This window comes from Girardinichthys multiradiatus, chromosome 7, assembly GCF_021462225.1.
Source record: "Girardinichthys multiradiatus isolate DD_20200921_A chromosome 7, DD_fGirMul_XY1, whole genome shotgun sequence".
NCBI classification, from domain to species: Eukaryota; Metazoa; Chordata; class Actinopteri; order Cyprinodontiformes; family Goodeidae; genus Girardinichthys; species Girardinichthys multiradiatus.
The window spans coordinates 21,797,008-21,941,186 of record NC_061800.1 but is presented as its reverse complement, the minus strand read 5'-3'; the positions used below and the strand labels follow the sequence as shown (position 1 = coordinate 21,941,186).

Here is a 144,179-nt window from a genome sequence, read left to right as displayed (position 1 = left end):
TGTTTGAGGCGTTGTCTTAACAAATCCACATGTGTGCCTCCAATTAACTCAAATGTTGTATATTAACCGATCAGAATCTTCCAAAAGCCAAGGCATCATCTGGGCAAGAGCAACTTTAGTGAATTTAAAACATTCTGTAAAAACCTCTCTGTCATTATTATGGCATTTAGATGCAGAAATAATGTTTGTTGATCCTGCCTGACCTTGACAGGAAAACTTGAGTCAGATTTAGGGTGAGATGGTAAGGAAAAATAGGTATGTATATTTTCATAAATGTATGTAAATAGTTAGCAGGCATTTGAACATATACTGTATTTTCACAGTTTATTTAAATAGAAGTTAAGATTTTGCCTGTTGTTGAGAACAAATATCCATTAGGTTAGGAATGAGAACAACTGAAGCAACTTGAAACTTGAATTACAGAGAATGTAAAAGGTTAATTACTGGTACTTTCCACTTTGTCAGCTAGCTGAAGAAGAGTTATCATGAACTTTCATTAAAAAGGAGTGTCCTGTCATTTAATAATTACCATGGACTTTACAAAATACGTTTTGGTTTCTCTGAAGCATGAGTATGTTTTGGGGAAGGAAGCACAGGTTCAGCCTGACCTTTAAATCCACCCCCACATTGGGCAGCTGCAGCTAATCAACACCCTGCTGTTAGAGAATGTAGGCTTGTAGAACCACATGAAAAGCAATCACATGTGATCATGTGAACAAAACCAGAAGAAGAAGAAGATTTTTTTTTCCTCTCTGTGACTAAACAGAACACGGCCTATTTTATGTATATCAAGATGCTGGTCACAGTTCTGTAAGTTGGACAATTTTAACTGTATTCACACAAAGGAGATTTAATTGTCAGTTCATACATTAGAAACATATAAAGACACAGAAATGTGTGTTTCTTTTCTGGAGGATCTCAGTGAAGTAGTCTTCCATTAAACAGCACTTGGGAGGTAGCAGCACCTGGCGCATTTCTTGATGCTCCAGCAGCACGAGGACCTAAATAACAAATAAGTGGGACTCATTTGGTTAGCCTGTGTAGAAAGTCTACCTGGTTATGAGTTACTCCCAAAGGGTAGCAGGAGTCACCACTACTTTCATTGCTGCCTTGGGTTTCAACTCTGGGCACAACACCAGGATATAGGTTTTCCAGCAGACCCACCACTTGGAATAGACAGAAGGAAATTAAGCTGCCAGTATTTCTCACTTGGTTCACAATTATTGCTATTTGCTCAATCAAAAACAAAACCACAGCAGGGTGTACCTGGAGACATAATAAATGTATCCTGTTATTCAGGGGATGATCATTAACAGGAAAACACAGTGAAATAGTAGTTTGATGCAGGGCAGGAATGAGCCATGCCAGGCTAGTGGTTCTGCTGATCTGTCTTCTTTTCTTTTTAGAGAATAAGCATTATAAAATAATTTATTTCAGGTATTTTAGATTGTGAACTATGAATGGAAAAGTACAATTTGGATGCCTAATTCAGTCTCCTTCAGCCAGATGTGGTGTACAGCAACGTTGACGGATCTTTCACACTGTCAGTGTTTGTTTATCCTGCTATGTACCCAAAGGCTGCTCTGCAAACGATTTAAATGTGGTGGGAGCTTCTTCATGTTATTTAGTGAGATGTCATGCTATCTGCAACTGGAAAGTTTTCAGTCAGACAGACTTCCTCTCTACAAGAAGTAGCATGTTCCTTTTTTAAAACATCGAAACAATCCAAGAAAATGTGGGCCTGATAACAGCAGCAGCCTTGACATTTCTCCACATCTGTGACAGTCACATTTAAGTTTTAATGTCATGCTGTCATCGAGTTAACCTGCTTGCAAAAGGTTGGCATAAGTTGAGCAACGACCGCACGGATGATTAATTTTGTGCAGATATTTATTTTCTGAAGTGGCAGCTCTGTAGACATTGTTTTACCTTTGTATATTTTTTCAAGTTTTATATTGATGTAATTCCACCTTCTGCAGCAGGACAAATATTTTACTGGTTTTGTTTCCTACTTGTACTATGCTGTTTAATGTAATAATTATTAATTTAACATTAAGACTTTTTCCACCCCTTCAGTGTTGATGTTTAAACTTACCCATTTATAACTGATTTGAGTGATGTAATACTCTATAAATAATGAAAGATCACAACAGATCAACAACAGTGCTTCAATTTGTCACATGATTTTTCAGGAAGCCCTTCTAAAACCCCTTTTTTAGCTTTGCCAGTTTGCTACACAATAACAGCAAAATTATTTGGCTAAATAAATGATAGAATCTAGAGGTGTACAGTACACAGAAATCATGGTTGGGTATGTATTTGGGTTTAAAGGTACTGTTTGGTACGTTTCTGGTTCGTTTCAATCAAGAGAAACAAATTACAAGTGGCAGCTATACAACTGACTGGAGATTTGGTTGTATTTATTGTTTCTCAATAAAGGATAAGTGGGTATAGCCACTGACTGGATGGATGGACAGACGGACGGACAGAAGGATGAATGGATAGATGGATTTCACAACAATAAAACCAAATGAAAGTGATCAATGTTGTTGCTTGGAGATCTTTCTGTTTGAACTGTGCAGACATTTGAGAATAAAACAATTCCAAAGTGATTTGAAGTTGTTTTGATATTTAGACAATCCAGTGTAGGAGATGTACTTGAATACACCATAAAAGTGCAGCTATTGGGAGGTTCCCTCTGGTCAGAGGGACATCTCATGACAGTACCAGTGTGTTGTCACATCTTATCTGCTTTGCAATGTTTTGGACTGGTTGAATACTGCAGGGAGACAGATTAGAATGTCAGCTGGTTTTTCTCCAGTACCTGTGAAGTTTACGTTCAGTATGATGTTGTTTTAGGTGAGTAATTCAGTTAAGTGCATAGCAGCCTTGTTGCTGTTGAAAAACACTGACATAGAGTCTTAATATATACATTTTTAAATGAGAAGAAAGTAGAAAGAGAATAAATATGAATTAATTCATTTTAATGGGTTGTTATCACAATGGTGCAAGTTTGCCAACAGGCACTTGAGGCATATTTTGGACATTTCTAAATATATGCATCCATGCAGTGGTAATGACACACCCTTTTCTTCTCTTTGGATCTTTGCCCTCCAGCTTTTGTCTGATTTGCTCCTCAAACCCACTCAAAGTCAAGATTGACTCAGGATCTGATGGTTGTGAATAAACTGGTTAACGTAGATAAAGGCGAAGATGTCAGATAACTAGTAGCCCTGCAGGGATAGTTCCTGAAAGGACTGTTACTGGTGGTGAATTTCTGTCAATGTTTGCTTTCAAACTCACAAACAAATGCTTGTGCTAATGTGTTGCATTTTGTGACCAGCAGATAAATCGTAAAGATGCAAAACACACCACATTAAAATAAACTGCAAGGTTCCCAAACTTTTCCCCCAAAGTACTATAGTGCCTTGCAAGTGTATTCCCAATTGTTAAACTTATTTTCTTACATCCTTATCTAAGTATGAATAAGTTTAGATTAGTTTAGAAGTTCAGAACCAGAGACTTAAAAAAACTCAACAAGCTAATAAAGAAGGCTGGCTTTGTTCTGGAGACTCCTCTAGAACCTCTGGAGAAAACTATGCAAAGAAGGATGCCTCAGAAAATGAAAAACATTATTGAGAACCCTGAGCATCCTCTTCATGAGACCCGTACAACAACATTTAATTTTACTTTGGGATTAATAAAGTATTTTTGGACTGTATTTAATAGCAGTGAATAGTTATACGAGGCACTGTAGATTACCATCATCAAGTTGGACAATCTGGCAGCACAGGGGATTCCTGTTGGTCATGTTTTTGTCCTTTGAAAGGTTTATGTTATGTAAATTCATAAATTATTCATAATTGTCATTTGGGCATTTACTTTTATTTGCGAATAACATCTTAAGACTACAAACATTTGTGCAAAATCCGGTGGGCTTCTAGCCCCAACTTTGGGAACCACTCAACTGTAATATGAAGTGTTAGTTGTGCACTACACTCCAAAGCAATAACTCTAAATGATAGTTTGCACTCTAAATGCTATTTCCTTTACAATCAATTTATCCGGCATTATATTTTCTGGGAGGTCTTTTGTCTTCAGAATTTTTGTGTAACAATGCTTGCCAGCTCTACTTCAGACTCCTTTAACTCCACTTTCTCTGCAGGCATTACATTATGGTGCAGCTCTGTCATTGTTCTCGTTATAATGTTGACGCTACGCAGGACTTGGATTTGGCTCATGCATCAGCACCAGACTGATGTGGCACTACAGTAAAGAGATTAAAGAGGAGCACAGAATACAAAGGCACACACACACTCACACACGCATACACAGAGAGGGGGAGAAACCGTGTCAGCTGTGAGAGCTATGACGCACATTGGGCGTGGTTAATATTGTGCAGCAGATTTTGTCGTCTGTGTGAGCATTCCACTACATGCAATAAATTCCAGTTCTCTCTCCTACCGAGTTCAACCAGCAGCTGCTGGCTGAATTAGTCCGTGTCTCAGTCACAAATACACACACACATGCTCTCTATCACTCAATCAACTTGTTTCGATGTTTTAATATTTTTTTTTACTGATACTAAACTGCAGACAACTAACAACAAACACAGTAATTACCAATGAAGCCAATGTCTGTTTTTAGAAACGTCTTACAGCCATGCTAGTGGGTCCTGTCCTGCATGTTAAATACGGTACCATTATTCTGACATACTCAGTTGGTAGAGTTAGTGTTTGCAGTGGTAATACTTCTACTTCTAGAATAACAAAGCTGGGCTTCCTCTGAGTTTTTTTTGTTTTTTCACAGATTGCTGCTTTAGGACTGATTTTATGTGGGACGTTTTTTGCCTTCTGTGTCTTTGTGATGGATAAGTGACATATCCAGGGTATGTCCTGCTTCTCATATTTTTTATTTTTATGATATTCTTCAGTCCTGAAACAGGATAAAGCATGTATGAAAAATGGTCAAGTAGTAATACTTACATGGTTCATTTGAGGGGAGCACAATATATGGTTGGAATCAGTTTTATGGGCAAGGCGCATGCATAATTTATACAAAATGAAATCATAGATAAATTCAAGTGGATCTGGAGACTATATATATATATATATATATACTCAATTAAAATATTTCCAATGTTATTCAAATTATCACACATTTTAGCTGTCAAGGGCAAGAAGGTCATGTACAACATGTTTTAAGGAGGAAAATCTAAAAACCAAAGTATGGAGCAGAAAGGAGAGAGGATAATGGAAGAGAAGAGTAAGGGAGAAGATTAATCATGTTTTTAAATGGTAAATATTAAATAATTTTCTACTAGTTACAGAATGCCGTGGGTGGGGGGCCCATCTAAGATTATCTTGCCCCGGGCCCAGGCAAAACTATCAGCTGGTCTGCAATCAAGGATTAAGTATTGTAGTGATAAAAGTCAAGTCTCTGTCAAACAGAGAAAATAACTTTTAGCACAAGTTTCTTTTGGACATTCAGATTATTTTATTTTACAGTCAGAAACAAAATTGTCATTTAAATTTCATGGCATTCGGGCTTGGACCTTCATCTTCGGTTCACCTCATATATTTTCAGTAGGACTCAAGTCAGCTTTTAGCAGGTCAGCTGATAACATTCACTTTGGTCTTCTGAAAGCAGGCTTTCACCAGCAGCAACTTATGTTTTTGACTTACTGTCATGCTGGAAGACAAAGCAGTGACCCAGGCTTGGTTTTGCAGCTGACTACTCTAGGTCTTCTTTCTACATCTTCACATATCCTTCTTTCTTCGCGCGTCCTTCCAAGTTGACAAGATTTCAGTTCCAGAAGCACTGAAGCCGCCCTTTAGTTTCTCTGTAGGGATGCTGATCTTTGGGTTACCGGCCTCTCTTGTTTCTATAAACATAACAGCAATGCCTCTACGACCTACAAGCTCTAGTTTAATATTATCTGAGTAAAAGGAAACACTTCCTGTATCCAAAATCTTTCTTCAGGGTTTCCTAAGCATACTTCAGTGTAGCTTGAAGCTGTCTCTTTTGCTAGAAGGCATGTCTTCCTGCCCTGTAACCTTGCAGGTCATATTCTGCAGAGCTTTGGTCATGCCTTCTTTGAGACTATAATTTCTGACATCTAGCATAGTCATTCATTGGTGTCTTGGCAGGTCTTGAAGGTCTTTGGTGACATTTCTATCTAGTTTTCTTTTTTTGCCAGCGTTGTTGAAATGTTCTCTTTGAATTTCCTGATGACACTTCTCACTCTTGACACTTGGAAAAAGCTGCGATAACTCTGTATCCTTCCCTTGCTTTGTGAGCATCAGCAATTATTTTTTTCACATCTAAACTGATTTATTTTGTTTTTGGCTTGATGCTTTTTCAATTGAATGCTCAGACCTTTAGTGAGGTTCTCACGCTATTTATAAATTGGGAGGAAACCCACAGTTTTCACTTGATACCATAAGTGGCAAGTGATGAACCGGATGGTTCTCAACTGGAAAAGGGCGGCTTGTCCTCTTCAGGTTGGAGGGGAGTTCCTGCCTCAAGTGGAGGAGGTCAAGTATCTCGGGGTCTTGTTCACGAGTGAGGGAAAAATGGAGCGGGAGATCGACAGACGGCTTGGTGCGGCTGCCGCTGTAATGGGGACACTGTGCCGGTCCGTTGTGGTGAAGAGAGAGCTGAGCCGAAAAGCGAAGCTCTCGATTTACCGGTCCGTCTACGTTCCTACCCTCACCTATGGCCATGAACTTTGGGTCATGACCGAAAGAACGAGATCCCGGATACAAGCGGCTGAAATGAGCTTCCTCCGTAGGGTGGCCGGGCACTCCCTTAGAGATAGGGTGAGGAGCTCAGCCATCCGGGAGGGGCTCGGAGTAGAGCCCCTGCTCCTCCACATTGATAGGAGCCAACTGAGGTGGCTCGGGCATCTATACCGGATGCTTCCTTGGGAGGTGTTCCAGGCACGTCCCACCGGGAGGAGGCCCAGGACATGCTGGAGGGACTATGTCTCTCAGCTGGCTTGGGAAAGCCTTGGGCTCCCCCCGGAGGAGCTGGAGGAGGTGTCTGGGGAGAGGGACGTCTGGGTGTCTCTGCTGAGTCTGCTGCCCCCGCGACCCGGTCCTGGATAAGCAGAAGACGACGAGTACGAGTACGATCACAAGCCTTGAGTATTACAAAGTTAAACCACATCATTGCATGACATTGGTCTGTTCTATTGCTCAAAAAAGGTCAGTTCTTAAGAAGGTGAAATGTTTGACCATGATAGTTTTTGTGGACCAATTTTATTTTTGTGTGGAAAGTAAGATAATGATGGCATCCAAAATAAACCTAAGACGTTTGAAAAAAAAACTGTAAAAACACAGCACTGGGAATATACTTTTAAAATAATGAAATTGACCTAGACACAATACCTCAAAGATGGAATTACACATTGTTAGAAGAGGTCAGCAGACATTTAATGAAAATATGAAATCTTCTGAAAATAATGTACAACTACATAATTTGTGAGATTTGATCATTTTTAGAATGATTTATCTCCATTATTAATAAAAATGCTGACCTACCAAGACAAATAAACAGCAATGGTTAACTGGTTATGAAATAGAATAAGTGTGTGGGTATGAGATGGTTGGCGAAAGTAACATACAGTCTACAACAAAGGACAGATCATGGTTTCACAGATGTAGCAACAATTGTACTGCAGCTGCAATTTTAAGGAAGTAAACAAGTCAGACGGAGTTTAGATAAAGTGTAAGCTGTTACAGTATCTGTCTCAAGTAATGACATTTCAATCTAAATCTTGAGATAGGTTTAATGTAGAATCAATATTTAGTATAACATTTTAATACAAATAGTTTTTAATAAAATGTTCTGCTGTTCGATTAAAATCCTGAGTTTCAATTTCTCTAGAAAGGCCTTAATGTGTGTAAGAGAAAAAGCAGAGACACAGGGAAGACAGAGAGCCATCGGGCCTTGTTGCACCTCTTGGTGGTATTATGACACAGGAGTGTCAAAAGTTGTGTCTCGGTGGAAACTTTGAAGAGTAGAAGTCATATTGCAGCTGCGTCATTGAGCCTGACTCCTGGGCTTCTGTCTCCTGTTACAGCTGGCTTGTAATCACCACAGTTAACACTACTGTTTTTTCTATGTAATCGCAATCTCTGCTGCTGTCACTATGAAGAGTTTACTAGTTACCACGAAAAGGCATTTATGTGTGTTTTTGTCCAAACAGATCATGTTTGCATGGATAAACATCCTTTTTAGTATTGCATAAAGGGCTTACCTGCACACCTCAACAGTGTCAGCATCGCACTTTAATGAAGAACCTTTGGACTGATGGAATCTACATCTTCATCCTGGTATAAATTTCAACACCTGCAAAGTGCATCATGAAACTGATTGTTGTTTTGATTATACTAACCATATTCTATCCCCATAACACTAACATTATGACAAATCTGTGCTTAGCTATTACAGTTTGCTGTTAGACTCAATCCACAGACCAATCATAGATTGCAGATGTAATTACACCCAAAAAATTGATGTCTGTAAAATACTTCTGAACATGCCAAAATACATAGTTTTTAGAGTTCTGGCATTTGATTTATAACTGAAAACAGAAAAACACTAATGAAATGGGGTTCAGTTTTTAGGATGCAGTTTTTAGCATGTTCACTGAGTTGTAGGGTTTAAAGTTGAGCATAGCATTAATAACTGAAGCAGTCAGAGGAAAACTGAACTAAAAATGTACTACTTTCTGAATGAAAACATAAATAAGTAACCCTGTCTCAGTGTCTCTTTTGGGTCAGTTTTCCAGGGCCAATCCCAGAAAAAGAAGGAGGGTTTGAATCAGGATATTAAAAAAATTCATAAAAGAGAGTTCATTGTAAACATATTTAGTGTGTTTTAATGATGTTTGTCTCTCACAGGAGTCAAGTCCACTTATCAAATGTTGGTGTTCTGCTACTTTTGGATGCATTACTGCTTCAATACAACTGAATTTAATAATTTGGTCATTAGCATGAGCTTGTAGAAGTTGACCAGATGCTGAGGAGGTAATTCAGTAATTTGATAAGGTATGTCAGGCCAGGGAAACGTCTAAAACCTTTAGGGTATCCTAACCTCAATTTGCCCCTTTTCCATTGCAGGGACGTTCGGCCTTTACCTCCGATTTTGAAAGCCCTTTGTGTATTTTGACACAATTAGTTTTCCCTCTTTCCTTTTGCTTGTTTAGGACAATTCTGGAGAAGATGGTCCAACAGGTGTCTTCATGCAGCTAACGACCTCAAACAGGTGCTTCTAAATTGTCCATTTATTCAGGTTAACTTTAATATCACCTGTAATGTCAAATCGACTTACATGAACAAATGACACATTACATTAAAATAATACTAACATAAACTGTTAGAAATCACTTGTGTTTAACGTTCACTGTGATGACTGGCAGCAGGAGCTCAGTGCCGATAGTCCGGCAAGGCAAACCGGCAGTTACTATCGGATCGGAAAACTCCGAACACGTCGGAGCACGTTTGAAATTAAGCAATGTCTTGATAAATCAAGCAGATTTTTCACGTCTACACAGTTATATTCCCGCACTAAAAGCATTGTAAAAGTTAATTTCTGTCACAGAAAGTGTAATTTTTCAGTTTACTCACAGCTTTTGCCACTGTGGTCCGCCATGGCTGCCCCTGCTTGACCAAAACGCTTCGACCCGCACTGAATCATGGGAAAAGATGGACCGCGAAGGATACTCACAACCCATCTTTCAAATCGGGCAAAAGAAGGACACATTTGTCGGACGCATTTGACAGACCTTACGCGCCGCGCTGTGATGTAATCAGCCCACAAGTACGGACTTGGAAGGATCCAGCCCCTGAATTGGGACACACCCTCGGTCTGCACATGGATCCTCCTCCTTCCTGTTTATTGACCAATAGGAGAGGAGCTGGAGAGAAGAAGGCTGCCCTCCTCATTTGCATAATGAAGGAGAAATGCATACGTAAAGGAAAAAGAGAGACGAGGAAATGTAAAAAGAACAAAGGCATGTCAAAGGAAAAGGAAAATATTTATATTTCTGCTTTTATTTTTAATTTTGTCAGGATCGGTCCTCCATATAAACAACTTCGATAAGGCATAAATAAGCTTTTGGCTTCGACCAGAGTAACGTCCTCAGACTGTTGCCTCTCAGTGGTCAGTTCTATGTTTCTGACTTGCAGAGCTTGTTTATTCTGTGTCACCTTTCTTCGTCTAACAGTCTATCACTTCCTCCAGCGACAGCAGACACATGAAGTAATCAGGCCTCACTGACGTCAACTGCACCAGCTCCACACTGCAGCCAACAGTCCTCGGTCTGTTTACAAGTCGGCCTTTCATTTCTCTAAAGTGTCGGTTATACAAGATTGCAGAAAGCGCATGAGTGTGTGTGGGACACCGATCTTGTGTGAAAGCTTTTCCATGTAGGTCGTGTGTGTTTGCACAAGCTGGATGGAGAACAGAGACGTGGGTCAAGGATGAAGGGTACAGGCTGGCATTAGTGGAGACAACTGTGTTCCAGCCTGGGAGCCATAATGCTCTGATGAATTTGTAGAGGTAATTAACACTGAGAGCCCAGTCCTTTTGTTTGTCTTCTTATATTTCCTCCTTTTATTCCTTTCATTAGTGCTCTGTGTTACGTACTTAGATCCATTGAGGCTGATTATCTGAAAGATTTTAAGTCCTACAAAAGACTTTCATACCACAGAAGCTATCTCTCACCTACAAGCTGCTCAGTTTTTTCCAAAGTTATTCTGTGACCTCGAGTCAAATGACAGGAACAAGCTTTTTGTTCAAAGGAAGTGAACGCACATCCTGCTGACGATATGAGCTCATGTTCACTTTGCCATTTCACTGGGTAGGAAACAAATATGACAAATTAGTTTGCAAAACACTAGAGAAACACCTGTATGGAAAAACGTAGACCTCTAACAAAGGAGAAGCAAGCAAGTCAGCAAGGAAGTCGATTCACAATTTCTTCAGAAGTGACCTGTGAAAAAGCAGGGCAGCTCTCAGGAGGCGCTGAGCGGGAAAACCCTTTCACTCTGAGACCGTCTGGAAGCATTGACGTCAGAGATGATAAAAGAAAATAACTGATGGAAGCAAGGGGGCTCCCAAAATGGAAAAGCTCTCCAGTTGCTGCAACAATAAGCAACATCAGACACAAAGGCACGCAAACATTAAAAACAAATCCTTAAACACTTATCTGTGTGCACACATTTTAAAAAGATTGTATTCTGAAATAAGGATACAATGTAAGCATGTAGCTGTTAATAATCTAACAGAAATAAACTCTACAAGCTACAATGCTCTGAATAAGTTTTTGACCCCTTACATATTTTAGATTTTTTTGCTCTACCTACATGTTTCAGCTCATCAAGCAAATTCTGATATTAGACAAACATAACCTGAGTTAACACAAAATGCAATTTTCAAATGATGATTTCAACTACTAATTGAAAAAAAGCTACCCTGATCAACCTGGCCTCATGTGAAAACATGAGTGAATTGCCCCCCTAGTTAATTCATGAGTTAACTTTAATTAACCATATTTTACTTCAAATTCACAAACCAAATCCAGACCTGATTACTGCCTGTAAAATCACTTAAATAGAACCTGTTTGACGACATGAAGTAGGCTAAATGATCTCATAAAGCAGCAAATGATGCCCTGAGTCTAAAGAAATTCAAGAATAGATGAGAAACACCATCATCTGTTATTCTTGAAAGGATTACAAAATATAATAGAATATAAATATATTTTATTGTCCTTGATTTGGGTAATTCATGTGCACCAGTAGCAAGGTGAAAGGCAAATGGAAGCATGCAGAGACACACAAAGGTAAAACATAATAAAAAAAATAAATGACTAGAGTAAGTAAAAAAAAAATCTATATAGTCATTAAAAATAGCGTTCTCAGGTTCTAAGAAATGTACAACTAAGTAGGATTATTTAAAAAAATGTGCATTAAAAAACAACCAACCACAGACTCCACAAAAAAACAACACAAAGGCCCATCTCATATTTGAGAAAAATATCTTGTTAATTCCCAAGACCCTGGGGCAGATGAGACTGATGGGACGAAAACGTAACTTTTGTGGAGGGTGTATGTCCCGTTACATATGTTGTACAACTAACGAAGCATTTCAGACAAAGAAAATCATACTAAAAATCATGGTGGTGGTAGCATGATGGTCAGTGGCTGCTTTGCTGCTTCAGGACCAGGACGAGCCATAATTGATGGAACCATGAATTCTGCTCTCCACCAATAAATCCTGAAAGAGAATGTTCAGCCATTAATTTGTGAACTTAAAAAAGCAAATCCACTTCTAAATGGCTGAAACATGGAGGTTCTGGAGTGGCCTTGTCAAAGTATTTACTTAAACCTGCGAGGTTGTGCCTTAAATAGTTTTCATGCTTCAAAACCCTCCAGTGTGGCTAAAGAAAATGTTTTACCAAGAACAGTTGGACAAAATTAGTAAAAGAATCACTACCAGTTTTTGCAAATGCTTCGTCGGGTTGTTGCCTTCAAGGGGGGCACAATTTATTTTTATTTATCATATATTGGAAGTGGTCTGATGATCTGAAAAATGTACGTCAGAAAAAAAAAGCAAAAACTAAAGAAATTTGTAAGGGGGCATATATTTTTGAACAGCACTTTTCATGAGGCAACTCCTGTGTCTGAGTTGAAACAAAAATTATTGCAGTTACATAAGCATGTGGTGTGCAAGGACATTGATAGTGCCTGATAGAGAACGAGGACAAATTGTAAAAGCCACCAGAGCCTTTTGGGGAAAAACTGGTTCCACTGATGTCAGGGTAGACATATCCAGACACAAGCTCCAGATGATAGGAGAATCTCAGGAATGATCACCCAATGAGTTTTAGAGACAGTTAACATCTCCAGACTTCTCAACTATCAGCAGTTCAATGTGATAAACCATAAATTTGAGTAAGTGCTTAAAAAACAAGATTTAAACATCATTTTGCAATTGAATGATGTAATGAAGGATTCATAGCAAGACCTGGAGATAATCTGTTAATGGCTGTGTGATGTAAAGCCATTTCATTCTGCAGCTTGGTGACCCCTCAAATGAAGGTTTTCACTGCATTACCGGATAGGTCGGGATTGACTTAGAAAGCCGTTGTTAATTCTGTCCATTGTGTGTCATAAAGAATTGAAAATCTGCAGCGACCTGAGCTCTAGGTTTTGTAATGGAAAAGCCCGCCTGTCCCCCGTGAGAGACACCTACACACAGCCTGGAGAGCAGCGTCTGTCTGGACGAGCTGACAAGGCAACACAGTCTGACTCACAGTTGCTCTACGCTCCATCTCATGCACCACCTCTGCCTTTCACAGCACATCAGCATCAAACTCCTGTTAGAGGCGTGACTGGCTCTATGCACTTGTGTTTGTGTGGATCTGTGTGCCAGTGAACCTTTGCACTTGTGCCTCTGTGCCCTAGTAAATCTTCTGTTTTCTACCTTTATTATTGTGTGATATGAAATGCACAGCGTTGTAAATTGACCCACCCATAATTTCTTTTTAAATTGCAGATTGTAATCAGGTAGGTAGCTAATTTACCTTTTCCATTGTACCTGACATGAAGCAAAGAACAAATAAATTCTGTGTGATTTATAGAGCTGTGAAAAACTGCTTGCCACCTTGCAGATCTCTTCTGTTTTTGCTTTTTTGTCACTCTTAGATGTTTCAGATCATCAAACAAGTTTTAATATCAGACAGCGATAACCTGGGCAAACGCAAAACTCAGCTTTTAAATGACAATTTCACTTATTATAGGAAAAAGCTGTCTAAACTAACCTTACAATGTGAAAAGGTAAACCTAATGACCACCCTTGGCAGCAACTACTGTCATCAAGTGTTTGCAATAACTGACAATGACTTCGCTGTGGAGGGATTTTGGCCCATTGTTGTTCGCCGAATTGACTGAATTCAGCTGCATTGGAGTGTTAAACAGACTGTTTAGGGTCACACCATATCATCTCAATCAGATTTAGGTCTCAACTTTGACTAGGCTTCCCCATTTTGTTTTGCAGAGCTGTTCAGAGGTGAACTGCTGCAGTAACCAAGAGCACCAAAAGTCTTGGGGATCATCAAGATGTTTTTTGGCAAATGTGAGATGGGTCATTTTTAGTCTGCTGTAGTTTTGCCTTAAAACTCTCCCATGGAAATTTCACCAAGTCTCTGTCATATTGATGAAGGCAAGGGCAGCAGTTGGTTAGATATTGTTCTGCAATATTTTGTGACCTTCTGGACGAGTATTTGATTAACTCCTTTTGTACTTTCAGTAGCCTGGCCAGTCTTGGGAAGGTTGACTAATGTTTCACATTTTCTTCATTTGTGAAACATAGCTCTCACTGTGGTTAACTGAAAACTGCATTGTGTATTTACTTTGGTTACCTTTGGTGCATATTAAACTTTGTGTAATGATCCGAAACATTCACGTGTGACTAGACGCAAAAACAGAAGAAATCCATAAGAGTGTTTCTTTACAGGTACAAAATGAAGTTACAAATTGACAATGGGACAAACTCACCTGTAGCCAGTTTCTTCAATAGTTGACATAATTAAAGTTCCTGCAGCATTGGGTGACACTCTTGTTGTTTTCACAACAAGCATATAAATGCTGTGGAATGCTTGTCACAGATGCCATCAGACTAACCTTCAATTGGTGTGTGGGGAGTATGGTGGACAAATTAACCTCTCACCTCATGATCATTGAGCCAGTTTTTGTGAGGCCCTCTGCTATCCTGCTGAGGTTCAGGAGCAACTGTGGTGGAGTTATGTGGTTGTGTGGGGAATGTGGTTGGTCTGCAGGAAATGTTTTAGTGAGTTACAAGACAATCGCTCTGCTGCAAACACATTTAAAAACCTCATAACTCTTTTGTCAGAGAAATGAGTTTTCTACTATCAGTTTCCACTAGAAATTAATAAGAAATTATATTTGTTCAACCAACATAACTGAAGTTTAGCTGATTTAAGTACAATGGGTAGTTTCAAGCCGCTGCATTCCCCCTGAGGGGCCAGAGAGTGACGCACATTTCAAAATCAGAGCAAACAGCCACTCTGCCCTCCATTTGCTTTAACTTTTTTCTCATTCTCTCTTGCATGACTGCCTGTTTGTCCATATACATACCAGCCATCTCTGCCTCTATTAAAATGAACTTTCTTTAACTGTTTCCACACAGTACAGCTGGGATCCAGTTATAAAACTGTAAAGAAGATACTCGATGAGAGATAGCAGAAGCAGACCCTCCTTGGTTTCATCAGATGACACAGTTGTGATTTATATATTTTGACAGAGGAATGACGCAAAACAAGAAAGTTAAAACCAGGGCATGTGCTTTTTCCCTTCTCTGTGTCCTGCTTCACAGTCTGTAATAAAAACCCAGACTGTTCTTCATTGTGCAGTGTTCCCGAGGGTAGCTAGCTTTCCAAGTTCAGGGTCTTATCAGGATATGCTATGCTATGCTATGCTATGCTATGCTAAACTATGTTATGCTAAGCTAAGCTAAGCTACGCTATGCTATGCTATCCTATCCTATCCTATCCTATCCTATCCTATCCTATACTATACTATCCTATACTATACTATACTATCCTATACTATCCTATCCTATCCTATCCTATCGTATCATATCATATCATATCATATCATATCATATCATATCATATCATATCATACAGTTCGACATAATATTGTAAACTATGATAATAGAAGATGTATGATTTGTTATGATATGAAAGCATGCAATATAATATGATATTATATGCTGCATACTGCATATCTAATGATCCTGTATGCCATACAACACGATATAACATAACATGATACATTGCAGTACCTATTTTACAGTCATTGCAAAAAGAAAGTACATCCATTTCTAATGTTTTTCATTATTTTTATTCTTTTTGGGAGTTGGAAATTGGAATCTGCTTTTTTGTAAAGATAAGGGGATATTTTATATAAATTAGTAAAGGCTAGATAATAAATATTCTTCTGACTTATTTGTATTTTACAACTGCTAGCCATTACCATTACACTTTATCTTCTATTCTATTCTGTGACCTAATTTATTTATTTTTATTAATGGTGTGACTTGATAATCTAATTATATGGGCCACACTGTTGTTCATTTATATGAGTAAAAAGGTTGTCAAGCAGATTTGATCATGTTGGTGAACTTTTCTTACACCATTTTAAACTTTTGTTTGTCCAAACAAAACTGAGAAGACCTCAAACCCAAAGTGCATTGCTTAAAAATGCAAGCTAACGTTGGACAGAGTGTATTCTTCATCATTAAATATCAGACTGGGCTATTTTCAACCGTATTGATTTCCCACAGTGGATTAACAGTGATAATAGATTAGAGGCCGAACCCCTTTCAGTGCTGACGTAAGTGTAACTTTCTGGGAAAGGCGTCATGACTGCACTTGCTGTGACCCAGTGACTTGACTCCAGTGGGTTAGATAATGATGGCCTGGAGGTGTGATGGGTGGTACCAGCAGAGCTGTTACTGACACTAACAGGGTGACAGTAGAGATAACAGGCTCGGGTGACATAACCAAAATAAGAAGCCCAGTGACGAGAGTCCTCCGTCAACCAGAACCACTGAGCACTGGCTCAGAACTGACAGAGCACAGTTTGCATCACTTTGACTGAGACATTTCAGTCACACTACAGAGTATGTGCTCTGCTTGTGCATGTCAGTGCACACGCAAATATCATCAACTACACCTGTCTTGGTGAAGCAGCATGCCTGATTTCAATACTCATAATATGATCCATTCATCCATCCATCCACCCTGGACAGGTCACCAGTCTATCAAAGGGCAACACAGGAATAGTGTGACATTAAACCAGTGTAAACTTTTCCTGTTTTAGATCAGATAGGAATGCCAAAAAAGTATTTATTTTTGCGAACTGCAAGGCGTTTTGGCCTATTTTTTCTGACCGAACTGGTGTAAATGATTTAGGTTTGTAGGCCGTCTCGCTCACACGCACCCTTTCAGCTCTGCCTACTAATTTTCTATAGGACTGGGATCAGTTCTTTGGTCACTCCAAAACATTGCCTTTTTTGTCCTCAAGCCACTTTGTATTTCATTTGGCTGTATGCTTAGTCATTGTTTATTAGTAAGACCCATTTGTGCCCAAGCTTTGTCTTCCTGGCTGATGTTTTGTGCATAATTTATTTTGTGTAAGTGCACTTTTGTTGTTCAAACTTCACAGGTATTGTTCAATGTTTTTGAATAAAATAAGATTGTAACCTAGGAGGTGTATTGTGACCTAATAACACCTGACAGTTTCAAAAAATCGGTATTGTCCAAAATCGGAAATGGCAAGTCAGACTTTTTAAAGATCTGTAATCGGTGATTGACCAGAAAACTGCAATCGGTGCACCCCTAGTCATAATGTTATGCTTTATTGATATTTTTTGTTTGTTTGCTGTTTTTGTTTTGTTTGTTTTTTTACAATTGTTTGCATTTATATCATTTGAAAGGCTGCTAAGGCTGATGGTGCAAACAATGACAAACAGAAAATTGTAATTACTCCATCCGAATTGGGGGAAAAGGTAAGCAATGATAATTTATTAATAATATTAACTTTAGCATAATTAAGTGATTGATGCAAAAAAAAAAATTTTTTTCTTAAAAGCAAAGTTTTGACTTTTAACTTGTATTTCAACAATAACAGCAGGTTTTGCAGGTAAAAATAAGCTAAAACGATGGATAATCCTCTTCTGAGCTCAATCAGTGATATACAAAACTTAATGACTCAAAATGAATGTTGTTAATGGTGTCTTCATTTTGGAGACATCACATTGCTCAGGAGAAACAAGCCTTTCCTATGGTATCATTTATTTATTTATAACAAACAAAAACAAATTTCTCATTAGCAGTTTTGTCAGTGCCTGTTTACAATATGAGATGCACCTCTTCAAACCAAACACACTGGCTCCAGAGAGCTTTACATACGCTTCTGCATGAAGCCAAACTCTGACGCCATTTGAATGTTACATGGCTGTGCAGAGGTCAGTCCAAATAATGGGTGAAGGTTAATTGTTGTCAGGGCAGAGGGTTGGAAACTACACAGGGCAAACAGGAAGTTAGAGTATGGTTATGGAAAATAAAGAGATAAGGCTGACATGGTGGAAAAAGTGAATGGATGATAACCAGAAAAGAACATCTCTGATAAGAGCTAGTTTAGTACTACTACATAAGAAATACAGAGATGAAGCTTCTAGCTTCATTTTTCGATGCAGCAAATATCTCACTCAAGTTCCTGTAACATTGGAGTAAATACATGCACACATAAGAACATGAGGCATTCATGACTATTTATATGGAAATGCATGGGTCAGTAGAAGAGCTGTACAAGTCTGTTGTTCTTTCTGTGTACCCGATAAACCCGGAAGTATTGGTGGATTTGTCTGTCTCCACTGGGTGGTTTTGCTGTATTTTTAAGTTTCTAGATGTGTGTGTCTTCTGCTTTTGGATGAATCTTAAAGAAATTGATATAAAGTAAAAGGATATATTGTAGGATGAGTAAAAATATGGGACTAAATGGCAAAAGAACAACTGGGTGGCCCCTTAACCAGACGCTGGTGTCAAACGCAGACAACAAGATGATTAATAAGGAATATTGCTGCCAAAACAAAACAGGAAATGAGGGAACATAGAATGAGAGCTTTACTGAAACAAAACTAGAGAAAAGCCAAGTAAAACTAACGACAAGCCTGACCTTTAGACTAATTCAAACAACAAATCTTATACCAAAATGTGAATTTCTTGACAGACCATGTCACAAATAGCTTTTGACACCTCAATTTAACTGATTATACAATGAAGGTTTATTATAACCAAAGAAAAGGCGAGGCATAAAACCTACAACAATGTTTAGAAAATAATCAGTCAGACAGGCAACACACTCAGGTTGTCTTGATGACAATAGTTCAGAGCCTAAATGAGATGTGGACTCCCTGACTGCTACTTTCTCTTACTGCTCCCCACTTTTGCAATATTTGCTGGTATTTCAACTTTTAACTTTATGTTCTCTCCCTGTTTTTCCTTTACATAGAAGCTACATCTGGCCTGGTGTTCTGTTTAGCTGTGTTATTTCTGTGTCTGTGCTCTCCCTTCTCAAACCCCTGCCTATATGATTGGATTGGATTTACTTTATTTTTTTTGTTTAATTTAAAGTGTCTTGAGATGATGTGTTGTGAATTGGCACTATATAAATAAACTGATTTGAATTGACTTCTCCTCTCTTAAGCGTTCCTTTCCTTTTGTAAAACTTCTTATGGATTAATTTTTTCTCATTTTTTGGACAGTAAGATGGTGGAGAGAGAAGGAAGACATGCACCAAAGGTCACCTCATTTTACCCCTGTGCCACCGCCGCGCCCCGAAAGTTGTTTGATTAAAGTAAATTAAGGTCTGAAATCATTACACTCTTATGCAATTTGGTCACTTTAACACAACTCAACTCCTTCACTTCCAACACTATTTGATCAATTAAATTTAACAATGTTTTTTTAAAATTCCAATAACATTGAAAAGGTGGAAGCTTTAGATGAGGGGAGATATCGTGGGATTCGATCCCACAGTGTCTGGTCTCTTTGGTCTTTGATCTAACCCCATACCCCTGATGAGTCTGGGACTATATTGTTCGGTATGTTTGGTTTCATGGCCAATTTTCTTTTGCATAGTGTTGTTCCGTGTGCTTTTTTAGGAGGCATAGAGGAGGGTAGAGAGTTGGGTGAGATCCTATTTATTTTGATTGGTTCTTGAACATGTTCTTCTTGAACATGAAGTCACCTGTGTCTGTCATTGCATGAGATAACGCTACAATTGCGCGGGATCTTTTTTTCAGCATTGTGACCTCATGCCTCATTCCCTTTTCTATAGACCCAATATTGCGAGAAAACTGATATGATCGATTCACTTTATCCCAAGATGAATAAAACATGTTAATATGCAAACTCTGCATAAAATATAATATCCACACAATATTTTTACACTTTCTTTCAGTACATGACACAATAATTTTACATTAATTAAAGATGATTTGGTAGCTCCAACAGATAACAGTTTTGTACCTTTGTAGCTTTCCTTGCATTTCAAAATTATGCACCACTTTGAGTTGGTCTATCACATAAAATCCAAGTAAAATATATTTAAGTTTGTGGTTTTAAAGTGACAAAATGTGAAAAAGGTCAAGAACTATAAATACCTTTGTAGCACACTGTAAATATGGCAATTTATAAAGCACCAAAAAGAATAAAAATTGTTTTACATGTGATTTATAACTTATTAAAGTATTCCCAACTCTTCTTTGCTTTTGATATGAGCTAAACTCTCTGTAAAGTTTCTGTTACCTGCCTGAAACTCACTATTGCTGATTAGTGTATTCAAAGGTTGGAGCATGAGGTGAATAATTAACTACTAATTATGCTGTTATCCTCTGCAGGTGAAAGCAGCTTGGATGAAATGACCTTTAAATGCGTCATTTGGAATTTCCACACCTTGTGGCGGCCTGCAACGCTCTCTCTCCCAGCAGCAGTCTGAGTTGTTTCAGGTGACCTGTTGAGTTTGAAAAATTGGTTTCATTTTGACATTAAACAGCAGCCAGATGTGATGTTTTAGCTCACCTTCTAGACTAAAAAGAAGTGATCAAGGTCAAAATGAAAAAATAAAATAAATACAACTCATTCATTCACTTAAAAAAGGAACAAAGGATAGTTATTATGAACCAGAAATAACTTTGTGATCTGTTTATAATACAATGGAACAGAAGAAACTTACAAATCTACATAAGAGTTTTTTGAGTGCAGCTGCCATTTTTTTGCAGTTTGATAATGTAAACTAAATACTAAGCAGACTTTAAGTCTTTGCAGCTGTGAACTGCAGCTCTGTGTAAAAGTCTTGAGTCATCCCTCAACACTCTGGGAGCTGGGAGGCTTTCATTTTTGATAGACCCTACAGCTATGCATCTCTATGCTGATACAGACATGGGCTGCTAGAGGACATACTGAACGTCTTTTCCTTACTCTGCTTTCCCTGCTGCTTTGACTCTCCATGTATGCCTTATTTGTGATTATTACTGCCATTACACTTGTATGTCTCACTGAATTTCTTCCCATGGAAAGTACCCCTGACCCAGTGCTTCTGTGTTTATCTGTGCCACTTTCCTGTCCTTTTAACCCCCAGTCAGTCGTCAAAACGAGGTGCTCTTTCTGAGTCAGGTTCTGCTGGAGGTTAATCCCTGCGAAAAGGATGTCGTTCCTCTACACTCTCCCCTCATATTTTCTCAATATGAGGAAATGCTGCAAAGTCAAAATCTAAATAAAACCAGACATCTCCCTTCAATAGATAAACTTTATTTTTGACATTTTATGATAAACTGAATCCAGCTGTATTGTATTAAAACCAGATTTTAATGTATTATTATGTAATATTTCTATCGGTTTCTGCTTTTTTGTCATACTTAAATGTCAAATGAATTGTATTATCATACAAAGATAACCAGCGTAAATGCAAATGTGATCCTATCCTAAAAAATATAATTGTCCCCTTCTGGTAAATAATAACTGTAATGTATCATTTTTGGTTCAATTTTACTAGCCACACCCAGGTCTGATTACTACCAGACCTGCAAAATTAAATTAAAACACTTAAATAGTACCTCCATGGCAACATGAAGTAGGCTAAAAGACCTCAAAATGCACAACGTCACACCCTGATCCAAAGAAATTCAAGAAAAGATAAGAAGCAAACTCATTAACATCTGGTGCCAAAGCCATTGACATTGGTTTTGGGACTTCAAGGAACAACATTGAGAACTATAATCTACTTACTATTCTTATTCAAAAATAAGAAAGAGACTGGGCAAAAATGGCGGGGAAGTGTCAGGGCCATCTTACATTGGCCAAAAAAAATCTCGATGATTCCCAAGACATTTGGAAAAATATTCTGTGGACTGACAAGAGAAAAGTGGTACTTTTTTGAAAAAATGGGTCCCATATACCTCTGGAAAACTAAGACAGCATTTCAAAAAAAGAACAACCATGAAACATAGTGGTAATAGTGAAGTGGTCTGGGTCTGTTTTGCTGATATAGGACCTGAACAACTTGCTTTAAAAGATAGAACCATAAATCTACTCTCTACCACAAATCCTCATGGACGCCCCCTTAAACTCAAGTGCACTTGACTTATACAGATGGACAATGATCCAAAGCACAACAGAACATCCACCTCTGAACGTCTCAAAAAAAAAAAAGAAGGTTCTGGAGTGATCTAGTCAAGGTCTGGACTTGAATCCTACTGAGATGTTTTTGCATGACTGTTTTATGTTAAAATACATCATTCTGTAGGCCGAAATGTGTCCACAGTAATGTAAAAGTACTATAAAAATAGTCTAACGTGGCTCATCAAGGCCACGTCTCTATGGAAAAGATCTACACAACACGTCAGCATTCTCAGCTTTAGCCAGCAAACAAACAGTCAAACATAAGCTGCAACATAAATTGGGAGAACCTGCAGCATCTATGGAGTAAGAAATCATGAATTCAGAGTGGAGGAGATGACCAAAAGCTACCAGCATCATCCCAGGACAACACCCCGGTGTGCTGTGAGGTAAAGAGGACAGCTGGGGATGGCGTGATCTGACGTCGGCACTTTCTCCGTGTGACGTATTTGGACTGTGGCCAGTCTGGCCCGGTGGAGCAACCCTGGTAAGTAATGGAGCTGATGGTTACAATTTCTATCACCTCCAAGTTAAGTAAATGTTCTGTGACATCAGAGCTGTTATTTGACATGATTCCTCATCAGGAAATGATGTGCGATGACAAGCAGATCATTTGAATTGATGAACAGACTTCATAGGCGGCTGGGAGAGTAATAATGCTCTAATTTCACATGCTCAACCCAGGATGTTGTGAAAATGCAATGTGGCAATGATTCATCAACAGTGTGAAAAATTCCTGAAAAAAATTATAATACTGTTATTTAAAATGAGAATTAGTAATTGGCAGGTTTTTTGCAGTTGCTGTTTAGATGCTTTGTGTTTTCTTTAAATTTGCTGCAACTTAAAGAATCGTTGTTTGTTTAGTTGGGGCCCTTATGTTCCTGTCAGCACTTACTGTCTAACGCTTTTCAGTTTGCATCTATTTGTGTCTTATTTTTAGTTTTTTATTATCTGTTTGACATCTTCTAATATCTTTGGGGTTTTGGTACTACAGTGCGGTGAAAGAAGAATTTGTGCCCTTATAGTCATTCTCTGTGCTGCGTTTAAATGTTTCTGAATATCAAGCGCATTTTAATATCAGACAGAGATAGCCTGAGTAAATACAAAAATCAAGTTTTAAAATGAGGATTACCTTTTTTAAGAGCCTGTTTAAGATCGTGCCAAAGCATCTTAGTTAGATTTGAGTCCAGACTTTGACTAGTTTGTTTTCTGAGCCAAATTAGAGGTGGAGATGATGGTGTGCTTTGAATCGTTGTCCTGCTGCATAACCCAAATGTGCTTGGGCCTAACGTCATGAACTGATGGCCGGAAAGTTTCTTCCAGGACTTTCTGTAAGAAAGCAGAATTCATGCTTCAACAGTTATTAAGTTGTCCAGGTACTAAAGCAGAAAGCAGCTCCAGAACATCACAATTTGATCGTTTTATGAAATCTTGTGCTAGTTTTACACCAGATGTAGCTGGAAACTCACTTTTCAAAACGTTCCGCTTTTGTCTCATCAGTCCACAGAATATTTTTCCAAAATGTCTTAAATATCATTAAGGTATTTGTAAAGTGTTAAACAGGCTTTTGGGTTCATTTTGAGCAGTGGTTTTAGCCATTGTTGCCATTTCTGACCAGTCAGTTTCTTATTGTTGAATCATGAACACTGACCTTGACTGAGGCAAGTGAGGCCTGGCATCATTGATATGTTTGTGGAGTAATTTTGGTAGGCCGGGCACTCCTGGGAGGGTTCATTACTGAGTAACAAAGCTTTAGAAATGGCTTTGTAGCCCTTTAATAGACTGGCGGATGTCAATGACTTTGCTTCTTATCTGTTCTTGACTGTCTTTAGATTACGGTGTGAGGTATTGCTTTTAGAGATCCTTTTGCCTACTTCACGTTGACAGACTTTTTCCCAACAATATAAGGCAAGGCAAGTTTATTTGTATGGCACTTTTAAGTAACAAGACAAAGACAAAGTGCTTTACATGATGAAAACTTAAGAAAAAACCCATAAAAAATACATTGCATTGGCATAATAAAGGTAGGTAGAGAAAAGATGGACTACAGACTAAAAATATTGATGTTTAAGTTAATAGTTCAAATAGAACAGTCAAAGGCAACTCTACACAAATGTTTTTTTTTAACCTTGATTTAAAGAAACTCCTATGGTTGTTTTTTTATCGCCCTTCGCTTAAGAAGTGAACTGCTGGTTACTTATAAGTAACATCACACAAGCAAGAGCTACTAATGTTGCATTTTGTACAGAAGAAAAAACTTTTTAAAATGTTTTTAGGTTCATTACTGTAACAGAGGAGTCTGGATTATTATTGTAGTTAGTGAGTTGTTATTGTAAGTGTACATTAATTTTGGCACTTTATAATCAGTATGTATAAGGATCGTCCAGCAAGAAATTATATGCTGCCAGTGGATGCAAATGAGATACAAATGTATCTGATAATTAAAACGTCTACTGTTGAACTTAATTATGCAATGGGCTCAAAGTCCCCCCTCCCCGGAGGAATAACTGTGTTCTTTAATTGATTTTCATCCATGAAGTTATGCAGGAAGCTTGCTGTTTAGTTACACACACAAAAAAAAAAAAAACAGTAAACCGAAAAAAAAACAAAGGGAATGATTAAATGTGATACAATAAGACTGAAACTGCACAAAATAAAATTCCCTAATCATTTAATAAGACTTGGGCATGAGCATTTTAAATGGATTAGACTTCACGTTTCTTTCCTAGGTTTGTCTCTTTAAAGCTTTTTACATTTAGAAGATGAAATGAGATGGTCTGGGTGAAAATAAAAAACAACAATTACTGAAGTTTAAGGTTCAATTCAATCATGGAGATGTAAATTTTCAGAATATCACACACGCTCTCAGCCATGCTGCCAGGTTCTCTGTATGGGACAATGCTGCCCTCTTGGGGTCTAAAGAGATATTAGATGTAGGTATGGTCTTGAAACTTCATCCAGCCTCAGGAATCATGAATGTTTGATGGGAATATTCACTTTTAAGTCAAAGAGGTTAATCCACAGAATGCTATTCACTTGCCCAAACTTGTCTCCACCATGATGGGCCATACAAAGTTTGAAAGTTTCATACAGAGCTGTGATCAGCCCCTTTACATTTTTTTGTTTTGCTTTGTCGTCAGACTTAAATGTTTCAGATCATCAAAGACATTTTAAAACTGTGTTTAAACAAGGATTTTATTTATTAAGGCAAAAAGGCTATCTAAACCAGTCTGGCCCTATGTGAAAAGGCCTGATTACTGCCTGACCTACAGAAAGAAGAAATAACTTTAAAAGAACCTGCCTGACAGCATGAAGTAGGCTTGACGGGTTGAAGGGTTAAATGGTTAAATGGTCTCAAAGCTACACATTATGCCCTGAAACTTGAGAACAGATAAGAAACAGTCATTGATATGTGTTAGACTAAAAAGGGTTACAACATCATTTCTAAAGCTTTGGAAAACCAGCAAACAAGATCCATTATTCACAAATGGAGAAAACATGGAACAGCGATAAATGTTCCCAGGAGTAGCTGGCCTACCAAAATTACTCCAAGAGAGCATCAAAGACTCCTTCAGGAGGTTACAAAATAACACAGAACAACATCTGAATCAATGCAGGTCCTACTTGCTTCTGTTAAGGTAATTTTTCATGATTGAGGGATGATTTTGTTATTTCTAATTCGAAGAGACCGGGCAGAAATGGCACCCAGAGACACCAAAACAACATATAGGGCTGTATGACATTTGTAAAAAAGAAAAAATTGTAATGATCCCCAAGCATTTCAGGAAAATATTCTTTTATACTTTGGATCAAGATAAAAGAGGACCTTTGTGGAAGTCTGGTGTAAAACATTATGTCAGAAAAAGTCATACCCTCCGTCAAATGTGGTAGTCATATTATATAATGGGGAGTTGATTTGTTGCTTGGAGAATTCTGCCCGACCAGACAAAGCTGAATAAGAATACCCAGCCATCAGTTTGTGACCTTAAACTCAAGCACAATACAGCACCACAATGATCCAAGCACTCGTAAGTCCACTTCTAAATGACTCAAGATTGCCAAACTATGCTGCTCATGCTCCAAAACCCTCCAATATGGCTGAATTAAAACAATTCCTCAAAGAAGAGGGGGCTAAACTTTCTCCACAGTAATGTAAAAGACTCACTCCCACTTTTTACAAACTAATAGAAGTTGCTGCTAAGAGTAACACAACCAGTTATTGGGTTTAGGGTTCAATTATTTATTCACAAAGGGTGAGGTTGCTTTGGATAGCTTTTGTTCTTAGAAAATTGAATTATAATTTGAAAACCTTTGTATTTTTATCTTTATGTTTGTTCTGGAACATTGTATTGTTTCGAAAAGCAAAAACAAAACGTATGCAAGGGCAGCGCCACAGAAGGCTGAAAGATAAAATAGGGGAACTGCATCAACAGCGTTTCTCTCGATGTTTATTGTTTGACTATATTCGATTCAACTGAAAAATAATAAAAAATAAAATTACATAGAAGAGCTTAAATGTACAACAAATTACTTCAAACTTCCATGTCTCACTTAACAACCACCACCGTTTCACCACCAGGTGGCGGCATTAATCCTCCTGCTCCTAGCAAGAAGAAACCTTAAATACAGGTCCTTCTCAAAAAATTAGCATATTGTGATAAAGTTCATTATTTTCCATAATGTCATGATGAAAATTTAACATTCATATATTTTAGATTCATTGCACACTAACTGAAATATTTCAGGTCTTTTATTGTCTTAATACGGATGATTTTGGCATACAGCTCATGAAAACCCAAAATTCCTATCTCACAAAATTAGCATATTATTAAAAGGGTCTCTAAACGAGCTATGAACCTAATAATCTGAATCAACGAGTTAACTCTAAACACCTGCAAAAGATTCCTGAGGCCTTTAAAACTCCCAGCCTGGTTCATCACTCAAAACCCCAATCATGGGTAAGACTGCCGACCTGACTGTTGTCCAGAAGGCCACTATTGACACCCTCAACCAAGAGGGTAAGACACAGAAAGAAATTTCTGAACGAATAGGCTGTTCCCAGAGTGCTGTATCAAGGCACCTCAGTGGGAAGTCTGTGGGAAGGAAAAAGTGTGGCAGAAAACGCTGCACAACGAGAAGAGGTGACCGGACCCTGAGGAAGATTGTGGAGAAGGGCCGATTCCAGACCTTGGGGGACCTGCGGAAGCAGTGGACTGAGTCTGGAGTAGAAACATCCAGAGCCACCGTGCACAGGCGTGTGCAGGAAATGGGCTACAGGTGCCGCATTCCCCAGACCTGGGCTACAGAGAAGCAGCACTGGACTGTTGCTCAGTGGTCCAAAGTACTTTTTTCGGATGAAAGCAAATTCTGCATGTCATTCGGAAATCAAGGTACCAGAGTCTGGAGGAAGACAGGGGAGAAGGAAATGCCAAAATGCCAGAAGTCCAGTGTCAAGTACCCACAGTCAGTGATGGTCTGGGGTGCCGTGTCAGCTGCTGGTGTTGGTCCACTGTGTTTTATCAAGGGCAGGGTCAGTGCAGCTAGCTATCAGGAGATTTTGGAGCACTTCATGCTTCCATCTGCTGAAAAGCTTTATGGAGATGAAGATTTCATTTTTCAGCACGACCTGGCACCTGCTCACAGTGCCAAAACCACTGGTAAATGGTTTAATGACCATGGTATCACTGTGCTCAATTGGCCTGCCAACTCTCCTGACCTGAACCCCATAGAGAATATGTGGGATATTGTGAAGAGAACATGGAGAGACTCAAGACCCAACACTCTGGATGAGCTAAAGGCCGCTATCGAAGCATCCTGGGCCTCCATAAGACCTCAGCAGTGCCACAGGCTGATTGCCTCCATGCCACGCCGCATTGAAGCAGTCATTTCTGCAAAAGGATTCCCGACCAAGTATTGAGTGCATAACTGTACATGATTATTTGAAGGTTGACGTTTTTTGTATTAAAAACACTTTTCTTTTATTGGTTGGATGAAATATGCTAATTTTGTGAGATAGGAATTTGGGTTTTCATGAGCTGTATGCCAAAATCATCCGTATTAAGACAATAAAAGACCTGAAATATTTCAGTTAGTGTGCAATGAATCTAAAATATATGAATGTTAAATTTTCATCATTACATTATGGAAAATAATGAACTTTATCACAATATGCTAATTTTTTGAGAAGGACCTGTATAACCAAGACTAAAACAGAGTAAAACAAAGACAGCAGCAGAACTAGAAGGAACGACACCTTATGATGAAACACTTGACAATTTCTATACTTTAAAAGAGAGAAAGTCACATTGGGCTCAAACACTCTAAAAATCAAAACATTGTTAGTTTACAATGAAAAAGTTTGTTTTTATCCTCATTTAGATATTCTAAGATCTGACCCAAGCAAGTCATTTCACTGAACTAAGCAGAGCTCAAATCAACTCCTTCTTAATTAATATAAAACACTTTAAATCATCTGTTTGTCATCAGTCATAAACTGCAAAAATCATACTTAAAAGATTAACATATCTGCCATTTTTTCTACAATCTTGTAATTGTTTATTATTCTAACATAAAACTAAAATAAAGAATATATTTCCTTTTGTGTCAGATCTTCCTAATCACTGAAGGTTTAAAAGATATATAAGTATAGCTATAATGTCAAAAAACTTAACAAAATGACTAACAACATGTCACAATATTTTATTCATATTATTAATAATCTAGTTAATTAAACCATGCTGCTGTCTCTTGCTCAGGAGGTGAAATCCTTCAAAACAGGAACCATTCCCAGCTACTTCCTGTCAGACTGTGTGACAGCGAACATTAGGACTGTGGGTGATCCTGCCCCTCATGTGTGGTGATGAAGTTCAGGAGGTCAATGGCTGTCACGACGCCAAACACCATCTGCCTCGGACAAACTGAACCATCCGCTTCATCTGAGCAGAGACAGAGAAATCAAAGTGTCACTGGTATTAGTGGTTGCACAGAAAGACATCTTAGAGAAACTGGAAAAAGTACAAAGGAATTCAATTTCCTTTTTAATGAAAACAAAATTCCTTTATTGCATCTCTCTCAGTGCTACATAAATCTGTCGATCTCCCGCTCCATTCTTCCCTCACTCGTGAACAAGACCCCGAGATACTTAAACTCCTCCACTTGAGGCAGGAACTCCCCTCCAACCTGAAGAGGACAAGCCACCCTTTTTCGGTCGAGTACCATGGCCTCGGACTTGGACGAGCTGATCCTCATCCTGCCGCTTCACACTCGGCTGCGAACCGCCACAGCGCATGCTGTAGGTCTTGGCTAGAAGGGGCCAGCAGGACCACGTCATCTGCAAAAAGAAGAGACGAAATCCACTGGTCCCCAAACCCGACCCCCTCCAGCCCTTGGCTGCGTCTAGAAATCCTGTCCATAAAAGTTATGAACAGGACCGGTGACAAAGGGCAGCCCTGCCGGAGTCCAACATGCACTGGGAACAGGTCCGACTTAGTGCCGGCAATGCGGACCATACTCCTGCTCTGCTCGTACAGGGACCGGATGGCCCCTAGTAAAGGGCCCCCGATTCCATACTCCTGGAGCACCCCCCACATGGCATCACGAGGGACACAGTCGAATGCTTTCTCCAGGTCCACAAAACACATGTGGACCGGTTGGGCAAACTCCCATGAACCCTCAAGCACCCTGTAGAGGGTATAGAGCTGGTCCAGTGTTCCACGGCCGGGACGAAAACCACACTGCTCCTCCTGAAGCCGAGGTTCGACTATCGGTCGGACTCTCCTCTCCAATACCCTGGCGTAGGCCTTACCAGGGAGGCTGAGGAATGTGATCCCCCTGTAGTTGGAACACACCCTTCTTATGAAGGGGGACCACCACCCCAGTCTGCCAATCCAAAGGCACTGTCCCCGACCGCCACGCAATGTTGAAGAGGCGTGTCAACCATGACAGCCCTACAACATCCAGAGACTTGAGGTACTCAGGGCGGATCTCATCCACCCCCGAAGCCTTGCCACCGCGGAGCTTTTTAACCACCTCAGTGACTTCAGCCTGGGTGATGAAAGAGTCCAACCCCGAGTCCCCAGCCTCTGTTTCCACCACGGAATGCGTGATGGCAGGATTGAGGAGATCCTCGAAGTACTCCTTGCACCACCCGATAATGTCCTCAGTCGAGGTCAGCAGTCTCCCGCCCCCACTATAAACAGTGTTGGCGAAGCACTGCTTCCCCCTCCTGAGGCGACGGACGGTTTGCCAGAATCGCTTCGAGGCCAACCGGTAGTCCTTCTCCATGGCCTCACCGAACTCCTCCCAGGTCCGAGTTTTTGCCTTTGCCACAGCCCGGGCCGCAGCAGGCTTGGCCTCACGGTACCCGTCAGCCGCCTCAGGAGTCCCACAAGCCAACCACAGCCGATAGGACTCCTTCTTCAGCTTAACAGCATCCCTTACTGCCGGTGTCCACCACCAGGTTCTAGGATTGCCGCCGCGACAGGCACCGCAGACCTTACGGCCACAGCTACGGGCAGCAGCATCGACAATAGATGCGGAGAACATGGTCGACTCGGACTCTATGTCTCCAACATCCCCCGGGATCTGGTCGAAGCTCTCCCGGAGGTGGGAGTTGAATACATCCCTGGCCGAGGGCTCCGCCAGGCGTTCCCAGCAGACCCTCACTATGCGCTTGGGCCTGCCAAGTCTGTCCGGCTTTCTCCTCCTCCAGCGGATCCAACTCACCACCAGGTGATGATCAGTGGACAGCTCAGCCCCTCTCTTCACCCGAGTGTCCAAAACATGTGGCCGAAGGTCTGATGATACGACAACAAAGTCGATCATCGACCTCCTGCCTAGACCGTCCTGGTGCCAAGTCCACTGATGGACACCCTTATGTTTGAACATGGTGTTCGTTATGGACAATCCGTGACTAGCACAGAAGTCCAATAACAAAACACCACTCGGATTCAGATCGGGGAGGCCATTCCTCCCGATCACGCCTCTCCAGGTGTCACTGTCGTTCCCCACGTGGGCGTTGAAGTCCCCCAGCAGAACACGAGACGGCTGACCTGGGGGGCAACAAGCAAACCCACACCAGCCCGCCGCCTCTCCCCGTGGGCCACTCCAGAGTAGAACAGAGTCCAACCCCTCTCAAGGAGATGGGTTCCAGAGCCTACACTGTGCGTGGAGGCGAGCCCGACTATTTCTAGTCGATATCTCTCGACCTCCCACACAAGCTCAGGCTCCTTCCCCCCCAGCGAGGTGACATTCCACGTCCCTAGAGCCAGCCTAAGCATCCGGGGATCGGGCCGCTGAGGTCTCCACCTTTGTCCGCCACCCAATCCTCTTTGCACCTGTCCCTCACGGTTCCCCCTGCAGGTGGTGGGCCCACTGGGGGATGGTCTCGCGTCTCTCATTCGGGCTTGGCCCTGCCGGGTCCCGCGAGGAGCAACCCGGCCACCAGGCGCTCTCCGACGAGTCCCGACCCCAGGCCTGGCTCCAGGGTGGGACCCCGGCTCCGCCGTACCGGGCGACGTCACATGCCTCGATATTTTGTTCTTCATGAGGGATTCTTGAACCACTCTTTGTCTGACCCATCACCTAGAGCCTGTTTGCCATGGGAGACCCTACCAGGGGCATTTAGGCCCCAGACAACATAGCCTCTAGGATCATTTGAGCACTCAAACCCCTCCACCACGTTAAGGTGGTGGTTCAAGGAGGGGTTTATTTAAATAAAAATTTTTTAATGGCATGTCAAAAATCTTTACTGACATTACAGAAGTCAAACCCTTGCTGAGCAGCTTTTTGAATGTTCCTGCAAAATCTCACCATCTTTAGTGATGAGCTCCAGGTTTTTGAGTTTGGCAGGCCTCCTTTCTATCACCCTAATTTTTCTACTAAATTATATTGCTGTAATTATTATTGACCTTAAACAAAGGATAATTTACTTTAAAATCCATTTAAATATATTCAAATGCAAACAGATTCATTATTTTGCTTTGTTTGGAGCTTTTCTGGTCAATGTGTTCTGGGAAGAGGTTTGCAGGCTCAGTAAACGGCATGTAGTATAATGGCTTTAACTGTGTTTCTGCTTCACCTTTCTTTCACCCATTGATCCTGAGAAGAGAGTTAAAGAGTAAATATTAAGGAAAGGATAACTCATAAAAAACCCTTACACTTGGTGTGATCATGCACCAACAGAGCAAAGTTATGTCTGTTGAGGATGCAGGATAACTTCCCCAGGTTGTCTGTCAGGTACACCTAAAATTGAACACATAGACGTTCAGAGAGGCAATAAACATATTTGCCATCCATGATCTGGTGCCTTCAGTGTCTCCCCAAACAGACTGGCCTGATTGAAGTCCTTGCAGAGCACCATGCTCACTGGATCTGATAGTTTGACCTTTCCTTCCTGCACACTGGTCAAGATGCTTCCCAGAGTCACCATCCCCAGGATTTCACTGCAGAATCACATGAAACAGCAAATCTTTTTCAAATAACAGGCCATGTCAGGTATTGCTTTAAACTAGAGGAATATTTTGACAAATGGGGATTTCTTCAACCATCTCTCTGAGTCTTTTGCAAAACTGTCCCTAACTTCATTCCTATGTCGTCCTTTTTTTATTATAAAAAGACAAATATCTGAGGATTTGAGGAAATCTGATAAAACGATTTCAAAGTTCAACACATTTGGAAGAACATACCCAGATTCATTAGTGACTGGGGCCTGGTCGAAAGCCTTCTCTCTCAGGATCCTGATGACTTTTTGGCACGACAGGAATGGAGCAAAGGTGAGGGGGGAGGACAGGTGTAACCTCTTGACTGTCAGATTCCACCACCTTCAACAGAAATATGTTCACATCCAGCTGTCAGATCATATCCTCACAGTAGAGAATTGATGTTTTCACTCTTACCAGGGTTTGATCTCATTCGGACACTCCAGGAAACCTTTCTCACACATCCACTGATCGCAGAGGAACTTTGACCTGAAAATTAAATCCTGTTGTTAGTTTTCCATCCTGGAGCTCAATAACTAAAAGCTTAGTGTTTTCCAGCCTGGCATCGCTGGGAGGAAAAGTTGTCTTTATTTTCATGACTATGAATATTGTAGCTTCACACTGAAGGCATCAAAACTATGAATTAACACATGTGGAATTATATACTGAACAAAAAAGAGTGAAACAACTGAAAATGTGTCTTATATTCTAGGTTCTTCAAAGTAGCCACCTTTTGCTATGATTACTGCTCCACACACTCTTGGCATTCTGTTGATGAGCTTCAAGAGGTAGTCACCTGAAATGGTTTTCACTTCACAGGTGTGCCCTGTCAGGTTTAATAAGTGGGATTTCAAGCCTTATAAATGGGGTTGGGACCATCAGTTGTGTTGTGCAGGAGGTGGATACAGTACACAGCTGATAGTCCTACTGAATAGACTGTTTGAATATTTATTATGGCAAGAAAAAAGCAGCTAAGTAAAGAAAAACGAGTGGCCATCATTACTTTAAGAAATGAAGCTCAGTCAGTCCGAACAATTGGGAAAACTTTGAAAGTGTCCCCAAGTGCAGTCGCAAAAACCATCAAGCGCTACAAAGAAACTGGCTCATATGAGGACCGCCCCAGGAAAGGAAGACCAAGAGTCACCTCTGCTGCAGACGATAAGTTCATCCGAGTCACCAGCCTCAGAAATCGCAGGTTAGCGCTTCTCAGATTAGAGAACAGGTCAATGCCACACAGAGTTCTAGCAGCAGACACATCTCTAGAACAACTGTTAAGAGGAGACTGTGTGAATCAGGCCTTCATGGTAAAATAGCTGCTAGGAAACCACTGCTGAGGACAGGAAACAAGCAGAAGAGACTTGTTTGGGCTAAAGAACACAAGGAATGGACATTAGACCAGTGGAAATCTGTGCTTTGGTCTGATGAGTCCAAGTTTGAGATCTTTGGTTCCAACCACCGTGTCTTTGTGCGGCGCAGAAGAGGTGAACGGATGGACTCTACATGCCTGGTTCCCACCGTGAAGCACGGAGGAGGAGGTGTGATGTTGTGGGGGTGCGTTGCTTGTGACACTGTTGGGGATTTATTCAAAATTGAAGACATACTGAACCAGCATGGCTACCACAGCATCTTGCAGCGGCATGCTATTCCATCCGGTTTGCGTTTAGTTGGACCATCATTTCTTTTTCAACAGGACAATGACCCCAAACACACCTCCAGGCTGTGTAAGGGCTATTTGACCAAGAAGGAGAGTGATGGGGTGCTGCGCCAGATGACCTGGCCTCCACAGTCACCGGACCTGAACCCAATCGAGATGGTTTGGGGTGAGCTGGACCGCAGAGTGAAGGCAAAAGGGCCAACAAGTGCTAAGCATCTCTGGGAACTCCTTCAAGACTGTTGGAAAACCATTTCAGGTGACGACCTCTTGAAGCTCATCAACAGAATGCCAAGAGTGTGCGGAGCAGTAATCAAAGCAAAAGGTGGCTACTTTGAAGAACCTAGAATATAAGACATATTTCCGCCACAGCCTGCCACCGAAGCTGCCACCGGAACTGCCACAGCTTGCCGCAGGGTGGCACGGGATTCCGCGAGGATGCCAGAAGGTGCCAGACCGGCCGTAAAAGTTTGCCAATGCGGTTGCCACTGTTTTTGTGGAAGCTGATGCTGATTATTGGCAAATGGGATGTCATTATTGTTATAGCCTGTTACCTTTAAATAATGATTTAATTATTGATTATTATTTAATAAACAGCTTTAGACCCATAACATAAGGTAATTGTATTTACTTGACATGGAAAATAAATAGCACTATGTGTGACGTGTTGAAAGGATGATGAAGATTTATTGCACAAACAGCCGGTTTATTATAGAGCATGAGCAGCTATTCTGAATCGTCACTCACAGAAAAATATAAATAAATGCTTAAAAACACGCTGGATGTCCCAGGCCATGAGGCTGCCACCAGAACTACCAGTTCTTCCTGCCACTGCCACAAATTGAGCTCGGCCCTGCTGCAATTCAATCAATTTCTCGGCACGTTTGCAATGTAATGCAATGCAGACGTGCACAGCGCCCCCTACCGAACAAGATGGGTAGCTCGGTCAGCAGGGACCTGAGGAAGAGCGGCTGCTGACGTCACTCTGCTGCGCCCGCAGCTCTGAATGCTTTTTCGTTTTCGAGTTCTGGGCAGTACTTTGTGGGCAGACCACGAAAACGAAAAAGCAATGTCTGCTTTGTTTTCTTTTTGATTATGGCATAAAATGTGCAGTCGTGAAGAAGAAAATGCAAATGCAAATAGGATGATTGATTACTAATTTTATTTATGGGTCAAATAACGCAGCCACATTCTTAAAATGAAAAAGCATTTCTGGAAATGCTTTTTCATTTTCAAATTTTACATTTCAAATTGAATTTTGGTATCTATTTGCTGGGGTACATTTTGAAAAATAAATCTCAAATGTCTTTTTCTTTTTCATTTTAATTAAGTGAAAGAATGAGCAGTCTTGAAGAAGAAAATTAAAATGCAAATAGGATTATTGATAACTAATTTCATTTATGAGTCAAACAATGCAGCCACATTCGTAAAATGAAAAAGCATTTCTGAAAATGCTTTTTCATTTGAAATATGGTAACGATTTGCTTCCATAACATTAAACATAGCGGTGCTCGTTTTAAAGGCTGGCCGTTCACAAAAGCCTCGAGCTCCGAGGGGAGAGAAGCAAAGCAAGAGCATTGAGGCTCCATCATAGCAGAACAGTTCAGAAACTATTTGGAATGAGGGGGAAAAGGCTATATTTATGTTTTAGACTGCCTGTTGATAGCGGATCTGATGTTCTTTGTTTGCTCGTGAATTTTTGCAGCCGTAACTGGTTCTGGTGACGGCTTCATAGCAGACAGCCGTTCCTCCCTCTCGGCATAGAATCTTTTAGTGGTACGCAGTACCGGACCGGCTCACTTTCACCCCTGCTTAGAGATAGGGTGAGGAGCTCAGCCATTCAGCAGGAGCTCAGAGTAGAGCCACTGCTCCTCCACATTGAGAGGAGTCAGTTGAGGTGGCTCAGACATCTGTTTCGGATGCCTCCTGTCTTTCCTGTACTGGAGGCCGGGGGAGGCCCAGGGTACGGCCCAGGACAAGCTGGAGGGACTATGTCTCTCGGCTGGCCTGGGAACGCCTTGGGCTCCCCCCAGAGGAGCTGCAGGAGGTGTGTGGGCAGAGAGAAGTCTGGGGGCATCTCTGCTTAATCTGCTGCCCCCGCAACTCTGTCCCGGATAAGCAGAAGACGACGAGTACGAGTAGATTAAACCACATTCATAATCAAAATTCAGTTTTACCCACAAATTCTCTCATCATCTTTTCTAATCTTATTTGCCTGCAGATCTTCTCAACCTAATGCTTCTAACCCCATCCATAAACTGTCCTCAGTCTTCCTGATGTCTTTCAGGACATCTTGGACTTGTGTCCACTGCTTACATCTCCTGCTTGGTTAACAAAGCTTTTCTTCTAAGCCTCTAATAAAACCTGTAAATTTTACAGTTTTTCATCTTTTAGTCTCTTACTGCAGGTCATCATACATCCATTGTATTATTTCCTCATGTCTACAATGTCTCCTAATGCCTTTGCTGTTAATGCACAGCTCAGGTCCGTATATATTTGTTGTAACAATTTTAGTTTATATGTTTTCTATTTTAACAAACTTTAGTGTGTTTATATTTATAATCTGTCTTCAATATTCACCAGAATCATAACTGATTCCAGAAGAAGGTTCTGGTCTAGGTTCAGTTTTATTCTCCATTCTCCCACCTATGCAATATCTCAGAAATCCAGTGGATCTTGACCCACAGCGATGCAGTGGGTCTATTTCAATTCAGCTAGGTGTCATTCCTCAGTTGACCCAGGATGCTGGTGTTAGGGTTCTTACCAAAGCCCCAAAAAGCCATCAAATCACTTCTTTGTGGGCATGGTTCCCTGTCTTATTTCCATCATGCTTGTGCTTTTTATGTTCTTGTAAACTTTAATCACTTCTTACTTTTTTTACATTAATTTTATTTAATTTATGTCATATTTTACCTAATTGTCCTCCTTGCATATTTATTTTACTGCGACCTAAGAGGAACACAATCAATCTTTGTTTGTGCCTTGTGATAATTACCAAATTAGCACCCTGATATGCTAAATTAATTTTTTTAAATATTATTAATATAAATTTTTTAAGATAGGTACATCCTTCGTGGACCAAATGCATTTTCAAGCATATGGTTGGTATGTTTGGAGGTATGTTTTTTTTTATGTAATAAAAATAAGACGACAGCATCAGTACTAAACAAACTCTTATGTCTTATGTCAAATTTGACATGAACTAGGAACTTACATTGCAAAACCTTACAAAAAAGAATAAGTTAGATAAACCCATCCCGAAAATGTTGGGAAACAGGGCAATGAACAGTTATTCTTAATTTTGAATGCAAATGAACAGTCTAGTGGCATCTAGCAAAGATTACAAGCAACAAAGCCTTCCTGGCTCATAAGTCTGTCCTAGGCTTGTGGACTACACTAGCATTGGTGAAGACTGAAAACAAATACAGTGAGACTCTAAAAGTAGATTGGTGTAAAAACGTTATCTTCAGATATTAATTTCTCTTTTTTTAAAGAAAAACATATGCATTTTCTGTTCTTTGTATGACTGTAAACTGTTTAGATATTATATTCTTGGCTTGAAACTCGTCTGAAAGCGACTGAATAGTACCTTAATAATCCAGCTTTAGATTATTATTCACTCTATATCTGGTTTAGAAGACTGTGGTGAGTCTTATTGCAGTCTTTGTCATAACAGTATTTCTTCTCTTACATGTAGTTGCGGACAGAGTCGGGCAAGATGACCACACAGCGCTGTCCTTCCTCGAGCTGCTGAGCCATCTTCACTGCCGCTGCCATCGCAGAGCCAGAACTTCCACCTGGATCGCAAACACACCAAGCAAAAGAAAATCAGTGCAAAGCAACACAAATGGTGCATAATAAATTAACATGTTAAGTTGGTTGGTGGTCTGAACTCACCACAGAGAAGGCCCTCCTCTCTTATTAGTTTGCGTGCCATGTTAAATGTGTCCTTATCACTTGATTTGTACCACTTGTGTACGAGCTGGAGGTTAGATGGATAGAAGAATGAAGTAGTTTAGCTAAAGATTAATTAACTTTAAGTTTCCGCATTCACACTAACACTCACAGATCTCTGCAGCACTGTGGGTATGAAGTCATATCCAATACCCTCAACCTCAAAATGAGCACCTTCATGTTCTTCTGAGTGTACCAGCATAGAGCCCTCAGGATCCACACCGATTATCTGCCAACAATGAAAACAGCATAAAAATGACAAAGGAAGCGCTGCCCCACTTGAACATCTTTGAATGGGTAGAAAATACATCCACAGTGTACTTTATTTAAGCAGCGTAGGCTGTTTGACAAAAAATAAACATTTATTGATTGTTGTTCATTAAATAAAAATAAAAACACATTTTTGGTAAACACATTCATGAGTGTGTTTGTGTAGGTTTGAATGTATATCTTGCCTGGACATTGGGGCACTTCTCCTTCAGCTTTCGAGCGATACCTGTGAGCGTACCACCTGTGCCTGCTCCGGCCACAAGCATGTCCAGTTTACCTGAAAGGAAAATAACTTTTCTCTCTTATTGTCTTATTATTTCAAACTAAGGGCAGGAATAAATTCTTGTCAGCAAAAACATGTAGGTTTTTTGTAACTTTTGTTTTTCTTGTCATAGTGTATTTTTTTTAATTTTATTCGAATGTATACAATTTGGCCTGTGTTTTTAAATAATTCAGTAAAAAATCCAGTACAACCAATTGCTTTGCCAGCCTCCTTAGTAGTAAATAGAGTCAACTTGTGTGTAAAATAATCTCAGTATGAATCCGGTTCTTCTGGACTTAGAGGTTTATTGGAGAACATTGGTGAACAAACACCATCATGAAGACCAAGGAACACAACAGGTCAGGGAGAAGGTTATGGAGACATTTAGAGCCAACATAGGTTAGAAAACAATATCCCAAGCTTTGAAAATGTTACTGAGCCCTGTTCAAGCCATCATTTGAAATAGCCAAAAGGTCCATGGAGGAGCTGCAGAGGTTTACAGCTCAGCTGGGAGAATCTCTCAACGGGACAACTATTAGTCAGCACTTCATAAATCAGATTATGGAAAAGGGGCAAGAAAAAGCCAGTGTTGACAGAAATCCATTAGTTGTGTTTGAGGTTTTGTTGGGGACACAGTAAACATGAAGTTCCTTTAGTCAGATGGCATTACCCTGAACTCACCATCCCTATAGTGAAAGGCAGTGGTGGCAAAATCATGCTGTGGGGGTGTTTTTCTTTAGCAGGGACAGGGAAACTGGGGGTAATGTGACAATAATGCCATAATCCATGTAGGGGACACAGAAAATATGAAGAAGGTGCCCTAATCAGATGAGACCAAAATTTAAGTTTTGGCCTTGGTACAAAAAACTTTTCTGGAGCAATAATAGAACCTGAACGAGCAATCTCCATGGTCAAACATGGTGGTGGCAGCATCATGTTGTGGGGATGTTTTTAGGAACAGGAAAGCTGGACAGGACTGATGAGAAGATGAATGGAGTCGGAAGAAAATCTCTAACATGCTGCAAAAGACTTGAGAATAGATTGGAGGTTCATCTACCAGCAGGACAACAATCCTAAACCAACTAGTTTGTTAGAATGGCCAATTCAAAGTCCAAAACTAGATGAAATTCAGAATCTTAGGCAATACCTGCAAATTGGTTTTTGCAGACATTCTCCATTCAATCTAACTGGGCTACTGAATCATTTTGCAAAGAAGAACGAGCAGAAATCTTAGTCTGAAGATCTGAAAAGCTTGTAGAAACGTACCCCAACAGGCTGTGATTGCAGCCATATATGATTGTATAAAATATTGACTCAGAATGATTAGTGACTAATGTGAATAACAAGACACTGTATAGGTAGATGTTAAACCGTAAGTACTTTAAGCGAAAACCTGTGACTTTTTAAGACTTAAAAGGATCATTTCAGTCGTGGGTCTTCTGCATATATTTCGAACCGATTGGCCTGATTGGGCAAATAGATTAATTAAACAATAAATTAATAAACAGCTAAATATTCCTTACAAAACTGTAAAGCAGCTGACCTTTTGGTTTACTGACTGTGCACATGCAAACAATAGACAGTGGTAATAGCTGGGAAAGACAAAACGTACCATCACACTGCTCCAGGATTTCCTCAGCTGTTGTATCATAGTGAGCCAAGGGGTTACTGGCATTACGATACTGGTCCAGAATGTGCGAATTGGGAATCTCACTGTTTAACCTCCAAGCTGTGCGTATGTGAGACTCCGGAGAGTCATAAGCTGCAGATGTAGGGGTGCGGATAATTTCGGCCCCGAGAGCCTTCAGCACATCCACCTATAACACAGGGGAATATCAGCCGCATGTACTAACCCACAGTCTGCTTAAGAAAAAATTTGTGTATGAAACACTTACTTTCTCCATACTCATCTTCTCGGGCATTGCAATAATGCAGCGGTAGCCCTTTACAGCCGCTATGAGAGCAAGGCCAATTCCTAGAGGCAGCCAAAGACGTTGGTTTATGATGACTGGGACGGTTTTATCAAGTGATTTAAAAAAAAGTGATAAAACTACAATTAGATAACTGGAAGTACCTGTGTTTCCAGAAGTAGGCTCAATGATTGTGTCTCCTGGTTTGAGGGTCCCGTCTCTCTCAGCATCCTCCACCATCCGCAGAGCGATTCTGTCTTTAATGCTGCCTCCTGCATTAAAGAACTCACACTTGGCCACTAAACCAAGAGACAAAAGAAAATAAGGAATAACACAGTGTGCATTTTAATCTGATATGATTCATATCACTTCCATCATACAAATATTTAATAAGGAACTAACTGTCACACAAAACCATTAATCCATGTAAAGTTGATTTACGTGATTTCACCTTGTGTTACACCAACATTTTTAAGACACACTAGAAATAGGTTTTTATGTGAAGCCTAGTTTGTAATGTCGTTCCCTTGATGTATTTGGTGTATTTAATGTATTTCATGTATGTATTTCATATGTTTCACATTTTTGATGTGTTTTATGTTTTCAATGTAGCTCTGTCTTTGTTTCCTGTAAATCGCCTTAAATTATTCTGTGTATTAATGGTAATATACAAATAAACTGAATGATCCAAATGAATACGTTTCTAAGATTCACTTTATTTTAATAAAACTCTGTTCCCAGCATGAACATATTTTGCATTGAAACAACTAATGTTTTAGGGAATCTGGTAAATATAGGGTATTACTTTAGCCTCATTTCATTTATGCATTTTTTATATTTATTTTAAACATATATTAAATTCTATTCCAGTTTTGATTTGAGAAAAATGCTTGCAGTGCCTTGCAAAGGTTTTCACATTCATTAAAGCTTACCGCAGTTTGTCACATTACAACCAGCTTCTCTGTCTCTGCTAGAGAAAACCACCCCCACAGCATGATTATGCCACCACCATGTTTCTCTATATGGATGGTGGTTGGATGGTTGCGCTGGTCTTTATTGAGGGGTCTGAATAAAGGAGTTTGAATAAAAATGTATGGTTTATATTTTATTAAGTTTTTTCTTTTCAAAGTTAATTTATTTCAGCATACTGCTTTTAGTTTCCTCTCCAATCAGAAATCTAGAGCCCCATCACTGAAGAAGAAAGAGCTTCTTGTCATAGTTTTTGTAAACCGACTTGACCCACATGCAGGAAATGCTCAGGAGGAACAGGAAAGTTTGTTATGTGTTTTATTGACTACAGGAATACTGGGTGCTTTGGTACATGGCGGGGGTTGTAAAGAAGAAGCGTACAGTGAGTAGGTGTGGTAACTAGGAATGAAATAACGAATAAGTCAATTCTTAATTTCTTAGAACTGTGAACTAGAACAGATTTAACTTGGGACACATGAAACGTGGGGTGAACACGTAGAGAGGAGGGCAAATGAAGACGTACAGCAGAGGGACCAACAAGGGACTCAATTACATAGGGACCAATGAAATGGGGAGACAGTTTCTTAGACATAGACTTAAGCGGTATATCCCGGGAGGACAACCAAACCTTCTGACCTGGTTGGTACGCCGGAGTGCCAATTTTATCATGCCACTGTTTATAAAACTTTGAGAAACACATTACATTTTTCATCTTTCTAATGTTAATTTTGTTTAGGCACTTGGCAAGAACTGGCAAAGTTCTCCCAAAAGCAAAATCCATAACATTACCATTGCAATTTTTTAATTATAAGGCGATGTAGCACATATCATAAGCCAGTAACTTGCTATTCATATTCCTTTTTAACTGTTCCTTATTTGTTTTGTTTTTTCATTAAGTCATTGTATGACTCTGTACCCTAATGTTTAATCTAAAGAAACAATAATTCTTGCATGGACCAACTCAAATCTCTAATAAAATCTTTTTCTTCCTACAATAAATTGATTCCTGTTAAATCACAAGTCGTTTCTCTTCACCTGTCTGATATTAATCATTAAATCAAGCCATATTCTCTGTTTTTCATTTCTGCCACTTGGTTTGTTACATCTCTCACTTTCTGACTTTTACATTGTTCGACATATAAAATAACAAAACCTTATATTACACAAAAAACACATTTGGACTATAACTAAGCAAGGATAAAGCATAGACTGTCATATTGTGTTATCCCACCATTAAGATTAATGAAATACACTGCTCAAAAAAAATAAAGGGAACACTTAAACAACACAATATAACTCCAAGTAAATCAAACTTCTGTGAAATGAAACTGTCCACTTAGGAAGCAACACTGATTGACAATCAATTTCACATGATGTTGTGTAAATGGAATAGACAACAGGGAGAAATCTTTGGCGATTAGCAAGACACTCAATAAAGGAGTGGTTCTGCAGGTGGGGACCACAGACCACTTCTCAGTACTGATGCTTTCTGGCTGATGTTTTGGTCACTTTTGAATGTTGGTGGTGCTTTCACACTCGTGGTAGCATGAGACGTACTCTACAACCCACACAAGTGGCTCAGGTAGTGCAGCTCATCCAGGATGGCACATCAATGCGAGTTGTGGCAAGAAGGTTTGCTGTGTCTGTCAGCGTAGTGTCCAGAGCCTGGAGGCGCTACCAGGAGACAGGCCAGTACACCAGGAGATGTGGAGGAGGCCGTAAGAGGGCAACAACCCAGCAGCAGGACCGCTACCTCCACCTTTGTGCAAGGAGGAACAGGAGGAGCACTGCCAGAGCCCTGCAAAATGACCTCCAGCAGGCCACAAATGTGCATGTGTCTGCACAAACGGTTAGAAACCGACTCCATGAGGATGGTATGAGGGCCCGACGTCCACAAATGGGGGTTGTGCTCACAGCCCAACACCATGAAGGACGCTTGGCATTTGCCAGAGAACACCAGGATTGGCAAATTCACCACTGGCGCCCTGTGCTCTTCACAGGTGAAAGCAGGTTCACACTGAGCACATGTGACAGACCTGACAGAGTCTGGAGACACCGTGGAGAGCGATCTGCTGCCTGCAACATCCTTCAGCATGACCGGTTTGGTAGTGGGTCAGTAATGGTGTGGGGTGGCATTTATTTGGAGGGCTGCATGGCCCTTCATGTGCTCGCCAGAGGTAGCCTGACTGCCATTAGGTACCGAGATGAGATCCTCAGACCCCTTGTGAGACCATATGCTGGTGCGGTTGGCCCTGTGTTCCTCCTAATGCAGGACAATGCTAGACCTCATGTGGCTGGAGTGTGTCAGCAGTTCCTGTAAGATGAAGACATTGAAGCTATGGACTGGCCAACCCGTTCCCCAGATCTGAATCCGATTGAGCACATCTGGGACATCATGTCTCGCTCCATCCACCAACGTCACGTTGCACCACAGATTGTCCAGGAGTTGGCGGATGCTTTAGTCCAGGTCTGGGAGGAGATCCCTCAGGAGACCATCCTCAGTCTCATCAGGAGCATGTCCAGGTGTTGTAGGGAGGTCATAAAGGCACGTGGAGGCCACACACAATACTGAGCCTCATTTTGACTTGTTTTAAGGACATTACATCAAAGTTGGATCAGCCTGTAGTGTGTTTTTTCCACTTTAATTTTGTGTGTGACTCCAAATCCAGGCATCCATTGGTTAATAAATTTGATTTCCATTGATGATTTTTGTGTGATTTTGTTGTCAACACATTCAACTTTGTACAGAACAAAGAATTCAATGAGAATATTTCATTCATTCAGATCTAGGATGTTATTTGAGTGTTCCCTTTATTTTTTTGAGCAGTGTAGTTTGAACCTGATCCAAGAACCTGTTTCACCCATTAGAACATTTTTAAAGTCGATACTTTCTCTGGTGTTTTTTTTAAATCTAAGTACTCGAAATATAAAAAAAAAAAAAAAAAAGGAATATACCTTGATAAAGATTAAGTTCTGATTCTATACACTTAGAGAATTTCTTGTCATTAACCGTCCCTGTGGAGGGGAACTAGGAGCCCCCCTTCTGCTCTGCTCCCAAACACACTCACATGCTGAATCCCATACTGACTTTCACAGACGTGCAACACTTTCCTCCATTTCAGAAACGTTCTTTGTTTAAGCATTCAGTGAAACCCCATACAGACTTAAACATACCAGTTCTCCTTTGATGGTTAAGAAAATATAAACACCTTACTTTGTATTTACACAATTTACACAAAAGTCTGCCTGCATCAGGCAGTTAACATTTGAGTTTCAACTAGAAAAGAGAAAAAAAAATAGATTAAACCTGAATTCTCACTTCAATTATGGACATCCTATCAATTTCTTGCGCATTTGTGAAGTTAATTTAGACTCCAAGGTAACTGCAGACCACTCCGCGCTCACTTGAATTTAAACTATTTAGTTATTTAACCATAAGTCCGGACTTTGTGAGCACTAAGAGGTCCGCACCCAAGGAGTTCCTAAAATCCTGTCTTACTTCTGTGAATAAATTGCCAAAAATAAAGAAAAACAATTGGATAAACAAATGTTAGTGACAATAATTCCACATGTATGACAGACGGATTCAACACTTAGATGAACACATAATAGACACATGGACAGACATTTAGACAAACATTTAGACAGACGTATGTCGGCATTTGACATTCATACTTTTCTTTTTAGCTCATATATGCATTTTCTCCCCACATTTGTGTGTGTCTGCTCCTTGTTTCTGTGTGTGCGTTCGTGTATGTGTGTTGTGTTTGTGTGCTATGCATGTGTACGTGTTCATGCGTGGGTGCTGTGTGTCACACAAGCACACTCTTTTCGTCATACGCTGGTGGAAAGCAAGACACGGTGTGTGGGCAGACGCGCCTTTTTGCTTTTTTTCTAGCTTTCAGTCAGTTTCTACCAGAAACTCCTCTATTTAAAGCATGCTTTAATTCTAATCAAAGTGCATAAGTTTACGTCTATCCCTCAATAATGAAAAAGGTTCAAGCAGTAATTTCAACCAGTAACACAGCCATAGCTACATTTGCCTTGGGTATAACTCAACGTTTGACCCATACTTTAAGGAACCATACAACAAATCAAAGCAAAGCTTCTGGTGCGCACCACAAAAGCTCATTTGTTGTTTGAAACTTAGAGAGCATTTAAGGTAATCAAAATCAAAACATGCAATTTTCGTCTCTCATCACATGCAACTCGCTTCAATGGCCACACTCATACAGATTTCAGTTTGACATCGCATACAACTCACATAAATGCAAAACACCATCATTCATACATCATTCAGAGATTCACCCATTCATCTATCTGCCATATGCTGTGGATCCAGGCCTTTTCATTCATACATCTCATCCACATTTTTTCATCCTTCTTCATGCCCCTTCATGCCCGCGGGGGTCCACTGACCTGCTTAATAATTTGTTAATGGCCAGATGAGTCAATTTCAAAATGTTTATGTGTGCAAACATTTCTATTTTTATTATTAGATTATTGACTCCAATCCCTTTAACAGGATTAATTTAACATCTCTGCAGAACACCAATCTCCACAGAGATCACTAACAGCTTTCTCACATCAACTTCATACGTCATTCACACTCTCATACTCACACCTAATGTTCTTCCCTGGGGAGTTCAAACCGAATTTATAGTATTGTTGATGTCCCAATTGATAAATTCTCTTACTTTGTGTAAGCTCACAAGTTAATTGTTTGCTTAACTCACTTTGGTCTTTTTAACAAGATCAAATTATTACTTCTGCAGAACACCGATCACCAACGCTCACAATAGAGATCAAACAGAAAAAAAGAAAAAGAAAACTGCAACGATACCAACATTGTAACCTCCAATCAAGAAATTTCAACAGCTGTGGCCTTTTCCAGCGCTTTTTTGCCCTCCAGGCATCACAACGAGGCACTCTCTCACCTTGACTTTCATCCACTGGCTACTAACAGGTTTTTTTATATATCAAAATAGCTGTCTCTCTGCAAGGAGGCTTAATTCTTAGAGAGAAATCAGTATTACACCAAGCACTCTATCATTTAGGACTATTCCTGTCTTGGAACCACGATAAACGTCATTTTAAGACTGCCAGGTAGCCAATTCCAACTTTGTATTTTTTTTTTGGCAATCTTCCTGCATGCAGGAAACCGTGGAGACTGTGAGAAGAGAGAAAAAGAGAGAGACCGAAGTCTCTATGTACACCCCTCCAGTTGAGGGCCCGGGCAGCTGAAATTCTTTCAACAAGAAATAAGACAAGAACTCACCTCCTCTTGTTGTGGGCCCAAACCACAGCCACCCAGGCCCCGCTCTACGGAGGGGGGGACTGCAAACCTCTCCCTGTGGACTGAATATGTCCATGTTCGGGCGCCAAAATGTGGAAAAGTGCGGTCTTACTGCTGAGCTAAAGCAATTAACACAAAACTCAAAAGTCTTCTCTCTTCCCAGCCTACATGGAGGGAACTTTTATTTCTTACAGCGCACAAAACATCATAAAAAATTCCAGAAGTATCCCCTGCTTTCAATCCTTGCAAGGCATTTTTTTTTACAAATACTCAACATTGGTGTGTACTGGGGTCCTCTTGACCAACTGAAATCATCATACTCATTTACGTATAACTTTTGGCATCTACAACATTGGTTCTCTATCCCTTTTCTGGGAATACACATTCAGCCAAACATCTGGAAAACGTCAAGTTGGCCTACGTGACAGTTACACAGTAACAATCTCATCATTTATCTGGATGCTGAACAATAATGTCAAACTGACCTGGCAGGGGTCAGGGTATCACAAGATTTCCCAGCTGAACTGCAATAACAAGCCCATTAGTCTTTCCTCTCGCCAAGAATTTATCCCTAATTTAATCTGTTTCCAGACGTTTTGCATGTTCTTCACAGAAGAATTCATCTTGTAATGGTAAAAATAATAATAACACTTTTAATCTAACAAACAAAGCTTTAAGCTTCCACACTACGCTCCGCGACCCTTTTATTTTGGCTAGCTGTACGATGAAGCGCTGCTATGTTAACTGCCCACATCCTTTTACACTGGCGCATGTGGTGTCGGACGGAGGTGACTGCAGTGTCCCGTTCGTCTGCCGCAAACAAGGGAGGCTGGTAGCCAATAGAGGCTTCAAATGGGGAAATACCGGTTGCAGAAGTAACCTGGGAGTTTATCGCATATTCTAGCCAGGGCAAATGTTCACTCCGGTCTAACGGGTTCATAGAGGTAACACATCTAAGTGAGGACTTGAGCTGTTGGTTTAGTTACTCAACTTGTCCGTTAGACTGAGAGTGGTGGCCCAAAGTCAAGGACACCTTAGCTCCAAGGGAGGAGCAAAACTGCTTCCAAACTTGTGACACAAATTGGGGCCCTCGGTCTGAAAGGATGTCTAGTGGAATGCCGTGCAATCTAAAAACATGCTTAACAAGCAACTGTGCTGTTTGGAAAGCCAAAGGAATCAGGTGACAAGTTTTAGGAAAACGATCAATAACAGTCATAATAACAGTCATGCCGCTTGAAACTGGCAACCCAGATACAAAGTCCAGAGCAATGTGTGACCAGGGACGCTTAGGAACAGGTTGGGGCAGACCCGAGGGAGGTTGACTACTGCACTTGTTTCTGACACAGTCAGTGCAGGCCAGTACCCAGTCCTTCACATACTGGTGTAAGGAGGGCCACCAAAAACGCCTCCTGATTAAAGCAATAGTTCTACTTACACCTGGGTGAGCAGAAAACTTGGTGGTGTGGAACCATTGGATTACTTGCGCCCTTAAAGCAGTCGGTACATAAGTTAAGTTGGCAGGACCTGTTCCAGGATCCTGCTCTGTGCGCTGGGCCTGGGCTACTAAGTCCTTGATCTCCCAGGACACCCCTCCTATAGACCAATGGGGAGGACCAATGGGGAGAAACAATGGGTTCGGGTTTTTCCTCAGAGTCGTCAGGAGAATACTGCCTAGAAAGGGCGGCAGGCTTAATGTTCTTAGCGCGAGGTCTAAAAGAAATAGATAAGTTGAAGCGTGAAAAGAAAAGAGACCAACGTGCCTGCCTAGGGTTTAGTCTTTCAGCAGACTGTAAGTATGCTAAATTTCTATGATCAGTTCAAACTAAATTGGGGTGTGTAAATTCGGGTGGACCAGGATGGGTGCTTGAGCGAACTTTTCTTTGAGTGCGTGGAAGGCCTGGTCATCTGCTGGTGTCCATTGAAAACTGATCTTAGTGGAGGTTAGAGCAGTGAGAGCCGACACCGTTTGGCTGTAGTTGCGGATGAAACGCCGGTAAAAATTGGCGAAGCCCAGGAACCTCTGCAGCTGTTTCCGGGAATCAGGAACCGGCCACTCTAAAACCGCCTTCACCTTCTCAGGGTCCGAACGCATCTGCCCACCCTCGAGGATGAAGCCCAGGAAGGGCAATGAGGAGTGAATCTCGCACTCTTCTTTCACGAATAGACGATTTTCTAAGAGTCTCTGTAAAACCAGGGGGACGTGTTGTCGATGCTCCTCCAAGTTGCGAGAATAAATCAGGATATCATCTAAATAAACAAAAAAAACATATTCAGAAAGTCTCTCAGTACATTGTTTAGAAGTGCCTGGAATACAGCAGGAGCATTGCAGAGTCCGAAGGGCATTACCAGGTACATCGTTTTTTGCACTCTTTAATGCAAAAAACAAAAACCAGAGAGCAAAGTGTACCGGAGTCAAATTCCTTGTTTGTATGTACGAACTTGTCCGAGTGGGGTCTTAAAAGCGGTCTTCCACTCATCCCCCTGGCGGATCCAGACTAAATGATATGCATTTCTAAGATCCAGATTAGTAAATACAGTGGCTTCACGGACCAGCTCAAAGGCCAAGGTAAGTAGTGGTAGAGGATACTTGTTCTTAATGGTTATGTTATTTAAACCCCTATAATCAATGCAGGGTCGTAGTGACCCATCTTTCTTACTGACGAAGAAGAAGCCTGCGCCTAAAGGTGAAGAGGATGGATGGATTAAACTTGCTGCGAGCGACTCATTAATATAATTCTCCAATGATTGTTGCTCAACCTTAGAAACGGGGTATAACCTACTCGAAGGTAATGTAGCTCCAGGAAGCAAATCTATGGAGCAGTCATAAGGCCTGTGGGGCGGTAACGACAGTGCCTTGGTCTTATTAAGCGCCTGTCTCAGGTCTCGATACTCACTGGGGACCAGGGACAGGTCAGGAAAATCGGTCGCTTCAGTGACTGGAGAAACAGGGGGTAAAATGACCGCAGATTTGAGGCAGGAGGAGTGACACTTGGTGGACCAGGACTCTATCCTACACTCAGTCCAATTGATGTGGGTATTGTGTTTATGCAGCCAGGGAAAACCTAACACTAAGGCATGCGTGGTATTTGGAAACTGTGGAAATATAAATGCCTTATCATTAGTAGCTAAAGCTAAGATATATTTGGGATTTGCTGCTTATAGATTGATTATTATTAGGAGTTTTTAGTTATGCTTTTGAGAGTTAGAAAAATCCTTAAACAGTAGCTTCTAGTGTGGTCACACAATGAGTGTTAATTATTCAAGGTTAAAGCTTGCAGGTGTTTTCTGTCTGTATCGTGAGAAGCCGGCAGTATATTAGGGAGGCATTTTACTCCTCTCACTGAAGATTCCTGAAGACGTGTGGAAAACTGACCTTCAGCAAAAGAATGTGTGAGAAAACTGAGAAAGGCTGCACAACAAATGTAAAATGTATATTTCAGCAAAAGAATGTGTGAGAAAACTGAGAAAGGCTGCACAACAAATGTAAAATGTATATTTCAGCAAAAGAATGTGTGAGAAAACTGAGAAGGGCTGCACAACAAATGTAAAATGTATATTTCCTGTAGTATGTGTGTGTTCAATAAAAGAACGGTGCAGGGGAGAGAAAAACAAATGTGTTCCTGACTACGCAGATGCAGCACCTCTCTCCCCGGCCGGGTGAACAACTTTATTACTTAGTCCGTGTTTTTCTTTCTTAGAGATTCAAGTCTAGTTTCTCGTAAAGAATTAAGATGCTTTGACCAAATAAACGAACGCGTAGGAGTTTAGAAGAACAACTCCGACAAAACACAAAGAAAGTAATCTCCTCCCGGTGATTACCCGAGAGGAGCAGAACCAGAGGCTTAGTACAATAGGGGATTCGTTGGAGGCTCTTACTATCTAAAGCGGTAACCTGACGGGGGTTGGCGAGAGGCACAGTTTTAATCTTTGCAGTTTCTACTAAACCAGAATCTATAAGGTTATGCACCCTTCCCGAATCAATTAGCGCAGACAAGATCTGAGTAACCTGGTTAAATAATAGCGAGGTCGACAAACACAATTTTGGAGCTTTCTCTCTCTTAGTCAACTATCCAGTCGAATAGCTAAAGCAATAAACTCTTCTAAAGGCTCAGGTTCGTTAACCAATACAAGTTCATTCTTTAACGGCTCATCTAGAGCATGAAAAAAGGCAGACTTCAAAGCGCGACTATCCCAGCCTAACGCTGCCAGAATACGAAAATCAATAGCAAACTCAAAAAGTGTCTTATTCTGTTGCTTTAAAGCCCACAATTTTTGGCCAGAAGCTGCCAGATCATGATCAAAGGAAAAATTTTGTCTAAACTCCTTCTCGAACTCAGAAAAAGTACAACCAAACTGTGAACAATTAGGAAAGCGGGACTCAGCCCAATGTAATGCCTTCCCTGTCAAGAGGCCAATAATATAAGAGATCTTAGAGTCATCATGGGAAAAAGAATGGGGAAAATGGTTAAACACTGGTGTACATTGCAATAAGAAACCCCTGCAATTCCCCACCTCACCGGAATACTTGTCAGGGCTGGGGGAAGACACATCACAGGCATAAGGAAGTCGCAGAGTCTCAGTGCTCGCAGCAGCGCCCTCTACTGGCGGGGTGGTGGACTTGTTGAGGGAGTGTTGTAACATAGCTGAAATTTGTTCAAGCTCAATATTAGAAAGGCTTTGTTGTTCGGCTAAAGAGCAAAGGGAAGAATCGTGGTCCCGGATAAGGTGAGTGTGATCAGAAACGATTCCCCTGAGCACCTCTGCTGGGTCCAGTTGGCTCAAGTGTTCTGTTATAGTTTTGTAAACCGTTTTGACCCATATGCAAGAAATGCTCAGGAGAAACAGGAAAGTTTGTAATGAGTTTTATTGAAGACAGGAATACTGGGTGCTCTGGTACATGGAGGGGGCTGTAAAGAAGAAGCGTACAGTGAGTAGATGTGGTAACTAGGAATGAAATAACGGATAAGTAATTTCTTACTAGGGTGGGTGAGTTCTCCGCCAGCAGGAGAGAGATTCGGACTGACCGGAATGAGAGCACAATGCGGTGAGTACGAAGGCACCAAACAAGAAGTGGGCAACAGCGTCTGGTAGTACGGTGCCGTAGCTGGGTTGCTTGAGAGCGATGAAGGGTGGACAGGTTCTGTAGAATTGGTGTGAGGCAGGAAGCACCTGGCGGCAGCCAGCAAGGTTAGTCCAGTAGAACAATAACAACGTGGCGTCTGAGAAGCTCCGGTACTTTAAAAGTCCGAGACAAAATGAGCTTAACGAAGCAGTACGATTGTCCAGCCTGGGTAACATCCAGGTAGTCTCGATCACTGAAGGCTAACACTCGAGCAGTGAGATGCTGGCCTGCTTAAATACACCAAAGCTCATCAGCAAAGATGGGGAACACCTGTCACCTCCACCAGGGCTCTAGCACCTACGAAAAACAAAGCACATACACACACCAAGCCATGTGCCCACTACGATACTTCTTAAAAAAATGTCAATCTTCAAAGGTGGTTTCCTATTCTGGATTAAAAGCTAAACTTCTTTTGCTAAAAGTTTAATTTTAGTATCCACAAAGGCCAACAGATAATACAAGAGGACATCTCTGTTTGGTAAATATCACGCTCATTACATGCCTATTGTGACCCGCTGCTGCATGCACTAACTAACTGCAATCTTCCTGATATGCACATGTTTCCGGTCAGATGCACCCAAGCATCCTGCGCATGGGCATGTAATTGGTGTGAGGCCCTTCAGTTCTGTCAAAGAAGCATTGTAAAGGGATGGATAACACATAATGCCTATATTGTGCTTCTGCTCATTCTCTGCTTGTCTGGTGATCGTATTTTAGATGAGGGATTGGTCCAGGGGTGTATGTTGCTGGGGGACTTAGTGCACATGATTACAAATGTTTAGGCTGCAGAGGGACCCCAGATGGACCCTCTTGAATTGGTGAAAGTGTCAGAATGTATGTCCCACTTCAAGAGCAAGTCTGAAAACTGTTACTTTTGTAAATATGTGAACAAATGCTAACATTGTGAGAGTCTACTTAAAACTCAAGAGCTTCTGAGTGGTTCACACCAGAAAACACTTGAGTTCAGCTGAGAAGCTTAGGCCTCAGATAGATGACTTCTAGGTAAAAAATTTGGATTAAAGTCATGCTTTTTACAGGTTTTCTACACCACATATGTTACATGGGATTTTTTTAATAAACCGATACAATGTAGCACATAGCTGTGAAGTGGAAGGAAAATGCCACATTGTTTAGTTTTTTAAATCAAAATCTGAAACATGTGATGTGCATTTGTATGTTATACTACATAGAACCACCTTTCACTGCTTTTGCAGCTGCAAGTCTTTTGGAGTATGCCATCACCAACTTTACACATTTAGAGGATGGAGTTTTTACACATTCTTATTTGCAGAAAAACTCAGGATCAGTCAGATTGGATTAAGAGAGTATGTCAACATCAGGTTTCAAGTCTAGTCACACACTGTCAATTGGTCCTAAGAATGGATTTCATCTAGGCCATTCTAACACATGAACATGCTTTAATCCAAACATACAACCCTGGCTATATGTGTAGCTTTGTTGTCCTGCTGGAAGGTGAAACTGCAGCCCAGCCTCACGTCTTTTCTTTTCTGCAGCCTTTAGCAGGGTTTTTCTTCCAGGATCACCCTGTATTTACCTCTATATAATTCTCCATCAACTCTGATCAGCTTCCTTATCCATGTGAAAGAAGTGTGCCCCTTGCAGGATGATGTTCATCATGTTTCTCTGTGAGGTTGTTGTGCTCATGGTGATATGTCTGGTTAGTTTTCTGCAACTTATATTATTTTATTTGGAATTTCTTATTTTATAAGTTCATCTGACCAGAAAACCTTCCCCAACATGTCATGTGGCAAACTGCAAATAGGACTCCTCTTAACGAAAGCTTTCTTCCTGCCGCTCTCCCATAAACGTTGCATAGTTATCCTGTCAACCTGAGCTTAGGATTCCTGAAACTGCTCCAGAAATACCATGGGTGTCTTTGGTGGTCTACATGATGCTATTTGTTCACTGATGTTCTCTAGAAAACCTCTGAGGCCTTCACAGAACAGCTGCATTTTACTGAGATTAAATTACACTCAGATGGGCTCTGTTTGCTTAATATGGGACTTCTGAAGGCAATTAGTTACTCTTGATTTTATATAGGTGTTTCAGAGTAAAGGGGTTTGAAAACAAATGCACACCAGCTTTTCAGGTTTTTATTCACTTGAAACTTGCATAATATTTTTATCCTTGTCACAGTTTTAACCTACTTTGTGTCAGAGTCTGGGATTTTGTCTGCCTGCTGCTAATTCCCCTCCACCACTAGGTGCCGCCGGAGCATGGCAGCCGAAGCAGCAGCGGGTGTTCTTCGTTCCCTCATCAGCCGGGGGGGGGCTATAAGAAGGCAGACTGCCAGCACATCAACGCCTGAGTGTTTTGCCTAATCGGGGTTTTACAGTCTGGCCAGATTTCTGACCATTCCACAGCCTTGAGCTATTTTGTAAACAGCCTTGAACTAATCTTGCGTTGTCTTCACGTCAGGTTTCAAGACCAAGGCACGCTCCCACTTGGAGGAGGACCACAGTCAGAGTTGAATCATAACCGGATCAGTCCCAGCTGGCAGTCCGCAGATCCGGTCCCCCGGTCCAAGCAAACTCCGTCCACCCTCCAACGTTGCCCGGCCAGGATAATCACTCTCTGCTCCGGCCCACAGTGCGGACCAAAACATCATTCCCAGACTCGACAGCCTCTCTCCCTGTTGGATCATTCTCGGCACACTGTAAGCTGTTTCCAAATAATCTGAACCATCTTCTAAATGAGCTCGTATCTGATCTGCCCTTTTCCCTTTCAGTTACCTGGTTCCAGTCCGTGGGTTTTGTCTCTGGTCAAATAAACTCCTAAACTGCTCTCAGTGTCTTGAGTGTCTCTGTATGTGGGTCAAATCGGCGGCTAAAATTATGACAGAACACTCAGGCCAGCCAGACCCAGCAGAGGCTCTGCAGGGAACACTTTCGGAACACAGCAAACAGATCCACAACTCGACTCTCCGATCCCTTGTTCGAGCAGCAGCGGCAGGTAAACCAGCGGCTAGACCAGATGGCAGCACTGCTGCAGCATGCTCTTGGCTCTAAGACTGCCACACCCGCAAGAGGCGCTACGGAGTCTACTGCGTCACAGCAGCTTCCGCATGGCTGTAACGTCATTTCCCCAGCCCTGAGAAATTTTCCGGGGAGGTTGGAAGTTGTCGTGGTTTGTTACTACAATGTTCTCTTGTTTTCAACCGGTTCCCACAATTATTTCCCCACGATGACGTCAAGATTTCTTATATTCTGGGTTTACTGACCGGCAAAGCGCTTCGTTGGGTGGAGGCAAGGTTTTCTGACCATAACCAATTTGGTTGCACCTATGATGATTTTATCAAAGAATTTAAGCTTATTTTTGACGTAGCTACAGATCAGACCAGTGTGGCTTGCCGTCTGTAGGTGCTGAAGCAGCGTAATCGGCCTTTAGTGGAGTTTACCGTCCGCACATTGGCTGCAGCTTCAGGCTGGAACTCCAGCGCCCTAAGATCGGCGTTTTTCGAGTCTTTAGATGAGGCTTTGAAGGATGAGCTGGTCTTATTAGATGTACCAGAGGAGCTAAATGAGTTAATTGCCTTGGCTGTCCGACTGGACACCAGGATGAGGGAAAGAAGAAGAACTCGCGTAGAGCGGGTTGTAGTGAGGTCTCAGATAACCGCCCCGCCACAACTGCCGGCCCAGCCTGCACAGCCCCCTAGCCACACCGAGCCCGAACCGATGCAGCTGGGAAAAGCGAGGCTCTCCCCAGATGAACGGCAGTGGCGCCGTGAATCACATCAGTGTTCTTATTGTGGTTCTCCTGACTACTTTGTTTCAGCCTTTCCAGTATGGCCAAAAGGGTGGGTCCGACGTCTGCCATGGGGCAGCCAGCGGACCAGAACCCCGATCTAAGACCCCCTAGATTTACTTTGCCAGCCACATTATTCTTAAACCGGCATGCTGTGCCTTTGACCGCCCTTATTAATTCGGGTGCGAATTAAGTTTAATTGACCGAGCCTTAGTTGAACAAAGACAGATTAGTACTGAGCCACTACCCACTCCGTGCCAGCTGTTGGCGCTGGATGGCCAGTTGCTCCATCGCATCACTCATCGGACCAGGCCATTGGAGCTAGTGTTGTCTGGGAACCATAGAGAGTACATTTCTTTTTTTATTTTTCCCATGTCACAGAATTCTCTAGTTCTCGGGTTTCCATGGTTACAGGCACACAATCCACATCTCAGTTGGTCTGAGCTAAGGGTTGACGCCTGGTCACCTGAGTGTCTGTCTGGCTGTCTGCTGTCTCCCCTCGATCGTCTGCTGAGGAGGGAGAGGGAGTTGAGCCACTGGATCTAACCCAGGTGCCCACGAGTATCATGACCGCAGTTTTTAGTAACTCACGAGCCCTGTCTCTACCCTCCCACCGGCCATATGATTGCAAAATAGAGCTGTTTCCAGGCGCCCAATTGCCCACCAGTCGACTGTACAAGATCTCAGTACCCGAGCGACAGGTGATGGAAAAATACATAGCAGAGTCACTGACCGCCAGCATTATTTGACCCTCGTCCTCTCTGCTCGGAGTGGGATTTTTCTTTGTGGGTAAAAAGGACGGTTCATTACGACCTTGTATAGATTACAGGGGGCTAAATGCCATCACAGTTAAGAATAAATACCCATTACCTCTTCTCTCGTCTGCCTTTGAGCCAGTTCATGGCGCCACCATATTCTCAAAATTAGACCTGAGAAACGCTTACCACTTAGTGTGAATCCGCCAGGGAGATGAGTGGAAGACGGCCTTCAAGACCCCCCTGGGACACTTCGAGTATTTGGTTATGCTGGTTTTAGCGAACAGTGCTCTGTAGCGGCGGCCTGAAGGTAAAGCTCTGAACAGTTTATGTGCAGGGCGTGTGGGGTCTGCAGAGATTTTAGCAGCTCTTTTTCTGACCCTAGACCTGTATAAGTCCTGGATGGAGGGAAGGTCGGCCCTGATTATTCTCTCTGCAGTCCTGATTATTCGTTGCAGTCTGGACCTGTCCTGTTTTGTGGATGAGCCAAACCACACTGAGATGGATGAAGACAGGACAGATTGAATTATGGCAGTGTAGAAGATGACCAGCGGCTCCTGTGGAAGGTTGAACTTCTTGAGTTGCCTCAGGAAGTACAGTCTCTGCTGGGCCTTCTTTCGAACAGTGTCTATGTGTGAAGACCATCTCAGGTCCTCAGAGATGGTGGTTCCTAAGAACCTGAAGTGGTCCACAGCCAATACAGTGTTGTTGAGGATGGCGAGGGGGGTGTATGGGGGTGGTATTCTCTGAAAGTCCAGCACCATTTACACAGTCTTGAGTGGATTGAGTTCAAGGTAGTTCTGACCGCACCAGTGTACCAGCCGATCCACCTGCTGTCTGTATGCAGACTCATCACCGTCCTGGATCAGTCCAACGACAGTGGTGTCGTCTGCAAACTTAAGGAGTTTCACGGACGAGTCCGATAAGGTGCAGTCATTTGTGTACAGGGAGAAGAGGAGTGGGGATAGAAGACACCCCTGGGGGGCACCAGTGCTTATTGATCCGGATTGGGAGAAGATGCTCCCCAGTCTCACCTGCTGCTGTCGGTCCGTCAGGAAGCTGTTGATCCACTGACAGGTGGAGGTTGGGACGTTGAGCTGGGTGAGCTTCTGGTGGAGAATGTCTGGTATGATGGTGTTGAAGGCCGAGCTGAAGTCTACAAACAGGATCCTGGCGTACGTCCCTGGGTGGTCGAGGTGTTGCAGGATGAAGTGTAGACCTAAGTTAACAGCATCATCTGCCGACCTGTTTGCTCGGTAAGCAAATTGCAGGGGGTCCAGCAGGGGGCTTGTGATGTCTTTCAGGTGCTTCAACACCAGCCGCTCAAAGGATTTCATGACCACAGACGTCAGGGCTACAGGCCTGTAGTCATTTAATCCTAGGATGGTGGGTTTCTTGGGAACCAGGATGATGGTGGATCGTTTGAGGCAGGAGGGGACTTCACATTTCTCCAGTGATTTGTTGAAGATCCTTGTGAAGATTGGAGCAAGTTGATTTGCACAGGCTTTCAGGCATGATGGGGAGACGTTATCAGGTCCTCCAGCTTTCTTTGTTTTCATGCGCTGAAAGAGCCTATTTACATCTTCCTTGGAGATCTTTAGTGCAGGCAGAGGATCTGAAGGTAGGGGGTTGGTTGTTTTAGGGGGGCCGACTAAAGCCTCAATAATGTAGGGCCCAATAAACCTAGGTGACAACTTCTTTGACATGGCCTTGAGAGGGATGTCCCGGGAGGATAAGCAAACCCTTTGTCCCAGCTGATAAACAGGAGCTGGCCATCTCTTGCGGTCAGCGATACGTTTGTTCTAGGCCGCAGTCCGATTGAGCGCCTGAACTGTTTGTCTCCACATCAGTTCACATCGCCGAACATGATGGCGAACAGAGGGTACAGCCACGTCGACCTCGTCAGCCGCGAACAGAGATGGCTGGTACCACCAGTAACATCTGTTCCACCAGTAACATCTGTTAATCAGGGAAATGGTGCGGCTTACCCCAGGATGTGCAGAGAACCTAGCCGTGTGGAACCACTGAATAACCCTAGACCCTTACCGCAGCAGGGACATACGTTACCAGTGTCAGGCTCTGTCCTTAGCACTCGGGAGACCAGTTCCTCAATCTCACAAGACACCGATCCGATGGTCCAGGCAGGGGGCACAATAGGTTCAGGTATCTTCTAAGAGTCATCTGTTGCAAACTGCCGGGAAAGAGCATCTGGCTTGGAGTTCTTACTCCCAGATCTGAAAGAGATGGTAAGATTAAACCGAGAAAAATAAAGAGACCAACAGGCTTGTCTTGGGTTAAGTCTTTTAGCAGTCTGTAAATAAGCCGGGTTCTTGTGGTCGGTCGAGACTAAAGGGTGAACAGCACCCTATAACCAGTGTCTCCACTCCTCTAAGGCTAGCTTAATAGCAAGGAGTTCCCTGTCACCCACATCATAATTCTGCTCGGCTTGGCTCAGCCGATGCGAAAAATACCCACAAGGGTGCAGTTTGTCGTCGTCAGAGGAACGTTGTGAGAGTACTGCTCCGACCCCAGTGTCGGAGGCCTCGACTTCCAAAATGAACTGTCTGGAGGGATCTTGATGTTTTAAGATGGGTGCCTGGCGAACTTCTCGTGAAGAACACGGAAGGCTTAATCCGCAGTGGAGTTCCAATGGAAGTGCACTTTAGCGGAAGTTAGTGCAGTTAAAGGTGCTGCCGTCTGGCTGTAGTTCCGGATGAAGCGGCGGTAGAAATTGTCGAAGCCAATAAACCGCTGTAATTGTTTCCGTGAGTCTGGAACAGGCCACTCCAGCACAGCCTTAACCTTCTCTGGGTCTGCACTGAGGTGTCCACCCTCTAGAATAAAACCTAAGAAGGTTACAGAGGTCTGGTGAAATTCACATTTCTCCGTTTTCACGCACAGTTTGTTCTCTAAAAGTCTTTGTAACACCAGATGAACGTGATGCTGGTGAGTCTTCAGGTCCTTAGAATAAATCAAAATATCGTCTAGGTAGACAAACACAAAACTTTTCAACAAATCCCTGAGGACGTCATTAACAAGTGCTTAAAAGACAACAGGGGCATTGCAGAGGCCGAAGGGCGTGACTAAGTATTCAAAATGTCCGAGTGAGGTCTTAAAAGCTGTCTTCCACTCATCCCCCTGGCGGATCCTATCTAGTTGGTAGGCATTTCTAAGGTCAAGTTTAGTGAAAACTGTGGTCTCGCGGACAGGTTCAAAAGCTGAAGAAAGAAAAGGAAGGGGATACTTGTTCTTAACTGTAATGTTATTAAGCCCCTATAATCAATACAGGGCCTTAAAGAACCATCCTTCTTGTTGACGAAAAAAAAACATGCGCCTAGGGTGATGAAGAAGGGCGGATAAGGCCGGTAGCCAGGGACTCATTAATATATTTCTCCATAGTCTGCTGCTCGTGTGTAGAAATAGGATACAACCTGCTGGTGGGCAGGGAAACTCCTGGAAGTAAGTCAATGGTGCAATCATAGGGTCGGTGTGGAGGAAACGAAAGCACCTTAGCTTTGTTGAACACTTGTTTAAGATCATGGTATATCAAAGGTACCCGGGTAAGATCTGGAAAATCACTCTCCTCAACAACTTAGTCAGGGGGAACGGGAGCGACTGCAGACTGAAGGCAGGTAGTGTGGTAACTAGTGGACCAGGACTCAACTCTGCCCTTAACCCAATCAAGGTGAGGATTGTGTTTACTAAGCCAAGGGAAACCCAGCACCATAGCATGCGTAGCTCCAGGAAAAACGTAGCAGGAAATTAATTCTCGATGATTGCCAGATAACAAGAGGGCTATAGGTTTAGTTTGGTGAGTAATATGAGACAATTCCTGACCGTTGAGGGCTGTCACAAGACGTGGTGCTGTCAAAGCCACAGTCTCGATCCCAGCTGCTTTAACTAGATCCAAGTCTATTAGATTCTGTTCACTTCCTGAATCAACCAGTGCAGAGAGATTGTGGACCTGTTGGTTAAGTGGTTCCAGAGTTCAGCGTCGGGTAGGTGTGTGTGGAAGATCCTTCCTGGGGAGGTCCTAGGAGCGAAGCTAGTGCGAAACGAAGCCACCGGGGCCAGCCTGGGTAACCTCCAGGTAGTCGTCGGTATAATCCTTGGAAGGTCCTTGAAAACGTAGTTAGTGTTTGACTGAAGCCACCAGGGCCAGCCTGGGTAACCTCCAGGTAGTCGCCGGTTCAGTTCACTAAGAAGAACAAAGAACAAGTTAAACGTTGTCGAAGGCAAAGTACACATAAACTTAATTAATATGAGGTATGCTGAGTAGCTACCACAGAGGCAAATACTCAAGCGATGAAATGCTGGCTGCTTCCTGCTTAAGTACTCCAGGACTCAATCACCGAGATGGAAAACACCTGACTCCACCACTGCTGAGCACTAGCGCCTATTAGGAGTCAAAAAACACAGACAAAAAAATACAACATAAACTCCAGCCCCGACAGTCTTCACGTCGGGTTTCAGGACCAAGCCACGCTCCCACTTGGAGGAGGACCACAGTCAGAGTTGAATCATAACCGTTGCCTTGGATCAGTCCCAGCTGCCAGTCTGTAGATCCGGTCCCCCGGCCCGAGTAAACCCTGTCCACCCTCCAACGTTGCCCAGCCAGGATAATCACTCTCTGCTCCGGCGGGGTACAGTGCGGACCAAAACATCATACCCAGACTCGACAGCCTCTCTCCCTGGTGGATCATTCTCAGCGCACTGTAAGCTGTTTCCAAATAATCTGAACCGTTTTCTAAGTGAGCTCGTATCTGATCAGCCCTTTTCCCTTTCAGTTACCTGGTTCCAGTCCGTGGGGTTTGTTGCCCCCCTGTCTCTAGTCAAATAAACTCCTAAACTGCTCTCAGTGTCTCGAGTGTCTCTGTATGTGGGTCAAATCGACGGCTATAATTATGACACTTTGTTTTGGTCTAGACCAGGTGTCTGCAACTTTTACAATTCAAAGAGCCATTTTTGCCCTCAATTAAACTAAATAAAACTTGTATACGTGTAACATGAGGAATTTGAAGGGGTATGAATACTTTTGCAAGGTGCTATAAAAGCCAAATTTTTCTGTAAAATGTGAGACAGCAGAGGAGATTCTCAACCAATCATCCTGAATGCTTCCGAGTTTCACGTTGCATTTTGTTTGTGGGTGTGTTTTTCTCTGTAGGCCCAAGGAACAAAGAGCCTTTCATTTTCACCTTTCCCTTCATTGGACCCCGCTGCCTCCTTAAACAAAACCCCAACAGTAATTTAGTGCCCAGTTTAACGCCATGAGCTACATGATACTCAGTTTTTAATAGGTGAGCAGGAAGCCTAAAGGGCTACCGTGGTTTCAGCAACCTGAAACAACCCCAAAAGCACTTCCTCCTCCGTCATGTATCATCTTAACTTCAAACTAACTCTCTGAAAGGTATCCTTGTGAACAGTTAATGGCATTTTCAGGACGGCGGAGATGGAATCTGTGTTGTTTTTAATTTTGAAATGAAGCATTTCTCTCAATTATATGCACAAACTTGTATAGAATATGTGGTACTCTATAAAGGAGACCTTCTGAATTATTCATGCTTTTTTAAGGTCCATTGTTCTCCCTGAGATATCTTTAAGTATCAGTACATATGTGCCATTCTTTCAATAAACTGTGCAGCACTCCTCAAAATTCCCAGAATTCTTTGTAATTTTAGATTGATTTGAAGTAACTTCAGGGTGAGAAGCTGGTCTGATCATCTATATTAATGTCTCTTTATGTGAGGTCAAATTGTACTCACGCATTTCACACTTTAACCCAAATTCCTTTGGGATTTTGTTCAAGCGAACCAGAGGTGTGTATCCAATGTGTCCAAGGATGCTGGGGAGGATTATCGGCGGCTCAGTACTGCAGTGGACAGAGGACAAATGACACTATCAGCATTGTTGAAATACAGTTTTTATAATAAAATAATGTCCTCCATCAGACATGAGAAGACCTGTTGCATTCACTGGCAGAATGAGGACACACAAAACTCAGAAAGACTTTTTAAATATAAAAAAGTTTATTAAAGTATATTAAATACAAGGCCTTGCAAAAATCATTCATACTTACTTGTCGAAATGTTTAGCAAATAAAAACTGTGGCATTTAAAAAGCAAATAAAAAGTGTGGCATTTGGCCCCTTTTACTCTGATACCCCTGAATAAGCTTTTCTGTGGAGGCCCCAGAGGTTTGTTGCAGCATTATGAAGACCAAGGAGCTTAGCAGAAAGGTCAGGGATAAATTTGTGGAGATGTTTAAAACAGAGATGAGTTATAAAACAATATACTAAGCATTTTCAATCTAATATCTATAAAACAGAAAGAGTACAGCACCACTGCAAACCTTCCAAGAAATGGCTGTCCACCTAAATTCGCAAAGAGGGCAAGGAGAGCATTATGGAGAGAAACAGCCAGGAGTTCAATGGGAACTCTGGAAGAGTTTTAGAGAAGAACGCTATTCTTAAAACAAAGACATAAGAAATCCCACTGGCAGTTTGCCACAAGCCATGTAGGGAACACAGCAACCATGTGGAAGAAGGTGTACTTTTCAAAGGAGACCAAAACTTAACGTTTTGCCCGACAAACTATAAATGTACCTTAAAGATACCATCTCCACATTTACACATTTTGGTGGCGGCATTATGCTGTCGGGATGCTTTTCTGCAGCAAGGACAGAGATGCTGGTGAGAACTGATAGGAAGGTGGATGGAGCTAAGTGCCGGGCAATCCTGGAGGAAAACCTGTTAGAAGCTGCAAAAAATGTAAGGCTGTGGACGGAAGTCATCTCAATTTAGAAGCTGTGGCAGGACTTTTAAATTAAGGCTCACAAATGCCCTCTAGCAAATCCAGCTGAGCTTGAGAAGTTTTGTAAAAACAATTGGCAAGAAATTCAGTCTCTAGATGTGCAAAGCTGGTAGAGAAATTCCCCAAAAGACTGGCAGCTGTTATAACAGGCAACTGGCAGCAAAGGTATGCTAAGTTTTTTAGATTTTCATTTGTAAAACATGCTGAAAACCATCGTTTCTTTTTTGTCCAATTAGTATGTGTTTTGTTTTGTCACATAAAATCCTGTCACATAAAACATTTGCCGTTGTATCGTGACAAAATGGAAAACGTTTGAGGGCTATGAATACTTTTACAAGGTTTCTGAGGCAAAAATAAGTGGTGGCCCTGCCTGTTGCATGGTTTTCTGGGGATATATGTGTACAACTTGACTAAGTTGCTAATTGATTTATCTCTTTTATTTGTGGGTGCTGAGATGCGGACAAACCAGAGCTGCAAGACTCTGGTTTGTCACAAAGATGTATCAGCATTGTTTCATATCAATGTCTTGTTTTTTGTTAGGTCACATTAGTATTGCAGCTTGCAGAACAAGTCTGAAAGGTCAAGGATTTGGCTTTATTACATGTTTTTGTGTCAATCCTGACACTTTATGAAGTAAAAACTGGATAGAATTAAGTAATAGTGTTCACCTTTATTTCTCTGTCCTGAATCGAGTGACCCTTACCGTGGTGGCTGACTGTGTGGGGACTCTGACATTGGAGCACCTGGCCTCCAGGTGCACCTACTGGGCAAATCAGGGCGAATCCACTTCATTTGAGCAGTTGTCTCTTCTGCGTTTTTCCCATTTCCAACATTTTCTTCGCACTTTCTGGGAGATTTGTCATCATTGAGGCACTTGTCTTCTCCAAGTGCAGAAAACTCACGCCCGGCGGGGAAGATTTTAACAACTCCATCCACAGGAGACCTTTTCTCTGCATGCATCAGCTTTTCCCCATCTGTGCAGGGAGCTTGACCATCTTTCAAGCATTTGCTTCCAAACACAGAAGGCATGGCTCACCTGCAGCCGTGACAGACAGATGTTTACGTCACACTTTAAACACATAAGCTTTAAAATGCAACGGGAAGGTTAAAGATTAAATCAAGATGAACTTTGACTGGATTATACATGTACTACAGAAGCACACAACTGTGTAAGAGTCGCTTAAATATAAAGGTTGCACACTTATATTTATTTTATTTCCTGCAATGGTTCTGAGGAAATCTTTCTCTGTAAGTTCAGTTAAATATATACAGCCATGTCAGTTACAATAGAATAAGTCTTGATTTGGTTCCAAACTAATTAAAAGCACCTCAGCAAAGAAAAACTTGAAACTTTATAGGCAGGTTTAAGCTAATTTGAATCTCTAACCAGCTCATGTTACCATCTGCAAATCAGATTTATTTTTACATGTGAAGCTGTAACTTTAATTTGGTTAAGTAAGCTGTATTAATACAGACATTTGTCAACTGATCCAAAGACAGACACCAGAATAATTTTTATCCAGATTTAAAAAGACAAGAGGAAAAAGTTGTTCTGTATGTCAACCTTTCAGGTTTTAAACATCTAAATAAGAAGAGTTTAAATAAAGTCCTGGTAAATTCTGCTGCAGCATTTGTTTTCCACTAAATTTGTGAAGGAGGATACTCACAGGAGGCTTGGCACCACTGACACACTTCCAAAGGTCTCTCTACACAAAAGAGACTCCTTCCCAGACCCAATATGTGTGGGGGTTTGGGGACTGTATGCTGGGGACCAAACCACTGAGATGCACTGACGGGGGGATGCAATCCTTCTGCATTTGAACAATTTACACTCTTCATTAATGAACAGCATTTTAATGCATATTGTTGGATTATGCATAAAGATTTAATTTGTCTTATTGTATAAAGTGAGATGAAAATCTGGTTGCTGCTCAGATGCGGGGAGCTCCTGACACCCCATTCCCCCCTTCATTTTTTCCACCCATGTTGCACCCTAAAGAAAACTCTGTAAGCAACTGTTTTGATTCAAAGGATTTCAAATCTTCCCAAGTTTATCCCTCATATCCTTGTTTTAGTTTTCGTTCCATGCATGGTTTATTATTCTGAAAGCATTCTGTCTCAGGTTTATTTATCCTAAAATATTTCAAAACATATGTAAAGTGTGTATTTTTAAAGCTTTCTTTACTGACAAACCTTTTATCTTTGCCTGGTTCAGAGCCAAAAACCATCTGGCGTTATTGTGTATTTTGGGCTGAATTGTAATTTTTTTAAATTTAGTTTTCTTCAACACGTTCATATACCTTTTAAAGCTGCGTGCAAAATGCATCCCTTTGACATGTTCTGTGCTATTTACTCCAAAATAAAACAAATTTTTCTAAAAAAAAACTACCATTTACTGCTGTTTAAATCTCTTACAGAATTTCATGCTTTAATTTTTAAGCAAAGACTATAGAATTTTTGTGTACTGCAAATCTACAGGTTTATATGAGAAGAAACAAAAACAACTTAGAAAGTAACTTTACTGACCAACACCGGCATTTAATTGATGGAAATCAAGAAACGTCTTGAATATGTGTTATCTATGGTGAGGACTGAAGTTAATAAATGCATTCATAAAAATATAAAAGTATATTTATGTTGACATTTCTTTTTCTATGGTAAACACTTTTGTTGCTGTCTGTTTTTGACACTAATGATAACACCCAAAATTCAATATGCATTTATGTGGTGGTAAATAAATGACTTGGTGGGTTTTTTGTTTTCTTCTTTCAAAGAGAGAGACACAAAGAGAGAAAGAGTATAATTGCTAACAATGGAGTTGAAATTTGAAGATTTCATGGCCACTGGATGTAGGCCAGGTTGAGGAATAAACAGTGACGTTCTTTAAAAGAGAATATTTTGTGTCTAAGAGAGCACAAAATACAGAGACCCCCAGAGGTTAAGAGGTTATGGATCACAATCCATATAGAAGTATGGAGCTGTTTCATTTCTGGTGGAAAACATGTTAAACTGATCCTGCAACCAAGAAACTGACAAACAGGATCTTCTGATGTAATTGCTTTGCTAAATTTCCATTTTCATGCAACATTGATTTTACTTGATCTTGATATTGTCATACAGAACCTGGATTTAGCCATGCAAACAGCAAAAACTAAAAGCACCTCTTTGGGAAAGTGATGCAGTAATTGACGAGTTCATAAGGAAGCAACTAGTTCAGGATGTTACTTATTATTATGAATTATTGTGACTAGGTGTGGGCTGGATGCCAGTATGAAGGCACACCAAGGCTGTACAGAGCTACAGCTTCAGAAGGGTTAAAGTGTTGCCCTCATAAGACAAAGTATCAGAGTTACAAGAGGCTTCCTGGGTTGTGAACATCACAGAGTAAAACAGCATTTCTCCCTCTACCACATGTTGCTGCATACTGCAAATCAGCTGGCTGAAATGATGCCCTAACAACTGAAGCAGATAGCCAACATGTACCTCTTATGCTTGTGTTACTCTCTAAAGAGTAAATTAATATTACAGACAACAGAACTGAAATATGTTACATCATTTCAGCAGCAACAGGAATAATTGTTACTTTTCTGTTAGAAATAAAAGAAAATCTGATCACCTTAAAATGCTTTAATTTTTGTGCAAATACTGAGAAACAATGGTATTTTGACCCATGGTTATTATATTACAGGTCCTGTCTTAATAAATGTATTTGCATATGTCAAACGTAGAATGAAACCAATCTACAAACACTTGCTGCATGTAAATACAGGTCCTTCTCAAAATATTAGCATATTGTGATAAAGTTCATTATTTTCCATAATGTCATGATGAAAATTTAACATTCATATATTTTAGATTCATTGCACACTAACTGAAATATTTCAGGTCTTTTATTGTCTTAATACGGATGATTTTGGCATACAGCTCATGAAAACCCAAAATTCCTATCTCACAAAATTAGCATATCATTAAAAGGGTCTCTAAACGAGCTATGAACCTAATCATCTGAATCAACGAGTTAACTCTAAACACCTGCAAAAGATTCCTGAGGCCTTTAAAACTCCCAGCCTGGTTCATCACTCAAAACCCCAATCATGGGTAAGACTGCCGACCTGACTGCTGTCCAGAAGGCCACTATTGACACCCTCAAGCAAGAGGGTAAGACATAGAAAGACATTTCTGAACGAATAGGCTGTTCCCAGAGTGCTGTATCAAGGCACCTCAGTGGGAAGTCTGTGGGAAGGAAAAAGTGTGGCAGAAAACGCTGCACAACGAGAAGAGGTGACCGGACCCTGAGGAAGATTGTGGAGAAGGGCCGATTCCAGACCTTGGGGGACCTGCGGAAGCAGTGGACTGAGTCTGGAGTAGAAACATCCAGAGCCACCGTGCACAGGGGTGTGCAGGAAATGGGCTACAGGTGCCGCATTCCCCGGGTCAAGCCACTTTTGAACCAGAAACAGCGGCAGAAGCGCCTGACCTGGGCTACAGAGAAGCAGCACTGGACTGTTGCTCAGTGGTCCAAAGTACTTTTTTCGGATGAAAGCAAATTCTGCATGTCATTCGGAAATCAAGGTGCCAGAGTCTGGAGGAAGACTGGGGAGAAGGAAATGCCAAAATGCCAGAAGTCCAGTGTCAAGTACCCACAGTCAGTGATGGTCTGGGGTGCCGTGTCAGCTGCTGGTGTTGGTCCACTGTGTTTTATCAAGGGCAGGGTCAATGCAGCTAGCTATCAGGAGATTTTGGAGCACTTCATGGTTCCATCTGCTGAAAAGCTTTATGGAGATGAAGATTTCATTTTTCAGCACGACCTGGCACCTGCTCACAGTGCCAAAACCACTGGTAAATGGTTTACTGACCATGGTATCACTGTGCTCAATTGGCCTGCCAACTCTCCTGACCTGAACCCCATAGAGAATCTGTGGGATATTGTGAAGAGAACGTTGAGAGACTCAAGACCCAACACTCTGGATGAGCTAAAGGCCGCTATCGAAGCATCCTGGGCCTCCATAAGACCTCAGCAGTGCCACAGGCTGATTGCCTCCATGCCACGCCGCATTGAAGCAGTCATTTCTGTCAAAGGATTCCTGACCAAGTATTGAGTGCATAACTGTACATGATTATTTGAAGGTTGACGTTTTTTGTATTAAAAACACTTTTCTTTTATTGGTCGGATGAAATATGCTAATTTTGTGAGATAGGAATTTTGGGTTTTCATGAGCTGTATGCCAAAATCATCCATATTAAGACAATAAAAGACCTGAAATATTTCAGTTAGTGTGCAATGAATCTAAAATATATGAATGTTAAATTTTCATCATGACATTATGGAAAATAATGAACTTTATCACAATATGCTAATATTTTGAGAAGGACTTGTATAGGAATTTTATCCCATCCCTAAATGTGACTGGTTAAAAATTAAACATGGGATTAAATTAGATCAAAACAATTAAAGCAATACTAGAATTGAGCAATGCTCTGCTACAAAAACCACTTATCAGTAAAGTTAATCAACAAAGATAAAGCCTAAGCTCGTTAGAGTCCAGTTTCTAACTTTTAACAATGCTTAATGTTTACAAGGATTTTAAATTACAATGTTAAAAGGTGAGCTTATCAACATATTCAGCAATCAGGCTTTTTTTAAGGTTATGTTCTCAGCATCAACATCAAGGAATAAAGATGAACGGCTTATTTAAGGTTGCAGCTAGTGATTATTTTGTTAATCGATTAATCTGATGACTATTTTTTCAATTAATCGATTAAAAACATAAAAGGTGCTTAATAGATTTTTTTACAGAATTTGAACCATGTAAAGCTAAAGCTATGCCACTTGAGGAGTTCTGGATAGAGCATATTTATAAAGAAGGTTTTTCATCTTAAATGCAAAATGTGCTCTGAGTGGGTTGTTCTTTCAGTCAATAGCATGTATACTCTAGGTTACGATTATTTAGTTACTAAATTAGTTGATGAGTTTCAATACTTGATAAGTCACAATTAATCCAAAAGTTTTAGCCCTACAAATAATATATTTCATTACAGATATAACTGCAGATTTTTTAGGTCTATTTTTCTGGTAATTAGATTAGAAAATGTTTTGTTTTTTTCTATTTTACATAATTTTCTACAAATAGCATCCCATAGAAGAAAACATATCCATCCTCATTTTTGAAATGTTTCATATTTTTCTTTATTTAAAAAATAGAAATTAAATTATATATTTTTCTTAATGAACACAGATTTCCTAGTAGATATTCATCATAAATTATAAGTTGTCATGTAACATTTGCGACTCTAAACAAGTTTTATTTAGCTGGACTGAGGGCAAAAATGACTTGACCCCTAGCCTACAAAATCATGGCAAATATACTTGTCCAGCAGGCACTCATTGAAACTCTACAAAGGTGACAAAAGGTCATTTTTAAAGAAGCTGGCTGTTTACAAAGAGCTGTGTTGAGGCATAACAATGGAAGGTTGAGTGGAGGGAAAAACCGTGGTAGAAAAAAAAAAAAAGGTGAGGTGGGGGGTTAACAGAAATAGCCACAGCCTTGAGAGTTGTGAAGCAAAGCTCATTCAAGAGTTTGGAAGACATTCACAAGGTGTGGCTTTTGGCTGCAGTCTGAATTTCAAACAACCACAAACAAACACATCTAGGACTTGGGCAACAACTGTTGCATTCACTGCGTTAGTCACTGTGAAACCAGAGGCAACCTCAGGAGCACTTAAGCTGGGCTAAGGAGAAAAAGGTCTGGACTGTTGTTCTGTGGCCCAAAGTCCACTTTTCAGAAGAAAGCTAATTTCACATCTCATTTAGAAAACATCGACTCAGAGTCTGGAGGAAGAGGGGAAACACGAAACCGAAGCTGGTTGGGGTGATTACTTGGCGAGTAATGTCATCTGCTGCTGCTGGTCCAGTGTTTCATCAAGACTAAAGTCAGTGCAGCCGTCTACCTGGAAACTTTTCAGCACTTCATGCTTTCCTCTGCTGACTAGTTTTATGGAGATGATTTCGTTTTCCAGCAGGACTTTACCAAAATACCCAATAAAATCCAGTGCAGTATGTAGTCTCCCTTTTCTCAGCAGCATGCAGGGTTGCTTACTCAACACACAGGGGCACCAACATCCCATCTACAGTACATGCAGCAAATCAACAGAAATCAGATCAAACCGCAGTGGAGAAGGTTCTATTTGTTTAGCTGCTGCTTGCGTCGCCACATTTCTAATGCCGCCCTGGGCAACTTCCCACATGGCCCAGACAAAAACCAGCACTGACGACATGTAAGGAAACTATATAATGGTTTCATTTTTTGAAATTACTGAAATAAATGAACTTTCTGATGCACCTATATTAAAGTACACATCTTTGCTCACTGGCAGAGGTTATACTAATCAATATATACCTCTCGTTCTCCATTTAAGTGTGACCATTTTTTTTCTTTGTTTCAAGGTTATTATTCTTTATTGAATGATTTAAGACCAGTTCTATTCTCAAGATCCCATTATATTCAGCACATAAAGCTACTGAACTTCATGGTACTCAGAAAGGTAAAATTTTACCATAAAACATACAAAACACAGTACAGCAAACTCTCAAAGAAACAAACCAAGACGAAAAAATTTAAAACCTGTTTCACCAGAAGAACCAATAAGCAGTTTAGTAAAAAAAAAAGAGACAGTATGCATTCGATATTTGAGTAGAAACTTGAAATTTAATGAGGTGAAAGTTAGTTTCACAACTCGTCAAAACTTGCTGCCTAGCAGTAAATCCAAATGAGGCAGGGTAAACTAAAAAAAATCAACACAGTGATGGATTCAGGGATGGAGAGGTGAGTGGTCAATGCTCAGAATCTTCCTGAACGCTCTCTGTCTCTGGACCGGCGCCTCTCGTGGTTGCGGCCTCCGCCCCCTCGACCTCTGTCCCGGTCTCTGGATCGGGACCGAGACCTGTGACGGCTGCAGATGTAAAGGAGAAGTAGAAATAATCTCTGTCAAAACAACTTCACATGAAGGTGTGACACAATGTCTTAATAACTAAGATGTTTTTACCCCTTCCTGCGACGTCCATAGAGCTCTCTCCTGAGTTCACGTGAGATGGGTTTCAGATGCATGAAGTTACAGAAACCTCCACGAGTGCATTCCCTGGGCAGAGGGAAGAACAAGGGAAACATGTAAAACAAGCAGGACACCAGCCTCTTCATCTTGTCTTTTTGATGGGTAGTAAGTAGATTTTTTTATGTTGAACGATAAAAATCTTTTAAGTAAAGTAAATAAAATAGCTGGGAGTACTGCATTTATTGCAACAACAGAGCTTTCCTTTATTGGTGTCACCATCCTCTCACTTAAGCTACACCCTTTGCAGGACTTGCCTTCCTCTGAGACTGTAAACAGCCATACTCAGAGTTATTTCTACATATTGATCATAAACTTCACCTATCTGTGCTTGTAGCCAGGACAGTTCAGTTTAAACTCATTAGCGGTTTGTCTGCAGAGCAAACCTTAGCCACAGATGATTTTTCAAACTAAAACTGGGCAATAGTTTGCAGAACGGTAACATGGACGGTCACATGTTTACTTAGAAAGATTTGAATCAGCTCCGAAGCCAGATCGAACATTTATTTTGACTTAACTCTAATTTGGCATATAGAAGCAACCACATGCACGAACTGAGACAGCTACCCATTCTGAACACAACAACAAATCTACCTCTTAACTGTTATCAAACATCTGATTTAACAAAAATGTTAATGATCTTGTATTTTAGGCTGACGGGTTGTAAATCCTCCAAATCTTCTGTTCTACATGGCGCAGGGAACATGAGCAGGAGACTAATATAAGAAATGGAAAACCTCTAACACTGCAGACCAGTTTATAAGCTCTGGTGTCACGCAGCACTCACCCCATCTCATACTGGCGACAGCAGGCCTCTCTGAAGTCTGTGACAGGAGAGAGCTCCGCATGGATGGGCTGCCCGTTAAACCAGCGGTTGTTCAGGTCTATCACCGCCTTCTCAGCATCCTCCTCATTACGGAACTGTGAAGTCATCAGGAGAAATATTAACTAAAAAACATGTAAGAGCCAAAGGAACCATCCCAGCGGTGCAAAAAAACCCAACATTTGTTGTTTTTAGATCAACTTTCACCTTCACGTAAACATTTCCTACGAGGTGGTCCCCAAGGTTGTCACACACGTTCATTTCCTCCACTTCTCCATACTTTTCTTCCATCTCTGTGAAGACTTCCTGGGATGGCAGAAAAAAATATATATATATAGAGTGAGGTTTAGTGCTCTATGTCAGCATTATGTTGGATATTTCTGCAATCAGTGAGCAGCCAGACAGGGCAGCATCTAACTGTACACAAGGGAGGGAAATGGGAAGCATGGCTCTGTCAAAACAGAGGCATGGTCTAAATGCCTCAGCTGCTAAAGGAAAGCATCAGCTTTTCTTCAGCAGAACCAGATACTTCCTGGAGATGGAATGAGAATATCCAGATTTCCTGGGTTTTGACTGTTGTTTAATTCTGCTGTTTGACTAAGCTTGCCAAATCTCTTGGTTCCTTTCAGAAGAAGGATTTTTGATTCATTCATTTTCTAAAACATTGCCAAGATATTGACCCCATCAGTTACCTCAAAGAATTCATCATAGTGCTCCTGCATCTCCATGTCGCTGACGGTACCTGGTGGTTGTAACAAAGAACAAATAAATAACAGATAAACTGATGACTTAAACCACATTTAACCTGTGGTTAGTAGAATGTATTGCTTTAATAAACAACTGCTATGATTAACTACTAATGTTTGTCAGTCTGGGCATAAAAGGGAACTTCATAAATTAAAACAGCATAATTATCCAAAGCTCAGACACCTCACATATAGTCAAAGTCTGCAGAGTTTTTAGTGATGCTTTTGCAAAAACACATTTCTATACAAACTACATCATATTTAAATTAAATAATTAAAGAGTTTGGGGAGAAAACAATATGCATAAACACATGCTAAATTTAGACATTGACAACACTGCATTTGTTGGGTACAGGTGGATGCCAAACCAAAACGTTTCAACATTAATAAATGTACAGTTACATCCCTGGCATGTGATGTCCTTTAATGTCTTCCAGCAGGACACATGACAGACAGAAATAACGCTCAGATACTGTTTCTGCCTTTTGTTTTTTACTTACAGGTCAGACCATCCAGAGACTGAGCGCTGTTCTGAGGGTTCCTGTAAATATTCAGCAGGGCAATTGTCTGAAAAACAAAAATCATATTTGAACAATTAAAGCCAAGCATCATGGAACCAAATGCAGAATAAATTATCAGAAATGCAAATACAGAAGGATTGAAGGAGCAGCTAAAAACTAATTTAAATTATGTTCTTCATTACTGACATTAAAAGTGCAGCCACTGACTGCACAGTGCCTCCACTTACAATTTAATTGCCAAGTACAGCAGATAGCAATAGTAGATTTACAACTACTGGTGCTATTATTTGACACTAAATCTCATACAGCATCTTCATCAAAATTTGGTTCGGTCAGGAAGATGCGCAGCTTGTGTTTCAGGCTGGCTCTGACCTGTAAACTCTTCACCTATTGAGTCACTTACTTTCTCTGCAATAAAAAAAATACTATAAGCTGATGTAAAACTATGTTCAGAACATTTCTGCCTGCACTGAAATCCAACAGAAATGTAATACCTGTTGTAAATTACTAAGAGAAAAATGCATGTTGTTTTATAAACTATAAATAATAGCATGAAATGCAACATCTTCTGTTCAGTACATTTATCTCTGACACTGAAAATATGAAGTTAATCACTGCATTTATTAGCAAATAACTGGAAAGCAAACAATGTACTGCAGCGATGTCTTTTAGAGCTAAATCCAACTATGTAATGTTATGAAGTAAAAATCATTGTACAGAAAAGAAGAAACGGGACCGTTTCACCTCCTTCATGGAGTGCGTGTGCTTTTATTGGGATATCCCCACATAATCTTTTACTGTTAGATTTATTGTCCACGGTTATGCATCATTTGCCATTGGAATATTGTATTTTCTGTTACAAGTGTCCCAGCTACATACCCTGTATCTATAGGAATGTCAGTAAGGCTGACTTTTTTTTACCTGGCTAAATGTTGGCTTGTTGTGTAATCTGGAGCAGCGGTCTCCATGTCGGCAGGCACCAATTTTAAAGTAAAAAGAGCAATTGACTCTGCAGAAAAAATAAGAGGCAACAACAATGAAGTCAAATAAAGACAGCAGGAGGTCTACAAAACACAAACAACACAAATTAAAAATTGATATTCAGTGAAGACTTTATCGCAGGACAGCAGGTTTAACTACTTGTATCTTTCTTCCACGAAGATGCTAACTCTAAGAGTATGCAATTTAAAGTTAAACACTGCCTCTACCTGCTCGAGCTTTGCAGTAATAAATGTTTCCTTTTCTAGATAATACTATTATTTCTAGGTGATTGGTATAACAGTAAAAGTAGATAATACATTTAACTATTACATTGTATTCAGCATTACTTCTGCATGAAATGACTAAACTTGGCATAAAATATCAGATCAATCAAAGATAATGTTTGAAACAACAATTGCTGTTACAGATGGTTTTAGTAAGTCACAACGTTCGGATTGATACTTTTAAGAGATTATTTGTGAGACCTTTTTTTTTTATATCTTTGTTATAGGATAAAGTGCCATCAGAGTCAACAGAAACCTGCCAGTAATCTACTTGTTTAAATCAGGTGTGTGGAAACAAAGACCACTGGTTTACATGGAGTCTGTCACAATTTTCTTTCATAGGATGTTAACTCCGTTAAACTTTCTAAGGCTGAGAGCTTTACAGCAGTCATGCTTAGTGAAATACCATTTCCTTGAACACATTATTTTTGACTTAAAATAAATACCGGTTTTACACAAATTACTAACTGTAAATACAAAGATGTAAAAATTAGATAACTAATTTATTTATCCATCTTTGCTTCCTCAGTCTCTTTGAGCCAGAGTAACCAAAACGCAAACAATTTAGTCATCTAGGACGTTTATTTCCGATCTTTACACTTTAGAGATTTATTTTTGCCATCAAGAGCTGGATGAAGACTTTCCGATATTTTTGGTTTATATATATTAGACAGTTAATTACAAATAGGGATGATAATTAGAATAAACGTGTTTCAGGATGCGTAAAATAATTTGGGAAGGATAGTTTCATTTATTAAAAATTAACCATGAGCATCACGTTTTTTTTTCTGCTACAACAAAGAACTGTTTGAGGCTAGCTCAACGGCAGCTGGTAGTTTGGTGTGAACTAGTAATAAAGTTAAATTAAATGGTTTAAATTATTAAATGACTGAATATAATTTGTAAGCACCAATTTTAATTTACCATCTCATTCAGAGTGAAAGCTAACTGTCGCGTTGCGACATTTTCTGAACGACAGTTAGCATGCTAGCACTAGCATGCCACGGCTAATGTAATGCTACGGCTTTTCAAACGGAACTGAGTGAGTTTTGCATCGCTATTCTGAGCAATATTAAAAGATAACTGACGATGAAAATCCGCAGTAGTTAAGCAACAAACGATTATTGACTTACTTATCTTTCTCTGTCCCGAAAATGGATGCCAGGTACTCTGCCATCTTGGCTCGCCTGGATATTCAAAACAGGCGACATCAACTGGTACACTTCCGGTCCGCTTCCTTCACAATAAAAGCAAATTCGCTGCAAACATTTGCTTTTCCAACAAAACGACACTAAACGGAAGAGCATTGTGAAAAAGACAATAAATAAAGATATCTTTTGTAGTTTACCTCGATGTTTCTATATACTTATTTAACCCAATGTTGTTTCTACTTTAATCCGATCAGAGCCCCTTGTTTATAGTTGTTTTTTACAGATTGATATGTTCATTGTATTTTATTATTCTTTCAACTTAATGTTTTCTATATTTCAGATGTACACTTAAGCTGAGCGTCAGTAACAACATAATTTCCTCAAGGTATTAATAAAGTATTCTGTTTGTAAGAAGCCTATAAGCCTATAAGAATAGCAAAAACTCCTAATGTTTAACTTCACTGCTCTTGGTCTCTACAGTAGGCATACCCCCAAGTAAAACAACAAAACAAAAACATGCATGTAAGGTTATCTGGTCTCTAACTTGCCTTCAGATTTAAGTATTGACTTAGTGATTTGGTAATAACCTGTCCTCTGCTGCACTGGCAGGCGGAGAAGGGAACCAGAGTCCCCATCGCCTGACCAAGAACAGGATTGTTTGTGAAGTGGGATGTCAATGTATGTTTCAACACAAAATTAGAAATTCCAGCAATCAGTAATATTGTGAAAAAAAGGAACTCCAGACACAAATGTTCAAAAACTGTGAGTGAATTTCACTTTATTTTTTTGAAGTACAAAGTTGTCAGGATAAAAAAAATTACAATGTTTGTAAAATCTTCACGTGCCAGTAGTAATACAGACAAAAGACAAAATATTTACATTAATACCCTATGACATTACATGACAGAAATATATACGTCAGTTGCTTTGACAAATATATTTACTGAAGTGTTTTAAAAAATTCTTTTAAGCAGACTTCAAGGATGTTTATATATATGGAGGCATCCAGTCTTTAAGTAAATCATTGAAATTATTTCCTTAAATGGATCATAGTTGATCATTTTACAGTATTGGAACTTATATTCAACACTGCAAAACAAATATTTTAGTATCTCATTGGGTCCAAAAAATTAAGAGTACTGTCAACCTGAGTGAGTGATATCTGAATGAAGCTGAGGGTAATCCTGGTTTATAATGGCCATCATTTAATGTACAGTCTGCCTATTTACAATGATGGCTTCCATCACTGTAATAATAGTTTGACATTGTGTTTAACTCTAAAGACTCTAATGATGAAACAACTGAGGAGCATCGTGAACTAATCGTCAGGTTTGGATTTAGCAGGCGTTAGACGTGGTAAAGATACTCTTGCTGCTCTTATTTATTTTGCTACGTCTTGGTTTCCATAGTAAGAATCCACGTGTAGAAGTCAGTTATAGATGTTATTTAAAACTAATTGATATTCATATATCCTTTGAACTATATCTATATTTTGTCACAACTACAGACTTCAATGTATGTTATTTTAATTTTAAGCATAAGACCAACATAGGAGCAGTGCATAATTAAGTACAAGGAAAATTATACATCGTTTTCATTTTTTTAATAAATGGAAATCTACAAAATGTGGTGTGCTGTTGTATTCAGACATCTTTACACTGATCCTCCTAAATAAACCCCAGTGCAATCAAATTCCTTAAATAAATCACCTAAGTAGTAGTCATTGTGGTGGCATCATCATGCTGTGGGAATCCTATTCTTGACAGGGAAACTGGCCAGAGATGATGGGAAGATGGATGGAGCTACATACAAGGCATTCCTGAAAGAAAACCTGTTAGAGGCTGCAGAAGATCTGAGACTGGGGAGATTAGTCTTCCAGCAGAAAAAGTTTTAACATACAGCATGAGCAAAAATGTGGTAGTTAAGATAATTGTTTTAGAATAGATCTGTTAGACTCGTCTCCTAAATTCAACTGGGAATGAGTGAATCGTTTTAAAAAGAAGACAGGGTAAAAATGTAATCTCTAGATGTGCAAAGCTGGTAGAGATACCCCTAAAGACATGCAGCTGTAACTGCAAAAAAGTGGTTCTTCAAAATATTTACTCAGGAACGACTAAGTCCTTGCGTAAGGCCTACGTTTTAACTTAACAACTTTGAAAAGCATCGTTTCCACAAAATAAATATGCACTACTTTGTGTGTCATAAAATCCCAATAAAAACATTGACGTTTGTTGTCACATCACAAGATGTAAAATGCATAAAAGGCTATGAACACTCCAGTGAGGCTCTTCATTATATATAATTATTACACAATCTAAAGCAAAAAGCATCGATCTTTTAACTACATGTATTTTGTTTTCATGTTTTGAGCTCAGTATTATCAATTAGTCTCCGCCCCTCATTTCTGTGGCTGTGTTGTTGGCCCAAAAACTTGAAGAAACGACGAGACCTGGTGGATTTTGGACTTCTGATCATTAAAAGTTAGATCTCTGAAAGGTACTGATATTTACAAAAAAAAAACAAAAAAAAAAGTAATCTCTAAGGGTTTCCCCCCGCATATTAATGTTATATTACATGGCTCCGTTTTGTCGTGCCCTGACTCTTCCCGCTATTTTACAGCTACACTAGCGAAGCTAACCCTGTTAGCTGCTCTTAAGTATACTGAGGGTTCTGGGAAGAGGCCGCCCACCCTCCAGACAAGCACTGTTCGGGTAACTAGCGTAGACCTACCGAAGCGGGGTTAGCTCGGACTGGCACAGCTGTTTGTTGGGAGTTTATCGTTGCTGGAAAACATCAACAGCCTAAACGAAACGCTAACTGTTAGCTCCAGGTGAAGCTGAGCCCCTACCAACAGACAGTAGGTATACATCTCGAGAGGATTAAATGCATTTCAGTTCTTACTTCCGCATTTTATGGCCAACCGCTCGTAGTTTAATTAAATCGGTGATATCGCGGTGGGTTTTAGACACTTGTTTCCCTGTGGAAAAATAAACGAGCTGTGTTGTTGATCCCAGCAGCGGATCTCGGAAGTCTTGTAACGCTGTAAACCTTTAGCCAGGATTTCCGGCTCCTTTCCATTTGCCCTATGCTGTTTTGTTTCCGTTTATTCTATTTCCGTTTTAAAAGTTTTCTACATCCAGAGTTATAGTGTGGTTTATCAAACCCCAGCTGAAGCACCAAGCCGTACCGCGTTGTCGGGATATTTTACCCGTAGTTTAGCACCGGAGGCAGGGGAGGATCGACGGTTGTGTAATGCTCTGCCTCGCCCCGCGCTGCTGTTTTGTAGCTAACTTGTTTCAACACAGGTCTGCTCCATCGTTGCCACGCGTGTAGCCTGCTCTCTGAAATATATGTTTGTGTATTATTGTGGCACTTAATTGGGACTAATAGTTATGTTTGGTCAGTATTGTGTTGTTTGAGGCCTAACAGCTGGCCCTGAATGCCACAGCCTCGACCTCGCGTTGGCTAATGTTAGCCGGGAGTGAAGTGTCCCAGGCGGCCAATGAGGAGGCGAGGCTCAGAGGCCTTTCTACGTGGAAATATATGAGCTGCTGTTATGTTTATGTGAAAAGAGTTAAAAGAACAAATAGAGTTCAATTTAAACAACCAACTGTATATTAGCTATATCAATTTGGACAAATAATGCAAAACATTTGTTTTAATTAAATAATCGATGCCTTTTAGAATATATTCATAAAGTTCAAATTGTGTAGCCATTTTAACAATTAGTTGAATACATTTCTTTACTCATTTATTTCGCTATTAGAGAAACGGCATATAAGATAAAAGCAAACAAATGGAAATTCTCAGTTTGATCTTATATACTTCCCTTTCACGTATCATTTTTGGAAGAATTATAATTCACATAATGACATAAAATTTGCTTTTAGGAAATTCTAACAGAAATGGGGACTTTTCAAACCCAGGAATATACAGGTGAACGCATATCCACAGTAGCAGTCATAGTAGCTTGAATATAGAATAAAATGTTGCAGGTCTAACTAACCCTAGCATTAAGAAACCTGCATAATATGAGCTACAGCAACATTTAACTTCCCTTTGGGATTAAAAATGTAATTTTGAATTGAACACGACTAAACAAAAGCAAAATTTTGTGAATTACTAATAAAATATATCAAATAAAATGTGTTATTATGAATAGATGTTGAATCATAAAGTAAACATTATTAAACGCATTGTGCTGTTCGTATATATTAGGTTTGAGCCAATATGTCTCCCAGCTTGATAGGTAGGGTTCCTGCACGTCCAAAAAAAATTATTACAAAGTCTTTAATCATCTATGTTTTATGTCTTTAAAAGTCCCAAACGAACCCAGATTTTTCATTCAAGATCTTAAATTATATTTAATTACACCATGAAATATTACATTTGTACATTCATCCCTTCTTTTGTAGAGTATTTCTAAATTTCTTTAACCGTACAGCAGCTTTAATTCGTTCCATGTGCTGTAACTGGCTGAGGAATTTGAGTAGGTACATCTGCAACAAGGGAAAACATAACCCAAGTAAAGCAAAACACCTGATTTGACGACCATGTCACCGTGGGGCGTAATTTTTTTCACTTACATTTTAATTGATTAGCTACTTTTCTACATGTATTTCTACATGTGCATAATACAAACGGACACCATTTTAAATATAATTCTGGAACAAAAACTTCACGGGAAGAACACATTACCTTAATCCTTTTTCGTCCCGCCTTGCGGCCGCTGAAAGTAAGGAAAAAAAGGGAAAACAGGGCCAATTAAAAGTACTAATCGATGCTTGTGCGAACCACACGCCAAACGTTCGAACCTCCCACTTACAGTCTGCAGATGTACTCCTCCCTTATGCTTTCACAAGTTATCATGTCCTTGGTGTAGGGCACTAAACAAGCTTGTTGAAAGGAATTTAAAGCTGGGACATTAAACTTTCTCATGAAACCCTGATACAAATTCTACTCCCAAAAGTGACCTAATATAGTGTCTTTAGATAAAATCAAAACATTCTTGTTAGGTATTTAAAACCTGCCTAATCTGTCATAAAATAGTGTATATTCTATAAAGTTTAGACACAGTAAAGCTTGCTAAACTATAGGCAGAAAAGTTCTGGATTCACATGCAAGAGCTGAAAAACCCACTTTAGTGAATAAAGTAATATATGCATTTTTTTAAATAACAATTTTTTTCAGACAGCTAACCTGCAATGCTCAGCCACATGTGGAGAAGGGGCAGCACTTTATGCATCATTGAACTAGAGAAAACTCCAGTCTCTCTGGTACTCTGACCTCTTTTTAAAATGGCCTTAAAACCATCTTAACTGTTTTAACAAAAAATTTGGCTAGTAATTTTCAACCGTAGTAAACTATATTTTTAATCTAACTAGTCCCAAGAACCAGACACAGTAACATCGCGCCCTTTAAAGCTCAAAACATTGCCCTCAAATAATAAACAGCGAATAGCCTAATAGAGGGACAACTTTCTTCTGATTCTTAAGTATATGTATGTGACATTATTTATAATGTATAACTGCAACAACTCTGCAATTATCTGATATTTTAATGTGTGTAATTTATGGAAGTGAAATAGTCTCATTAGAATCAGACATTTTTTAGACATTGAATTTATAACTTTGAATTTTTATCCTGTGCAATTATGTATGTGAATTTTTTTTTGTATTTAAAATTTGCCAGCAAAAATTCACCTGCAAATGTGTTGACCTTCTGGTGACTCAAGCCAAAGCAATCAGATCGAGTCGAGCGTCTTTTAGCCAATCAGATTACGCTTATTTGATCACATGACACACCATTGCCTTGGGCAGAGGTGAGTCTCTTAATAGTTTGCTGGATAGTGGCTTTAATGAAGATCAGTGATGAGATTTTTATGCCAAAAATATATTATTACAAAACGCCAGGTAATTAACACCCATTTGAGATTCGTTTTTTTTTTTTTTTTCATCTAATAGAAATGAATGAAATGTTTGACTGACCTATATTTTTGCATAATCTGATTGGCTAAAAGACGCTCGACTCGATCGAGTGCTGATTGCTTTGGCTTGAGTCACCAGAAGGTCAACACATTTGCAGGCGATTTTTTTCAGGTGAATTTTTGCTGGCAAATTTTAAGTACAAAAAAAAAAATTCACATACAAAAATTCAGTGTTATAAATTCAATGTCTAAAAAATGTCTGATTCTAATGAGACTATTTTACTTCCATAGTAATTTGCATATGGCTTTAAATATAATTTCTATTTCGGTCTCTGTTTCCCATAAATTCAAACACCTTTGGTACTTAAAAAAACACTAGAGGGCGCCGCAGTTCAACATAAAGAACTGCTTGAAATTTGAATGAAAATGATGTTGATTTGTTATAATATTTTAAATGTTTCCGAGCCCCTGACAACCCTAAGGTGGTTTGTTTATCCTGTTTTTGAAATGTGAGAAATCTGAACATGTTGATACTTTGGCTTCATTATCAGTTAGTTGATTTAAAACCGATTCTGTATAAAAACAACTCCGTCGTAGTGGTTTTTGTTTTCTTTCTCGGCGTGGATCTGATCATTTTTGTGTTACAACCTTCTGTGAAATAAATCTAATTAAGACTTGTTGTCTTTTCTGTCTTCAAGCGATCGTGCAGTCAGGATGTCTAAAAGCGAGACAGAGGAGATGATAGAGATAGAGATCGATGAACGGGAGAAACAGGCATGCCTAGAGGAAGGGTAAGCTCAAAGATTATTGAACACCTCATGTGCTCATCTTCTGATTGTGCAGAGCCTACATGTTTTTCTTCTCATTGTCTCTTATTTGTAGCATTGAGGAGCAGACCATCACTGCGTCTGATTTAATTCAACAAGATATTGACATCAATGAGCCCATTGGCAATCTGAAGAAGCTTTTGGTGCCTCGTGTCCAATTCTGTCTGGATGGATTTGACATCTGCTTACAAGACATTCAGGTAAGACCAGTTTATGAAGCTAATATCTCAGCTGGTCATTGTTTTATCCCAATGTTCCACTTTTGTTATTTTCCTTTTTTCAGCTCCACCCGGATCACAGTCTCTTTGATCAGGGAGTAAAAACAGATGGCACTGTGCAGCTCAGCCTGCAGATTATAACCAAATCAGGTACCAGTTTAACCAGAAGTCACAGCATGATTATTCTAAGATCCAAATCTCACTAAATCATCATGTGTGGTGTTTTTATTTACCCAGGGGAGGAAAAGCTGAATATTTTAGAAATAGTGAAGCCCGTAGAAACGGTAGAAGTTGTGATTGACCCGGATGCGGCAGGAGAAGATGGGGCGTTGGTGGACGATGGACAGCTTATCGCAGTAGAGCGGTCTTCCCTGTCCGATGAGACCTCAGAGCAGGTGACACGTTGGGCCGCAGCCTTGGAAGGTTACCGGAAGGAGCAGGTCCGGCTTGGAATACCATACGGTAAGAAATACCTTCACTAAAACAGAGCTTGATTTTTCTAATCTTGGGTGTAAGTATCTTGAACCTCATGCTCTTTTCCAGACCCATTGCTCTGGACAGCTGATCAGGTGATTCACTGGGCTGTGTGGGTCATGAAGGAGTTTAACATAGACGAGATGGAAATCGGCAGCATCCACATCCCCGGCCGAGAGCTCTGTGGTTTCAGCCAAGAGGAGTTCCTTCACAAAGTGCCAAACGGCGAGATTTTGTGGAGCCACCTGGAGCTGCTGCGCAAATGTAAGCCAGAACAAGCCTCTGTTTGTTCTGTCAGCAGGAAAAAATCAACATACCGGGAAGGTTGTCTCCTGTTTAGTAAAGTTTGGCCTCCTTGTAGAGCGTAATTCTTTGCATTTGTCTCAGATGTGTTGGCCAGCCAGGACCAGTCAGGGGGGGACGCCACTGTCACTATTGATCAACGTAAGTGTAACGGTTACACCTGCATGTAAACATAAACATGACCTGAGTTTGGTTTGCTGTGAGGTACTCACATTATTTTAGCGTGAGTTCGGATTAAGCTAGCTTTAGTGTTTTAAAAATGTCTATTTTTGCTAATTTAACGTTTTACATTCTTGCTTTCACTTAAAGAAGCATCTACTCAAATGCTTCACATGTAACACTTCCAACATTTTAATAGAAAAATAATCCTTCCCCTCCTGCGTTGGGCCATTTAGATGAATCTTTACTGCCCTTTATACCCACACCTGATATAGATCACAACATAATGTCATGTTTTGCCAATATCGTGCAGCTCAAGTGCTCTTTCACTTTCAAAATTAACTTAAAGGGTAGACTCAAACACTCAACACAATCAAAGAATCAGAAGCAGTAATAACCAAGTTCTACAATTTTTAATCCCATTAGGTCCAATTCTGCAATTTTGATTACATTCCTACATTGCTGGATTTATAGGTCCATGCATTTACAAAAAACAAAAAAACTATCTGCAGTTAAATTAGCTGCATTGTGCCTGATCACCTGTTTTTTTTTGTGTGTCTCTGTAGCTGTTCAGATCATTCCAGCTCAAGTGAGCACGCCTACCGCTATAAAAGTACTGAAACACAACCGGGGCCCCAGAACGCCCAGAATTTCAGGAGAGGAGCGCAGTTCACCCGGCAACCGCACAGGTACTTCACAACACCTCACATAAACGTTAATATTTAGCTATTTCATTTCCTGTGGAGGAGTTTTAGCAATCAAATAAAAAAAAAAATGTAGATAAAACCATTATATTTAGGTATGTTATGACCTCATTATGAGGATTTCTGACTCATTTATATCCAAATACTTACATTATAATTACATTGTTTCCCTGTTGCCCAGGTAACAACGGTCAGATCCAGCTGTGGCAGTTCCTGCTGGAACTTCTGACGGACAAAGACGCAAGAGACTGCATCTCCTGGGTCGGTGAGGAGGGGGAGTTCAAGCTCAACCAGCCAGAGCTTGTGGCACAGAAATGGGGCCAGCGCAAGAACAAGCCGACGATGAACTACGAGAAGCTCAGCAGAGCCCTGAGGTTTGTTTCTCCTCAGTGGTTTCATGTTTCATTCTCTGTAGGACGGGGTTATTTAGATGCCATTAACATAAAGTATTGGGATGTCAAGTAGTTGAACTTAAAACACATTGGCTGAATGAGGTATTACAACATTGTAGTTCAGTGACAAAACCACAGACCCCAGTGGCGTTGAAGTTAGGTAGCCTTGGTGTAAAAGCAATGGACTCATGTGATGAAGCAGCAGTGTCTTGGAAAAGTATTAAAACCCCTTGACACTGCCGTCCACCTAAACTGGAAGGCAGGGCAAAGAGAGCATTAATCATTGAAGCAGCATAGAGGCCCGTGGTAACTCTGGAGGAGCTGTAGAGATCTACAACTCAGATGGGAAAATCTGCTGACAGGACAAATAATGATGAAAGGCAAGTTGTTTTGGAAAGAAACCAATGAAAAGCCTCACCTCAAGCCATGTAGGGGACACGGCAAACATAAAGAAGGAGGTGATCTTTTCAGATGAGAGCAAAACTCGAAGGTTTTGGCCTATGTGCAGAGGAAAGCTAAAACAGCAGATCCCCCTTAAAACGCTACTGATATGGTGCACAAGGCTGGAGACTCTGCCCCAAACATACAGCCAGAGCTGTGATAGAACAGCTTAGATTAAACTGTATTCCTTCTGTCTACACTTCAGTTGACCTGACAAAGCCTTGTTAAGTAGATTAAGATGCTCTCACTTAATCCATTTACACAGCTTGGACTTGTGTAAACTAGCCGGCAATATTTCCTTTGACTAAAAGTGAATCTTTAGGTAGGAACTACTTGCGTCTCTTGTGGTATCGACTGAAACTCATACTTGTATTGTTAAAGCAACATCTTGGCACCGTTTCCTGTTTTGACATAATGGGTGAGGATTTACTTTAGTGAAACACATTCCAACTGTTAATCTAAAGTTTGCAAGTGTCTTTACTGTTTAGGTCCAATGATTAAAGCCACACACAGTGTGACTTCCTGCATGAACAGTAAAGTGTTGAGCTGCACCCTGTGCTTTTACTGATAGTAGCTTTGTTCTGGTTCAGGTACTACTACGATGGGGACATGATCAGCAAGGTGCAGGGCAAGCGCTTCGTCTACAAGTTTGTGTGTGACCTGAGGACTCTGATTGGCTATAGCGCTGCCGAGCTCAACAACCTGGTGACCGAGTGCGAGCAGAAGAAACTGGCTCGCATTCAGATGCACGGCATTGGACAGCCCATCACTACCGTCACGCTGGCCACCACGCTAGACAAGGACAGCTGAAGGAGGCCCCGGTGCAGTCTGGAAATGATGCGTCCTTTTAGACACGAAGCTGATCCCCGATCAGTGTGGATTAAAAACTTTGTATAAACAGTTAAATTCAGCTGAGAAAGGTGGTGTTTTTTTTGTTTTTTTAGCTTTTCATTGACTCGACCCAACAGAAGCGCGCTCAGGATGAGGAGCGAATGTGTTTATAATTACAGACTTTCGTCGTGTGCTTGGCTGAATGAGTGTGACTGAAACCCCAATTAAAAGCTTGGTGTTGTGCGCTCTTTGTCTGCAATCCAGGATCTTTTCCACTGTATATACAAATATGTCATGTTTTTTGACAGCCATGAAGGCAAGTGTATTTTCATAAGACCCATTTTGTATTTTATTTAGCGCGTTTCCCTAAAGTGCTGGACCCTTTTTTTTTTTTGTCCAATAGGGGGGAATAAAGTGACAAGCATTTTCTAACAGCTTTGTGTAAAGTGTAAATCTGTTTCCAGACAAAAAAACAAGACAGTCTTGTGTACATTCAAAATTTATTTATGGAATGGGGAGTGTAGAAAGCTTTTCTTACTTTAAGCAAACGTTTCATAAAACCACACAGAAAAAGGTCACTAAACCAATGAAGGGGAAAATGCATTTAATTAAACATTCACCTGATTTAAGAGCTTCGGTTGGTGTCTACATTTGCAGAGGTGATATGTGTTGTATTTTGACAATAATGCAATCTATGCATGTCACATTCGTGGTAACGTTTATAATAACTTAAGGGGAGTCGAACACTTCTCTCGCTTTGAGGAGAATTACAACAGATATGCAAGAAAAGAAAAAATTACAGCACATTACATGTATACACGGCAGATGTAGAAAAATAGAAAGGGTTGATTTGGTGAAGGAATGTATGTGGAGTAGACACAGAACCATCTGGAGAACATCTCATCGCTCTACTTCCAGTTACGCACGGCCCTTTTTAAAGTCTGTTTGCTGATTCCTGCTGTGTACAAGATTGCTGCCAGATCTGAAACAAAAGGCTAAACGTGAGCCAACGAGGGATTTTGTACAAAGACAAAAGAGCAGACAAACTGGAACCCATCACAGAACCCAGACCCTCCGTCGACCAAGTATTTACAATCAAAATCTTAGTTAAATCAGGAAAGATGTGCTTTGCTAAGACATTTCCAAAGCTTGACATTAAAGGGATAGTTCAGCTTTGAGGAGTGAGGTTCTGTTGAAAGGTTTATATGCAGTTAATATCTTACGATATATTACTCTGTTGGTGTCTTTATTTAGTACCAATCCAGGTTAGTTGGTCCTCGAGGCTGAAGCCACTGTCTTAAAACAACTTCTTTTAAAAATCAGAAAAGCTTCATGTTCCATTCTCAGTATGCGTTTCGCACAGGAAGGTAATCGGTGGTGCACAATCAGTGGGTCAAACAATCATCGGTTTCTGTGTAATTTTTTTTCACAGCAGGTTTAAAAGCATAGAAGCATCATTTTACAATTTTAAATTAAACTGTATTTTTACTTTCCTCATATAACAGATGCAGGGCTGTAAGGTCACCCAGATCCTGCAACACATGAGCAGCTCACTGTATTTCTCCTGGGTGTGTTGCTAGCAGCTCTGTTTATATTATCCTATTTAAGCTGTAAAAGTTGATGTTTCCACGTTTTTTTATTAACATTTATTCTGTGAGACCTTTTTACATGCAATATCAACAGCTTATAGTCTTTCAGCAGAACCTTGTTTCAAAATTCTGAACTATCCCTTTAACCGTTCTCAAAACAAAAGAAGAGATCACAAAGTGCAGCGACAGTCGGCATAAAAATCAACAGTATTCATATTTGGTAATAATAGTCAGGCTTCAAAATATGTCAATAGTGCATAGAACGCAAACAGTAACACAATCTTCTTCCTTTCGGATTCTAGTACACTTCATATATTACACGAGCAGAGAGCATTTGGCCCATGCAGCTAATGCAACGGTGAAGCATGGAGATGAGCAGAAAACGTTAATTAAAGCACGTCTGTACCACAATAAAGCAGTACAGACTTTCAATACTTCTTTTTTTCCCCTTCTTCATATCACGAGATCACAAAGAAGACACTGGAAATATACAATCCTGCTAAAATATCTAGAGGGAGGCCCGCTCTCAGGACCTAAGCATAATTAAGTCATCAATAATGCCATGCACTACACTTACTTACAGCTAATCTCTGGCTTATTATATTACACATAAAAAAACAAAACATTAAATATCATCAGCTTTTATAGATTTTGATTGAGGACATATTTTTTCTTTGTTTTTTTTCTTCTTTTTATGTAAAACCTACCTGAAACACTTCAGTCGTGCAGCGAGGGGCTATAAGAGCCCCAACCTGTCATCTGAGAGCAGATGATGATGTCATATAAACACAAGCGTAGTTCCTGTACAAACACCATGAGGACTTGTGATTGGCTGAAACGTGCAAGGGCACCTTTGTCTGTTTGAAGGGGAAACCGTTTAGCTCTGTACAGTTAGGCAAAAAAATCGTTCCATGCCGGTTTCCTTTGGCCCAAACCCCTGACAGAGACATGCAAAGATTGATCTTTTCTGTTGTGTGAAATGCTAAAAACCAGCTTTTACCACAACCCTCGTGTTCATACTCCCTGCGGGGGCTGAGGGAAAGTGATCAGAATGGAGGAGAGCGAGATGGTGACCGGGTGGAGCAGGGAGGTGGGGGTCACACCTGAAGGAAACGTCAGCCAGCGGTCCTTTAGTTCTGCATCTGCTCGAAGAACTTGTAGGTGGGATTCTCGTAGCCGTTCTGCTGCATTTTGGCCAGATGATGTTCCTCTGGGGTCACTGCTGCATCCACCTTTAAAAACACGGAAAGGGAGTCTGTAATGGAACAACTGTACAGAACATCACGCGGGAACACAAATCAGTGCTATTTAGCCCTTTACCTCGATAACACCGTGATGGATGGAGGTGTACTGCTTCTTTCTCAGCATCACCAAAGTAATGACGATGACGGTCGCTATGACGACCCCTCCAACCATAAGCCCAATGATGGCGCCTTTGTTGGACCCCACGTCCTCAGCAAAGAACACCTACAAAAGCCCGTCAAAAGAGATGCGTTGGACAGGGCTATTAATGAATACAATGAAAGGGACCAAAGGATGGAAAATAAAATATTATGCTGCGTTTAAACAGTTTTCTTGAATTTGGTTGAATGATATTTTTAAAATCTTCAAAGTAGGGTTGCATGTTTGCTTCTTTCATCATAAACTTAGAATATTTTAAACTTTTGCAAAAAATATGAAGTTTTTGTAAGTCACAGAGCCATTTTGTTGCTACACGTTTTTCCATATTTTCTTAGGTTTAAAGATGGATGGATGGGTGAATGGATGGATGGATGGGTGGATGGATGGATGGATGGGTGAATGGATGGATGGATGGATGGGTGAATGGATGGATGGATGGGTGGATGGATGGATGGATGGGTGAATGGATGGATGGATGGGTGAATGGATGGATGGATGGATGGATGGATGGGTGGATGGATGGATGGATGGATGGGTGAATGGATGGATGGATGGGTGAATGGATGGATGGATGGATGGATGGATGGGTGAATGGATGGATGGATGGGTGAATGGATGGATGGATGGATGGAGCTGTTAGAGCATAAAGAAGAAACAAAAAAAGTCTGGAAATCTGAATATTTTTTCCATTATTTGTTAATTTGTTAAATACTGATCCAGACTTGGAAAATACTTAATTTTTCCAGACTGTGTAGGAACCCTGTTCTAAGCTCTTCCTGGAAGGCGGGAACGACCAGCTTGGAAGTCCATACCAGTTTTTGATGGTAAACCTCGTATCCAGCATTCTCTTCAGTGTCCATCCGCACCACCGGCATTTCCTCAGGCTTCAGGGCAGAAACTAGGAAACAAATAAATCTTATTTGAACAAGGAACGTTTCAGAAAATATGTTGGCACCTGGTGTCACAAACCTGTGAGAAAAAAAAAAACCACACAACAAAACAACATGCTGATTGACAAGAATGTTTTTCCAGCCTCCAGCACCGGTTTCCATTAAGAAAACTGATTGTGTGCCAATGAGTTGAATACAGGCGTGCAGCTAGGTATGCAGCGGTGGCTCATAAAAACAAAGATACTCTCCAGAACAACCGACCTGAGGAATTCTGATCATTTGAAAAAAATCATAATTGCAGTTACTTTCTCCAACCGGTTTGAGTGGAAACTAACTCCCAACAATTAACTTGCACAATCAGAAAGACCTGCCTCCAGGCCAGTTTTATGTTTTGTTTTTGATTTCCAGTAAAAAAAAAAAGAAACATTGAGAAAATAAAATCCAGCCACATCAGGACGATGGACTTTAAATATAAAACGTTTCTTTATGACTGCATACTGTACCCAGCAGCATTAGTCGATAAAAGTGTTCAGCAATTTTTGTAGCGGGCTGCACGGTGGCGCAGTTGGTGGCACTGTTGCCTTGCAGCAAGAAGGTCCTGGGAAGGTCCCAGCTGGGGTCTTTCTGCATGGAGTTTGCATGTTCTCCCATTGCATGCGTGGGTTCCCTCCAGGTACTCCGGCTTCCTCCCACAGTCCAAAAACATGACTGTTAGGTTAATTGGTCTCTCTAAATTGCCCTTAGGTGTGAGTGAGTGTGAGCATGGTTGTTTGTCCTGTATGTCAGTGTTGCCCTGCGATGGATTGGTGACATGTCCAGGGTGTACCCTGCCTCTCGCCCGTAGACTGTCAGGTGGGGTGTAACGGAGGACCCCAGAATGCAGACGAGCAGGCAGCATGATGGTAGGTGAAAAAGATTTAATGAACAAAAACTCTCTCACAAGAGGCAGGAACAAAAACAATAAACAGGCAGGTGAGACAAGCATGGCATGATCCGAAAAACAAGGTAACATGATCTGAAAATGTTTCTGCGATGATTAAAAGAACAGGTGTGTATTTATGGAGCATGAACCAGGTGAAGCAAGAAGACAGAATAGATAGGTGCAGGTGAACATAATAAAGTTGATTGACAGACCGGAAAGAACAAAACGTGACCGAAGCAAAACAGGAATTCCAAGGATACAAACTAATAGAAATATAACTAGAAAAACAGGAAACAAAAGCATAACCGGATCCAAAAAACCTAACATGACAAAACATGAACAAGACAAAAACTAAAGCATGGCCAGAAGTATGATTCAAAATCTTTCAAGAATAATAATAATAATAATAATAATAATAATAATAAACCAAAAACCCACAAATCATGACATAGACTGCTGGAGATAGGCACCAGCTCCCCCGTGACCCACTATGGAATAAGCGGTAGAAAATGACTGACTGACTGACCCAATTGTGGCTCTGCAGCATGACTAAAATTATGTTGCATGATTTTATTTGTGTTGTTGTGATGAATTTCACAGGAACCAAGCTGTGGGACTGAGTAGACTGTAACAGCAGCTGCTACTGTTCCTGAAAAAGATGCATTTGCAGATAAAACTTTAAGCGGGTGGCAGATTAAAAACGAAAGAATCCACAAAGTGAGCAAACACATATCTGTGCAAAATAAAACAGCAGCTCATCAAACTGTTGCTGAGATATTTTATTTTAGAAGAGGTGAACAGATCCCTGAAGTAATGCTTGTTAAAATCTTTACCTGATTTGTACCTTTTTTTTTTTGTTACTTCAACTGCTTTCAATATCCACTAATATCAAAAAAACATATCAAAGTGTGAGAAGGTGTGGCAAACACTCGTAACACAGATACATACCGGGTCGTGTCGGGAGTCCTCTGTCTGGATTAGGACGAGCGTCGACGGGCTCCACTGCACACAAAAGGAATAGAAGAAAATGGGTTTAAAACGATGAAACGGACAATAAGGAAGTTTTAAAACTGTTGAGTTTAGTCAGGTACTCCGGATACCTGTGGTAGATCTGCTGTCTGTAACTTTATGTACAGTCAGATTTAATTAATTAGAATATGCGTTCTGATACGGCTATTTTGTCAGATTAAAAGTACGTTTATAAAGTAACCATTAAACAGGTATCAAACATACTTCTCATTGAGCCCACATTTCTGTATTAAAAATGTTGTTTTGTATTGACCTGATGTAATATTATAATATTAAATGTCATGTTTTCATTTGCTGGAAGTGGAAAATCCTCATAGTTAACAGAAATAAAGGCTTGAAATCCTCTGTCTGTGTGAGCGTAATCTATATAAAAGGTTTCGGTGAACTGAGTTCCCGAAATAAATCAACTTTTCAATAATATTCTGATTTACTGAATATGACTGGAAGTTGCTCCCTCAGGGTGCCATGTAGATTTTGCATTTTGCACACATTTTATCACTTTTTAACAATCACAAGCTACTCTAAATTACAAGCGGTTCACGTGATTTGTTCTAGTTTTCCATAATACAGTTTTACAATAATGTTCAAACCAAAAGAGAGACTGCACTGGTTGCTGCAGCTCCTCGTCAGTCTGTGTCATGCCCGAACTCAGACACAAGTCATGACACTTTACAAAGTTCAAAGCAAAGCTCTTCGTTTAGAAGAACAGGAGAACTGACGAACTGGAAATGCACTGAAATATATTTCCAGGCCAAATTATCAGTGAGTCAGAGCAAAAATGCTACTGTTAGCCTAGCAGTTCAGAAAACTGCTCCGCATGAAAACATCGTCAGAAAGACACAAATTTACTGAATACTGTAGCTGTAGGTCAAGTCAGAAACAGATAAAGCTTTGTGTGATTTAGGTGACATGTCCTCAGAACATCATAGTAGCTTTCTTAACTGAGTTAACCCATGCAGAAGCAGCTTCCTGAGTCCTGTTTAAACCAAGTATCTGTCACTGTCAAGACTAGTGGAGACTGTAGCATCCTGGACTTCATTGGTGAGTGAGCTAAGTGGGATATTACACCAATACTAGTGCAGAGCATGTAAAGCTTATGAAATATAGTGATATTATGATAATGCTTTTTAAAGATATGAGTTTTTAGGCTTGTACATTGTTAGGGATTTATGAATTTGGTATCAACAAGAGCTTAATGTCAAATGATCGGCCTCGGGGACATAAAAATCCTGATAAGTACATTTCTTATAATTAGTCTCATTTAATTTTCAGGTATAAAAGAAATAAACCCATTTTTTAACTTTACAAATTTACACAAAAAACAGCATGTTCAGTTGTTAAGTTTTACTTTAACTAGACTCTTTACGTTAAGTATTACCATGGTTCTCAGTGTTTGGCTGGTTGAAGCTCTCCGGGTGAATGAAGCCCAGTCCGTCTAGGCCGGGTTCCATCGGAGCAGAACTGTAGGCCTGATCTGGCATCAGCGCATCGTTACCATAACTCACCCTGCCGTCCACCTGCAAACAAAGAAGGACTTTAATCAGGATGCGTCAGGGTTCCAACGCTAATGAGTGTCCTCTAAAGACTGACTCACAGAACTAGTCAATGGACTTATACATTTACAATGAATAAATTATCCTAAAACTGTGATCTTACAGTCTGAAGCTAATGTATTGTATAATATTTGATGCTGTAACATTAATTTGACTTCAGCTTCTATTTTTCTTCACCGTTTTTATCTTCAACTACATCAGCGTCTAAGTTTCTATGTGCATCGTGACTTTGTCCCAACTGCCATACTGTTTGGCTTTAACGCTATTTATACATGCAGGAGGCATATGTGAGTGGGGGCAGCCTGACTCACCCGCCCATCGCTCTGCAGGGAAGAGACTTGCTGAGACAGCTCAGACTGGACTCTCTGCACTATAATCGCTGTAATGAAAAGAGATAGAGTGAGCACAGGGGCAGGATGGTGATAAATGGGAGCTAGAGAAGGTGGGGGTGAGAAAGTGAGTTCAAGGGGGAAAGAAGAAAGCCAAGAGCCTGATGATGCTTTGCTAACTGACAGCACTGTAAGGTTTTATGAGCCCAGCCTTGAGACATCCTCAGCCTGTGAAACTCCTCAGTCAGCACCATCAGATGATGTTTACTTAATGCAGTCTGCTTGGTGTTGCTGATCACAACAATTTATTAGGGTAACAACAGTATTTAAAAGAAGAAAATGTCTTTTTTGCTGCTTAAGGGTTAGGATGACCTTGCTTTCCAAAGAAAATACCCAATAAATAAATGAGTAATAGCAATGAGCAAATATAAACAAGGTTTCCTGATTCATGCTGTCTGTACTAAATCTCTCACAAACGTTCTGAGAGCAAAGAGTCCAGGATTGTCTCAGTGTATTTTTGCAGCAAGTTAGGTACATATTGCGCCATAATTTTATTACAGTTGAACTCTAGATTATGAGACTGTCAGCTATTTATTATTATGTTGGACTCCAATTGATGAAGCAAAGGAAATCAGTATAATCCTGTAAAGCAGACTGGTTTTCCTAAAGGAGGCATTTTTCACATAATACAGTTAAGAGATAATGTTACACGTTAGCACCCATTCACTTCTGCAGCAGATACAGTGCCTTGCTCAAGTAAATGTATCCCTTGAGCTTTCTGTTTGCATTTTATCTTGTTACAACACAAATATCTATGTGGTTGTAACCACAGCAAGTATTCCTGCTATAAAAAATCTGAAAAGTGTGGCATGCAATTGTATTGAGCTCTGGCTGTGTGTTTTGCAAAAAAAATCTGCTGTTAGTCTCTGTTGACCAGAGCAGCCTTTCCCACATGTTTGCGGTGTCTCCTTCATAGCTTGTGGAAAACTACAAACAGATGTCTTTTGGCTTTCGTTCAGCAATGATTTTCTTCTTCTTGCTCTTCCATAAAAATCGATTTGTGGTGTACACGACTTATACTTGTCCTGTTGACAAATTCACCCACTTGAGCAGTGGATCTCTACAGCTCCTCCAGAGATGTAGCATAGGGGTGCTTTTCTGATTAATGCTTTCCCTACTCATCCTGTTAGTTTAGGTGGAAGGACATATATTGGTAGTTTGGCAGTTGTGTCATAGTCTGTATTTCCAGGTCATGGTTTCAACGGTGCTCTGTGAGATCTTTAGAGCTTCGGATATTGTTTTATAATCATACCTTGGTTTAAAGTTCTCCACCACGTTATCTCTGACCTGTCTGCCGTTCTCCTGGTTCTTCATGACGCTGTTTGTTTACTAATGTAAACAAACACCCAGGTTTATTTAAGGGTGTCAAGAGTAAACGGTACAAATACACATTTAAGCACCCTTTTAGATTTTCATTTGTCAAATTATAATCTTAAATGTCATGTTTTCATTTGCTGGAACAAACAGAGGATTTGTGAGACTAAGTGGGTCCAAACAGTGATACTTCAAGTTTGAACAACGTAATAATGAGCACTTGCCAACTTGTTTTTGGATCTCGTTAGCCACACTGGGCACCTTGTAGAGCCGACCTAATGACTGATTCATCCTCTCATCAATCACACGAAGGTGGGTCAGAACCTAAAGGTCAAGAGCAGAAAAGAAAGTCAAAATCTAAACTATTTTTGCCATTTTTTACCGGTTAAAAGTTTCTCCTCATCACATTAAAAAACAAAGGGGTATGATGAATGAGTTTTAGCACCTGAGGTCGGATCTGTGCAGCCTTCTTTGGGTCGACAGTGCGGACGTGTTCATAGTGTTTCAGCGTGTGCTGCCTGTCCCTCTGTTCTGCGCGGACGTACTTCTTCAGCAGGCTCAACACCTGTCGGGGCTGTCGGTGGCAGGAATTGTTAGGCTATACATTTTTTATGCTAATTCTTGTTATTTTAGGGCGTGTTCAAACAGAAACTCTAAACTCTAATGTCTTGTAAAGGCTCTAATATCCCTCGGACTTCTGCACATTTAGTCACATTACAACTATATAATAATTAAACCAATGAATTATTAACTATACATTATTGTTAAGTGGAAATAAAATGATATACTGTGTTGGTTCTAAGAAATTAAAACCTAAAAAGTGTGGCCCATCAACTCTGACCAACTTCCCGTTCCCTATTGAAAAGAAGTATTCCCATAGCATGGTGCAGCCACCACCATGTATCACCATGGTAATGGTGTTTTCTGAGCGATATCCAATCTTTTTCGCCACACATAATGATTTGTTTGTGAGCCAGATATTTCAGTTTTGGCCTCATCTAACCTGAACTTCTTCTTCCATATGTTTGCTGTTCCCCCTAAATAGTCAATTAGTTTCATGGAGTGTTAATTAAAGGGTGTTGAACACACACACAAGTCACCATTTTGAGATTTGCCCTTTCCTTCTGCTTCACAAGTATGCACACTTTGCTTTGTGTTGGTCTATCAAATAAAGTCCCCATTAAAACATGTTGAGGTTAGAGGCTGTAACATAAGAAGATGTAAAGAGGTTCAAGAGTTATAAATACTAATGCAAGCCACTGGAATTAAAAGTGCAGATGTGGTTTGGCGCATGCGTGTGAACGTGCAGGTGTACCCGTGGAGGATCAGCCTGAAGGGAGCTGATGTAATTTTCCAGTGCCAGGCGCCTGCGGCTGTTGAGCAGGGCTTCCACCCGGGCCATGTGCGTCTCCACCAGCTGTTGTCGCTCCTGCGCCGCCTCCTGCTCCAGAGCCTCCACTTTCTCCTGGAAGCGCTGCATGTGGGAAGCATTTTATAACTGAGACTGGTTACATTTGCAAACAGCCGAATGGTCTGGTGCCAGAAAACTGAGGGTTAATTTTAGAGGAAATATCTCCTTTCCACTTAAACCCGATTCCCACCTGAATCACAGCTTTCTTGTCCGTGCGAGGAAGGTTCTTGGCTTGTCTCTCGGCCTCCTCCCACTCCCTCATCACCTGAGGATCAAATGGTGGCATGGTGAAATGTCTGCATGCTGAATAATCCGGATGTACGTGTTTCAGGTGTGAAGCTCCCTACCTGAGACATCTTCTCACGGTGTTTGGCCTCAAGGCTTTCTTTGGCTTTTCGGAAATCTGTGTGTTCATTGTCATCCCCGGGTGATTCAAGGTACTGATCCACAGCATCGGGAGGACTGGGAGCTATGGTGGGCACTGGAGGGGAAAAACGACAGGAATGAATCCATGGGGGAATGACATGTCAAAGAGGATAAAAAACATGGCAAATTAGGAAGGCCCAGAAAAAAATGAAGGAAAAAGTGAAATCTGTTTTCTCTGACAAACAGTTAGTCACATAAAAGCAGTTATACACACGTCAAGACCTAATAAAGACACATGGGCTATGAAAGGACACCAAGTGGTATGAATAAGGAAGTGTCATCTGTGGGAATCTGGAGATAAGGCGTGAGACGATGATTCAAAATCAGGGCACACTGCACCACTAGTTCCTCCGCTCCAGCTTTCACTCAATACTTCATTCAGCTGTTCACACGGCAGGAAAGACACGGAGAGAGAGTGACAACTGTAGACTCTGCAAACTGCAGAACGAAGCATGCAGGCACGCATGAACTCAAACGCATGCAGACGCACACTGACATGCAGAGTTCCGACTTCTTCTTCTTCATGCTAGAAGTGGAGTTAGTCATTAAGGTTAGAAATGATTAAATGACTTGGTTTAAAACATTTTTTTGTGACTCTGAAAAGGTCTGTATCATTGATTCACTGCTTCCTTTTTATTTTACATCTTGGAATTGCTCTCGTACTTTAGAGTTCAAACATCGCCACCCCAACTGCTGACTGTGTCACAGACAATATTGTTCTGTCTAAAAAAAAAAATCAACAAGAAAATAGCGTATGTTTAATTGCATTAAAGTTTATTTTATAGTGATGTACAATGCTGTTGATTTTTATTTCATTTAATCTTTTTTATGATTCAACCAGTGAATTCATTTGGGCCCAATAGACTCCACAATCAACACACTATTTTCAATAAGTTTGCAATTGAACAATTTTCAGACTATTTCAGTAAAAAAAAAACTCCTTCTGGGCTGAAATAAACACTTTCCTAACTTTCCAACCTGAAGCCAGATGAGGTAGGTGCTGCTGCTTTGGTGTCTGACTGTTTGTTCCTCCCAGGGACTAATTAATTTGCCCAAGCTCCAAAAAAACATAATAGCTGTCAAGAGGCTCTTTCACGTCTTTTGTCTTGGGCCCCCATCAAAACATTTTTAAACGGTTGGTATCAGAGTTTCAGACGAAATGCAACCCTTAATTACCTGTATTAGTCTTTCTGTCTGCGCTTTTGTCAGCTGCACCCCAGAGGAGCTTTGTAGCGATGCACAGGACATTTTTATTCTTTTGATCTAAGACTGTTCTTGTGTCGTCGCAATCTAAGAATTCCCCACCATTTAGAAAGGCAATCACAATGAAAGAGCGACTGTAACGGCTGCTGCAGCCTCCTGTCTGTGTTAAAAGTTGAAGGAAAGTAGTAAAGTCAGCATGTGAAACAGTCCTAACATTTTATGATGTTCAAAGCAATCCGCCAAGTTTGAAAAGCAGCAGAACTGCTAAGTTTCCTTGTAGGTTTTTGTCTACACATGGTTAACTAGAACTGAATGCAGAAATGTTACGATATAAATTATCAACAAGTCATATTAACAAAAATAGAAACAGGCGAGAGTTATCCTAGAACTTCAGCAGTTTCTTGAAGACTGCAACTATGTGAGGAACACATTAAAACCTTCGCCTGTTTTAGAGCCACGTATTGTCAGAACATAATAGCTGCGTTGTAACTATGGTTCTGTGAATTCCTGGATGACTGCCAATCGCATTGGTCACTTGGAACCTCTCCTCATCGAGAAGATCCCAGGAGACCGAACGTGGTTCCCAGGTGCTATTAATAGTAGCGACGCCCAGGTAGGCTACATGTCGCATACTTGACTTTTCTGACCTGCGCGGAGACGTATCCACTTCGTTTACTCCAACTGGCAGTCAGGAAGGAATGTGTCTTTGGTGAGTGAGCAAGTGTAATGTGATGAATCAGCAAATGTCTGATCTTACTTTGATTGGTATGGGGGCAAAAATATCCTAACTGGGACATCCTTAAAGAAAAGCAATGAAATTATAAATCTTATCCTTTTGCCTTTGAGGAATACAATATATTTCAGAGACTAGCTCAGTCAAAAAAGAAATGAACACCACCTGTTTTTAGATCAGCAAACATTGACATTGCTTGTGTTTTGGATGACAAATCATGAAAAAATTCTAAACCTCTTACTGAATAACTGGATGTGAATCACGTTTCCACCTGGAAAACCACAAGATCCCAGCTGAACGCAACACTTGATTAAAGCTCTTCCTTAGATTTCTTTTACATTAGTTTGCCTGAGACAAAAAGGACGAGCTGGATGGCAGCCATGCTAAACACAAGAAAGTACTAAAAGCTGGAATACAGTCATCACAGCAGCTACAGAGAAAGTGAATAAGAATAAAAAAAAACAACAAAAAAAACGTTAGCAGCAGTAGCAGCCTGAGGACAGGAACCAGGCCGGTGAGGTGGACACCTTATGGTCCGACTCCAGTCCAGAAGCACTTACACGAGCTGCTACAGACAGCCAGGCAGTACTCCTCCGACTCAAAGTTATTCCTGTTGCCCCCGCAGCCCCCGAATAGGAAAGGAGCACATCGGCCCTTCCTAGGCACGAAGTACCAACGCTGCAGCATGTCGTGACACGGGCCTGACTCGGCGCGGGCCCAGCACACCGCTGAGGTTACGTACACACAGGCACATTGAAATAAACAAAAAAAAAAGGAATGGAGCTTCTGAATCTGATGGAAAACTTAAGAATGAAATAAAGGAACACCAGATGGAAAACAGATAAACACAAACGAGACGCCCAATCCCACATCTCACCTCGCACAACTTCCTCAACAGATTCAGTGGTTGTTGTGGTGGTGGTTGTCATGGCGATGTTGGTGCTGCGCTCATCGCTCTCCCGCTCATCAATTACGTCGTCGTCCTCTTCCTCATCATTGTCATCGCCGTCTCCATCCTCGTCCCTTTCAAAGGCATCTTCCTCCTCCTCGTCCTCGTCGTCCTCGGCGATGGCTGGCTGTGTGTCTGCTGCGCGCGTCATGCTGCCGACAGAGGAGCCGGGTCAGTGTTTGTGTGAGAAGATGTGTGCAGATGTGTGAATGTGAGAGGCAATACCTGTTGTCAGAATACTCATTCTCAGCTGCGCCCCACCAGACGTCAGAATCCTTCCCGTTTTGTTCTGCGCTGTCCGACTTGCGCTCTTCCTCCGCCGGGCAGCACACAAACTCTACGCCTCGAAAACGGTCGATGCCACACGGCAACAGCATCCCGTAGTCATGGAGATTCATTGAGCGGTCTCCACAGGACTAAAAACAAAGATAAAGGCCTTTAATCAGTGAAATGCATAGAAACAGCATCCAAAAGCACATCACATAACCTTGAAACCTTCTGATATCCATAAAAGCTGATTGTTGTGACACTTAAAGCCTAATGCGTTAGGTTATTATTCCAACATTGGTTAAATAAATGCCATTGCCTCTGCTAAATGACAGTGGTGGAGTAGGTTTGCAGCTGATATATGTGAGGCCCAGGAGAAAACATGACTCGCTTTGTAAAGATAAACTGAGACTAAGAAGCAGCCCCAGGGTAATGGAGATATTGTGTTTGCTATCCATCCTCACCTCTTTGGCTACAGTGTGCCAGTGCAGGTGGCTCTCACACTTGTTCATCTGCTCCTGGTGCAGGAACTTGCACTTGTCTGGAACCAGCAGGGCGTCGCTGACAAACTCTCCGACTGCAATAGTCACGTTTTTACTGTCTGCACATATCTCTCCAAACATTATCCCATAGTTACCCACAGCTGCAGCATCCCAGCCGCTTACCCAGGCAGCGATATGGCACCACAATGTGTGTGTGACTCCGGCACTGCTTGTGGCCCTTCTTGCACCAGTTGGTAATGCTGATGGGTTGGTTGGCCTCTACAACATTTGTGATCTGCAGATCTGGGTACACCTAATTAAGAAAAAATAGCATTTTACATTGCATTATGTGCCTTTTTGTTAATTTCATCTGATCTTCGTTCGTCTCCCCATCTGCTCCAAATCCAAATCTCTCTGCAATGCTGTCACATTCTGTCTCAAGTACCTCCTGGCAGTACTGCAGGATGCCCTCCTTTGTGCCAATGCAGCTCTTGGTGCCGGATGGGTCAGGCTCCCATTTGCCGGTCTGTACGTTGATGTGCATGTTGAGCTTTCCGCAGAACATGGCCACCTGAGGCTCAGTTATCAAAGCCACAGTGTCATCAATGGGCACCTAGATGAAAAGAAGACAACAGGTAGAACTCATGGAATAACCTGGTGAAAACTAGTCAAAGTTAACCCCTCTCAGTTAATTCCAAGGATTAGGAGTCAGTCTTAACAAGCTGTAATAACCTAGTTGATAATTGCTCACACCCTTCAACCCTTAAAATGACTTTCTTGATCAACCTTTTGATTCAATTCCAGAATTCAGGCTTCTTCGGTACGCACCTGCCATCAAATATAAAGAACATCAGCTATCCTTGCAGGATTTTATTGACATTTCCTTATTTGCATTCTTCAGCTAAAGCCATAGTTTGTAGAAAGGTTACAGAGCATCGAAACAATTTCACTGCAGAAAGGCAGGAGAAAGGAACACAAAAAACCACAGCTGCTTATATATCTAGAAAATGTGGACATTAATAACTGGAGAAAATACAGAACAACAATTTCCAACAATCAGCAAAACCTTCAGCTGTCTGCCAGATTCATCCGAGTAAGTGTGATTAAGTCATGACTTCATGACTGGAAAAATAAACTGTTGGAGTGGTCTAACCAGAACGTGACAAAAGACTTATGAGGCAACATAAAAACAGGACAAGAAATGTTCTCACACAGAAAAATGTTGTAGGCTGTCACAAAGGAATCATAACGTACTTCAACAAAGCATTAGTTTAAGGGTGTGCACACTTACAGCAACCAAATTATTAGCCGACTTTCAGTTGAATAGTCAGACGGTGCATCTCAATGTTTCATGGTGGGGACGGAAAAAGTAAGCGTCTCAACCGAGAAAAATGAAGCTATTCATTCTTTGAAGTCTGGACTTTCAAGATATCAATCATAACCACAACAAGGCTGATTCATTTTTTTTTTTTGTTATGGCTATCTTCCTCTAACTTTCAACATCAGAGAAAGTGAAAGACTGAAACCATGAAAAACAACACCGATCTGCAATGGCTAAAAATTCAGCCTTGAACAAAAATGATGATCACAGCAACCATGAATAAATAAACTAGCTTCAGCTATCTATCCATTTACTGCCAGATGTGTACAACAACATCCTGCCTTTTGAGGTTGACCTTACAGACCCCTGTGCCACAACCTGACTAAAGCTTCTTGACTATGTTTAGGTGTAAAATTAAACTTGACATGGAAGGATGTGGATAACATCCGACTCCTGCTGAGGAATATTGCTTTTCTTTGCAGAGAGACCTCGTTTCTAATCTGACCTGCGGGGCCAGTCGCATGATGTTAATTGGATATGCAGTTTATTTTTTATATATTTTTTATAAGTATGACATCATGTGGCTCAGCCATGCTCTGAAAACAATTTGCAGTTGGGGTGCATCAAATTAAGTCGTGTTAAACGAAGGAATGTAGAGGCAAAATTGTCTACATGACAGACGGAAAAAGACATAAAGTCAAACAATTTTGCTTTATCCGCCTATAACTGTAACATTCAACACACAGCTATTTATTAGATCCTTTATGGGCAGATTGCTTACAAGCAGAAATCCTTTAAAGCATGCGTAAACACTAAAATGTTGCATCAACAAATTTCCCGTGCCTTTAGCACGGGTTCAACTTGTCAGACTTGCTTTTGTGTATTGCTAAACGACAAAGCGTGGCAGTTAAGGAGCGGCAACAGCAGCCTTTAAAAGTTAAATATGTCATGTCAGTAAGTGCTTACACAAAGCTTAGGGCTTATTCCAAGAGTCTGCCTTATGACAATGTCAACATACAAAGCCTCTTTACAATGAGTTGATGCAATTGGATAACATAATAAAGGAAAACACATACCTTGAGGCTTATTGCCAAAAAACATCTTTAAATAGTGCAAAATGATAAAGAGTGAATTTAAAAGCAGTAGCGCTTTTTAAGCCACACCTGGTCAGCAGAGTTACCGTCAAAGTCTCTTATCGCCTTCTTGTTATCTTTTGGCTCATTTACAGAAACTGCTCATTGTCAGAGAAATGCTTTCTATTTGTTTGCTTCCTTGGTTGTTTTGTAAGCAGAAATCGTCTCCTAAACTGAAAGGCTTAACAGGCCTTGTGTCATTACAAGAAACAGATTGTTGCAAATGCTTTTCTCAAGTTTGATTTTTTTTTTTAAATACCACGGATACAACTTGGTGCACATAACATAGTATTTGTACCATCAACAGGGTTATTTTCTGGTGGTTCTTAGGTAAAAGTTGGCATACGACAGACCATCACCTGAGTAACAATGAAAGACGAAACCTTCAGAAACTGTTTATCTTCTGCAATTACTTTCATTTTAAGGTCTGGCTCTTTATCTTTTGCCATCTACTTGCTTGTTCTTTCCATTTTTTGTGCACACACAACTTACAGCGGCTTGTAAAACTATTCATACCCCTTGAACTTTTCCACATATTGTCACATTAAAACCACAAACATAAATATATTTTATTGGAATTTTATGTGAAAGACCAACACAAAGTGGTATACAATTGTGAAGTGGAATGAAAATTATACATGATTTCTTTTTTTTTTTTTACAAAAAAAAACTGAAAATTGCAGCGTGCGAAAGTCTTCAGCCCCCTTTACTTTGAATGCAAGAGTCCACCTGTGTTTAATCTAATCTCCATACAAATACAGCTGCTCTGTGACGGCCTCAGAGGTTGGATAAAAGAATATTGGGGAGCAAACAGCATCATGAAGTCCAAGGAACACACCAGACAGGTCAGGGATAAAGTTGTGGAGACGTTTAAAGCAGGCTTAGGCTATAAAAAGATTTCCCAAGCTTTGAACATCTCTGTTCACTGTTCAATCCATCATCTGGAAATGGAAAGAGTATTGCTCAACTGTAAACCTACCAAGGACAAGGTCGTCCCCCTACACTTACAGGCCAGACAAGGAGAGCACTGATCAGAGATTCAGTCAAGAGGCCCATGGTGACTCTGGACGAACTGCAGAGATCCACAGCTGCGCAAATGGGGTCTTTATGGAAGAATGGCAAGAAGAAAGCCATTGTTAAAAGAAAGCAATAAGAAGTCCCGTTTGCTGTTTGCCAGAAGCCATGTTGGGGACACAGCAAACGTGTGGAAGAAGGTGCTTTGATCAGACGAGACCAAAATTTAACTTTTTTGACAAAATGCAAAACGCTATATGTGGCGGAGAACTAACACTTCACATCACTCTGAACACAGCATCCCCACTGTCAAATATGGTGGTGACAGCATCATGCTCTGGGGGTGCTTCTCTTCAGCAGGGACAGGGAAGGTGGTCAGAGTTGATGGGAAGATGGCTGGAGCCAAATACAGGGGGATCTTGGAAGAAAACCTGTTGGAGTCTGCAAAAGACTTGAGACTGGGGCGGAGGTTCGCCTTCCAGCAGGACAACAACCCTAAACATAAAGCCAGGAACAACTACAATTGTAGAATGGCCCAGTCAAAGTCCAGACATAAACCCAATCCAGAATCTGTGGCAAGATCTGAAAACCGCTGTTTACAAAAGCTCTCCGTCTGATCTGACTGAGCTTGAGCTGTTTTGCAAAGAAGAATAGGCAAAAACTTCAATCACTGGATTCCCATTGGATAAGCATCGACTAAGGGGTGCTGAATACTTTTGCACAATGCCCTTTTTTGTTTTTTATTTGTAAAAAAAAAAAGAGAAAAGAAATCATGTATAATTTTCCTTCCACTTCACAATCGTATACCAGCTTGTGTTGGACCTTCACATAAAATTCTAATAAAATAATGTGGTTTTAATGTGATGATATGTGGAAAAGTTCAAGGGGTATGAATAGTTTTACAAGCCACTGTAATTACTGGTCCAGTTAATACAATCCTATCAGTTCTTTGCAATGTTATTATTGTGTACAGTAATACTGTATTGTGTACAGTAATACTGTATTAAACCAGAAACTTGTAATATGTGCAGCCTTACCATGGATTTAGTCATTATAACCAATATTTGCTCTCTAACGCCGCCGGGAACGCCTTAAAGTACAAGGTGTCCTGTCCTGCCATTTTTGTTGCTTTTTTTAGTAAAGCTTTTTGGGTTTAACTGGGTTAGACCACATTCTTTATTTTTTTACTACTACTTAACTGTTTGATTTATGATTTAATGTTCCTGGAAAAGATGTTTTATGTCCATCCCTTAAAGAACCCTCTTGGTCCCTTATTGAGGTAGGTCCGACCTTGTAAATGTGACGGATACACTCAAACAACAGACATCACACGCTAGTGGCCATAAAACCTTAGATTTCTGCCGTATCTACATGTAGACTTTGCACCTTTGTATTTTAAAAGTGGAAAAAAAAAACAAAGATAAACGTATTCACTGTGTTCAAAATGAGCAATCACAAAAAGCAGAGTGAAAAAAAAAAAAAAAAAAAAAGAGTACTGCTTTTACTGCAGGCACATTGTTTATATAGAGTGGCATTTTGTCTGGGCAAACCGAATGGGTGAGAAATTGATAAAAATCTGGAGTCTCGCTCCAGAATATTGAGGGTTTGTAACTCCAAATGTGAATTACAATAACGATTTTTGTGCAGCACATTGTTTGAAGAAACTCTTGCGCTTTATTACACTTTATTCAACCTACAGCAGTGTTTCTGCCTCAATTGGGAGCTGTAGAAGTGGGGCGGTAACTGGAAAATTACACCAGTAATGCCATGTTAACTTGTAGTAATGTCCTGTAACGGCAGGCCTGAGCAGGGCAGCATCTCTGCTCCAGCAGCAGCTAACGGCGCCATCTTGCTGAGTGAAACTAATCGGGCTGCATCCTTTTTTCCATTCTCCTCAGCAGTTTCACCAGCCCGTAGCTACAACGTAGTTGCATAATTATATACTCATATGCTGTGTATAGGAATAGCTGTCCAATTCCTAATAAACGTGACGTGTTCGTCGTGTTAGATTACCTTTAAACAGAGCAAACTGACATTTTATAAATCTTGTTTTTTTCCGTTAGCAAGAGCCCAGTCTGGGAAAGTTTCTAGAAAAAAAACTAGCAGACGTTAACAAGCTTGACCTCTGTAAGTGAATCTGTTCGGGGGGGGAAGATATATTACGGAATATTGTGAGAAGACGTTACACAAATTATTAGTGGTGCAAAAATATTGCAAAAAACATCCAACATGGCAACAGAGACCGAGCTGTCAATCACTGACATCTGACGGTAGGCCTGGACATTCCTCATATGGCTTGTTTATCCCACGCAGTAAATCTGTTTGCACAGCAGGCCTATTATCCAGATCAACTCCTGAAGAAAGATGCTATAAATGTTTAGAATAAATTATTTTCTAAGCTTAAATGTAAATGGAGACTGTTTATTAGTTAAATAAACCGTGGTACATCTGGTAACAGTAATGGAGCCCGTATTATTGTATCCCTAATGTCCGTTGCTTCTACGGTTAGCCGTTATTTTTAATGCGCCACAGCGGTTTGGACCGTCTAACGCCGTTTGCACGGACAGGCCAACCGATCGGAGCCTGAGAACAGCTCGCCAACACCCCGCCACAAGCTGCGGTTTCTCCGCTATATGCTCACCTCCGATGAAAGCGTCAAGGTCGCCACCAGTAAGAGCAGAAACGCCGTGTGCTCCCCCATACCGGCCTCCCGATGTCCAGCACCACCGTCGTTACCACGGATTCGGTCGCTTGGATTAAAAGAGAAACGTTAAAAGAGATTTAAACGTGTCCGCCGAGGCGCTCCGATCCTGGTGATGCTTCCCTGTTTTCTCCCGGAGGTGGCGGTGTAAAGCTGGAGGATGTGTTTGGAGTGGAGCAGGGAGGGGTGCTGCATTACCCATGTGTGTGTGTGTGTGTGTGTGTGTGTGCGAGGTCCAAATGGCATCCAGCTGTAACGTGCATAATTATTTTTTCTGCTTTAATTGTATTCAGTTGCATTACTTACAAACAACCCCGCAGTCTGTTCCAATTTACACTATATATCTGGTGAGTTGGAGCATTTTATTATCACCACTTTCAGCTGTAAAGAAAAAGTCTCTGAAACACGCAGAGAGAGATTATTTTTTTAGCAACACAATTAAAGATTGTTTAATTGTACTCCTGTACTCTTTCATTATTTGTAACAACAAAGCTAAATGTTGAAGGTCCTCATTAGTCTACCTCCTCCTTTGAACTCCCTTCTGCGGTTGGAGAGAAAGGACGAGAGGGAGGAGACATTTTGCAATCCAGCCTCCGACATTTTATTTTTAGTTTCACCTACCGACATCTATTTAATGACACAGACTTGGAGTTTCCCAGGAGTAGGATACGATGTCTTCTCTTAGAGAGATCTGACTCTGTAACCACAGACCAGAAGGATTCACAAAGACAAAAATTAACACAAATAATCTCTCAGAAATTCAGAAGAAACCATAGGAAGGGAAAATGCAACACATTTGTGTGGTACTGTTACTGGCAATAGCCTCAGGTAAGACAATTTATTTGTACAGGACATTTATTCTTTAATTTTATATGCACGACCTAAATATAAAACATTTTGTGTTGCAATCTGTGCCAAAGGACTTCCCCCTGTGTGCCTACTGAAAGGTTACACATTAATGAATCAAATATTTTTAAAGCGGCAGCTCTAACTGTTGTAATTATTTCTCTTTGCAGGAATCACCTCGCAAACAACAGGTTAGTTTTTGTATTCAACTGTAGTTTCATAAGAAGTAGTTATATATTTATGTTTTTTGCACAGTGCTGTATTTCTTGGTGTAATGTTGCAGTCTAAGCGGTTCAACATGGCATATTTTCTTTGGTTGAATCTGTTTTGCTAGATCTACCTCAAATATCCAAGAAACTTTCTTTGTTTCACACAAACCTGTTGGTGAAACATCACTGGACAAGGTCTGAGGTCATTTCAGGGTCTATGTTTCATTAGGTATCATTTTCTGCTGAACATGCTGAATACTCCGTTATCACTATTTAAATTCAACATTAGGATTAAGAGTTACTTATTTGTAGTAACATAATAAATAATTCAGTAAAGATGCAGTATCTCAATATAAAAAAATCCTGTAAATCTCTCTACATGGACCATTTAAACCAACCCTTTACTTGCTGCATGTCAGAAGGAGTGAGCAGCTTTCACGTTTAAACTATGTGTCTGTTTAAATACCTTCGAATATCACCCTGATATAGAGGTCAGCTGTCATTGTTTGGTTTTCTTTTTACTGCACTGGAACAGAAAAAATGTTAATCACAAACACACTTTATCTAAAGTATTCATAACGAAATTGAAACTAAACAAATGAAATAATGAAAACATAATGCTTTCCAACAAATGCTACAGAAAGGAAACAAAAGCTAATGTTGTGTGGGTGGATGATTGATGGCATCTCAAAGATTATAGATCTAATCAGGGCAGAAAAAGATAAAATATTATCAATGTGCGCAATAAACCTCAATTAGCACACTCATTAAAATTGTAGTGCTTCAAAATTAAATATATTGTTTGTTTTTTTTTCTACTACTGTCTTTATTTTTATGAAATGGGGATATAATTATATGAACATGCTGCAAGAATTTCCTTACCTATTACTGATCCTCTACAGAAGTGGAACTGTTACGTTTCTGTGTTCATTTTGTTAATAAATAAACAATCATTTAGATTTCTAGCTGTATGTTGCAAAGTTTTTGTTGCACAAAAGTAACGGCTGAACTTTACTCATTCTACCTGATCTTTTCTTTTGTAGGTGATGAATGGACTCATGTGATTGGTATCCTAAACAAAGATGTCCTTTTGCCATGTGTCTGCCTAAATATAACAGATTTGAAATTTAAGTGGCAGAAGGATAATGCGAACCGGTCCTTCGTTCTCATCAATGAGACAAGAGCTGACAAAAAGTATGAGAGCAGGACCAAAACGTTTCTAAAGGAAAATGAAAGTAACTGCTCTTTACTTCTGAAGAACATCACAACAGATGACAGTGGGAATTACTCATGCCGTTTTCGAGCTTCAGTGTACAAGAATCATTTGGTGAATCTAAGTGAGTCAAATAATTCCTAATTATTCATTTTATTTATTCGTCTTTAAAAGCTGATTATTTTAATAGCTTTGTCACCAATCCATTAGTTAATTCCTAGTCAGGTCTGACCTTGCTTAATTGTTCAAAAATGCTGATTTGTGTTGTGAAAAACTGCAAGAATGAGTTTCAGTCAGTTTTTTTTTTTTGTTAAGTATCCTAAAAAGTCATTCAAGAATAATGAGTCCACCACGTTTAATGTGAAAGTCTCAAATTTTCTGTTTCTTTCTCTTTACAGCAGTCATCCCAGAATCATCTTCAGGTCAGTTTTTGTATCAAATTGTAGTTTCATAAAATATGGTTCATATGTTATCTGTTACTATTACCATCTTCAAAATTAGTTTTTAAAGTTGCAAACAGATGAAGAATGTCATAGAAATTCTATAAATAACATATTAAAGCTATTTCCTTATTTACATTGTCCTAATTGTTGCTACTGTTATTAATGTTTTATATAATTTCCTCCAGAAATCCCTATTGTAGGCTTTATAATCGGCCCCACCGACTCACCTAAGACTTCCAGGCAGTTCTTCACAGTCATTCCAGTAGTGGTTTTTCTTCTGGCCGTGGGTTACCTATGGAATAAGTACTTGTAAGTTGTTGTTTTGTTTATGACAGTTTAAACTGTTTTAAAAACTATCTTACCTCCAGTGTGCTATAAGCAAAATATGAAACTGAAACCTGCAAACTGCCTCCTAATTTTACCATTTGAATGTTATTTTATGTCTGCAATGAAACTAAATTCTTACACTACGATGAAGTTTGTTGTTTTAATTGTTAAATTTATTGGCAACTAACATTCTGAAGAGAACAAAGATCGATATAAGAGATGGACACAATCTGGCCAGTTTTATTTATATTGGTATATTAAAGCAAAAAATCAAGCAATTCCTAAATATTTTTACTTTCCCTTGTAAATTAGTTTTATTATATTTGTATATTTATTCTAGCCTCTTCTAAATACAGTATTACCACAGTATTAACCTAAGATTGTTAGGTTGATTGCATTGAACACACTCTTTAGATCGTATGATGGTATGCCAAAAATAATAATGAATACAGATTTGTTGGCTGTATTTTCAACAGTAAAACCAAACAGTGGTTGACATTTCTGATCAAATCTACAGGTCCTTCTCAAAATATTAGCATATTGTGATAAAGTTCATTATTTTCCATAATGTCATGATGAAAATTTAACATTCATATATTTTAGATTCATTGCACACTAACTGAAATATTTCAGGTCTTTTATTGTCTTAATACGGATGATTGTGGCATACAGCTCATGAAAACCCAAAATTCCTATCTCACAAAATTAGCATATTTCATCCGACCAATAAAAGAAAAGTGTTTTTAATACAAAAAACGTCAACCTTCAAATAATCATGTACAGTTATGCACTCAATACTTGGTCAGGAATCCTTTTGCAGAAATGACTGCGTCAATGCGGCGTGGCATGGAGGCAATCAGCCTGTGGCACTGCTGAGGTCTTATGGAGGCCCAGGATGCTTCGATAGCGGCCTTTAGCTCATCCAGAGTGTTGGGTCTTGAGTCTCTCAACGTTCTCTTCACAATATCCCACAGATTCTCTATGGGGTTCAGGTCAGGAGAGTTGGCAGGCCAATTGAGCACAGTGATACCATGGTCAGTAAACCATTTACCAGTGGTTTTGGCACTGTGAGCAGGTGCCAGGTCGTGCTGAAAAATGAAATCTTCATCTCCATAAAGCTTTTCAGCAGATGGAAGCATGAAGTGCTCCAAAATCTCCTGATAGCTAGCTGCATTGACCCTGCCCTTGATAAAACACAGTGGACCAACACCAGCAGCTGACACGGCACCCCAGACCATCACTGACTGTGGGTACTTGACACTGGACTTCTGGCATTTTGGCATTTCCTTCTCCCCAGTCTTCCTCCAGACTCTGGCACCTTGATTTCCGAATGACATGCAGAATTTGCTTTCATCCGAAAAAAGTACTTTGGACCACTGAGCAACAGTCCATTGCTGCTTCTCTGTAGCCCAGGTCAGGCGCTTCTGCCGCTGTTTCTGGTTCAAAAGTGGCTTGACCTGGGGAATGCGGCACCTGTAGCCCATTTCCTGCACACGCCTGTGCACGGTGGCTCTGGATGTTTCTACTCCAGACTCAGTCCACTGCTTCCGCAGGTCCCCCAAGGTCTGGAATCGGCCCTTCTCCACAATCTTCCTCAGGGTCCGGTCACCTCTTCTCGTTGTGCAGCGTTTTCTGCCACACTTTTTCCTTCCCACAGACTTCCCACTGAGGTGCCTTGATACAGCACTCTGGGAACAGCCTATTCGTTCAGAAATTTCTTTCTGTGTCTTACCCTCTTGCTTGAGGGTGTCAATAGTGGCCTTCTGGACAGCAGTCAGGTCGGCAGTCTTACCCATGATTGGGGTTTTGAGTGATGAACCAGGCTGGGAGTTTTAAAGGCCTCAGGAATCTTTTGCAGGTGTTTAGAGTTAACTCGTTGATTCAGATGATTAGGTTCATAGCTCGTTTAGAGACCCTTTTAATGATATGCTAATTTTGTGAGATAGGAATTTTGGGTTTTCATGAGCTGTATGCCAAAATCATCCGTATTAAGACAATAAAAGACCTGAAATATTTCAGTTAGTGTGCAATGAATCTAAAATATATGAATGTTAAATTTTCATCATGACATTATGGAAAATAATGAACTTTATCACAATATGCTAATATTTTGAGAAGGACCTGTACATACAACTGAGAAGCCGTTAAAGTGCACCCTTGGTCAACAACTGAGCCATTCAGCACATGTAGACAAGTCAAATAAAAAATGAAATCTAATGAAAGCAAACTGGAACTGTGGTATTGCAACACCGTGTTTACTCGTTAACCCGTTATTCCAGAGTTGCAAGGTTCTTGACGGCAATTTTTGAAAGTTGAAACTGGTTAAGGCATTAATTGTTTATGTTGTTGTTGACAGACACTAATCTTTTCATATTTATGTATTAGCAGCAGACGAAGAATGAACTGGAATGCACCAAACCAAGAGGTTTGACACAACGTTCTTCTGAGAATGTTGTCTAGTCCAGTTGTGTCATCACACCTCTGCCATCAACAGGCATTTTGCAACCTGCAAACCAACACATGCAACATGTGTTTCACTGGGATAAATGGATCAAGAGGCACAAAGGTCAGTTTCTCTCCTCAGGTCCTCCAGATTACCCAGATTGCAATTTGATCTCACTTTATCAGGGTGCATCTGAACAAGCTCAGTCAAAAGACTGCCGACACAACTATCTACACACAGGAGGCAACAAGCCCGCTACCAGCATCCTGCTGCTAAACGCCTGATTTATTATGGCTCTTTGGGTGGCACAACACTTGATTGTTTTTGACATTGTAACAGATGCTTCTAGGAACAATCAGAGGAAAATTGATAGACATGTAAAAAAACACTCAAATTTTTCTTTAGGTTTTACACTATAAAACATATAATTTGATACAGTATAGCCATATGGACAAATGAAGTCTGATCGTTGTAATCAAAATGTATATAAACAGGAGAAATGCAAAACAAATTATTTAAATTTTTACCAGAATTATTACTTTTTTTACTGTAGCTCTATTTCTATATATATAAATGCAAATATTTAACAAGTACTTAAAGGCAATCTGGTAATACTGGGTAATTCATATTTACATCTTTCTGTATTTTCTCATGTTATGATAATTACCAGGAGTCCCAGATCTTTGTTATTTGCTAATGAACTGTATCTGTGATAAAGTGGTTCCTGTGTATTGTGTGTTTTTGTTTTACTCCACTAAATAAGTCATATTAGCTTGATGTAAATAGGAGTTTGGTCTTTTATTATTTCTTTTATTTGAAAATGTGTAGATTTTGTATGACATCCAAGAGGTTTGATGCCTTCAATTAATCCTTGTTGCCAAAGAAAAACATTTAGATGTTTTTCTACTTTTAGAAAGGATGTTGAACAATGGGAGCTGGACTCCGTAACACTGCACTGAGAATATAACTCCATTAGGTTCATTCAAAACAAACTGCTAATTCAGACCATGGAGGGATGCTTTGTTTCAATGGAAAAAGAGCAAAATGTGAATAAAAGATCGGGGCTCAAATATTTTGTACTGACTGTTTTTTGTTTTTCTTTTCTGTTTTTTAAATGTGTCTTGAGTCCGGGCATCGCTGTGAAATATGTAATTCCTGGCAATGTCCAGCTGTCACACCATATTGGAAATAAAGTCCATAAACCCAAGGAAACAAAGCCGAGGCAGTGGTGCTAATTCAGATCTCGTTAGATAAAATGTGACTATGTTCAGCTCTCTGTGAGCAGGTGCTAGCAACACAGAAATGAACTCTGAGTACATACCCCTAAAATGTGGTCTGCCGATTTAAGCTTGTTTTTCAATAAATGTTAATGAAAAAGTAATGTTTGCTGTCAGTCTTATTTCCTTTTACAATATTTCATTTCCCTTTTTTATTGCCACTAAACATACTGTGGACTCAGATACTTTATTATATGATGCAAGAAACAAAGAAGGCTTAGTCACCTCTGAGCTTGTATCCTGTTTGTGGAATCAGTAAAAGCGTCTGATAAGAAGGAGATAAATGTGATAAGAAAAACTTATCACATTTAAAAACATACAAAAGGAGCCAGTCTAGGGATGCCAAAACTAGAGAAATGTGATCTCTTGCCTGAACCTGTTAAAAATTGGGATGTGGCATTTTAAACCACTTTCATTGGAGGTCTGACTGATCCCATAAAGAAGCACACTGCAGTAGTCAACGGTTTCTGGTAGAAAACCATTTAGATAGTCACCTCAACTGATAAAAGCAGGATTTAACAATTAGGACATGACTATTTAATGTCACGGACGGTTCCATTTTCACTCCCAGATTAGTGACAATCTGTTTCTCAAACGGGGCTAAAGAGAAACAATTGATGCAGGGGTTCCTGTTTGTGCCAATGAATAGAAACAGCATGACTTAAGTCTTTTTCTCAATAAAATTTAAGAAATTTAAAGCAATCCAATTCCTAAAGTCGACCAGGCAATCAATCATGTTTCTGAAAAATGGCACCTAGTGGGAGTAGGTACAAAGAAAAAAGAAGAAGTCAAAGAATAGAGCCTTGTGGTACAAAGAGCCATTAATGTGGAAACAAAATCCTTGATGTTGACACAAAAGCTTCTCTCTGAGAGGTAGGAAGCAAACCATTTGAGAAATGACCCTGTGGTACCCACTCACTGCTCCAGCCTAGAAATGAGGATCTCATGGTCAATGGTGTCAAATGCCAATGCAAGATCCAACAGGACAAGAAGTACAGAATCATCAGAATATGTGGCTACAAAGATATTAAACTCAGTGCTGCAGTGAGATTTAAAGCCTGATTGGAAATTGGAAATGTGCATTTTTTACTAATCTCCTGACTATAATTTTTGAGCGATAACTGAGACATTTCTGGATTGATAATTTGGCAATAAACCTGGACTCCACAGGAACCTATGCCAGGATCCTGTTTGTGGATTTCAGCTCTGCCTTTAACACCATCGTCCCAGTTCTGCTACAGGAGAAGCTCTCCCAGCTGAGTGTGCCCGACTCCACCTGCAGGTGGATCACTGACTTCCTGTCTGACAGGAAGCAGCGCGTGAGGCTGGGGAAGCACGTCTCTGACTCCCTGACCATCAGCACCGGTTCCCCCCAAGGCTGTGTTCTCTCTCCTCTGCTCTTCTCCCTGTACACCAACAGCTGCACCTCCAGTCACCAGTCTGTCAAGCTTCTGAAGTTTGCGGACGACACCACCCTGATCGGACTCTTCTCTGATGGTGACGAGTCCGCGTACAGATGGGAGGTGGACCATCTGTTGGACTGGTGCAGCCAGAACAACCTTGAGCTCAACGCTCTAAAGACAGTGGAGATGGTTGTGGACTTCAGGCAGAACCCAGCCCCACCTGCCCCCATCACCCTCTGTGACTCCACAATTGACACTGTGGAATCGTTCCGCTTCCTGGGAACCATCATCTCCCAGGATCTCAAGTGGGAGCCAAACATCAGCTCCCTCATCAAGAAAGCCCAGCAGAGGATGTTCTTCCTGCGGCAGCTGAAGAAATTCAACCTGCCAAAGACTATGATGGTGCACTTCTACACAGCCATCATTGAGTCCATCCTCACCTCCTCCATCACCATCTGGTACGCCGCTACTACAGCCAAGGATAAGGGCAGGCTGCAGCGTGTCATTCGGTCTGCTGAGAAGGTGATTGGCTGCAGTCTACTGTCGCTCCAGGAACTGTACACCTCCAGGACCCTGAAGCGGGCAGGGAAGATTCTGGCTGATCCCTCCCACCCCGGTCACAGACTCTTTGAGACTCTCCCCTCTGGCAGGAGGCTGCGGTCCATCCGGACCAAAACCTCACGCCACAAGAACAGTTTTTTCCCATCTGCCACCAGCCTTGTTAACAAAGCGCGGAAACCACCCTGACATTCCCCCCCCCCCCTTTTTTTTTTGCTGACAGGACACCTGTAACTTGTAATTCTATGCGTTACATTAACGTTCAGCTTGGACTCCTGCTTACTTGCACTGCCATACTTGCACAATGATCACCTGCACTGTTGTACTGCTCTTGCATCTTATACTGCTCTATATTTACTCTCACTCACTTAAAACTGTGCACATATATTTATATTATATTGTAGATATGTTTATACTGTTTAATTTGTATTGTAGTGCACCGACTACGCCAAAACAAATTCCTTGCATGTCCAAAAACGTACTTGGCAATAAAGCTTTTCTGATTCTGATTCTGATTCTGATTCTGATTCTGACCAGTACGATGTCTGCCCACTCTGCTGTAGACAGGAACAAACCTTTTATTGTTATTTCACAGGCTGATAATGTAATTCACATTACAGAGGAAACAAGGAGATCAAACAGTCCTATGAGGAAGGCCTTGCATTCCAGGTGTCTCTCAATGTGGCATGCTGAGCTGGCAAGAGTAGATCTGATCTAAACTGAACATTTCATGGATAACAAGCTGATTTAGGACACACATAGGAACACAGATACTAAACAGGATGGACTATTTAAGTTTTTTTTCACTATCACTCATCTAGAGGCTGACATTTCTGCAACCTTTTCTTAACAAAGTAGCTCAATATCAGTCAGATTGGACAAAGAGTCCCCCTGACCAGCATTTTCCAGTCTTACTGCAGATGATCAATTGCATCTGGACTTTGACTAGGTCACTCCAACATATGAATATCGAAGCCATATTTTTGTAGCTTTTGGCTGTATGTTTAGGGTTGTTGTCCTGATGGGTGAACCTCTACCAGGATTCATCTTTTCATCTTCTTGGTTTATATTTCTCCAACTCACAACACTCGGAATGTGAACCAAAACATTTAACATGTTTCTCATCAGACCAGAGCACCTTATTTCACATTCTTCTCCACAACCTCCTCCCTGGCCTGCCTGCTTGGTCTTCATGAAGCAGTTTGATGACTGATGTTCTCTAACAAACCTCTGAGGTCATCTGAGAAAAGTTTGACTAAAAGAGAATAAATCACAAACAGATTGACTCTATTTACTATTTAGGTGATTTATAATGGCAAATGCTTATGCTGGATTATATTTAAGGGCATCAGATTAAAGAGGACTGAATACAAATGTATGTATCATTATCCCAACAGGAGAGATCTGTGGAAACGTTCAGTAGCAGAATAATTGTTTCTGAGCTGTGGGTACAATTTGCTAATACATTTTTCATGTGTTATTAAATAAAGGATCTGAGACTTTTCTCACCACATTATGTTTAGTGGCTATAAAAAAAAGGAAATGAAAATTGCAAAAGGAAATAAGACTGACAGCAAACATCACTTTTCCATTAACATATATTGAAAAACAAACTGTATACTTTATACATCAGTCTTTCAAATCTTGGCATGAGTAAATCGCCTGACCAAATTTTAGGGGTATGGACACTTCTGTGTTGCTAGCTGCACCTGCTCAATGAGAGCTGAGCATAGTCACATTTTATCTAACGAGATTTTCAATATTTCCTCGGCTTTATTGACTTATTTGAATATTATTTCTAGTATGGTGTGACAGCTGGACATTGACAGGGATTACATATTTCACCGACTCGGACTCAAGACACATTTAAAAAACAAAAAAGAAAAATAAAGAAACAACCAGAAAAAATGTTTCAGGGCTACAAATGTTCTTCTTTCATGCCTGAGCAGAAGGAAGAGTCATTATGAAAGAGTTATTATGGGCTTTTCCTTTTAAGACTTTGCTGAGCAAAGCTATTTCCATTGAAACACAACCATCCATGGGCTGAATTAGACGATTGTCTTGGATGACCCACAAAAAAAAATTTTATTCTATTATTTTCTCAGTGCAGTGTTATGGAGTACAGCTCCCATTGTTCAACATCCTCTCTAAAGGTAGAAAAAATCTAAATGTTTTTCTTTGGCAGCAAGGATTAATTGAAGGCATCGAACCTCTTGAATCATCCCTTTAAGTACTTGTTACCCTGTATGCATATATGTAGCCAGAAATACAGCCACAGTAAAATAAGTAATATTTCTGGTAAAAACTGAAACTGATTTGTTTTGCATTTTTTCTGATTATCTACATTTTCGTTTCAATAACTGGACTTCATTTGTACATATGGCTATTACTATACCATATGTTTAATGCTGTAAAACCTAAAGAACGATTTGAGTGTTTTTTACAGTTTTATTAATTTTCCTCAGATTGTTCCTAGAAGCATCTGTTACAATGTCAAAAACAATCAAGTGTTGTGCCACCCAAAGAGCCCTGAGAAATGAGGCGTTTAGCAGCAGGATGCTGGCAGAGGGCTTGTTGCATCCTCTGTGTAGATAGTTGTGTCGGCAGTCTTTTGACTGAGCTTGTTCAGACACATCCTGATAAAGTGAGATCAAATTGTAATCTGGGTAATCTGGAGGCCCTGAGGAGAGAAACTGACCTTTGTGCCTCTTGATCCATTTATACACTGTAGAAGAGTGCAAACTCCAATTTGAGATGGCTACAAGCCTTCAGGGGCTCTGTTGTCTTCAGAGAAAGTGACTAGACTGGAGTTTTAGTTTAAAATAACATTTAACTGAATGCAGGGGAACCAAAGCTTCCCATCAGAACCAGGCATTATGTTCAGGTTTTTATTGGGAGTCACCTTCTCTGTTAGTGGTTTTATAGTTATTAGCAGGTCAGAGATAATCGGTATCAGATTAGGTTTGTAATGATTTAGGGGGTTGTCTAATTAAATCAGAACAGAAAGATTATAAACACCTGCCATGAAGTAATAAGAAACATCACATTACATGTGTTGGTTTGCAGGATGGGACGTGTTGTTTGACACAGGTTTGATGACACAACTGTATTAGAACCTAGCGTGGTGTATTCAATTCAGTTCAAATCAATTCAATTCAATTCAATTCAATTCAATTCAATTCAATTCAATTCAATTCAATTAATTCAAACATACGTTATTCATTCCAAAGGGAAATAAATGTTGTTGCTCATATTATGCAGGTTTCTTCAAAGAGCCGTTGTAGATGCTGATGGCTGTGAGCAGGAAGGATCTCCTGTAACGGTCTGTCTTACAGCACATCTGAAGAAGCCTCTACTGAAGACACTGTTGTTGTACGACAGATTGATGAAGAGGATGATCAGGGTTTCCATCATGTTCTTCATTTATGAAGGTCATCTCTTTTTCCCTTTTGAACTATGATCTCCAGAGGTTCCAGGAGGTATACCACATTTTGAAGCAGCTTTTAAAAAGAAATATATAAATGTAATAACAAAATGATCATTCTGAGCAAACTAAGGGTGCAAGAGCTCTTTTGTAAATATGGTAAGAGTTGTTTAAATTGGCATTCTGCAACACTCACCATAAACCAGTCAAAATGCTGCCAAAGAGCAGAAGAACTGCAGCTATTATGACTGAAAAATACCACAGGGTGCGGGCTTCAGTGGAGGTGCTTTGATCATCAGCTTCGTTGCTGGTGGTGGGGTCTGGGTGGTTAATGTAGCGTTGGCCTAGATGATCCGTATTTCTGGACCGATTTCTGGCATGATGTTTAAAAGATTGGTGTTATAAGTAGTTATGAATGGTACACCAAAGCATCTCCAATGAGTTCTGGAAATGCTTCAGATCCATGTGTTTATAATCCTCTGCAAGAATCAAGGTTTTTTTCCTTCTTTTGAACACGGTTTTATTAGTTTTGTGTTTTCACATTTAAACATAAGAACACAAAATTGTACATCATGCTGTTACATCACATTGTACATGTGGGGAAAAAAAAATAAATAAATAAATACTGTCACTGTACTATGTCACGCATTCATGTCATACCCTGTCTTCAATGGTCTGATGCTTTATCTACTTTCATAATGGTCACTGGTCATTTACTTACAAATTAAATGCCTAACAACAGCGCAAACAACACTAAATGCTGTGGCGACAAAAGAAAGCACAGCAATACAGAGGGAGGATGTTCACTAGTTAGAACCTGGTGAGTTTGACCACTTGACCCCTGAGAACTACACTAATCCTCTCATGGAGGAGGACCCTAAATAATTATCTATACCACTGTGTAACGGCAGGTGGTTCATCCTTAATCCAATTTATCAAAATGCATTTCTAGCCAATAACAACAGTTTGTCACAGAGTTTGACATGTGATTGAGTCAAAGTGACCGATTTTGATGGGAGGCCAAGGAGGAACAGTCCTGGGTCACTGCACAAGAATCATGTTTATTTTTGGCTGGTTACCTAAGGGTAACAAGATAATACCTTACTGATTTCTCAGCCTAGTTCTCTGGGTTCAGAATTTTTCCAAATTCATAATGCTGCACAGTATTAAAAACAGGATCAACAGACAGAGGAAAAGCTTAGTTGTTGAGGCTTTGAGAATTGCTTAACACAGGAGGATCCCTGTAGACCCTGCTGTCTCTCCTGACAACCAATTCCAGATAATATCTGCATGTTGCAACACTTGCTCAACTCTGAATTTTCCACAGTATATCACTTTAAACTTTGCATTTGCACACCACCTCAAATTTTGCAGTAACCTTCACTATTATATAGATATATTTATATTGCTAGTTTTCTACATTATACACTTATTGTTTGTATTTATTTGGTTCAGTTTATGTTTGGCTTTTCAATTGTACTCAATAGACTTTTGGTAGTGTTTTGGGACAATAAACATTCCTGTTATGACAATGAGGTCTTATCCTACTTTTATTGTTCCAACATAATCAGAAAAACCTTTTAAAATTGATAGAAAAAACGATCTTTCCTGAAGATAAAAAAATAAATCAACATCATTGGCTGCAGTCTACTGTCGCTCCAGGAACTGTACACCTCCAGGACCCTGAAGCGGGCAGGGAAGATTCTGGCTGATCCCTCCCACCCTGGTCACAGACTCTTTGAAACTCTCCCCTCTGGCAGGAGGCTGCGGTCCACCCGGACCAAAACCTCACGCCACAAGAACAGTTTTTTCCCATCTGCCACCAGCATTGTTAACTAAGCCCGGAAACCACACTGACACTCTCCCTTTCTCCCACACCCCCTTTTTTGCTGACAGGACACCTGTAACCTGCAACTTTATGCGTTACATTAACGCTCAGCTTGGACTCCTGCTTTACTTGCACACTGATCATCTGCACTGTTGTACTGCTCTCGCACCCAATACTGCTCTATATTTACTCTCACTCACTTAAAACTGTGAACATATATTTATATTATATTGTAGATATGTTTATACTGTTTAAGTTGTACTGTATTGCACCGACTACGCCAAAACAAATTCCTTGTATGTCCAAAAACGTACTTGGCAATAAAGCTTTTCTGATTCTTATTCTGATCATTGTAATGTTTGTCTGTTGGTGGGGTGGTGGTGGCTCTTAGGGGTTCCTCATATAGCTACTGGTTTCCCGTTACAAGCCCCCACTCTGCCCGTCTCATTCGTGTGTCTTTGAGCAAGACACATGCCAGCCCTGCTTCTGTCAGTCTGTCCAAGTGTCTACAATGTAGTATACCACCTGCAGTGTGTGAATGAATAATGAATGACTCATTTTAACGTTAAGCGCTTTGGTGTTCTCTGACTCGACAAAGCGAGTACAGGCCAATAACAACATTTGTCTTGGCCATTTCATAAATGAGTAGTAATTGGGTTACACAAAATCAGACTGTGTTGTTCCAGACAGAAAAAAGTTAGGTGTTGTTTGACACAGGTGTGATGACACAACTGTATTAAAACCTAGGGTGGTGTATTCAATTCAATTCAAAAATACTTTATTCATTCCAAAGGGAAATAAATGTTGTAGCTCATATTATACAGGTTTCATCATGGAGCTGCTGTAGATGCTGATTGTTGTGGGCAGGAAGGATCTCCTGTAGCGTCTGTCTTTCAGCAGATCTGAAGAAGCCTCTGACTGAAGACACTCTGTTGTTGTGCAACAGTCTCATGAAGAGGATGCTCAGGGTTCTCCATAATGTTCTTCATTTATGAGGGTCATTTCTTTTTCCTCTTTGCACAATGATCTCCAGAGGTTCCAGGAGGTATACTCCTGGTTCACCTCCATCATTGGTAGATTTCTTCTTTGTTTGCTGTTGAAAGAATGGAGAAATATTTTGTACTCTCTGTCAAAAACAGCTTTCAGCAGTTAACAGTGGAACCAATTTAAACTTTCCATCACTGCTGCCAAGAGTTGAGCAACTCTGGAATAACTGGCAGCAGAACGACAACGTGTACAACACGGTTTATTTCACAATTCAAAGTCCATTATGGTTCTTTCCTATGGTTCTGATTGCTTTTGAATGGCCTGAAATGGTCCTTTCCCACAAATCAGGTTATTTCTGAAGTGACTGAAACATCCCCTGTTATTATTATAATTTATCTACATTAGTACATAAAATGCTTGGATGGTGTCCAACCACTGCCTTGCTTTTATTCGTTGTCAAAGGCTCTTAACTTTTTCTGCACCTGCTAAATGTGTCGAGCATTATAAGGACATATAGAAAAACTGCTTCTCAAATGTTTGTAGATTTGGAACAATCGTTCGTTATGAGTGCAATCATGCTAGTAATTAAGGTGTTTTGGTGTGTCTGTTTAAAAATTTAGTGTTCAGTTTTTTTAAATTCCTCATACCAATCGATCAACCACATTTTGAAGCAGCTTTTAAAAAGAAATACAGAAATTTAATAACAAAATGATCATTCTGAGCAAACTAAGGGTGCAAGAGCTCTTATGTAAATATGGTAAGAGTTGTTTAAATTGGCATTCTGCAACACTCACCATAAAACTGTCAAAAGTCAGCCGAAGAGCAGAAGAACTGCAGTTATTGCGATGATTGGAAAATACACCTGGGTGCGGGCTCCAGTGGAGGGGCTTGGATCCTGAACTTGGCTGCTGGTGGAGTCTGGGTGGTTAAGGACAGTATAACCAAAGGATTTGAGTGTCTTTTGGATGAGATGTCAATGTTTATACCTTCAGATACGTTATTAGATCTTTAAAGTAATATTATGTGAAATGTGTTATGACTAGTGGTTATATGGGTTCAGTGTTAGAATACATTTTTATCTGGCAAAAGCAATAAAGCACATAAGTTTTAACTTTTGTTGAAACAGTTCATCATGAAAACTAACCTGAGGGTAGTGAGGTCATGTTGACCTCTGCAAAGAGAAGAGAAAAGCTGTTAAAAATGTCATAATGTAGGTGTTGGATACACTAATGTTAAAGATGCATCTTAAAGTTAAAAGACTAAGTCTCATTGTCACAGTTTCATGTTTTACAAAATAGTTTAAATAGTGTGCTGAAAACTGTTATATGACTCGGGTGAAGAAAGTTGTTAATAAACAAATGTAAATAATTTTTAGAGGAAAAATATTAACTTACTTAAATGCACAATATTTTTTGTGTATATTTTGCTGTTAAAACTACACACATAAGTGCCAGTGTCTTCCTCAGTGATGCTGGTCAGACGTATGGAGCAGTTGTCAATGTTGACGTTTTTAAATGTCTCAATAGGGCGTGTGCAGTTGTTATCTCCACTGCTGTTTAGGTAGCAAAACCCTTTTTTCATTGTAATTTGCCACTTAAATCCTCTTGTCCGATTAAGTTCCTTGCAGTCACATCGTAGAAGCAGATCTTGATGTAGGTAGCCTGTGACAGTATCCTTTGTATCATCTAGAACAGATAAGAGGACCAAGGATAATTAGTCATGTTCTGCAATGCAAACATTTTAACAGACCTCTCAGTGCACAGAGCTAGACATTTATTGATGGTCTGAAAATGTTTTAATAAGATAAAAATTATTAAACACTAGCTTTAAAATTCCCCATATTTGTAGAAAAATCAATGTCACCAAGTAAGAGGATCAATTTCATAACATCAGTAACAAACTCTGGGGACAGCTGAAACCATTTTTGTCTCTTTTAAGTGACAGATACACACATCACTGCCTTTTTTATATGCATGTTTATCCTGTTTTTAGCAACCAGGTATTGGGTTATTCTTGGCATCTCTCAAAACTGTTTTTGTTGCAAATGGAAATGAATTTTTTGTATGTTGTGTCAACACATTCTGAATCTTTTAAAGAAACATATTCAATTAAAGTTTTTTACTTAGCAGTGTTTACGTATTTGGTTTATTAGACTTAATATACCTAGATTCAATGTTTCTCATTTTTAATTGAAAAATAAACACAGTTACTATTGTGTAAAAACAGGTATTTTTCTCCCACGGGGAAGTTGGTGCCTATCTCCAGCAGTCTATGGGCAAGAGGCGGGGTTCACCCTGGACAGGTCACCAGTCCATCACAAGGGAGAATTAAAGTACTGTGCAAAACTCTTGAGTCAATTTCAAGTCATCCTCATAAATAAAAACATCAATTCTTATCAACATACAGTTTAAGACAAAAACTGACCTTGTGTTGCTTGTTGGATGATTCCTGCGAACAGAAAGAAATGGAACAGTTTGAGTGGTCACAATGAAAGTGTTTGATTCATTCATCTTGAGTAATTTAACTATCCTTTCCATAAAGGAACATCACTAAAACCTATTCTTGCTGTCAGAGATTTTTTTTACAACACAAATAAACTTTTTGCAAAATTAAGCAATGTTGGACTGTGTTGGGACTTGCTTATGGATCAGAAGACAAAAGCTGTTAAATATATATATCTTTAAAATTAATAATCAGAGTGAATGCTTAACTATTTGACACTTTCTTTGCATTAACACCGAGGAAACATTTGCAAAAAGAAATTTGACATCATGCATATGATTCATTAAGTCTTCTTAAGAAATACAACTTAGTGTCCCTTGAGGCCCTGCTATCTCTTCTATTCTAAAGTTAGACTGCACATCAAGAACATAAAGGATTTGCACACTGCAGTGAATTTTGAACTTTTCCAAGGTAAAATCCTGAGGCTTTTAAAGAACTGACCTTTGTGTTCAATTAAAAGTTGCTGAATCCCGAATTTTAAAATAAACATTCTTACATGTCTCTTTTAAACATGACAACACTGCTTTATCAGAAAAACATTTGGCCTAATTTCAGCATACCCATCAACAATTGGAAAATGTTAAAAGTGTTAATTTTGCTTCATACAAGTTGGAGGTTAAGATAAAGTTGCAGAATTTGCTATTTGATGTAAAACACTGTGGACACATTTTAAACTGTCTTTAAAGTAATAACATACTCTGAAAGAAGCATTTCTGCAAGTTTTTGCAAACCATTAAATGCATGTTAAAAAAGGTTGTTTTGCATGTAAATAAATACTTTGCAACCACTATAAAGGGATCTAAGAATAAATACAAAACAACAGATTTTATAACTTACCTGAGACTATTGCCAGTAGCAGTACCAGACAAAAGTGTTGCATTTTTTTCCTTCCTATGGTTTCCTCTGAATTTCTGAGTCTGGTTATCTGTGTTAATTTTTGTCTTTGAGAGTCCTTCTGGTCTGAGGTTTCAGAGTCAGATCTCAATAGAGGTTACATATCCCAATCCAGGGGAAATCCAAGTCTGTGTCCTTTAAATCAGTGAAAGGGAAACTAAAAAGAAATCCCCGAACATAATCATAAACCTGATATGAACTTGGCAACAAAAATGAATTCCAACATTCCTCCCACTGATCCTTCCTGCTACAGCTGCAGCTGTGGCAGGAAGGATCCAGCTTTCCCTGCTGAAGAAAAGCATTACCCCAACATGATGCTGCCATCACCATTTTGCACTTTTGGGAAATGTGCAGTGTTATGTTTCGACCACACATAGTGTTTTGCAAATAGACAAACATGTTTACAGTCGATCCCCTCTGGATAGAACACCCTCTTCCACATTTTGTCACCAAAATATCTCACCGGGTTTATGGTATGTACGGAGATGCACAGAAGACAAGCTCAAGTATGTTTAAGCACAAGCCATTTTACTTGGCTCAGTTTTTGTTGAGCGTTTGGTTTCAATGTAAGAGGACATACTTTGTTTGATATATTGTATGTAGACATCTTCCTGATGTTTATTTTTTTTTTTGTGTCTTGTAAGCCTGTGCGGGGTGGACACTTTTAATAGTGCATAACACCTAATAAGTAAATAAAAAAAAAATAAAAAAAACCCTGATATTTTAAACAGAAATGTGAGGTGTCTGAAAAGTATGTCCAATTCTGCGCACTCAATTCCTGGTCAGGTCTCCATTTGCATTAATTACTGCCTAAATGCGGCGTGGCATGGAGGTGATCAGCCTGTGGTTCTGCTGAGGTGTAATGGAAACCTAGTGTGGCGACAATCAAGTTCCATTCTTTTGGTCGCTTCTGGGTTTGGGCGGATCCAGTTCCAACGCGCTTACGAATAATATCCAGACTGCCAAATTTGTTGGGGAATGCTCCCATTTATTGAACAGCTTGCGAGGTTGGATTGTTTATTCCACTGAGCTCTAACACAAGACAAGACCACCAATAAAAGCTAGGCTTTGCCCTACAGAGCAGTAAAAACCGTAGGACCTTCCCTCACCCAAAACTTGTGCCTTCTCCTTTTGCACCTATATAACTTTCACCCCACGCCGCCACCAGTGGTAGAATGAAATATAGGTCAGTGTGTAAACCAGCGTGAAAACACCACCCAAAACAAACAAATAAAATAAATCAAACTATGACCCAACACCAAGAACAAAAATGGCTCCTACACCTAGATTGCTTTAATAGTGGCCTTTAAGTCATTTGCATTTTTGGGTCTGGTGTCTCATCTTGTTCTTGAAAATACCCCAATAATTCTCCATGGAGTTCTGGTCAGGCTAGTTTGCTGACCAATCAAGCACAGCAACTCTATGGCCATTGAAATTTAAAATTACCACAGATATACTGTGGAAAGTTCAGAGTTGAGCAAGTGTTGAAGTATGCAGATATTATTTGGGAGTGGTTGTCAGGAGAGAGACAACAGCAGGGTCTAAACTGCTGTTACACAGTGGTGTAGACAATTATTTAGGGTCCTCCCCCATGAGAGGATCAGTGTAGTTCTCATGGGTGTTTCATTGAAATGTGGTCTCCGGTGCCCAGCTACTTACCCAAAGAACTGACTCAGCTTGTGATGAGGGGTCAGAATTTAATAAAGTGGTCAAACTCACCAGGTTCTAACCAGTGAACATCCTCCCTCTGTATTGCTGTGCTATCTTTTGTCACCACAGCTGTTAGGGTTGCTTGCGCTGTTGTCAGTCAGTCAGTCAGTCATTTTCTACCACTTATTCCATAGTGGGTCACGGGGGAGCTGGTGCCTATCTCCAGCAGTCTATGGGCGAGAGGCGGGGTACACCCTGGACAGGTTGCTAGTCCATCGCAGGGCAACACACAGACAACCATGCACACACCTACGGGCAATTTAGAGAGACCAATTAACCTAACAGGCATGTCTTTGGATTGTGGGAAGAAGCCGGAGTACCCAGTGAGAACCCACGCATGCACGGGGAGAACATGCAAACTCCATGCAGAAAGACCCCCAGCCGTGAATCGAACCCAGGACCTTCTTGTTGCAAGCTAACAGTGCTACCAACTGCACCACCGTGCAGCCCCGCCTGCGTTGTTGTTAGGCATTTAATTTGTAAGTAAATGATCAGTGACCATTATGAAAGTAGGTAAAGCATCAGACCAATGAAGACAGGGTATGACATGAATTTATGACACAGCACAGTGGCAGTACTTTTTTTTTTTTCTTTTCTCTGATGTACCATTCATAACTACTTATAACACCAATCTTTTAAACATCATGCCAGAAATCGGTCCAGAAATACAGATCATCTAAGCCAACGCTACATCTTACAGTTACCAAACATTCACATTTTTTTCTAATTTACTAAGACTTACTAAGGGAGAGCAGGCAAAGGTTGTTATAAGATAGATACAAACAGGGCTAGGTGGAAAAAGGTGCTTTAAAATCTCACATTATTGATTTTATAAAGGCCGAATACCTGTTTTTTTGGGCAGCAACTTTGGAGGTTTCCTACTCTGACGAACTTGAGGAAGGATCAAGCAGACAAACAGTCTGATTCACTGCATTTATGAACAGTGGATTATAAAGATATAATTTGATTGTGAAATATGACCATTCAAAATTATATACTTGGTTTTGAGTGATAATTGTGGTGCTTACCAAAAACTTCCAGTGCATGTTGTGAATGTTGATAAAGTAAATAATGGCCTGACACTGGTCAAAGTTGACCTGTTCGGTAAGTGTTCCTGTCTTTAATGTCTCACATTCATTTAAACTTTATACAACACTTTTTTATTATGGTGTTTGACAAGCTAATAGCTTTAAAGTACCACACATTTGATGCTACCATATGTCAGCTTACCTTTCGCAAGCTGTGACGGAATAACTGTGATCGTTCACCAATTAAAATTAAACCTGCAGTGTGGTGGTTTAATATGTATCGTATCGTATTTCCCATTTGCAGCTGGTTTACAAACTGATGGAACACCCAGTCAATCACCTATGTAAAAGTTTGCAGAAATACAATGTTATCTTTAAACATATTGTCAACACTTACTTTTGTGATTATGTCATTTTAATATAATGCAATCACACAGTTTACTTGTGTTATACATTTCATTTTAAGTACTATTCATTCTACAGCTGAAATTGTGTAACCAAGACATTTTAGGAAGCATTGGCAACATGTGTTTATTGGTTCAGAGATGATCAAGTCCAAAATATGCCCCTGTTTGTGCGTTTGCTGTTTAACATGTTGAGTCAAACCAACATTTCTAAGAGTGTCACATAGATCTATTGTACCTCTGTCTTCAGGATTGTTCATGTGAATGTTGAAGTCTCCCACAATAATTAAACAGTCATAATCCACACATATCACAGATAAAAGCTCATTGAAATCACTGATAAAGTTTGTTTTGGACTTAGGAGGTCTGTAAATATTCAAGAACATGGTTCGGACCAGGCTCTTTACCTGGAGAGCCAAATATTCAAAGAGTCAAATTTGCCCAGAAATACTTTTTTACACTCTAATAAATCTTTAAACAAAGTGGCCACCCCTCCACCTTTTCTTTGCTGTCTGCTCTCACAAAGAAAATTGTAGTTTGGAGGCGTCGACTCTATCAGAATGGGAGCTTCATTAAATTCATGTAACCTTGTTTCTGTTAAAAACATAACATCAAGATTGTGGTCAGTAATGAAGTCATTGATTAAAAATGATTTTCCTGACAGAGATCTAATGTTCAGTAAAGCCAGTTTATATGACTTAGTTGCTGATATTAACTCTGTGTCTGGTTGTACCTGACAGTTTATGGCTTTCGTTGATTGTTTATAACTGTCTCTTATCCTTTTGGCTTTGTTCTTTCTGTCACGTATAAGCACAGAGATTTTACAACTATCTCCTATTAGGGGCCCAAGTTTTTCCTGGACATGCTCTTTTCTGATAGAGTTACCACTGGGGCCCAGACTGTATCACAGAGAAGTGATTTGAAGGTCCTGATTAGGAGATAGATTAGGAGGTGGTGGAGGTCTGCGGCATTTGGAAGATGTTGGTTTAGTAGCAGGGCCTCGGCCACGGGGGGTGTTGAATGGAGAAGCTGTCAGAACCATTTGGGTCCCGATTTTAAGAGCTCCTTTCATGTTATCAGAATCCAGTAAAGCAAAAAGCGGGCTCAGTGGGGAGATGGGAGAGTTCTGTGCGGTCTGGGTCGGGGTCTGGGGTGAGGGGGGTTTACCGGGGTTGTCGGTCTGGGTCCGGGTTTGGGGGGATGAGGTTATAATGTAATGGGGGGGTCCACTTCTCCTGTGGATTTCGATGGGGAGACCTTGTGTGATGACCTCTCTTTCTCAGCCAACTGGCTGATTGTTTTTGCTGGAGCTGTTGGAGGCAGCTTTATCATTGTTGTTGATACTCCATGTTCTCTGCTGAAGGTCGAAGCTGCTGGCAGATTATTTACTGAATAGAAGAGATTAGACATGAGACGTCTGGCTCCTGGCTTGTTCAAACAGAAACCATCTTGCTTGAAGAGTTGTCTTTTTTCCCAAAAAATATTAAAGTTGTCGATGACGTTCACAGGTGTGGTAGCACATGTTTTTTTTAACCACTTATTAATCATCAGAAGTCTGGAAAAAACCTCAACTCCACAGAAAATCAGTGCAAAGGGTCCGCTGAGAAACACATTGATATTGAGACCTCCAACAATATTCAGACGACGAGTGAAATCCTCCTTCAGTCCTTCAGATTTGTTCTTAGCCACGTCATCCATGGCTCCACAGTGTATAATAAGGTTTTCTAGAGACAGGCGCTTTTCTGTGATTGCAAGAATATTCCCTGAGATATCGGAGACCACGTTACCGGTACCAATCATAACTTCTGTGTTTTTCTTGTTGCAGATGTTTTTAATCCCATCCACAGCTGTGTTGCCCACTATTAGGGTTCTTGGTCTGTACATTTTCTCTGGCAATTTAGGAGAAGACTGTTTAGAATGAAGGTTGTTCTCAAACCTTTTATTGATCTCAGAAGATGGATAATTTTCCTGGTTTTCATTCTGTAGTGGAGCAAATCTGTTTTGGAGGGAATTCCATTATTTCCAGCTGTCTCACTCCTATCAGTTGTTGTGACAGCAGCTCGCTGTCAAAGTCTCCTTTTCCCAGGGGAAACGGGGGCATTTCTCTGTAATTCTGTCCATTCTAATTTATTTAATTGCTGAGATCTTCCAGTGAGTCATCCACCTTGATTTTTTGGACATGCCCCTAAAACATGCCAGGGGGGTCTGCCGGTAGGTTTATTCTCAGTATTCTGATTGCCGGCTGAGTTGTTGAGCAGGCTGTCACTGTTTGGGATCACAGGCAGAATTGAATCATCGTTGTACCCCATATTCACCTCCACATTCACTTCTAGTCCATGGATTTTCATCTCCAAAACAGCCAATTTCTGTAAGGGTTTGTCGAAGTCCTCTGTGGTGAAGGGAGTCATTTTGTGCTGATTAGCTGACGTCAACTTGTCCTGCTTTCGAGTTCGATTATAAAAACATCAAAGTCCTTTAAAAAAATAAAATAAAAATAAAATAATAATAATAATCCTTGGGAGTCGCTGGTAAGAAGTTGCTTTAGTACAATATTTCTGTAATTTTGGCTAAGAGATAAAAAGTTAGGAGTAAAAGAATGCAAGCAAGCAGGGATATGGGGTAAGAACGCTGTCAAAAACGATGTGTATGTAAAGACGGAAATGTGTGTATATTAGTCAATAGTTGTGCATAAGTAAAATCCAAAAGAGGTATTGCATATTTTCTCTATAAGAATACAAAATAAAATGTTACAGCTTCAAGAAATTACAAACACAAAGTTCAAGTTTACAGTTGTGGTTTATTCTTTATGAATACAAGTTCTGACTTTAATCTCAGAATTCTGACTTTAATCTCAAAATTCTGACTTTAATCTCAGAATTCTGACTTTAATCTCAGAATTCTGACTTTTTTCTCAGAATTCTGACTTTTTTCTCAGAATTTTGACTTTAATCTCAGAATTCTGACTTTAATCTCAGAAGTCTGACTTTAATCTCAAAATTCTGACTTTAATCTCAGAATTCTGACTTTAATCTCAGAATTCTGACTTTTTTCTCAGAATTTTGACTTTAATCTCAGAATTCTGACTTTAATCTCAGAAGTCTGACTTTAATCTCAAAAGTCTGACTTTAATCTCAGAATTCTGACTTTAATCTCAGAATTCTGACTTTTTTCTCAGAATTTTGACTTTAATCTCAGAATTCTGACTTTAATCTCAGAAGTCTGACTTTAATGCAGGTGAGCACCTGGAAGCATCTGGGTGCAACCAGCTTCATCGCCTGAGATGTGAGTCGTGCAGGGGAACGTCCAGCAATCTTGGGGAACATGTCAGATTTAAGTGACTTTTTACGTGGCTGAGGGCTTCCTGAAGATGCCATTTCATTATTGGAAGAGCAGAAGGTGAGTAAAACAACAGAGTTAGTTTAGTGTCCAAAACGGAACCAGCTGTTAGCATGTTTGTTAGCTTACATCGTTAGGAGGCATAAACGTGTTCCACAATGTTACATCACACGCATTGGTTATTAGCTGCTGATTGCTGGAATTATCCCAAACGTGTTGGTTGTGTTTTATTTTATTGTTCTTTGTGTTGAATGTTTTCCAAGGAAATTAACCAGTAGTTGAATTATAGACGCTAACCACCTGCCAACATGAGAAATGTATTTGATGCGTTCAATTGAGTAACTTTTCGTACAGCAGAGGAGAGAAACTTGAATGAAATTGAAGGTGAAATACATGTTTATATATATTAATCAGGAAAATGGAGGGCTTGCATAAACAGCTGCCGATCCCCGATTGTTGTTCTGATTGTGGTTGACTAAAAATCCTCTCAAACCATTCGCTAGCACCAACTAATGTTGTGCAAATAACTATATATAGGCTATGTTAGTGGTACAATGTCGGAAAAATATACAAACTTGTTAAAATGTCAGAATCACAAAATAATTTTCCTGCTCTGTGTGTTATGTGCCAGCTCAAGACTTAAATTACATTTTATACTCTGAGTTACCCTCATTGTTGTCAGTGCAGTTATCGCCAAGGTGTGGAAATGGTGGGCTACAGTTCACTAAATCAAACTTAATACACTCATTAATGTTTCTTATAAAACAGTAAAACTAAAATTGCTGGTTGGGGAGCACAGCCGTCTTGAACTTTGACCACAGGGTGATGTGATGTTGTTCGCACAACCAATGGAAACGCAAAATGATGGATGGATGGATGGATGGATGATCCAATTGCTGTTCCAAATAATGATATACAATGTTTCATTGTGTGTTCTCTGTGTAATACCCTTTATTAGACTGTATATTAATGAATCGGTGTTATTGTACCGACATGATAATCAATCCAATCCTTTCATTTTTAAATAAAGTAGAGGATGGTCCATTTATTGAAAGGTTATGCTTTAGCTCCTTCTTTCACCATTGTATGTCTCCCTAAAACAGTATATAGCTTTTATGCTATTTAAAGTCAGTATTTTCCTATTGGCATAAGGGTGATCTTAACACTGATTTGCAGGGAAGACTTTGAAAAAAATAATTGTGTTTTCTGTCTGTTTTTGTGCAGATTGATTGGGATGTCATAGCGCTGATAGATGACGCAACTCTGGCAAATTACATCCCTTCCTATGGAGACCGAATTGCCCTCTTCAATTTCTGCAAAAGCAAACAACCACTCTCAAAAAGAAAACAGGGTCTTCTGCAGAAGCTTCGTGAGAAAATGAAAACCAAAAAGGAAAGTCCAAAGGAAAACACCTCGCATGAAAGAACAAGACAGACAAAGAAGCAAAAAGCAACACGAAATATTGAGATAGGATGGATACATAGTGATGGAAAAATAACCAAACAGGTGAGAGCGAAACAGGGAGGTGGGACTAGAACAATTCAAATGGCCACTGATGCTGAATTAAAAGATATTCTTCATGAAGGAAAGAAACTTTTTTTTCCTGATGGCGTGTCTCCTAAAGGTCCTGAGACAGATTTTGAGTTTGAGGTTTGGGACTTTAAACAGAACCACCTTACTGATGACACCTGCCTGACGATTGGCAATATGTATGAAGCAGCGAGGCTGACAATGTTACACTTCTACATTGCAACAAAGCCAAACGTTCCTGAAGACGATGACAGCAAGACATCCGAAGTCATATTTGTCTTGGAAAGCAGTAGCAGTGAAATTAATCCATTGCAAACGTGGGAAGTCAGGAGTTCTTCTGTTGATGCCCACCCTGGTTTAGAACCTTCAGATGATTCAGAAATTACTTTTGGTCCCATTCTTAATGCTGAGGAAGATACAGAAGACACATTAATCTATGAGGGTTTTCTTGTATCCCTCAGTCCAGCTAATCCAGATGATGTAATAACAATCACTGTACATCATACTAACACTTTGCATGACATTATTACTGCTTTCTCTGATTCAGATATTATGAGAAAAACACAGAATGTGAAGCGCATACTTCCAGACAACACAGAAGAAGCAGGCAGTGGCTCAGGGATACTAAGAGATGTTCTCACCTGCTTCTGGAATGAATTCTATGAGCGATGCACCCTCGGTACAACAGTTAAAGTGCCCTTCATTTGCCATGATTTTCCTGCTGAAAAATGGAAGGCAGTTGGACGAATACTTTTGAAAGGTTACCAAGACTGTCAGTATTTTCCAAATAAACTTGCAATCCCTTTTCTTGAACAGCGATCTTAAAGCACATTTTCTACAGTTTGCCAGCAGCCAAGAATGTGAGGTTTTGAGCGAAGCAGTCAAGAATTTTTCTGCTGTTGACCAAGATGATCTTGTGGTTCTTGACAGTTATGGCTGTGGAAAATGAATAACTGCCGAGTCTCTTCCTACAATCCTTGATGAAATAGCACACAAAGAGCTTGTCCAAAAACCAATGTTCGTCATTGACTGCTGGAGAGAGATCATCTATCCACATATTTCCCTCAGTCCAGAGGCAATGATCAAGTTGTTCTCAGACCTGCAACCAACATCAAAAAAAGTCTGCCAACTGCTGAAATTTGCTGAGGATTTGTCTCCAAAGCAAAAAGATGTGGGAAATCATCTCAAAAGATTCATCAGAGAGCTGGATGACATTAAACTTCAGAAATTTATGCAATTCTGCACTGGATCTGATCTTATAGTAACAAACCGTATTTTTGTGGAATTTCAAGATATGACGGCATTCACAAGAAGACCAGTGGGTCACACATGTGGAAGTATTCTGCAAATAGCTGACAGCTATGAAAATTTCCCAGACTTCTGTTCTGAATTTAATGCCGTTCTTGAAAGTAATGTCTGGGTAATGGACATTGTTTAGACAGCTACTGCAATCCACTACATTTGAATGGTTCATGCAGACTAGAGCAGAGCTGCAAAGAGACATAAAGAATATGTATTTTGAACTTGTGAAAATTACGCCTGTTTACAAAAAATCTGAGTAATTGTCCATTTATGTCAGAAGACCAGTTTTGACTGAAATTATTCCAGTTTCTTTTATCATTCCTAGTTTCACACGACACAATGAAGTGGTAAAAAAAAAGAATGAGTACACTGTTTATTACTATATCCAGATCTGAGTTCTCCTGCCGCATGAAAGAAACCTGTAGCAGCAACAAGAAAAATTATTTCAAGAGATCTAAAGAAAATGTAATGAAGCTTCTTTTTTAAGCTTCTTTAGTGCCTCATGTTTTGTGGCAGTTCAGCTAAATCAAATACTCTTGTAAGGAGTCAGACTTATTAATCCAGATATTTTGTTATTGGGTCTGGACTAAAACTCAAACATTGTTACATTGTAAATGTTATCTGTACAATTTTACATATTTGAATTAGTCATGTCTGACAGTATGTTTCTTATCTTATACAATCGTTAGCTAAGTTAGGTTGAGGTTTCAATTTTTAGTATTTGCTGTTAAAGTACAATTGAAAGTTACAGAAAATATATTTATATATTTTCCTGTATTTTCTAAATGTCATATTGATTCTAAGCATGTGTGTTTCTCATCCACCAATAATCCACTGCATAATGGATTCAGTCTGTTTTGAAGAAATGTACTGGTTTCTAATGTTATAAATAAAAAGTATACAATGCAGTGCAGTGATCAGTGAACAGAAGATATCCAATTTTTGTTTCTGCATTTCCTCAACAATTAGCACTTGTTTTATCTCTACACCCTAGATGACTCTTGTTATTTTTGATACCACAAGAGCAATAGTGTTAATTTTTTACACTGTCACTGATATATAACACAGGGTTGTATTAGATCTAGTTTCTGTTTTTAAAGGTTGGCTCATTCTAATGGCCATGTTGTTGGGATTAGCAAGAAAATGTTTCTTGTAAAATTTTGCTAATAAAATGTTACTTTAAAATATAATTCTATCATGGTTTTTAATATGTTGATCTAGCTCCTAATCCATTTGAACAGGCGTCAAATCTATCCCCTTATCTCCAGCTTTTAATATGTGTTGGATGTAAATGAAAGAAAAATTTAACATGTGGCTTGGCTTTCATCGACCAAATTAAAGACTGTGATCAGCTAAGTTAATTGAGAGAAATATTTAACTTTACATGATAATGAATAAGCCTAAGGTAAATCATTTATTGTGAGAAAATGGAATCAGAATTCAAAAGAACTCAATGACAGAGCTGAATGCAATTTATTTGTCTTTAACATGTCATTAGAAAAAGTTAGATACACATTTGATAATTGCAAATGGTTTCAGACTTGATGGGACAATAACTTGGAACTTCTTTTGGGCACTGTTTTGTCACATAGGTGCAGGGATGCCCTGGGAAGCCCTGAAGAGGCTTGATAACAAGCTATTCATTTTATTCAGGTATGATGGAGAAGGGATCCACCTAAAAGATGAAGGACAGTAGCTCTCGAGGACTGGACTTGCCCCTCCTCCCCGAGTTAATGCATGGGTAATTTGCTGATACACACAAGGCTTACAAATATCGATCTGGATTGCCAGTCATGAATAGTAAGAAAAAAAGTTGGTAACATCATGCAACGGATAGCTAGTGAGTTTATACTTCACAAATGCTTGGCAACAAAACAGTGATGTTTATATTTAATGGAAGGCAGGTTTACAAATTTTATAATATCCTTTTTGCTGTACTCGTACTGCCATTTCATTCACATTTCACATATACATTGTCATTGGATTTCATTTAACAATACAGAATTGTGTTAGAAGAAAAAATACATTTGTTTATGCAGCTGAAAGCATAGCTAGTTAGAATAATTTGCTACATAACTGATGATCACATCACACTATCTATATTTGACAAGTAAGAAATGAGCATTGCTACTTCTAATGACTGAGTGTAAAAGTAAAAACAACTATATATTGGGACAAGATGTCAACCAAAAGTTTTTTTACTTTGATCAGTACAATGGTAGCTGAAAGACTAAACTCATATCAAAACACTGCATTTACATTATACCAGTAATAACCATTAATATTCTGACAAAATGACGTAAAAAATGACATGTTTGCTTGCCCCCAAAATGTCTTTCATTTGATACAAAGCAAGAATACCTGCATATAGGGTACCTGTAAGACATGACAACTACTCACATAATCAAGATAAACAGAAACACTGTTTTTTTCTCTTTTTGACTACAGAAATTTCTGAAACACTTTGGAGTATTTTTTCTCTTAACCTTATATACAGATCAGCAGCAACAAGTGGATCTCTTGGGACATTCCATTAATTTTCTACCATAAGCAGACAACAAAGTTCAAACACTGTTTCATCGCAGGGATATTGGCCTTTTGGTGTACACTCTTCCATGCACACATTGATCTCATCCATGAAAACAGGTTTCAGTCTATCCTCAGCCCTGTGCAGCTCTGGAAAAGAGTACATCACTACTGGTCGACCCGATGATGCACCACCACTTGGCCTGATTTTGTGTGAGTTCCATGTGTGCACAGCGTCATCAAGTTCATCCTGCATAAAAACAGCACAGTGTAAATGTATAAAACAGATAATGGAACAATAACTTTTCCCAAGGTTGGGGCTTATTAAGTAATTCATACAAAAAGAAAGTGACATCTAATACCAAGCACAACAACAAAATAGCACTTTCAGCAAACAGCACATGCACACAGAGAGGTGCAACACTTTAAACTGTATGATCCCTAATTTCATATGTAGCATTAACTTACTGATAAAACTGCTTTCTGAAACCAGACCCAAGGGAGCACTGGGGAACAGACTCCCTACTAATTTAAAACATTTGGCAATAAAAACAAATTTGCTCCATGCACATGTGCTGAGAAAGTTGTAGTTATGTCTAATGATAAAATAAATTCAATCAAATTATTAAAATGAAAATAAACTCATTTTATTCACAAAAGACCTTTTGATATTTCCAAAAACACTACCAGAACATTTACATGTTCAACTTTTGAAACAGACATTACAGAGCATGTGTACACCCTTTTACCTGAATAAGATTAAGAAAGCAGAATTGGATAAGATTTTTGTCCAAAAAGTCTCCAGTGAAGTGACCATCATCCTGAAAGGTTTGAAATAAGCTCATCCAAAACTGTGCACTCTGTTTGCGGAGGGTAGCCTACCACCCTTCTATGCGTTGGTTGGCTGTACTTCTTCCATAAACGAAACTTTTATCCCCTGCAAAACTGTCTGTGTGGTTTCTCCGCAGAAACATCTGCATTTGTTCGACACATCTATTTTCTGTGCCTCTGTCAGCACGTATCCTCTCTGGACATCCATTGATGCATGAAACTGTTTTCAGAAAATAACTTGCAATCAATTTAGGGTCATTGTTTGTGACATAAGCCTCCATCCATAAAACATAGCGACTAAAACCATCTATGCAGCTACTAATAGCAATGCCATAGAGTTTTAGTTTATCGTAGCCATCCATGTGCCAAAGTGCATTTGGTCCTTTGCAGTTGTACTGACGTCTTCTCAATTGTCGAGCTCGTCTCAGTTCCACACTTTGTGGGTCAACCAATTTAATTATGTGTCTTACAGTATCTTGTGACACCACAATTCCACATTGAACTGCACGAAGATGTAGCCAACAATTACCTTGCATCTGACCACTGGTCATGATTTCTTGTTGGACAAAGACCATCACTTCTTCCAGGTCTGACTGATTCTTCCTTCTGAACAGCCCAAGTCTTTTACAAATTCTCTTTAGAGTTCGAACACTTATTATAGTCTGATGACTGTATGCTAAAATTGCAAGTATTTCTTTGTTACTGAAAGAAAGTCTGATGTAAGGTCTGACCAGGTCATCCAAATCTGACATTTCAGGAACTGTGTCTCTCACTCTGAGAGGGGAACTCTTGGCAGAAGACCCTGTTTTCTTTTTGAGAGTGGTTGTTTGCTTTTGCAGAAATTGAAGAGGGCAATTCGGTCTCCATAGGAAGGGATGTAATTTGCCAGAGTTGCGCCATCCATCATCCCACAAAAACAGACAGAAAACACAATTATTTTTTTCAAAGTCTTCCCTGCAAATCAGTGTTAAGATCACCCTTATGCCAATAGGAAAATACCGACTTAAATAGCATAAAAGCTATATACTGTTTTAGGGAGACATACAATAGTGAAAGAAGGAGCTAAAGGATAACCTTTCAGTAAATGGACCATCCTCTACTTTATTTAAAAATGAAAGGATTGGATTGATTATCATGTCGGTACAATAACACCAATTCATTAATATACAGTCTAATAAAGGGTATTACACATAGAACACACAATGAAACATTGTATATCATTATTTGGAACAGCAATTGGATCATCCATCCATCCATCCATCCATCCATCCATCATTTTGCGTTTCCATTGGTTGTGCGAACAACATCACATCACCCTGTGGTCAAAGTTCAAGGCGGCTGTGCTCCCCAACCAGCAATTTTAGTTTTACTGTTTTATAAGAAACATTAATGAGTGTATTAAGTTTGATTTAGTGAGATTTTTCTGAGATTAAAGTCAGAATTCTGAGAAAAAAGTCAGAATTCTGAGATTAAAGCCAGAATTTTATTTTATTTTTTTAGTGGCCCTAATACTCTTCAGTAAAATATGCTATAACATTTTGTGAATACGATTTCTTTTCTATGAGAATACGAATTTACATCAGCGACTTGGTGTCACGTGATCTCAGGCTGGTTAGTGGAGCACAGAGTTAGTCGATTTGCGTTGCGCATGCGCTGTCACACTCCTCACCGCCAGTAAACGTAGTGCCGGAATGGGAGATAATTCAGACTAAAAGGAATATTAGGAACAGAGGGGAGAAATCAAGAGTATTATAAATAAAGCATTGTTCTTATTTTTATAAAATACAAAACTAAAGCACAGGGCGCCAATTCAATTCGATTCGATTCAATTCAATTCAATTCAAGCATACTTTATTCATTCCAAAGGGAAATAAATGTTGCCGTAGCTCATATTATGCAGGTATCTTCAAAGAGCTGATGGCTGTGGGCAGGAAGGATCTCCTGTAGCCGTCTGTCTTACAGCAGATCTGAAGAAGCCTCTACTGAAGACACTCTGTTGTTGTACGGCAGACTGATGAAGAGGATGATCAGGGTTCTCCATCATGTTCTTCATTTATGAAGGTCATTTCTTTTTCTTTCTTAGTTCCACTCCTACTTACTGTTCGCTTCTTCTTTACTGCCCCACCATGTACCAGAGTACCCAGTATTCCTGTATTCAATAAACTTATTACAAACTTTCCTGTTTCTCCTGAGCATTTCCTGCATGTGGGTCAAGTCGGTTTACAAAACTATGACACTATATACTGTATTATTTGCTGTTTTGGTTCAAATCAATAATTTTCATTTATGTGGTGATGTTAGAGTGTTCAGGGTTTTTACCGAAACATCTACTAAAGTTTCCTGTCAGATAACTAATCTTAACAAGTTCAACAGAAAAAGAGAGAGAAAAAAACTAAGATTAGAGCTCAAACAAACAACAACACACATCTACTTAATGCTCTCCTGGCGTGGCCTCAAATGCTCTCCCAGGTTTCAATGCGATGTTTGAGTGAAATTATAACAATTTTCTGCATCTTTAATAACAAAGCGGTGTTCACTGTAGGTCTACCAGGCCAGAGGAAATATGCCATGTTATCTGTGTTATTTTTTGTCTTTGACAGTCCTTCTGGTCTGAGGTTTCAGAGTCAGATCTCAAGAGGTTACATCATATCCAAATCCAGGGAAAATCCAAGTCTGTGTCTTTTAAATCAGTGAAAGAGAAACTAAAAAGAAATCCCCGAACATAGTGTTAAACTTGATATAAACTTGGCAACAAAAATGAATTGCAACATTCTTCCCACGGATCCTTCCTGCTACAGCTGCAGCTGTGGCAGGAAACGATCAGTGGGAGGAAGAGTGCAATGTGCAACTTGAGATGGCTACAAGCCTTATGGGTCTCTGGTGTCTTCAGAGAAAGTGACTGGACTGGAGTTTTAATATTGTAGCTTCACACTGAAGGCATCAAAACTATGAATTAACACATGTGGAATTATATACTGAACAAAAAAGTGTGAAACAACTGAAAATATGTCTTATATTCTAGGTTCTTCAAAGTAGCCACCTTTTGCTTTGATTACTGCTCCGCACACTCTTGGCATTATGTTGATGAGCTTCAAGAGAAAGTCACCTGAAATGGTTTTCTAACAGTCTTGAAGGAGTTCCCAGAGATGCTTAGCACTTGTTGGCCCTTTTGCCTTCACTCTGTGGTCCAGCTCACCCCAAACCATCTCGATTGGGTTCAGGTCCGGTGACTGTGGAGGCCAGGTCATCTGGCGCAGCACCCCATCACTCTCCATCTTGGTCAAATAGCCCTTACACAGCCTGGAGGTGTGTTTGGGGTCATTGTCCTGTTGAAAAATAAATGTCTCTTCTGCTTGTTGTCTGTCCTCAGCAGTGGTTTTCTAGCAGCTATTTTACCATGAAGGCCTGATTCACACAGTCTCCTCTTAACAGTTGTTCTAGAGATCTATACATCAGTCTCTCAAGGTGAACCTCTGCCAGCATGGCCCTGTATTTAGCTTCATCCATTTCCCCATCAACTCCTATCCCTGCTGAAGAAAAGCATTACCCCAACATGATGCTGCCATCACCATTTTGCACTTTTGGGAAATGTGCAGTGTTATGTTTCGACCACAAATAGTGTTTTGCAAATAGACAAACATGTTTACAGTCGATCCCCTCTGGATAGAACACCCTCTTCCACATTTTGTCACCAAAATATCTCACCGGGTTTATGGTATGTACGGAGATGCACAGAAGACAAGCTCAAGTATGTTTAAGCACAAGCCATTTTACTTGGCTCAGTTTTTGTTGAGCATTTGGCTTCAATGTAAGAGGACATACTTTGTTTGATATATTGTATGTAGATGTCTGCCTTATGTTTATTTATTTTTATTTTTTTGTGTCTTGTAAGCCCATGCAGGCTGGGCACTTTTAATAGTCCATAACACCTAATAAGTAAATTTAAAAAATAAAAATAAAATATTGATATTTTAAACAGAAATGTGAGATGTCTGAAAAGTATGTCCAATTCTGCTGACTCAATACTTGGTCAGGTCTCCATTAGCATTAATTACTGCCTAATTGCAGCGTGGCAAGGAGGCGATCAGCCAGTGGTTCTGCTGAGGTGTAAAGGAAACCTAAACTGCTTTAATAGTGGCCTTAAAGTCATTTGCATTTTTGGGTCTGGTGTCTCATCTTGTTCTTGAAAATACCCCAATAATTCTCCATGGAGTTCTGGTCAGGTTAGTTTGCTGACCAATCAAGCACAGCAACAACACTGCCATTGAAATTTAAAATTACCACAGATATGTATTCATATAAAAAAAACTGAAAACACATTTCTGGGCATAATCGTAGACTACAAAAATTTTGGAAACCTCAAGTAAGACATGCAAAAATTTAAATAGCAAAAGATTTGCAGTTTTGTGGAAATCTAGACATATGCTGAATTATAGATCAATGAATATTCTGTCTAAATCACATCTACCATCTTGTCTTACTTGATGTGTGGAAGTCTGGGGTAATACTTATTCAACAAACCTACAACCATTATAGTTATTACCAAAAAAGAGCAATCAGGAATACTGTGGGGGAAAGGGAACACACGAATTCACTGTTTCTAAAGTCACACACATTGAAACGGGTCGATTGGATCAAATTCAAACCGGCAATGTTTTATTTCCAACGGCATGTGTTCTTTGACCAAATTTATACATCAATTCAAAAATCGTGTTAAAAAATAAACTCGGTGTTTTTTTAATTGTTAAATGGTGCTTATGTCAATAATACCTAACATTTTTCTGTCTGGAACAACAGTCTGATTTTGTGTAACCCAATTACTACTCGTTTATGAAATGGCCAAGACTAATATTGTTAATGGCCTGTACTTGTTCGCTTTATCGAGTCCGAGAACTCCAAAGCGCTTGACACTAAAATTAGTCATTCATTATTCATTCACAAACTGCAGGTGGTATACTAGATTGTAGACACAGCTTCCCTTGGGCAGACTGACAGAAGCAGGGCTGGTATGCAGTCTGTGTCTTGCTCCGCATGCTGGGGATGCTATAACTGTATTCTGTGCCAGCAGTTAAGAGTTCTGATCAAACGTACCCTCAGATCTACATCCTATACTACGTGGAAAGATCTATTGCCTATGTATTTAAAAAAAAAAATCAAAATATTACTAATGGAAAATGAGCAGAATTTAACTTTTAAATTATTTAATTTAAAAAGTTAAATAATTTTTAAACGAATGAGGAAAATAAGTAGCTGTATGAAAATATGACTGAAGACCTGGGATGAATTCTTAATTTTTGTATAAGACAGTTATTCTATTTTTTGCTGTCATGTGAATTGAGTATTTGTATCTATAACAGAGTTGTGACAGTAGTCTGACAACTGTTGTAAAATTGTAATTCATTGACTAAAATGTTCATTTAATTGAAAACTAGTTAAAATCATATTAGATGATAAAACTGTGAAGTGTGCAAAAATAAATGACCAAACAATTTACTGTAAGATATGTAAAATACAAAATTAGCTTTAATAAAGAAGTACTTGCACTACAATTTATAGTTTATTAATCACAGGGGTTGGACAATGAAACTGAAACACCTGGTTTTAGACCACAATAATTTATTAGTATGGTGTAGGGCCTCCTTTTGCGGCCAATACAGCGTCAATTCATCTTGGGAATGACATATACAAGTCCTGCACAGTGGTCAGAGGGATTTTAAGCCATTCTTCTTGCAGGATAGTGGCCAGGTCACTACGTGATACTGGTGGAGGAAAACGTTTCCTGACTCGCTCCTCCAAAACACCCCAAAGTGGCTCAATAATATTTAGATCTGGTGACTGTGCAGGCCATGGGAGATGTTCAACTTCACTTTCATGTTCATCAAACCAATCTTTCACCAGTCTTGCTGTGTGTATTGGTGCATTGTCATCCTGATACACGGCACCGCCTTCAGGATGCTGCTATAGCAGCCCAGCCGTGTATATTGACCCTGTGGAGCTCCCGACGGACAGTTCTGGTGGAAACAG

General features: G+C 40.1%; 6 protein-coding genes across 11 annotated transcripts; 3 read left to right on the top strand and 3 right to left on the bottom strand.

The window, feature by feature from the left end:
- Positions 1–28,478: 28,478 nt before the first annotated feature.
- Positions 28,479–65,249, bottom strand: cbsb (cystathionine beta-synthase b). 2 transcript variants are annotated; one of them, XM_047369677.1, is made up of 15 exons: positions 65,188–65,249; positions 64,224–64,556; positions 62,474–62,580; positions 40,969–41,103; positions 40,790–40,869; positions 40,507–40,711; positions 38,818–38,909; positions 38,475–38,591; positions 38,306–38,390; positions 38,100–38,205; positions 33,175–33,246; positions 32,965–33,099; positions 32,613–32,721; positions 32,437–32,521; positions 28,479–29,214 (listed from the first exon to the last, which is right to left on the bottom strand). In XM_047369677.1, exons 2-15 carry the CDS (start codon positions 64,547–64,549, stop codon positions 29,102–29,104), a joined length of 1,767 nt encoding a protein of 588 aa, XP_047225633.1. In that variant the 5' UTR covers positions 64,550–64,556; positions 65,188–65,249; the 3' UTR covers positions 28,479–29,101. The 2 variants fall into 2 exon arrangements, with proteins under 2 accessions (XP_047225633.1, XP_047225634.1); XM_047369678.1 differs by lacking the exons at positions 62,474–62,580; positions 64,224–64,556; positions 65,188–65,249 and adding an exon at positions 47,052–47,177.
- Positions 65,250–71,206: 5,957 nt separating this feature from the next.
- On the bottom strand, positions 71,207–76,262 carry u2af1 (U2 small nuclear RNA auxiliary factor 1). Its single transcript, XM_047369806.1, has 8 exons — positions 76,115–76,262; positions 74,638–74,725; positions 73,696–73,762; positions 73,142–73,191; positions 72,657–72,755; positions 72,414–72,547; positions 71,564–71,656; positions 71,207–71,470 (listed from the first exon to the last, which is right to left on the bottom strand). The coding sequence occupies exons 1-8, from the start codon at positions 76,156–76,158 to the stop codon at positions 71,359–71,361; spliced, it is 687 nt and encodes a 228-aa protein (XP_047225762.1). The 5' UTR covers positions 76,159–76,262; the 3' UTR covers positions 71,207–71,358.
- A 726-nt stretch (positions 76,263–76,988) lies between these two features.
- Positions 76,989–86,841, top strand: gabpa (GA binding protein transcription factor subunit alpha). Of its 4 annotated transcripts, none has more exons than XM_047370847.1 (10): positions 76,989–78,628; positions 82,757–82,849; positions 82,941–83,085; positions 83,169–83,253; positions 83,341–83,565; positions 83,647–83,841; positions 83,965–84,021; positions 84,606–84,728; positions 84,925–85,117; positions 86,167–86,841. In XM_047370847.1, exons 2-10 carry the CDS (start codon positions 82,773–82,775, stop codon positions 86,384–86,386), a joined length of 1,320 nt encoding a protein of 439 aa, XP_047226803.1. In that variant the 5' UTR covers positions 76,989–78,628; positions 82,757–82,772; the 3' UTR covers positions 86,387–86,841. The 4 variants fall into 4 exon arrangements, with proteins under 4 accessions (XP_047226803.1, XP_047226801.1, XP_047226802.1 ...); XM_047370845.1 differs by lacking the exon at positions 76,989–78,628 and adding an exon at positions 78,670–78,989; XM_047370846.1 differs by lacking the exon at positions 76,989–78,628 and adding an exon at positions 78,670–78,993.
- A 49-nt stretch (positions 86,842–86,890) lies between these two features.
- On the bottom strand, positions 86,891–107,348 carry LOC124871500 (amyloid-beta A4 protein-like). The gene is made up of 19 exons (XM_047370850.1): positions 107,075–107,348; positions 101,411–101,578; positions 101,149–101,278; positions 100,948–101,060; positions 100,442–100,632; positions 100,145–100,368; positions 99,828–99,995; positions 97,253–97,386; positions 97,096–97,170; positions 96,810–96,968; positions 95,940–96,068; positions 95,719–95,818; positions 94,103–94,170; positions 93,617–93,755; positions 92,158–92,211; positions 90,210–90,295; positions 89,317–89,463; positions 89,100–89,228; positions 86,891–87,389 (listed from the first exon to the last, which is right to left on the bottom strand). Exons 1-18 carry the CDS (start codon positions 107,132–107,134, stop codon positions 89,127–89,129), a joined length of 2,247 nt encoding a protein of 748 aa, XP_047226806.1. The 5' UTR covers positions 107,135–107,348; the 3' UTR covers positions 86,891–87,389; positions 89,100–89,126.
- A 402-nt stretch (positions 107,349–107,750) lies between these two features.
- si:dkey-192g7.3 lies at positions 107,751–113,996 on the top strand. 2 transcript variants are annotated; one of them, XM_047370848.1, is made up of 6 exons: positions 107,751–107,962; positions 108,151–108,171; positions 109,233–109,526; positions 109,801–109,824; positions 110,031–110,154; positions 112,558–113,996. In XM_047370848.1, the coding sequence occupies exons 1-6, from the start codon at positions 107,920–107,922 to the stop codon at positions 112,601–112,603; spliced, it is 552 nt and encodes a 183-aa protein (XP_047226804.1). In that variant the 5' UTR covers positions 107,751–107,919; the 3' UTR covers positions 112,604–113,996. The 2 variants fall into 2 exon arrangements, with proteins under 2 accessions (XP_047226804.1, XP_047226805.1); XM_047370849.1 differs by having other exon boundaries at positions 107,753–107,962; positions 112,561–113,996.
- A 17,862-nt stretch (positions 113,997–131,858) lies between these two features.
- LOC124871810 lies at positions 131,859–135,985 on the top strand. Its single transcript, XM_047371380.1, has 2 exons — positions 131,859–132,026; positions 133,191–135,985. The coding sequence occupies exon 2, from the start codon at positions 133,344–133,346 to the stop codon at positions 134,319–134,321; it is 978 nt and encodes a 325-aa protein (XP_047227336.1). The 5' UTR covers positions 131,859–132,026; positions 133,191–133,343; the 3' UTR covers positions 134,322–135,985.
- The last annotated feature ends 8,194 nt before the right edge of the window (positions 135,986–144,179 follow it).

Bases quoted from the DNA above. Each gene is read 5' to 3' on its own strand.
- cbsb (XM_047369677.1), bottom strand. From the start codon at position 64,549: ATGCCTTCTGTGTTTGGAAGCAAATGCTTGAAAGATGGTCAAGCTCCC. The intron at 32,722-32,964 runs GTATGTTCTTCC...GTGATTCTGCAG, and splicing joins CCAGTCACTAATGAATCTGG to TGAAATCCTGGGGATGGTGA. The intron at 29,215-32,436 runs GTAAGGGTTTTT...GTCTCTGCTCAG, and splicing joins GGTGCATGATCACACCAAGT to ATGAAGCGGATGGTTCAGTT.
- u2af1 (XM_047369806.1), bottom strand. From the start codon at position 76,158: ATGGCAGAGTACCTGGCATCCATTTTCGGGACAGAGAAAGATAA. The intron at 73,763-74,637 runs GTAAAAAAAAGT...TTTGTTTTTCAG, and splicing joins ACAAGCCAACATTTAGCCAG to ACAATTGCCCTGCTGAATAT. The intron at 73,192-73,695 runs GTAAGTAAAAAA...TACAACCACCAG, and splicing joins GTCTCTGGATGGTCTGACCT to GTACCGTCAGCGACATGGAG.
- gabpa (XM_047370844.1), top strand. From the start codon at position 79,385: ATGCTCTGCCTCGCCCCGCGCTGCTGTTTTGTAGCTAACTTGTTTCAA. The intron at 83,086-83,168 runs GTAAGACCAGTT...TCCTTTTTTCAG, and splicing joins TCTGCTTACAAGACATTCAG to CTCCACCCGGATCACAGTCT. The intron at 85,118-86,166 runs GTTTGTTTCTCC...GTTCTGGTTCAG, and splicing joins AAGCTCAGCAGAGCCCTGAG to GTACTACTACGATGGGGACA.
- LOC124871500 (XM_047370850.1), bottom strand. From the start codon at position 107,134: ATGGGGGAGCACACGGCGTTTCTGCTCTTACTGGTGGCGACCTTGACG. The intron at 101,579-107,074 runs GTGAGCATATAG...CTTTTCATCTAG, and splicing joins CCTTGACGCTTTCATCGGAG to GTGCCCATTGATGACACTGT. The intron at 101,279-101,410 runs GTACTTGAGACA...TTTCTTAATTAG, and splicing joins TCCTGCAGTACTGCCAGGAG to GTGTACCCAGATCTGCAGAT.
- si:dkey-192g7.3 (XM_047370848.1), top strand. From the start codon at position 107,920: ATGCAACACATTTGTGTGGTACTGTTACTGGCAATAGCCTCAG. The intron at 108,172-109,232 runs GTTAGTTTTTGT...TTTCTTTTGTAG, and splicing joins AATCACCTCGCAAACAACAG to GTGATGAATGGACTCATGTG. The intron at 110,155-112,557 runs GTAAGTTGTTGT...TTTATGTATTAG, and splicing joins TACCTATGGAATAAGTACTT to CAGCAGACGAAGAATGAACT.
- LOC124871810 (XM_047371380.1), top strand. From the start codon at position 133,344: ATGAAAACCAAAAAGGAAAGTCCAAAGGAAAACACCTCGCATGAAAGA.